This window comes from Hemiscyllium ocellatum, chromosome 11, assembly GCF_020745735.1.
Source record: "Hemiscyllium ocellatum isolate sHemOce1 chromosome 11, sHemOce1.pat.X.cur, whole genome shotgun sequence".
Classification (NCBI taxonomy): domain Eukaryota; kingdom Metazoa; phylum Chordata; class Chondrichthyes; order Orectolobiformes; family Hemiscylliidae; genus Hemiscyllium; species Hemiscyllium ocellatum.
Genome location: NC_083411.1, coordinates 51,485,137 through 51,607,591, shown reverse-complemented (window position 1 = coordinate 51,607,591; position 122,455 = coordinate 51,485,137). Strand labels below are relative to the sequence as shown.

The 122,455-nt window shown below is 41.8% G+C and overlaps 1 protein-coding gene across 1 annotated transcript; it reads left to right on the top strand.

The window, feature by feature from the left end:
• The first annotated feature begins 1,911 nt into the window (after nucleotides 1–1,911).
• Nucleotides 1,912–97,860, top strand: LOC132819982 (sodium- and chloride-dependent neutral and basic amino acid transporter B(0+)-like). Its single transcript, XM_060831917.1, has 8 exons — nucleotides 1,912–1,932; nucleotides 2,816–3,021; nucleotides 84,465–84,597; nucleotides 85,482–85,622; nucleotides 87,417–87,645; nucleotides 94,131–94,256; nucleotides 96,629–96,747; nucleotides 97,807–97,860. Exons 1-8 carry the CDS (start codon nucleotides 1,912–1,914, stop codon nucleotides 97,858–97,860), a joined length of 1,029 nt encoding a protein of 342 aa, XP_060687900.1.
• Nucleotides 97,861–122,455: the final 24,595 nt, after the last annotated feature.

Below are 122,455 nucleotides of genomic sequence, written 5' to 3'. Positions count from 1 at the left end.
GACCTCTTCTTCTGCCTGTTTGGAAAACCATACTGCTTCGGTGATTGTTGTCTGGATCCTGTATAAACACACTCTTGGCCAATCATGTTTATGTTGTGGTTCTATTTGCCGAGCTGGGAATTTTGTGTTGCAGACGTTTCGTTCCCTGTCTAGCTGACATCCTCAGTGCTTAGGAGCCTCCTGTGAAGTGCTTCTGTGATCTTTCCTCCAGCATTTGTAGTGGTTTCAATCTGCCGTTTCCGGTTATCAGTTCCAGCTGCAGTGGTCGGTATATTGGGTCCAGGTTGATGTGCTTGTTGATTGAATCTGTGGATGAGTGCCATGCCTTTAGGAATTCCCTGGCTGTTCTCTGTTTGGCTTGAACTATAATAGCAGTGTTGTCCCAGTCAAATTCACGTTGCTTGTCATCTGCACGCGTGGCTACTAAGAATAGCTGGTCATGTTGTTTCGTGGCGAGTTGGTGTTCATGGATGCGGATCGTTAGCTGTCTTCCTGTTTGTCCTATGTAGTTTTTTGTGCAGTCCTTGCATAGGAGTTTGTACACTATCATAGACTGGCTGTTGGTTTGTGTGCTGATATGAGTCTTAGTGGTCGCAGTAGTCTGGCTGTCAGTTCGGAAATGTTTTGATGGTAGTGTGGCTAGTCCTTTAGTTTGCTGCATGTCCTCATTCTGTTGTCTTTCCCTCAGGCATCTGTTGATGAAGTTGCGCGGGTATCTGTTTTTGCCGAATACATTGTATAGGTGTTCTTCTTCCTCTTTTTGCAGTTCTGGTGTACTGCAGTGTGTTGTGGCCCTTTTGAATAGTGTCTTGATGCAACATCTTTGTGTGTGTTGGGGGTTGCTTTCGTAGTTCAGGACTTGGTCGGTGTGTGTGGCTTTCTTGTATACTTTGTGTTGAATTATCCGTTTGGTGTTCTCTGTACCATCACATCTAGGAATGGGAGTTAGTTGTCCTTTTCTTCCTCTCTCGTGAATCAGATTCCTGTGAGTGTGGCGTTGATGATCCGTGTGTGTTCTCTATTTCTGTGTTTTTAAATGATTACAAAGGTGTCATCCACATATCTGACCCAGAGTTTGGGTTAATTTGCGTTTTGTTCTAATCTTTGCATTACAGCTTCTGCTATGAGTCTAGAGATGGTGAGCCCATGGGTGTGCCATTGATTTGTTCATATATTTGGTTGTTGAATGTAAAGTGTGTTGTGAGCACAGGTCCAGTAGTTTGAGTATGCCATCTTTGTCGATAGGTTCAATGTCCTATTGTCTGTTCTGTATGTTCAGCAGGTTGGCTATTGTTTCTCTGGCTAGGGTTTTGTCGATAGAGGTGAACAGTGCCGTTACATCGGATGAGACCATGGTTTCTTCCTTGTCTATGGTGTACTACTATTATAGGACAAGCCAAACAGAGAACAGCCAGGGAATTCCTACAGGCTTGGCACTCATCCACAGATTCAATCAATAAGCACATCGACCTGGACCCAATATACCAACCACTGCAACGGACAGCTGGAACTAACAACCGGACGCACCAGACTCAAACCACTACAAATGCCGGAGGAAAGAAGCACTTTACAGGAGGCTCCCAAACACTGATGATGTCACCCAGACAGGGGACAAAATGTCTGCAACAAAGAACGGTAGGTCAGGCAGCATCCAAGGAGCAGGAGAATCGACATTTCGGGCATGAGCCATTCCTGAAGAAGGGCTCATGCCCGAAACATCGATTCTCCTGCTCCTTGGCTGCTGCGCTTTTCCAGCGACACATTGTCAGCTCTGATCTACAGTCCTCACTTTCTCCCTCAGGGGAAGAACAGCCACATAAAAGTGATTATATAGGCCAGAATTGATTAACAATTAGCAAACTGTTAATTGCAGGATAATTAGCAAGCTGGGCACCTTGCTTCAGTCACGTAATGTCTGGACAGTGTCAGTTAGTAAATGATAAGCAGGCGTTAGTAGACAAATAGGTCATTGCAAAGAGAAGAATAGCTCCATCCAAAGAGAAGAATTTATCAGGTATCAGTACAGTTGCAAGGCCAACTGCCTTAGCCGGGCATGAGAAAACACAGACTTTGAGCAAGCAAGCACTAAGATGAAATTTAAAATGGTTTCCAGGCTTTTAATATGTGACAAAATAGCTGCAATGAATCTAACAACTCTCCCACATTCAGACAGTGCACAAATTGAATTCATGCTGTGGCCATCTATTTGCATTGCAAACCATCCAGCCAGCCAGCTGAGCTAACAAGATCCTTCAGTGTGGGGCTGGAACAGCACAGCAGCTCGGGCAGCATCAGAGGAGCTGGAGAATCGACGTTTTGGGCAAAAGCCCTTCATCAGGAATCTGCCCAAAGCTTCAATTCAGGTTTGGGCTTTTGTCCAAAATGTTGATTCTCCTGGTCCTCAGATGCTCCCTGACTTGCTGTGCTTTCCCAGCACCACACTCTTGACTCTAATCTCCAGCATCTGCAGTCCTCACTTTCTACTAACAACGTCCTTTACCTACTGTAGGTCCGATTATGACCTCGCTGCTTCAATCAAATTTCATTTACTCATTGTCCCTATCAGTTTCTCCCCCTTTCCTGCCATACTATCAACCATTCCTTTGTCTAACTTTCTTTCTCTCCCTTTGGGCTTGGTTAGCTCATTTCCGTCATCAGCTTTCGTACAGTTTCTTCCTAGGTACTATCAGTTCTGAAGAGAGGTCACTGGACTCAAAACATTAACTCTGCTTTCTCTCCATGTATGCTGCCAAGACCTGCTGAGTTTCTCCAACAATTTCTGTTTTAAATCAGCCATTTCCTCTCTTTTCCCCAGGCTGCCACCAGTGAACGTGTGCGTGAAGGTGACGAGAATGTGGAGCGAGGTAACTGGTCCTCGAAGATTGACTACTTGCTCTCAGTGATCGGTTCTGCTGTGGGTTTGGGCAATGTATGGAGATTCCCGTACCTGGCCTACAGAAATGGAGGAGGTATTGTCATGAAATCCAAAATACAGGGGAGAAACAAGCACAAAGACAACAAGTAAATGGTGTAAAAAAAAATCACATTCAAAGAACCAGAGAGCATTTTTAACTTGCGGTCTCCAACGGTTATGCCATCCGCCCTTACTCAACACTAGCACTGTGATCAAGTTTCAAATATAAAAACAGTATGTGTGCAATTTAACAAAAACATACAATCACAAACAGGCACTACAAAAATAACTTTTGACAAGATGGAAGTTGCTGCTGACTTCAAGACATGCAAATAGTGACTGGTGGATTACTGTCGCAGGTGGTGTCACTTGTGATTTCCTTTGGAGAGCACACAGGAGAACTGAGGACAGCATCTCAGAAAGGGCTTCAATTTCAAACATTTTTGCTCCACTGAACCTTTTGTAGTAACTCTAACTTATTTGTGCTCAACAGCATTTCAGTAAATTTGAGAGGGTAGCTGAGATCCTGCATTGAAAGTATTGTTGCCAATCGAAATGATTAGATTAGATTCACTACAGTGTGGAAACAGACCTGCTAAAGAGCAACTCACCCAGACCCATTTCCCTACGTTCACCCCTGACTAATGCACCTAACATTATGGGCAATTTAGCAAGGCCAATTCACCTAACCTGCATGTCTTTAGACTATGGGAGGAAACCGGAGCGCCCGGAGGGCACCCATGCAGACACTGGGAGAATGTGCAAACTCCACACAGACAGTTGCCCGAAGTGGGAATTGAAACCAGGTCCCTGGCGCAGTGCTAACCACTGTGCCACCCATATAGTGTATGCACTTAACATCGCTATTCAACTAATGATCGTCCATACTACTACTGCTCATGTCAAATTATGCATCTCACAAAGAATCAGAGAATCCCTCCAATGCAAATAGAGGCCATTCGGCCCATCATCTCTGCATTGTTTATCCCTGCATCCCTGCGTTTCCCGTGGCCTAACCACTTGGTCTGGACATCCCTGAAGACTAGGGACAATTCAGCATGGCCAGTCGACCTAAACTGCAGACCTGGAGAAAGTGAGGACTGCAGATGCTGGAGACCAGAGCTGAAAATGTGTTGCTGGAAAAGCGCAGCAGGTCAGACAGCATCTAAACTGCAGACCTTCAGACTGTGGGAGGAAACCAGAGCACCCAGCGGGAACTCCTGCAGACGTGGGGAGAAGCTGTAACCTCCCCACAGTGTGAACAGCCCGGATGTTGCCGCTCTCTAAACTGGGAATCCCGGTGTGAATAGTTGATAGGCAGAAGGATTCCAGCCGCTATCTCTGTAACTTTCCAATGGGGGTAGGGCAGTAAAGGCCAGATTTAACTGTGGGAGAGCCGTCACTGGAAGTAATTGATGGACAGGATCGGGGTAGTTTATATAATGAGGAGGATGTTGATTGAGGGAGTGTATTCCCACCGGTATTTACAGACTCACTCCAACAACACAAGCCGCACCACGTGACCGTCGTTCGTTGGGTCTCGCGCGCTCCAATTCGAACTCCTGGCCGTTGGCCACCAGCTGCTGCGGAGCGCGAACGCACGTCAGAACTACAACTCCCATGAGGCATCGCAGGCAGTCCATCTAATACCAAACGTTGGACTGCACTGCGCAAGTGCAGGGCTGGCTAACGGCACCGTGGGTAATGTAGTCCAAACAGGATGTGTTGGCGGAAGTCTTGCGAGGAGAGTCAAAAAGCTAACTGCAGCACTGAAAGGCGCAGGAAAATGGTGTTTTTGATGTTATGAACAAAAGGGAATAAGAATGAAGGGAAAAGATAGTGAAAGTGCCTAGAGGCGGAGGTTGCTAACCGTTGTGAAGTAGCGATTGTACACATTGCTCAGAGCAAAGTCAAGATACAGGCTTGTGGGCAAATGGAAGGAAACTGGAGAGGGCAAACAGGGCAGCGCTTATATAGTTAATGGTAGGGCCCTGCAGAGTGCTGCTGAGCAGAGACCGAGGGATGCAGCTTCACAGTCCCTTCAGAGTCGCAGGTAGACAGGATTGTGAAGGAGGCGTTTGGTACACTTACCCTCATTGGTCAGTACATTGAGTATAGGAGTTAGGATGTACTTTGTGACTCTCCAAAACATTGGCCAGGCCACTTAGGGTCGTCTAGTTATCATTGTTGATCGTCAGGATAAACTCGTCTGGACAGTGGTGAGACCACTTATGTAATACTGTACTGAAACCAATTCTGGTCACTCTTCTATAGAAAAGGCATTGTCAAACTTGAGAGGACACGGAAATGTTGCTGGAATTGGAGGGCTTGATCCATTGGGAGAAGCTGAATAGACTGGACAAAGTTAAAAAGCACAAAACTAGGTTATAGTCCAACAGGTTTATTTGGAAGTACTAGCTTTCAAAGCGCTGCTTCTTCATCAGGTGAGTGTGAAGGAGGACAATTTTTAAAAACATTCTTCTTTGGAAATAGAACCAGTTTTACTCAAGATTGGGATACAGACAGACTCAAAGCCTCACACCTATAAGGTGGTAAAAACAATGACTGCAGATATTGGAAACTAGATTTTGGATCAGTGGTGCTGGAAGAGCACAGCAGTTCAGGCAGCATCCAAAGTGCAGCGAAATCAAGGCATTCTCTGAGCTGAGATGTCACCTGTTGTGATAAAACCTTAAGTTATCTGGAGAATGTGACTGAAAAGAAGTTCTGGGATTTACATATTAAAGAACCGAAACCAGCAAACCCATTCAAAAAGATGAAAAACTTAACAATCTAGGTGTGTTCAACATATCATTGTGTCACTATAATTTTTTGCTATACATTCTGTGTCATAGGTCCTGATTCATAACCACCTGATGAAGAAGCAGTGCTTTGAAAGCTAGTGCTTCCAAATACCTGTTGGACTATAACCTGGTGTTGTATGACTTTTAACTTTGTCTGCCCCAGTCCAATACTGGCTCCTCCAAATCATGAATAGGCTGGGCATTTTTCCCTAGATTATTGGAGTTGCGGGGTGACCTTAGGGTGGTTTATAAAATCATGAGGGGCATGGATAGGGTGAATAGCCAAGGTGCAGATGTCCAAAACTAGAGGGCAAAGGTTTAAAGGGAGTGGGGAAAGAATTAACAGGGAATCCAGGGGCAATGTTTTCATGCAGAGGAAGGTGCTTTTATGGAACAAGCTGCCAGAGGAAGTTGTGAAGGCTGATACAATTACAAAACTGGAAAGGCAACTTTTATATCAGATACATGAGGAGGAAGGTTTGGAGGGATATGGGCCAGACATTAATGGGACTAGGTCAGATTGGGATGTCTGGTTGGCATAGACGAGTTGGACTGCAGTGTCTATATCTGTGCTGTATGACTCAATGATTCTATTCTAACCACCAGGTCGTTGTACCGCTCCAGTCTGAAATCAGGTCCTCAAATCATGTAGGCGTTTGAAGATACCATGCATGGCCATCTGTAGTTTCCTGCTGTGAGAGTCAGCACATTGCACCAGTCAAGCTTCAGTCATGAGGGCAGGAATGTAACATTGGGCTGGGTGGCAATATCTGAAAGACAGTAAAGGCTTGCACACAAGGGTGAAGAGTTCAGTGGTGTAAAGCTGGCTTGTGAAGATTTTTGGTGGTTTTTATTTATTGATTAATTTTGGTGCAGGGATTTCCTGGTGGAAGAGTTTGAAATGAGTGTGATGCTGGTGAATGATTGGTGTGTGTTAGGGTGGGGAAGTCTGTGTTCATTGAAGGATAGCCTCACAATCTCATCGTACCCATGTCGATGGGGTCAATGTCACCTTGTCCCTATCTCCTCTTTCCAGTTTCTGACCCTTCCTCTTTCCAAGACAGGAAATGGTGCACAGAGGTAACTTTGCAGCTCTCCAATGGCCAGGACGAAATGGAGAATGTGGTGCATCACCCCAAACTTGGAGAATCTCTCTGACACTCCTGGAAAGATTGCCCTCCTTACAGGAAGCCTTATGGTGTCACACTGTTTTGCTACATTCATGATTCTTTTCCCTGGTCCACAAGCATGACAGAAACAGCTCTCCTGAGGAAAATGGAATCAATGTCAGTAGCATCATTCGACTGCACTGATTGTATTTTCATTCCAAGCTTTAATCCTATAAAGAGGCCCTTTCCAACCTCCTGGCCATTGGAATAATGCATTTTCCTCCTGACAGTCATTCTGAGGCTGCCAAGTACAATTATCAAAGTTAAATAAAAGCAAAATAACGCGCATGCTTGGTGCGTAAAACAAATAGAGAATGCTGGAGAAATCAGCAGGTGTGGCTGACCTAAGGTTTTAGGAGCAACACTGTTGTATAGGTCCCTGAATGTTGATTGTACACAGAATCTAAATACAAAAAAGATGCAATCTACAATCTGCAGCCACAGTCTTCTGTCAACAACATTTCATTCCAGTATTAATACGAAATGAACTATTAGTTATGAAACCTGGTGACATTAATATTCAAGCAATTTATTTGACTTTCCCTTTTCTATATTTTGCAGGTGCTTTCCTTATTCCCTACATTCTGATGCTGACAGTCACTGGGATGCCAATGTTTTTCCTGGAAACTTCCTTTGGGCAGTTTGCTAGCCTTGGACCGGATGCAGTGTGGAAAGCTGTGCCCATGTTACAGATTAGTGTTCTGAGCAGTCTTGATTTGGCAACAGTTTAAATGAGCAATTGTGTTTTATACCCATGAATATAGTCACTATATTTACTTCACCAGATGTTGGTGTTAGATCGCCTTGCAGAGATGTTGTTCACAATTAAAACAGTGGAATATCCCCTTTCACTGTTTCAAATTCACTTTCTGAAACGGTGGTAGAGGCAGGAACCACTACAGCATTTAAAAACAGTCTAGATGATCACTTGAAACACCAAAGGATACAAGGCTAAGTGGTGGGAAATGGGATTAGAGTAGATCAGTTCTTGATAACTGGTACAGAAACAATAGGTTGAAGAGTATCTTCCTATGCTGTAACACTGTATGACTTGATGTCATTAATTGAGGTAGACAGAGTGGAGATGCTGGAGAGATCCGTTTATTGACTTCTGAATTTGACAGAACCTATTTGTAAAAATGATGTTGTAGGTGATTCTGCTGGGATCTGCAAGAACCTCTGAAACTTGAGTGAGTGAATTAGTGAAGACCCTTTCCAGTATAATTATCTTAAGGAGATGTTAATGGAACAGGGGAGTCTCCTTGTTATCCAAACTGGTGGAAGACCTTTGTTACTCCACGTTCATAATGTAAGCATGTTTGTGTACTATTTTCAAACAGATAGCTTTGCAATGAGATTTAAGTAAAACAACAGTTTCCTGTAATAATCTCGTGTCCCTTGATTTATAGGCATAAATCAGTTTCAGCCTTGGGCAAGCTCAACTATTGAGTTTTCATTGTCGTTTGGGGCAAAGATTTCTGAATATTCACTGCCCCTATTTTTGATTGATTGATGAAATTCCAAAAAATTACAGTCCAAAATGACTCACCCTTTATTGTAATATAGGAAACCTTCCTCCTGCGTTGACCATGTCAATCCCTGCAAGACTTTTGTATGATGGCATTAGATCACCTATCATTCTTCTAAACTCCATCTGCAAATTTGGAAATATGATGTTGAACCCTGACTGAAGAGTCATAATGAACTCAAAATGTTAACTCTTTCTTTCTGCACGGATGCTACCAGGCCTGCTGAGTTTCTCGAGTGTTCTGTTTGTTTCTTTAAGATTCCCAGCCTCTGCAGTATTTTGTTTTTCTTCAAATCATTCCTACAGATTATAAATAGCTGGAGCCTAAACACTGACCCCTTTGGAACCACACTAATTGAAGCTTACTAAACAAAAATTGAATCAGTTGTTCTTATACTCTTTCATGTCCATTAATCAGTTCTCAATCCATGCTAATATATTCCTTCCCCAACTCCCATGTGCTCTAATTTTTTTCACTCCAGTGTGGAACCTTTTTGAAAACATTCTGAAAACCTAAACCGACAACATCTATCGGTTCTTATTTAATATATTATTTAGATCCTTAAACTCTCCCAGGTTTGTCAAAGATGATTTTCCTTTCCTAAATCCATGTAGACTCTTCCAAATCCAATCATATTTTCTAAGTGGGTTGGAATTGTGTCTGCTTCTAATGGATCTACGTTTGCTTTTGCTGTTCTATTCCTTTTTACATGTATATAAAAACATTTACACTCTGCTTTTGTTTCTCACTTGTTTAGTTTCATAGTCCATTTTATCAATGTTTTCCTTGGTTCTCCTTTACTAAAATGCTCTGAATCTTTTATTTACTTTCTTTTTGACACTTTACAGGTGTCTTCCTTTGATCCATTATGATCTTAGATTTGTTTTGTTACCTGCAGTTGGAACACTATACTTGGGAGGTTTCTGTGCTTTAAAAGAATGTATTTTCATTGCTAATTACAGAGAGTGAAATTAGCTGGTATGCCTCCCACCTCATCCAGGCAGAATCAGCAGTGAGCTCAGAATCCAAAGCGAGCCTTAAAGCACTACAGGTGGGCACTTATGAAACACCATGAAGAACATCCCACCCAGTGATGATACCAGACAACTTGATTGCTATAAGAAAGGAATCACGCTCCTGCCTACACCAACTGTTTGATGGTGTGCACAGTGTAATACTGTGGTCAACTGAGTCTTTAACAAATCATTTGACCATTAATTATTTGTGTATGATGAGAGAGTTACTGACTTTAACACCCACCAATGCTCCATGCTTTGGGAATGAGGTCAGGGAGTGTACAGGAATGTTGTGGATTAGCCTACAGTTCCATATAATATCTATCCCCACCAAAAACATATGCTGTTGTGACCTGTGGTATTCCATCATCTTTGTTTGTCTTTCAGTGTTAACCATTAAATGTCTACTGTCGTACCTTTCATTTTGGGTCGTAATCCACCCATAGCTAATCTTTATCTTCACCGTTTATTAAATCCCTTTGTTTATATTTAATATAATCATTTTTGATTGAACTACATCACTTTCAAACTCAATGTAAGATGCTATCATTTACTCTATCTTATAAATAAGCCAGTTTATTGCACACAAAAAAGGACAAGAAACAGCAATTATAGTCCGCTGTACAAGAACTAATTGAAATGGTCTTTTCCAACTGTAAAAAATAAAGAGTCAACCTTTTTATGAGTTATCATTAAATTCTTCATTCCAGATTTGTATTGAATTCAAATTTTGCCATCTGTTATGACAGGAATCGAACCCTGGTTCCCAGAACATTATCTTGGTCTCTGGATTAACAGTTCAGCAATAATACCACCAGGCCGTTTCCTCCCCTTATAAATTATCTGTAAGGTGCTTAGAGATGTCTTACGTTTATGCAAAAGACTATAAGTGGATACCTTTCTTATTTTCATTCACAGTGAAAGGTAATGTCCTCGATGTTCTCGCCTTGCTGTTAAGACATGCTGCCTCATTGAGTAGTTTGCTGTTTGCATAGGATTCGGAGCAGCTCCTTTGCCTTTGGTATGACACTGGGACAGGCCAGTAAAATCTCAGACTATTGGCTTTATTAGTAAATTATTTCTTAGATCAACATCCATTTCAATCCCTTCTAAAATACATAACTGATGACAGTATATCTGGAATCCTGAAAATCTCAGCCTATATTGTTCAGGATTTTTGTTGCAAATGCAATGAAAATGCGACATTTGAAGTTGAATGACTCAAGATTTTTACATTTCAATAATTTAGAAACATATCTATCCAAATTAAGGTTCTTGGAATTAAAGTACAGCTTATACTCATCCATCACGTGCACACATAATCCTCTGGAAATACAAACAACAACAGAAATTGCAATGCCAACTGGCAACTAGATAAGATTGATTTTGTCTACCAGCTAATTCTGTGAGGAGGAATGGTGTGCCCTTATTCAAGAAGGGCTGTAAAGAAAAGCTTGGGTACGATAGATCAGTAAGCCTAACATGTATGGTAGGTAAGTTGCTTGAGAAGATTCTACGGGTTAAGGCGTACATGCGTTTGGAAAAACGGTTTGTTTAGGAGTAGTCAGCATGGTTTTGTGAATGAGAGACTATGCCTCACAAATTTGTTAGCAACCTTTGGTGAAGTGACCAGGAAGGTGGTTGAGGGTGGGGCGGTAGACATAGTCAAAATGGATTTCAGTATGGCCTTTGATAAGATTCCACATGGTAGGCTGCTCTGAAAGGCTAGATCACATGTAATCCAGTTGGAGCTGGCACATTGGATCCACAATTGGCTTGATGGTAGAAAGCAGTGGGTAATAACGGAAAGCTGCTTGTTGGACTGCAACAAGTGGAATGCTTCAGAGGTTGGTGCTTGGCCCATTACTGTTTGTTATCTATATGAATGATTTGGATGAGAATGTTCAAAGCGTGATTAGTAACTTTGATGACGACGCTAAAATAGGTGGTATAATGGAGAGTGAGGAAGGTTATCATAAATTGCAACAGGACCTTGATCAGCTGGGAGTGGTCCGAGAAATGGCAAGTGGAACTTAATATAGATAAGCGTGAGGTCTTGCATTTTGGAAAATCAAATCAAGGTAGGAGTTTCATGGTGAATGGTAAGGCTGTAAGGAGTGAGTGGAACCGAAGGATCTTAGAGTTCAGGGATTCCCAGTTTACTGAAAGTGGAGTCACAGGTAGATAGGGCAGTGAAGAAGGCTTTTGGCACACTGGCCTTCATCAGTCTGGCCAATGAGTATAGAAATTGGGGAGTTATGTTGCAGTTAAACAGGACATTCGTGATGCTGCGCTTGAAGTATTGTGTTCAGTTTTGGTCACTTTGTTATTGGAAATATGTTATTAAACAGGAAAGAGTGCAGTAGAAATTTACAAGGATGTTGCTTGGACTCAATGGTCTGAGTTAAAGGGAGAGCTTGGACAAGCTAGGACCTTTTTTCTTTAGAGTGTAGGAGACTGAGGGAGGATCTCATAGAGGTGTATAAGATGATAAGAGGCATAGGTAGGGTGAATGCTCTGTCTTTTCACAGAATTGGGGAATTGAGGGCCAAAGGGCATCAGTTTAAGGTTAGAGGAAAAGAATAAAAGGGAATAAAACTGAAGGGCAGCCTTTTTCATAAGGAGAGTGGTATGCATATGGAATGAGCTGCCAGTGGAAGTGGGTATATTAACAACATTTAAAAGCCATTTGGACAAACAGATGGATAGGAAAGAATTAGAAGGATATGGGCCAAGTGCAGGGAAATGGGATTAGGACAGATGGACATTTGCAATTTTTGAGAAGGTTAGTAGCTCAGGTTGTGGTTCAGGTTGTAAGTTTGCTCGCTGCGTTGGTACATTTGTTCTCAGACATTTTGCTAGGTAACATAATCAGTGAGCCTCTGTTGAAGCGCTGGTGTTCTGTCCTACTTTCTCTTTACGAGTCTCAGTCTGTCATGATGGGTTATATCTTCTGGTTCTTTTTCTAAGTCCAAATGGGGTCCAGATCGATGTATTTGCTGATGGAGTTTCGGTTTGAATGCCAGGCTTCTAGGAATTCCCATGGGTGTCTTTGTTTAGCCTGTCCCAGGATGGATGTATTGTCCCAGTCGAACTAGTGTCCCATTTCATCTGTGTGTAAGGATACCAGTGATAGTTGGTTATGTCTTTTGGTGGCTACTTGGTGCTCGTGAATCCTGTTGGCAATTTTCCTGCCCATCTATCCAATGTAATGTTTGTTGCAGTTCTTCCAGGGTATTTTGTAGAGTGACATTTTGGTCAGCATGGGGCAGTTTGGGCCAAAGGGCCTGCTGCCGTGCTGTAGGACTCTATGGTTCAATGTCTCTTAATTTATTTCAAAACAGTTTCAAAACTAATCTCATGCTTCTTATTTAATTTTAAGGTTTGGGCATAAATACCATTGTATTTACAGCATGTGACAACATTTCATATACCTGTGTCCTCGCCTACAGTCTGTACTACCTGTTTGCATCCTTCCAATCATCATTGCTGTGAGTAGAGTGCTTCAGTTGGTGGGGAGTGAATGAAACATGCAGCAGGACTCTCAAAGGGACAGTGCTCAATTCTGTTGGGACTGATTGCTCATTCTGTCAATCTGAATGAGTGAGAGAAATGGACAATCGTTTTGCATAGAACATCTTGCATAGATGTCAGTAGCAAGAATATTATTGAGTCATTGGATTTCCAAGGATAATCAACGATACCTTTTTTTTAATATAGCGTAAGCATTCATGAAAATAATAATTTCTATTGCCGGGAATTTAGTACACTTTGGGCTATAAATATACATTATATCAGAACAGACAATTGTAAATTGTCTGAATTCTGACTTAAATTTCAACGTTTTCATTAACTTCAGTGTGTTAAAATTGCTGACTAATAATGTTCTGACAGCAGGGAATTGTACTGCACAATTTGTCTGTGCCCAATTAAGGTGAGATGCAAACATCTTGCTGCCTGCTCATCAATATGGTTGCCAGGATCACATCGGGTTTATGACGCAGGAACAGACCATGTGCCAATTGAAATTCTGCAATTCAGCAGGGGAGAGTGAGAGTTGCAGAAGCAATGTGTAAATGTCAGGTGGTCTCATATTTGTTCCCCTCATATAAAGCTGGTATTTTTTGCTCTTGAATACAAGGCATTCTGCTGGCCTTCTGACAGACACTGCTCTGTGATGGCACTGTACAACTATGATGGTCATGGGCAATACATGATTGGCTGGCCACACCCAGTTGAAATCAAAAACTATGGGGTTGGAAAAGCACAGCGGGTCAGGCAGCATCAGTGGGACAGGAGAGCCGATGTTTTGGACAGAAGCCCTTCTTTCAGAATGGGGTTTATGCCCGAAATATCAACTCTCGTATTCATCAGATGCTGCCTGACCTGTTGTACTTTTCCAGCAGTATGGTTTTGGTCTCTGACTCTCTGGCTTCTGCATTCCTCACTTTCTTCTACGTCTTGTTGGGCTAGTTGAAGAAGGGTCAGTGGAAGAACAAAGGTTCTGCATACACCATTTAACAATTAATTCCTAAAACGTTTTCTAATCTAGGCAGCAAAACCCCAAGATACCAGCAGAGTCAACTCTTACCAGAATTGGCTGCTAACACAAAAAGTTATTTCTTGCCTTCAGAGCAACTGCATTCTATCCCTCTCTGTCCCTCTCTGTCTCTCACTCTCATTCTTGCTCTCTCGCTCTCTCACTTTCTCTCCATAGTCATAGAGACGTACAGCAAAGAAACAGGCCCTTCCGTCCAACTTGTCCATGCCGACCAGATATCCCAACCCAATCTACTCCCACCTGCCAACACCCGGCCAATATCTCTCCAAACCCTTCCTAATCATATGCCCATCCAGATGCCTTTTAAATATTGCAATTCTACTAGCTTCCACCACTTCCTCTGGCAGCTCATTCCACACATTTACCACCATCTGCATAGAAAAGTTGCCCCTTAAGCCTCTTTTATATTTTTCCCCTCTCACCCTAAACCTGTGTCCTCTAGTTCTGGACTCTCCAACCCCAGAAAAAAGACTTTGTCTGTTTATCCTACCCCTCAGCCTCTGACGCTCCTTGGAAAACAGCCCCAGCCTATTCAACCTCTCCCTATTGCTCAAATCTCCAACCTTGGCATCATCCTTGTAAATCTTTTGTGCACATTTTCAAGTTTCACAACATCCTTCCAATAGGATGGAGACCAGAATTGCACGCAATATTCTAAAATTTGCTTAAAAATGTCCTGTAAGCTGCAACGTGACTTCTCAACTCCTGTACTCAATAGTCTGACCAATTTGATTTTCAGTCAGTTTTGGGTTTGGTTTGTTGTTCATGATGTCCTAATTTCTGAGCAGAGCCATAGTCTTCCCACCATTCTCCTCTCAGGAACATTTTAGTTTCATTTTAAATGAGGGAAGGTTTGTAAAACATAACTATGACTCCTGTAAATTGGATCTACTCCATCATCTGTAAGTGTGTTACTGTTATGATAGAATCCAGCATTTTGCCCACTAGGCTAACCGGTCTATGCTTCCTTCTTTTTTTCTGAAATGGCTGGACTATGTTCATTAATTTCAAAATCTTTGTCAAATCGCAATTTCACCTCTCTCTGCATCAAATGGGCATATTTTTCTTTCGTCTAATTGTTTCAGATTCATATACCCACAGAAACATTTAAAATCTGCTTTCATGTCTCTCTTGTTAGCCAATTCTGATTTTCATTTTTCTTTTCTTGTCCTTTACTGAAGTCTTCAATACCCCAAACCTCAGCTCACTACCGTTTAGGGCAATATTCTTAGATTTTAACTTGCATTGAATGTTGTCTTTACGTCTCTTTGTCACCACAGTTGGACTACATTTTCTGTGCAGTGTTTTTGCCTTAAAGGAATGTACATAAAGTGTGGATTTTACATTAAATTATATTTATCGTAGATTGTCTTCAAATTCTACTTCTGCTTACCTACTACCTCAACTTTTAATTGAGTTTCCCAGTCTATCATAGTTGACCTGCCTGCTATTTAGATACAAGGCCCGAGATTTGACTGATTGTGAAAGCATTTCAATGTTAAACTATTTCATATTACTGTCAGTCAGTCTTCCCTAGAGACTCCTTCTCTACAGGGGTGTTAATTAGTCCTTTCTCATACAGAATGCTTGATCCAAAATTGCCTCCTCGTTGATTCGTGAACACACTGATCTAGGAGATCAATTGCGAACTTTCTCTGTACTTGTCCTGCAAGCTGTCACTGCTATTAATGTTTGCCCAGTCTATATGAAGAGTAAATTTGTCAATGATCAATGATTACCCAAATTAGATGGAGCACAAGTCTCCTGACATTCACTCTACCCTACTCTGCAGCTACTGTTGGGGGCTGTGTAATAACATACGCAAGTGCTTTCTCCCCCTTGATTTTACTGAGATCCACCCAAACTGATTCTAATTCTTGATTTCCTGAGGTTAGGTTCTTTCACTCTACTGTCATTATCCCAAAATTTTGTTGTTCCTTTGGTATTGATACCATTTCAAGTTAGAGTTGCAAAGTCATAACAGTTTGGAAATGGACCCTTTGGTCCAACTAGTCCATGCCGACCATATTCCCTAATTAAACTAGTCCCACTTGCCTGTGTCTGGCCCACATCCCTCCAATTCTTTCCTATTCAAGTATTTATCCAAATGTCTTGCAAATTTTGTAACTGTATCTGCATCCATCCTTCCTCTGGCAGTTCATTCCACATACGAACCACTCTCTGTATGAAAAAGTTGCCCCTCATGTCATTTTTGAATCTTTCTCCTCTCATCTTTTAAAAATATACCCTTAAGTTTTGAACACGCCCACACTAGGGAAGAGACTATTGCTATTCACCTTATCCATGTCGCTCATGACTTTATAAACCTCAATAAGGTAATCTCTCATCCTCCTACTTTGCACAAAAAAGTCCCAGTCCACCCAGTGTTTCTTTATAACTGAATCCCTCCATTCCTGGCAACATCCTGTTCCACCTTTTCTGAACTAATGATATCAGCAATACTATTTATTGTTAGATCATAGATAATTTTAATTGGAACTCATAAATCATCTGGTTTGTCTCAAGTGCATTTGAATTGGTGCTTTTATCAAACACTTCTTCCTACTTCTTTCTGACACCACTTTCATCAGTAATGCCCTTTCTTTTCCAATCTTTTCCAAATGCAAACATTTCAGTTTCATCCAAAACACTGCTGCATCTCATTGTCTTGGCATTTCCTTTCTTGCCTTTGTATGTTCTGAAACTCCTAATCTGTCCTGCTGCTGCCACCGTCCAACACAATTTGTGTTTGGTTCATGTTCTATCCCACAAATTAGAACGTAGAAAAGAAAAGAAGCTTACCAAATAGGGAGAATAAACAGATGAAAATTGGGAAAACTGTAGTTGCAGTTTATGGGATCATGTGATACTGATGAGGTTTATGCACACATTGTGTGTGCTCAGAGGACTGATTATTTTTCTCTAGTATCATTATCCCAGAGTTTTGTTCTTACTATGGTATTGATGCAATTATGAGTAATAGAGTCATACAGCATGAAAGCAGATCCTTTGGTCCAACAGTCCATGCCAACTGTGTTCCCAAACTAACATGCTTCTGCTTGCCTACTTTTGGTCTAAATCCCTCCAAACCTTTCCTATTCATGTACTTATCCAAATGTCTTTTAAATGTTGTAAATGTACCTGCATCCACCACTTCCTGTGGCATTTCATTCCACATCTCTGTGGTTGTCCCTTATTTCATTTTTAAATCTTACTCCTCACATTCAAACGATGCCCCCTAGTTTTGAACTCACCCACCCTAGGAAAAAGACCCATCCTGATAAATGATATTGGTAACAATGTTTGTTATTAGGTCATATATAAATTTGATTTATACTCATTGATCTAATTTATGCTAAGCACTTTTTGCAATTGAATTTGTGCTTCTAGCAAGCACCTCTTCCTTGCGCCACATTATTCACTAATGCCCTTTCATTTCCTGTTTTTCCTAAATGCACACATTTCATTTTCATCCAAAACACTGCTCTCTGTCAATGCTGTGCATTTCTGTTGCTGCTTTTGATTTTTCTGAAAACTTCTACTTTCAAGTCTGTCCGTCCGCTCTCATTGCCCAATCATTGTGTGTCTGTTTGAAATTCTGTCTCCAAACCAGAAAGTAGTAGAAACAAGGTTTACTAAATAGGAGGAAGAAACAGAAGGAAATTGGCAAAACTGCAGTTGCTATTTATGGGATGATATGATGCCGAGAGGTTTGTGCACCCTGATCGTGTGCACTCAGAGGTTCATTCAATAATCACTCTTTCTGTTTAAGTTCTTCACTGAGCCTTCATTGGAAATATGTTGAAGTCCTGTAGTATACTCTTGTCCATGTTCTTGCCAGTTCTGAAATCTTGTGTGATAAATCAACAGTTATTGAAGTCACGCTTAATAATTGAATGCAATATTATCAGTGACAAGCAGTTCAAAATCCGTGAAATTGACCATTGCAAACAGAGTGATTTGCCCGAGCTGGGCTCTGTGTGAGTGCAGCGTACAGACTATAACTCTGTGTTCTGATCCATCTGTAATGTTGCCATGCAAAGGGATTAAACTGATTCAGACAGAGTGGAACAATGACCTTAATTATGTCACTAGAATTTGAAATATAAGAATTTGAGCAAAAAACTGGAAATAAAATGTTGACTTCATTGAACGTGACCAGGAGACTCTTGAATTGTTGACTGTACCTCATTGGCAGACTGGTCTATAATAAACTGTTTTATCTTAGCAAATGCGGTTGTCCGTTAACTGCCATCTAAAGAGGCCTAATGACCTGCACAACTAAGATTAGCAGTTAATGCCTGCCCTCCTAATAATCTGTACGTCCTAAGTAAGTAAATTATCCTTTAAAAACTTGTTCCATAATTTCCAGATCCAATCTGCAATTTCTCTCTGGACAATGGATATTTTGAAATTGTTAATATAACATGGCTGCAGACAAACAATGAAACTTGTCGAAATGGATCAGAAATCTCCATTCCTCACCATGGTCCGAGTGAGCAATACTAGGAGTAAGTACGTTTCAGAGAGCTACACCTCTAATCTGCATAGCTGGGCCAACAACTCCTCCTGGGATAGTTCGTTGGTAAATGAGAGAGAAGCTGTTTGATTGCAGTCAAGATTTACATTATTCTCCTCTTGTATACTAACAGGGGCTCCTGCTTTAGTTTGTATTTCCCTGGTTTGTAACACCGCAGCTTTCCTTTTAACAGGAATTTAAGCAGTGTAGATTTTATCAAACAAATATTTATTTTCTTATATATTTGGGTTTGAAGACCGATCTCCCTTTCTTTGAATTATCAATTGAATATAGTATTGTGTTTAACCCATAATCCAGGGAAATTTATGAGGGAAATTGGGAGTGAACAAATGTTTAATGATATGAAGGAGCTGAATTCACTGGGAGAGACTAACCCAGGGAGTTTTAACAGAGCAATGTCAGGCTGTCAATGAAGCACCGTCAGGAACTCCTTCAAACCAAATCAGCCCACAAGGGAATCACATCAGCATTGACTATTTAACAAAGCTTTATTCCTATAAAAAATGAGTAGAATGAGAGACAATATTGAAAACAATACCAAATTTAGTCTCCCTTAATACCATTCAGACCCTGGAATATAGTTTTAAGAGGATGTTAACAACAACTACTTAGATTTATATAGAGTTTTGCCCTTAACATCAGTGACAAAACTGAAATATGTTACAAGGGCAGAAAGAATACGTAGAGGCTCCTCCAGCCTGGCGTTCAACACAATCTGATGAATTTCTGCTTAGCCTAGTGCTCAGAAAGTGACCTTTTATCCTGAGGCTAGACTTCCATGTTCTAGATTCTCCAGTCAAACAAAATAAAGGGTGGGATATTCTGTTCTCAGAGCTGGTGAAAAGATTGGTAGATGGGTGAACTTGATCGGGTGAGAGGCAAAAAAGTCACATTCTCACTGTTTAATTAACCTTCAACAAATAATTTCTCCACTTTCAGGTGCTGGGTTAGTTACCTCACCAGCAAGTTATGAGTACGATGGATCATGAGTAAGTCTCAGCATTTGCCTTAGATTACACAGTGTATTTTATTACATGACAGTAACTACGTACAGGTTACACTAATCCTTAATGCATTTTGATTTATGATCAACCATATGCAGCAAAGACATGTGTATCTCCATCAGGAGACCAGTTCAGACTCCAATTGATTCCTAACCCAGAATTGTGGGACATCAGCAGATTGGGTGGAGATCAATGTAGCTGAAACATTAACTCTTTCAGAGTGTTAGTTTATACAGTAGACACCCATGAGGATCCACAGACTGATGTGGGGTTGTTGTACTGCACTGCGCGTGCTTCCACAGGGGTCATTCTAAAGCAGACCACAGTATTATGGACGAGACCAGACCCTTCTAAGATATAGTAAAGAGATAGCCTCAACCCTACCTTTAATATTTATTTCCAGGCTAGTGTAAGGTGCTGTCTTCCAGATTTGATTTGATTAGTCGACTACTCAGCATTAATCAAAACAAACATTATCCTTATGACGCAATTAAAATACAAAAATAAATGGCATAACTTTAACTGTTTTGAAATACTTAACAGGATGATTCGTATTTAAGTAAAACATTATCAACTGTTCCAATATAAGGAGCATCCCATAAACACACACTTGACAAGGCAATTTAGTAAAACAGTTAAAGTTGTCATGTGCTGCCTCTCTCCTGTCCAACAGAACAAAATACTGAAAGAAATAGTCTACCTCCTATTATTTCAAAGAGGAAGCCTTTCACCCAAGACTCTAACAGCAGAGAAGTCAAGCTGTTAGCTCAGCAGCAGAAGAAACCATCTCATGAACTAAAAGAAAAGCTAAACCTTTCCTGGGTCTGTATGAACCCTTCACCCATTTATGCCTCTTTTGTCTCATGAAAAAAAACGCTGAGGGATATTGCCAAACTATTTACCAACTGTCTGCCTGCAGCAGACAGTCTGGTCTCTGTGGCAACACCTCTCTGCAAGAGAAACAGCAGATAATACATCTCTCTTAAAGGCACAAAACCATCACAATCGGGCTACTGAGGAAGATACTTCAACCGATGAAGTACCGTGCTGTAGACTAGAAACAATGTGTCCGGCATCATAGTTGTTTGCATGTCTTCCACAACCTGACTTTACCAAAGGGTAATGTCTCAGAGGTGAAGAGATGAAAGAATGAGTTATTATTTGAGGAGGTAGCTGGAATTGAGGATGCTGTGATGGCCCAGGATGGCTCAGGTGGATATAAGGCATACATTACCATGATCTGATGAACTAGGGAGTGGCATGAATACCTCAATGCTGCACACCCCTCAGGGAATTGAACTACACTGACACATTTCTTTGACTGTTCTGTTTTTTATTGGCCAGCCTGCCAATTTAAAAACATTGCTGTCTGCTTCCTGTCTGTATTAATCAATTCTTCACATTTACATTCCAATATCTTGCTGCCTTCAATGATCAATGCGAAACAACTGCCAACAACTTTTAATCACGTAAGCTATTTCGAACAATGCCATTAAATCTGTATTACCTCTACTCATCACTTCTGCCAAAAAAGCATCACTTCATGTGTCTTTGGATGGAATCCCATTTGCCATCTACCTGTCCATTTGGCCTGAATAAACATTTCACAGAGGTCAAATATCTTTCTTTCAAAAGCTTCTTTTAGATTTTGAATGCTCCATTTTGATGTTTTCTTTTTGATTTTCAGGGGTTCCTTTTCCATTCTCACTCACACTTTCATTAGGTGATGCAGTCAGGCAGTAACATTATCTTCTGTACACGTGTTGACAAGTATGGAACTGAGACCTAACTCAAAAGCAGAATTTGAAGAATCCTCAATTATCATCCTCCATTAAACATATAATCAGCGCACCCACGATAAGCATTAATATTGTCAGCACAGCAGTATTTTAATCAGTATAAGGCAATAGGCAGAAGTTAGAAACTAAAGTTTCTTTCAAAAATAACTGACGAACACTGCAGCACAGAAAATCATTACCCTACCCTGTCCACACTGGTGAAGTCACAACTAACACATTTTCATTGGATATGCTTGAAGTTGGAGGATTTTAACCGGGCAGTTATTATCCTTTTTACTATATCTTAGACTCGATAGATTTTAATTTAACAATTTATCCAATATTGCTTTTAATCAAGCATCAATTCTTACTTGCATATTTGAATTCTAAACTTCTTCCAGCTGCCTTATGTAAATGTTTCCTAATTTCACTCCTGAAGGTTCTGTCTCTAATTTTCAGGTTATGCACCTTTGCCATAGACTCCCCTAAATTAATTGTTTGCTTATTTGATTATTTTTCTTCCCACTATAATATCTAATTAGACTTCCCTAGTGTTTCCTTCACTGACTAACACTTTGAAAAATCTTAAAGTCATGAAAAACACTATTAAAATGCAGCTGTTTATCATTGTTTGGGATCTCAGTTCATACAAAAAAATTGCAAGTTTAACTTTAACACAGTCCTTCCATCTCAGGTGTTCATGGTATGCAAAATAATTTGAGACATGTTAACACAAAAACAAACCTGTTTTTATTGAAATAAATCTATTCAGTATTCAATTATCCAAATAATAGTGTGCATTAGAATAATATCCACTGCTTTTTTTCCTGTACAGTCTTGAATTTACACAGCCTTAAGCTAAAGACGTCACATTTATTTGCAAGGAATTCATTGTCTCAGAGGCTTGACATTTTTCTGACCAACAGTAAATTTTTAATTGACAAGTTTAAAGCTGTTCTGTTCCCTTCACAGCCTTTTCCCTTTACAACTTCTTTTCTTCCTGGCCTCTACATTGTAGCCTTTCTCTCCTAGCAACGCCATTTCCCCTTTGTAGTCTCTACCAACAGAAACCACTGTCTTCTTGGCAGTGCTTGCCCCACAGCAACATCTCCTCATGGCAGCCTTGTTCCCATCAGTGTCTTCTCATTGCCTCTCTCATTGGCAGTCTCTTCCCCCAGAGGAACATCTCCCCAACAGCCTCTCACATCATTACTGTTGTGGTGCTCAGGATTATGTGCCCCCCACTCACATCTGCTTACTGCTCCTGCAATCACAGGCTGTTTCTCCCCCACATTTCTGCACTAGTCACCCTATCAGTAGCAAATGTGGGAGAAACAACACATGATTGGAGAGCAGCCCCTTCCAGATGCTGAACAGGGTTTCTTTTCTTGGTCACTTCCACAACTGAAATTTCCAGGTCTTTTTGGGCCATTCAGTATGAAATCACACATGAAATCTGTGCATTTGGAACTCATCCATGTAAAGCAGCAAGTTAGCATGTGTGCAGGGTTTGAGTTCAAGGCAGACGAGGAATGAAGCAAAAACGAAGGATAACTTAGGATTTATTACTAGAAATCATGAGGATAAGAAAATTATCATTAAGGTGCTTCATCTGAATGCTCGTAGTATTTGTAACAAAGTAGATGAATTAATGGCACAAATCATTGTGAATAATTATGATGTAGGCATCACAGAGATGTGATTACAGGGGTTTCAGGACTGGCAGTTAAATATCCAAGGATTTACAGCTTATCGAAAAGACAGGGAGGTGGGCAGAGGGGGCAGGTTGCCTTGTTAGTTAAGAATGAAATTAAATCTATGGCACTGAATGACATTCGGGTCAGATGGTTTGGAGTCTGTGTGGGTGGAGTTGAGGAACCACAAAGGTAAAAAAAAACATGATGGGAGTTATGTGCAGACCTCTTAACAGTGGTCAAGACCAGTAGCGTAAGATGGACTGGGAAATAGACAGGACATGTCAGAAAGGCAAGGGGGACTTCAATATGTAGGTGGACTGGGTGAATAATGTTGCCGGTGGATCCATAGAAAGGGAATTCATGGAATGCTTAGAGAATGGCTTTTTGGAACAGCTTATGATGGAGCCCACAAGGGAGCAGGCTATTCTGGACTTAGTGCTATGTAATGAGGCATAGTAAGGGAACACGTAGGAGGCAGCGAACAGAATATGGTAGATTTCAGTCTGCAGTTTGAAAGAGAGAAGGCAAAATCGGATGTAATGTTGTTACAGTTAAATAAAGATAATCACAGGCGCATGAGAGAAGAACTGATGAAAATTGACTGGAAGCAGAGCCTAGTAGGGAAGACAGAGCAACAATGGCAGGAGTTTCTGGATGTAATTTAGGACACAGTACAGAGGTTCATCCCAAGGAAAATAAAGATTATCGGGTGAGGGGGTGGGGGTGATTAGACAGCCATAGCTGACAAAGGAAGTCAGGAAATGTGTCAAAGAAAAAGAGAGAGTCTATAAAGTGGCCAGGAGCGCTCGGAAATCAGAAGATTGGGAAGAGTACAAAAACAAACAAAGAATAACAAAAAGAGAAATAAGAAAGGAGAAGATCAAATGAAGGTAGACTAGCCAGTAATATTAGAAATGGAAGTAAAAGTTTCTTTCAATACATAAGAAACAAACGAGAGGCAAAAGTAGACATTAGGCTGCTCCAAATTGATGTAGGAAGGCTAGTGCTGGGAGATAAGGAAATAGCTGAAGAACTTAATAAGTACTTTGCGTCAATCTTCACAGTGGAAGACACGAGTAATATCCCAACAATTAAGGAGAGTCAGGGGACAGAGTTGAGTATGGTAGCCATTACAAAAGAGAAAATGCTAGAGAAGCTAAAAGATGTAAAAATTCTTAAATCTCCTGGCCTCGATAGGCTACATCCTAGAGTTCAGAGGAAATAGCGGAGGTGTTGGTTGTGACCTTTCAAAGATCATTGGTGTCAGTGAAAGTCCCAGATGATTGGAAAATCGCTGTTGTTATCCCCTTCTTCAAGAAAGAATCAAGACATAAGATGGAAAATTATAAGCCGATTAGCCTAACCTAAGTTGTTGGTAAAATTCTAGAATCCATTGTTAAAGATGAGACATCTCAATTCTTGGAAGTGCAGGGTCAGATTAGAACAAGTCAGCATGGATTTTGTAAGGGGAGGTTTGTGCCTGACAAACCTTTCAATACTTTGAAGAGGTAACAAGTAAGTTAGACCAGGGAAACCCAGTAAAAATAATCTATCTAGACTTCCAAAAGGCCTTTGATAAGTTGCCTCATGAGAGGCTGCTGAGTAAGATGAGCGCCCATGGTGTTTGAGGTGAGCTACTGGCATGGATTGAGGATTGGCTGTCTGACAGAAGGCAGAGAATTGGGATAAAAGGTTCTTTTTCGGAATGGCAGCCAGTGACCAGTAGTGTCCCGCAGGGTTTGGTGTAGGGGCCACAGCTGTTCACTTTATGTTAATGATCTGAATGAAGGGACTGGTGGCAATCTGGTGAAGCTTGACGATCTTAGGAAGTTATGTGGACAGGCAGGTAGTACTGAGGAGGTGGGGAGGCTGCAGAAAGATTTAGACAGTTTAGGAGAGTGGTCCTGGAACTGGCTGATGAAATTCAAAGTGAGCAAATGTGAGGTCTTGCACTTTGGAAAAAAGAATACAGGCATGGACTATTTTCTAAATGGTAAGAAAATTCCTAAAGCCAAAGTATAAAGGGATGTGGAAGTGCTAGTCCAGGATTCTCTAAAGGTTAATTTGCAGGTTGAATCTGTGATTAAGAAAGCAAATGTAATGTTGTCATTTATCTCAAGAGGGCTGGAATGTAAAAACAGCGATGTGCTTCTGAGACTTTATAAAACTTTAGCTAGGCCCCATTTAAAGTAGTGTGTCCAATTTTGGGCCCCACACCTCAGGAAGGACTCACTGCACTGGAGCGTGTCCAGCGGAGATTCACCTGGATGATCCCTGGAATGGTGGCCTAACATACGATGAACACTGAGGATCCTGGGATTGTTTAGAGTTTAGAAGGTTGAGGGGAGATCTAATAGAAACTTGCAAGATAATGCATGGCTTAAAAGGGTGGACTCTGGGAAGTTGTTTCCATTAGGTGGGGAGACTAGGACCCGTGGGCACAACTTTAGAATTAGAGGGGTTCAATTCAGAACGGAAATGAGGAGACATGTCTTCAGCCAGAGAGTGGTGGGCCTGTGGAATTCATTGCCACAGAGCACAGTGGAGGCTGGGACGTTAAATGTCTTCAAGGCAGAAATTGATAAATTTTTGATTTCGCAAGGAATTAAGGCCTCCGAGGAGTGTGTGGGTACGTGGTGTTGAAATGCTCATCAGGTATGATTAAATGGCGGAGTGGACTCGATGGGCCAAATGGCCTTGCTTCCACTTCTATGTCTTATGGTTTGATGGTCTAAAGTTGGAGGCAATTTCTGTCATTGTCACTGCTCACCAATTCTTGAAGTCTGGTTTCTTCCGCAAGATCTTGAAGTACTATTCTGCATTCTGGAGTCAGGCTATTTAGAGTAAACGCAAATCAAATCATGGATCCAGTATTGATCCTTGGGATACACCACTGTATATTATCCTTCACTATGACAATAACCAATTCCTATAATTCATTGTATTCTACATTTAAGCCATTTTAAAACACAGTTGGACACAGGTCCTCCTATACCAGAAGCATCAGTTTTATTAACCAGTTTTTTTAATGTGTCAAATGTATTTTTAAAATCGATATATACAACATACATTGGATTTCCATCATCAGCATTATCCATTATTTCATTAAAAATTATCAATTAAGTTAGTCAAGTATGATCTGCCTTTTGAAATCATGCTGTCTATTCTCCATCCATGCTGATGTGCCCCCTTAACTCCATGACCATTTTATTTGTACACTAATCTTTTCTCCGACATAACTGAATACCTTTGAAAATCCAAATTCTTCATTATTTGTAACCAAGAAAGCATCTAACAAGTTAATTGAATATGATTTTCATTTAGTAAATATGTATCGTATAACATGTTTGTAATGGGTTGTTAGGTTTCTCTTGATAATAACATTAAAACATTTTTCCATCAACTGATGTCAGCTGCCTGGTCAGTCAGTTCCTATTTTCACTTTCCTGTTTTTTCTTGGAAAGTAATGGTACATTTGCTAATTTCACTGAGACATTCTAAACCATAGGGATTCTGAAACATATTCACTCATTGGTCCATTATCTCTGTAGATACCTCTTTTCAGATGAGGATGTACCCCTTTAGGTCCTGGGGATCTATTGGCTTTTCATCACTTAGTTTTTTCCAATACTTTTTCACTGCTGATATTAATTAGCTTAAGTTCCCTTTTATTATTAGTTCCTTGGGTATTCTCTCTTTCTGGCCTTGACTTGATATGGCATGAAATGCTGGTGATTTGCAACTATCACACTGTGACACTTTTATTCACGCCTATAACATAAAGATGAAATGTGGGTTATGCAGTACTAAAGGATTCAATAGACTTGTTATAGCTCCTCATATTTACTAGTGTACACTACAGTCACTGACAATTGTGCGTTTGGACTCAAGCTCAATAATCAAATGTACTGTAGTATGTTTCTCAGCATGTCATGCTGCAAGAGGCTAGAGGTCAGTAAGATGGAGACTGAGAACTTTGTACCACTATGTCACATGCCATGATATATTGCTGGCATCATGACCATTTTTCGAAATGGTATATCACACGTTGATGTTGAGATATAACCTGACATAACCGTTTTTTCCAAAGATAAGAGGTCGCAAACAGACAAATGAAACTGTTTTATACAGGTACCTGTTGTCCTGTTAATAATTATAAAAATATATTGAAACAGTATTAACAACATTAATAGAGTCATAGAGATGTACAGCACTGAAACAGACTTTTCAGTTCAACTTGTCCATGCTGACCAGATATCCCAACCCAATCTCGTCCCACTTGCCAGCACTGGACCCATATCCTTCCATAACTTTCCTATTCTTATACCCATCCAGATGCCTTTTAAATGTTGCAATTGTACTCGCCTCCATCACTTCCTTTGGCAGCTCATTCCATACATGTATGACTCTTGCATGAAAAAGTTGCCTCTTTGGACTCTTTTATACCTTTCCCCCTCACTCTAAACCTATGCCTTCCAGTTCTGGACGCCTCCCTCCCCAGGGAAAATACCTTGTCTATTTATCCTATCCATGCCCCTCATGATTTTATAAATCTCAGCCTCGGATGCTCAAGGGAAAACAGCCGCAGCCTATTCAACCTCTCTCTACAGCTCAAATTCTCCAACCATGGCAACATCCTTGTAAATCTTTTCTGAACCTCGGATAGTAAGCTGATAGGGGGATATGAGTCACTCCTCCTTTGACACACATGCCTTAGGTTGGTTTGACAAAGATCTGCGATCCATTGTCAGATACTACCTACTTTGATATGCCAAATAAACTGACAATGGTAGGAATTATTTACGTAATGCTTACACTCATCATATTACCAATTCATCAAACAGTTATTAGTTTAGTGAAGTTATCAGTCATGAGGATGTATCCTGCCCGTGCACTGTAAGCATGTTAGTTGCTATTTTTCTCCAGTGATTAAAAGGAACATTGTCCAGATGTAGAGGTTGCTGGGGTTGGTCAGTTTTGCCTTTAGCATGTGTCTCTGAGTTGCTAGATTTCCTTATTCATCTCAGACTTTTATCTATTTCATTAAGGAGTGAGGACGAAGCTGAGGTGGTGGAGGTCAGGTCCCAGATCAGTCACAAGCTCATTTAATGGTAGGACAGGCTCAAGGGGTTAAATAGCCTTCCTCTGTTCCTGTCTTCATATCTATAGTCAGGAAGTCAATGAAGGGGTTCCTGTGCATGGTAAAGCAGTCAATGAATCATTTCTTATGAATGTTTGTTTTTGAATTAAATTAGAATCTGAGGAATTTCATCAGCATTCACAGTGTGAACAAAATCTTGAAGATCCCTTGTGATGTGGTGGTAATGTCCCTTCAACTGAGCCAGCAGGTCTGAGTTCATTTCCCATCTGCTCCAAAGATATGTAATAACACTTTTCAACAGGATAATTGAAAAATACCTAGACAAAACCTGTTAACCTTATAAGGTGTCTCTGTGCAAAGACATTTGACCTTAGACAAACTGTTTTCTATTGTTATTTTGTTCAGTAAAGTGGTTTTACACCGTACAAGTTCAATCGATGAGACTGGGGAGATCGTCTGGTATTTAGCCCTCTGCCTGTTTCTGGCCTGGCTAATAATTGGGGCGGTGTTATCAAAAGGAATCAAATCTTCAGGAAAGGTAAATGATTAGTGCTGAGTAGAATTAAAACAATTATAAAAATACAGATTTCTATAACAATAAAACTAGAGCTTATAAATTATTTGTGAAGTGGCTGGTTTATCTGCCAGGTAATGTTAACAGTGTCTCATTGAAGAGTGGGAGATTCATAAAACTTAATTGGCACTTCAGGCCTGAGGGAGATCTGTGGATCTTTCTCCTGAGGAAAAGAACAGCAGTATTCCTGCAATGTCTCCCTCATTTTATGGATTTCAGTTACTGCTACAGGGACTCTGGGGAATTTTGTTTCCCTCATGCATGTGTTGAACCCTGATCTTTAGCCCAAAAGTACAAATTTTTTGTACTACTACCCACTTCGAATATGAAACCAAACATGCTGTGATGTAAACTTACTGGATAGCAATATAGAACAGCACACCTGTGAAGGTATGTGTTCAGCTTCTCGTGTTTGCTTACAAGCTATTATCCCCTTGCATTACTGTTGGTGGTTGGGTTGATGGGAACAGTCTGCGACATAGTAAGTACAATAGCTTGTTTATAGGTCAGAATGGATTACAATCTCTCCAAAATCTCTCTCTTGTGACAGCAAACTCCCTATCTTTGAATTAAAATCTTACCCTTCGACATATAACTTTTCATGAGTATATATCATATCTTAGAAAAATAATGTATGATTTAATTTCAGTTACAGTACCTATCTTAGTTTCAAATATGTACTCCAACTGATTATTATTCCTCTAATTCTATTCTGTTTCATTCTCTGCATCGATTAAAATCCTATTGCTTTAATATTCAGTTAAGTTGAATACTTTAAATGGGGAATATTGGAATATCTAATAATTTATTCTGTGCTCAGGTGGTTTATTTCACTGCGACATTACCTTATGTGATTCTGACCATACTCCTGATCCGAGGGCTTACCCTGGAGGGAGCCTCTAAAGGAATTGAATTCTACATTGGAATCCAATCAGACTTCTCCAAACTGGCAGAAGGTCATGTACGTACACGACAATAATCCATAGAATTTCAGTTGCCTCATCAGAATCAAAGTCACATCTTTGAAGTTATAGTATAGCACACATTGAGAGATGTACTTTTGGTCAGCTGACTGAAATCCTGCAGGAGTCTGGACGTGAAGCTGTACTAACCTTAGACAACACTGATAATACATACCCACCTTGACTCCATTAGAAAGAGGTTTTCTTCCAGGAGACTGCAGATATCAGCAAAGACATGGCACAGAGGTCTGACTGTTGCAAGGCACTATTTATCTGTCAATTGAGGAAGCCAATCCTCTACTTACATACCTTTTGCCAGGTATATATCCCCCTTGGAACTGGGTCTCTGTCTCCACCATATCTGTGTGATGGAGAGGGATGTGCCTGTCGAGAGGGTTGCTGCTGTTTGTCCTTGTGTTGTTGCTATTGGTATCCCTCCTGTTCCTCATCAGAGATCCCAATTGGACATGTACAAGCTCCCATTCTGCAGTGCTGCTTTATAGCAGGGCAATTCAGATTGAAATGAGATTTTTGTTTGCATATTTATTCAAGGGATACATCACTGGCCAGACCAGTATTCATTGTCCATCCCTAATTACCTCGAGGGTAGTAGAGGGCAGTAGGGTGTCATACTTGCTATGGATCTTGTACATAATCTAAGGTCTTTTTTTTTGAGATGACTGAAATTATATCCAACAATATATTTAACTTGGCTCTCAGGTACAGTCCTGGGAGTGCAGCGCACTGTCACAGACAGAGAAACAGCTCAGCAGTTTCTGTCTTCAAAAGATTTCAAACTTGACAGCCTCTTTTAGTGAGAAATCTCCACGGTGGTCTCATTTTATTGACTGGCAAATCTGTGCATCAGCTACTAATGCCACTTAAATTTTGATTGGTTATTGATATGGTCAAACTAAAGATCCAACACATTAATGGGTTATTTCACATGAGTGGTTCACAAGAATGATCCTGGGGACAAAGGGCTTGACATATGAGGAGTGGTAGAGGACTCTGGGTCAGTATCGATGAGGGGTACTTCATTGAAACTTACGGTATACTGAAAACCTGGATAGAGTGGATGTAGAGAAGATGCTTCCTCGTAGTGAAGGGATGACCTTTGAAAATTAAGATGAGGAGGAATTTCTTCAGCTAGATGTTGGTTCATCTGTCGAAGTTATTGCTACATGTGGTTCATCTGTTGAAGTTATAGCCCAATAAAGGCAGCTACAGAGGTTTGAGGGAGGAGCTGGGGAGAATCGTCTGGGAGAGGAGTCTAGCAGGAAAGACAGTGGAACAGCGATGGTAGGAGTTTCTGGAAACACAACAGAAATTCATCCCTAGGAAAAAGAAGCATGGTACACCAAAGTGAATCACTTCACACTTTTCCAGGTTGAACTCCATCAGCCCAGTTCTGCATTCTATCAATGTTCCAATGCAACCTACAACAACCCTCCACACAATCCACAACTCTACCAACTTTCATATCATCCAAGTCATTTATAAAAACCACAAAGAGCAGGAGTCCTAGAACAGATCCCTGCAGAACACCATTGGTCACCAGGCTCCAGGCTAAATACTTACCATCTATCACCACCCTCTGTCTTCTATGGGCCAGCCAATTTATATCCAGACAGCCAGATTTCCCTGTATCTCATGCCACCTTACTTTCTGAATGAGCCTACTGTGTGGAACATTATCAAACACCTTGCTAAAATTCATGTATACCACATCCACTGCTCTACCTTCATCAATATGTTTTATCACATCCTCAAAGAATTCAATAAGTTTGTGAGGCATGACCTGCCCCTCACAAAGCCATGCTGACTGTCTCTAATCAAACTACAATCAATCAATCAAATAATCATAAATCCTCTCTCTCAGAGCACTCTCTAGCATTTGCCCACCACTGATATAATTCCAAGGATTATCCTTTTTCCCTTTCTCAAAAAAGTATTTTCTACCCTCTAATCACCTGCTACAATTCCAGTGGCAAATCATCAGCAAAGGTGCAGCAATCTCTTCCCTCACTTACTGTAGTAACCGAAGAATTATCCTGTCTGGACCAGGGGATTTATCTATCCTTATCTTCCTTCCTAACATCAACCTATTCTAGCATATCAATCTGTTTCATGCTGTCCTCTGAAACATCAAGTTCCCTCCCAGTAGTGACTACTGAAGCAAAGTATTCATTAAGGACCCTTCAAGTTCCCTTCACTATCCCTGATCGGCCTGACCCTCAATTTGGCCATCCTCTTGTTCCTCACATAAGTGTAGAACGCTTTAGGATTATCCTTAACCTTACCCACTAAAGCTTTTTCATGACCCTTCCTAGTTCTCCCAATAAACCTGTGGAATCTCTTTGGATTATCCTTAACCTTATTTGCCAAAGCTATCTCATTTCTGCTCTTTGCTTTCCTGATCTCCATCTTAAGAATGCCCCTCCCCTCTTTATATTGCTCAAGAAGTTTATTTAAACCAAGTTGTTTCTATCAGACATATGATTCTTTTTTTCTTGACTAGAACCTCAATATCTTTATTCATCTATTGTTCTCTAATCCTACCAGCCTTACTTTTTACTCTAACACGAGCTCTGAACTCTCGTTATCTCACTTCTTTTTAGTCATTTGTGGGATATGTGGGTGTGCTAGCTGGGCCAACATTTATAGCCCATCCCAAGTTGTTCTTGAGAAGGTGGTGGTGAGCTGCCTTCTTGAACTGCTGCAGTCCACCTGCTGTGGGTTGACCCACAATGCCTTTAGGGAGGGAATTCGAGGATTTTGATCCAGTGACAGTGAAGGAATGGCAATATATTTCCAAAACTGGAGAGTAAATGGCTTGGAGGAGATCTTGAAGGTGGTGGTGTTGCCCTTGTTCTTTGAGATGAAACTGATAGTGGGTTTGAAAGGGATCGAAGGATCTTCAATGAATTTCTGCAATAGTTCTTGTAGATCATAAAAACTGCTGCTCCTGAGCATCGTTGGTGGAGGGAGTGGATGGTTGTGAATGTAATACCAATCAGTGGACTGCTTTATCCTGGAAGGTGTCAAGCTTCTTGAGTGTTGTTGGAGCTGCACTCATCCAGGCAAGTGGGGAGTATTCCATCACATTCCTGACTTGTGCCTTGTAGATATTGGACAGTCTTTGGGAAGTCAGGGTTACTCGCTGCAGTATCCCTTGTCTCTGACCTGCTCTTGTAGCCAATGTTTTTTATATGGTAAGTTCAGTTAAGTTTCTGGTCAATGATAACCCCCAGGATGTTGACAGTGGGGGATTTGGTAATGGTAACACCATTGACTGTCAAGGGGTGGTATTTAGATTGACTTTTAGTGGAGGTGGTCAATGTTACTTGCCACTTGTCAGCCCAAACCTAGATATTGTCAAGATCTTCTTAAATTTAAACATGGACTGCTTCAGTATCTGAGGAGTCGCAAATGGTGCTCAACATTGTGCAATTATCATCGAACATCCCCACCTCTGACCTTATGATGGAGGGATGGTCATTGATGAAGCAGCTGAAGATGGTTGGGCCTAGGGCACTACCCTGAGGAACTCCTGCATAAGTGTCCTGGAGCTGAGATGACTGACCTCCAACAACCATGACCACCTTCCTATGTGTCAGGTTTGACTCTAACCACCTAAGAGTTTGCCCCTGGATTCCCATTGATTCCAGTTTTGTTTCTGATCCTTGATGCCACACTCAGTTAGCTACAATTTTGATGTCAAGGCCTGTCACTCTCCCCTCACCTCTGGAATTGAGTTTTTTTTTCAATGTTTAAACCAAGGCTGTAATGAGGTCAGGAGCTGAGTGGCCCTGGTGGAATCCAAACTGGGCGTCACTGAGCAGGCTATTGCTGAGCAGGTGCTGTTTAATAGTACTGTTGATGACACCTTCCATCACTATACTGATGAACAAGAGGAGACTAATGGGGCAATAACTGGACAGTCTGGGTTTGTCCTGCATTTTATTTCCAGACAATTTTCCACATTGTTGGGTAGATGCCAGTGTAACTGTACTGGAACAGCTTGGCTAGGGGAGCGGCAAATTCTGGAGCACAAATCTTCAGTATTAGGTGGCTATTTTGCCTGCCATTGTACCAGGATTTCGGATATCTACTCAGAGTTGAAAAACTATTTTCAAAGATAGGGGGAGGGTCCAGTGGTAATGGTCTGTGTAGGTAACAGCAAATTACAGAATTTGAAGATTATAACCTTTGGATGATTACCTAACTCGCCTGTAAATTAGCATAGGCCAAATCCAATGAGGAAGACAAGTATACTGCTGAAAGCCTGGTGTGGGAGAAATGCACTCTGACCTGTGCGCCATTTGCACTAGGGAAAGGTGCAGCTGTACCATTGGGATAGTCTGAACTGCACTGGGGCCAATATTAATGCAAAGGGTGTCAAACTATCTAGTGGTGTCAAGGAATCAATTGTGATAATTAATGGCATATCAAAAAGCACAGACATGGTAAGAGAGGAATATACAGGCAGCTCCCAGGTCAATTTGTTTACATGTCATTAGCACAATTCAGGACAATGGGAAGCAGCCATTCATAAGTGTAAGAAATGTCAGGTCTTCAAACTTGAAAATCAGTACAGGATCATGTTCATAATTACTCGCATTTGTAAGTCCAACATTCTGAAATTGGGGAGCCCCTGTGTGGGATACAACAGAGTTCATGTGGGTAAGTCTGAGAAGGGTAAAGGAAAGACATTGTTGTGTTGAGACAATCGGAATTCAAACATTAGCCGCAGGCATGAAACTGGTTGCTGAATTATCCTTAAAGGAAACATCTGGCAATTACAGTAGGAACAAGTGATGTTGATGAGCAAGTTTTGGTCATGACTAGCTTAACAGATAACTACAGAATAACGAGAAACGTCTTGTGGTTGGACATGTAAAATGTGATTGGTTAGAAGTAAATGGGATGATAAGTGGACACTAAGGATTGGGTAAACAAGAGAGCATAGAATGGAAAAATAAAGTATAAGAATGTGAGGCAAATATAGATAGATCTGCTTTGCATCACCTTGCTATGTACCATTAACACCATGCTTCTGCAATAAAGATTTCAAGAAAACATCGTGTAGATCCCTGCCTGGTTATTCCTACTATCGGGGACATGGTATCCAACAACTAGGCGTAGTCAGCAGGATCGCAAAAGGATAAAGGGGAAGAGGTTTTGAAAATCATTTCAATCTAATCGTCACCGAGAGGTAAGGACTCTTCATGTAATAAACATCCAAAGCGGGGAAGTGGTGGTCTGAGATTTTCCCTGTCTGACGCGATCTGAAACTACTAGACAGTTTCGATCTGAGACATAGGACAGAAAAAGGAGAGCCATTGTCTATGACTCTTAGAGAGTCTATTTTGGTTCAAATCTAACCTGAAATCCAGGGATAATGTCTAAATTTGAACTACCTACCAAAGTTAAAGGTGGTCAGGCACCACCTGACATTGTTGTGGATGAAGTCTTGTAGAAATTAAGGGAACATACTGAACAACAACTTGACCATCCTACGACTCTGACTAAAATTTGTCTAAAGTATGGAACCTCCATGGGCAGTGGTCCCTGGATGATATTAAATGGGTCTGGGGAAAGACTACCCATATAAAAATAAGAAAAAAAAATTGCTGGTCACTCTGTGTAATACAACAACTCAGATAGAGACAAGAAATAATTGAAAAATTGAATTATGATAGAGAAATTCATAGTCTAAGAGAGGAAATAAAACCTGTTTGAGAGGAATTAAAAACCACAGAGAAAGAATTGTCACAAACTCAAAAGGAATTAGAACAATTAAAACTACGTCACACACGTCACCTCCTCCCTACGTGATTGCCCCATTGTTCCAAAACCCTTGCCTCAACCAGCCCCTCCAGGTGATGGCCCAGATAAGATTCGTACTATCAGTGGTGCCCACTGCCCTGAGGGAAGTTCTGACACATCCATCAGTTCAGAAGATAAGAGGCACCCCCTGTTGTTATGAGGCCTGTATGGAGGAAACGACAGAAGGGAAGAAAAGTAAAGATTGAGGGAGAGGTTTGGGATAGATATAAATTTCTCCAATTTTAATCCATTAGACAAACTAGTTGAAAGTTGGCCCAAAGAATTGCCACACCTGAAGAGGGGAGGTATGAAAACATGGAAAGGGTTAGAAAAACTCAAGAAAATATCTACCTGACAGTCTATGGATGGAGTTCTAATCTTGTTTGCCACAATGGGGAACAATGCAGGACAAACATTGTACTGCAGGGTTAACAACCACATGGGACAGGAAGGACAGACTTTAAATCACAGTTGGCAGGCAATCCACAATTGGCTGCAAAAATTTGAACCATCTCAAACTGATTGGAGTAAAAAACCTGCATGCCAACAGAATGGAAGTGAAGATGTTAAAAACTTTGCAGAAAGATTTGTTGATGTCTGGATCAAGCTTCCTGGTCTAGCTCCTAATAACAATCCAGAGAAAGAGGACCAAATTTGGTCCTAGTAAAGGCTGCTTTCGGAGCAGCCTTACAGTTTGAACTAGCTAAGATGTTAAAAGTACAATGTCATGATTTGGATAAAAGCTCACCCACTTGTGGTGAAGTAATAGAGGAAGCTAATCGTCTGGGGGCAAATATAGAATTGAAGCTCAGAGCCATGCAGACCATAGAGGCTCCTAACACTGAGAAAAACCCAGGGAAGTGCGACAGTTGTGGAAAAGAGGGTGATTTGGCTAAAAGGTGCAACTTAGAAAAGGGAAATACTGACAAAACAGGGCCACAAACTGGATAAGAAAGAGTCTGAATGGGAGAGGTTGTCCTTGAACGAGCATCTTATGTTATTGGAACAGCTCCAGCACTGTACTTAACTTCAGATAAAAGAACTCATTAATAAAAAACTAGAGCAACCCATCGCCATCTTTGAGCCCATTATTTTCACGGCCATCGAGAACCATTTGGATAGCTGCTATATTTTGATGGGGTGGGTGATGGGAAAGTTGACTGCCTTTTTGACATTAGTGCAGAACTAACATGTTTACCCTTAATTGATGGACATAATTTACCTTTGGAGGGATAGCGGAGAACTGCTGTAGGAGTAGGGGGGAAAGAACTAAGACTTGAGAAAACTAAGCCTCTGCCAATAGGATTGAAGCCAACGAGATTTTTACATCTGTATGGGTTAGACCCATACCACAGGCCCTATTAGCGATAGATGTATTAACTCAATACATTTGCTGTTACACTTTGAGAATGGCCATGTTAGTGGGCGGCACGGTGGCACAGTGGTTAGCACTGCTGCCTCACAGCGCCAGAGACCCGGGTTCAATTCCCACCTCAGGCGACTGTGTGGAGTTTGCACGTTCTCCCCGTGTCTGCGTGGGTTTTCTCCGGATGCTCCGGTTTCCTCCCACAGTCCAAAGATGTGCAGGTCAGGTGAATTGGCTATGCTAAATTGCCCGTAGTGTTATGTAAGACGTAATTGTATGGGTGGGTTGCGCTTCGGCGGGTCGGAGTGGATTTGTTGGGCCGAAGGGCCTATTTCCACTGTGTAAGTAATCTAATCTAATGTTATTTGGTCAATACGACATCTCAAACAGGAAGAATGGCAGAATCATCCCATTTGGGCAAAGGACAAAAATGACTGCGGCCTGTTAAAGATGACCCACTTTTACTGGAGTTCTCCCAGCATGTACTAAACAATACTCCATTAGTTTTGTCTCCATTGCTGATGTTTTACCTGTAATCAAATGATTAGAGCAACAAGGTATACCAGTAGAAGTCCATAGTTCATCTGGTTAAAAAGACAGACTGAACTTCACATCTGACAGTAGATTACCGGAAAGTGACCCAATGCATTGACCAAAAAGCACCCTTGGTTGCAGATCCCTGTGCCATTTTTAATTCTCTTTCACCCAAATACAAATATTTTTCAGTGATAGGCATGACCAACGGAGAGGTAGAATACCTGGGACAAAACATTTCAGCAGGCAAACATGAAATAAGGCAGGACTGGACAGCCGTTACTTGAACAGCCAAATAACCCACTACTATTCGGGAATTCAGATCTTTTCTAGGTCATTGTAATTTCAAGTGAAACTGGATTGGTAGTTGCGCACATCTAGCTCCGCCACTGAATGATCTGCTGAAAGAAAAGAGTGAATCCAAGCAGACTGACCCCAAAGTAGCATTCTGCCTTCCAAAAATTAAAATCTGCTGTGTGCTCAGCCTCAGCTTTGGGTATCCCAAATAACAGGAGACCTTTTCACTCTTCATGTCCATGAAAAGGACAGTTATATGAAAGCTGTACTGCCCCAGGAAAACAGTGACAGACAGTGGCCCATTAGCTACTATTGTGTTATGCTCGGTTGGACCCAGTGGCGCTGGGATGGGGTAGCCGTTTGAGAGCTACGAAAAGTACCTCCAAGGTGCTAATAGCCACAGCATCCTGTATTGAATCAGAAACTGATTGTGAAGTGCCCTCACACAGTCCTTGCCATGTTGTCTATGAATCAGGCCTCCCACCCTCTTGGAAGCTCCCAACCTCCACCTTGTTGCCGCCAGTTCAGTCCAATTTTGCTCCCAACCCCGCAGAACCAATTGGTGGGGGGACGGGGAGTTGGGGGGAGAGTTGGGAGGGTGGGGAGGAGGAGGAGGGGAAGAGACTGATTAGGTCAAAGGCGAACATGATTGTGCGGAAATTCTGCAGCAGCTTGGGTGGCTAAGGAACCCTTGCAGAATCCAGATTGAGTTATCTTCATAGACATATCTTTGTTTGTTGAGAATGGTACTCAGAACGCCAGCTGGGCTGTTACTAGCCTGCATGAAGTCATAGCCCAAGGAGGTCTGTCAGCGAGCACTTCAGCACAGCAAAGTGCTCTTAGCTGCAGGAACCCCAATTAGAATTGGGGGTGAAGCTCATAATCTCCGAAATGCTGTCCAATTACCACAAGAAGTCTGCATTTTAAACTGTAAAGTCCATAATAAAGAAAATCCCATGGAATTCTCACTGTTTTTGAAGCTGCTAGAAAGGCAGCCTCTGAAGGTAATGGCTGACAAGAGACAGTAATAACTAAATTGCAGACTTTAGTCGCAAGTGACAAGATTTAAAGACAATGAAGGGACAGTGTTCATGGGAAGAAAAGTGGGCATGGATTGAAGTAGGACTGAAATTGTGTGGTTAATGGTGTTTGAAGGCAGAGAGACCAATAAACCGGTAACACCACGAATACTAGGAGCTGGAGGCCAAAGTCTCGGCTCGCTCAGGCCGCTGGACAGGACTGCTCCGAGTGCTATCTTACAGGAGCCGAGTGCTGGTCATAAACCTTTTTGGAAGGCCATGCTGTGGTACCGACTGGTCACTTTGGTCCCTCCTCCTGGCTTTGTCGCTGACATACAGAGAACGTTGGTCGACTTCTTCTGGGACAAGAAGATGCACTGGGTCGCTGCACAGGTTCTGAGTCTCCCTATTGAGGAGGGCGGTCAGTCGCTGGTGTGCGTCCGCACCCAGGTCACGACCTTCCTCCTTCAGACCTTGCAGCGATACCTTTACGTCGAGCCTCCTCCTAGGTGGTGCGCCCTGGCGATGTATTTTTTCAGCCAGGTGCGTAACCTCAACTACGACACGCAGCTCCTGTTCGTCGACTGTGACGGTTTGGAGGTCGCCCTCAAGGTGCTGCCTGTCTTTTACCAGGACCTGATCACTGTCTGGAACATGGTCGAATCGCGCCGCGCCTACCCTCCAGCAGGAGTAGCGGCTGCCGTCAGGGATCCGTTGCTCAGGAGTCCGCACCTCCGTGCTCGCGGGTTCGAGTGGCTGTCGGAGGGGAGGGCCGTGGCGGCGAGGGTGACCAGGGTCGGGGACGTGCTGGGTGCCGGGGGCCTGGGCTGGACGTTGCCGCAAGACATAGCGAGCAGGGCAGCGGTAGACGTCCGGTACGTGGCCACCGCCATCCGAAGCCTTAAAACGGCGGTGCTCGGACCCGACGTAGTACATCAGTTGGAGGACGCTCAGGTGTGCGGTGGGATCCCGTCCGCGCTCACCCCAACCCGGACGGAATTTCGCATTGCCCCCAAGGTCCCGTACTTCCCGCGGGAGCCTGTGCCCCACAAACCTGAACCGCCTCTGGAATTTTAATTTTGTTTCTTTTCAGGGGGTGAAAGGCGGGCCTTGTATTGACTGCTGCTGCACACCGTCCACCTCTTCTCCCTCATCCACCATCCGGACATGCCCTGGCGTGCCCATTTGCCACCGGACGGTGGGGATCCCCAGTGGAGGGCCCTCTACGTGGGAGTCCTCCCCCTTTCTCTCGGGGATATGGGGTGGAGGGTGCTGCATGCAGCAATCCCCTGCAACCGCAGATTGCAGTGGTTCACGGACTCCCAGCCCAACTGTTTGTTCTGTGGCGCTGTGGAGTCCGTGGACCATGTGTATATTGGGTGTGGGCGTTTGAACTCCCTTTTTGATTTTCTGAAAAACCTCCTCCTCTACTTTTGGTTGCACTTCAGTCCCATGCTCCTGATCTTCGGACACCCGGTGCGGAGGAGGGAGGGCAGGTCTGAAGACCTCCTCGTGGGTCTGCTCCTGGGCCTGGCCAAACTGGCCATAAACAGGTCCAGGCAACGGGCCGTGGAGGGGGTCGTTAGGGCCGACTGCCTGCCACTCTTCCGCAGTTACGTTTGGGCCCGGGTGTCCTTGGAGAAGGAGCACGCGGTGTTCACCAACACCCTGGAGTTGTTCAGGGAGAGGTGGGCGCCGCAGGGAGTGGGGTGCATCATTTCCCCCTCCAACTCTATTTTGATTTAGTCCCTGCCCTCCCCTTCACTGTTTGATCACACAGCATTGCCCTTTGATGTGAAGGGCACTGCTTGTCACAGGCCATTCGGGTGTTTCCTTTCTTCCTGGTGGTGCAAATTAAATAAAGATTTGTGCACCTTGTGTCTCTTACTGCACACACACACCATGGGTGCAGGGGAAAAAATAAGCACTACCGCAGTTAGGTGGTAGTGTGGGGGTTAAAAAAATTTTTTAAAAAAGTTAAAAAATAAAAACATCACCGAATACTAATGACATTTCTGGCACAGAAAATTATTTGTGGGGACATTTGTTTCCATTACAGATGATGGCAAGGCTCCAAAAGAGTTAGTGAGGAACAGGATTCAAGTAACATACACTATTTGTGGCAAATCGTTGCGCAACATGCAAAAATAATCCTGGACCAACCACAGTGATTGCACAATTGAGACCTCTGGCACCTGCTGGGCTCTTCCAACATCTCCTTCGATATCCCGACCAAAATGTCAAGGATATTTCGAGGTTTGAGTCACTCTTAACAAATTGTCAAGCTGGGTGGAAGCATCTCCCACTCGGCAAGCCACGTCCAATCATACCACTATAGCCCTCTGTAAGGAATACATTCCCCGAAGGGGACTCCCAAGTTGTATAGATTTGGACCAAGAGACTCAACTTGCAGATGCATTGTGCCAGGAAGTGTAGAGACTGCTGAATATGAAGTGGGAATTGCATTGGCCTAATCACCCTCAGTCACTGCGACAGGTGGAACGCACAAATCGGATTCTGAACCAACACTCGGCTAACTATCATCAGGAAGGATTGCCTTGGCCTCAAGCTCTGCCTCTGATATGATGTAGCATTTGAGCTATCCCTAATTAAACCACAGGTATGAGCCCTTCTGAGGTGGTAACTGGTAGACTCATGTCTTTACCTGGTACAATTGATCTTAGAACAGCAGATTGTCAACTATTGAGTGATTCATTGTTAAAGTATTTCAGGATCTAACCGATTCTGTTCATTTTGCTTCCCAACAGGTGTCAGCAGCTTGAGGAGATTCCCCTAAAGGTGTTCATGACATCATTCACAGCAAGTGGGTCTACGTTAAGAAAATACACAAAGAACCATTGGGTGCCAAGTGGGAAGGTCGGTATCAAGTTCTTCTCCTATCACCTTCAGCCATGAATATGCAGGGCAGGAAGACTTGGATTCATGCATCACATGTCAAAAGGGCTAACACCCCTGCCCCATTGTGACAAAGTTTTTATTTTTGGAACTCGTAATTGTTTTGATTTCTTGGGTCACATGAACATGCACTGTCAGGCACAAGTTGTATGCGAATACTTTTTTGTGCATGTCTTGTGTTTATCCTGGACATACGAATGTCTCCAGCTGCTGGGTTTGCTGTCATATTCCCATACATTCAAAGGACGGTATCCCCTTAGACCCATGCCTTTTAATGTATCTGCAGTGGCTGGAATGGGTCACTCGCCAGAACGAATCCCACATGGCTGCCACATCTTCCACAGAGAAAGGGATATATTGGGTGGAAATTAATGGCACCAGAGGTTTGTGGGAATCGACAGGGTACAGTTTTTCGGCATTTGAATGCTGGTATCAACCTCAATTTAATACCGTCCGTATCACCATCACTAATACATCAATGGTGGGAAAACCGTTATGTTCTATTTGTCACACTTGATTTAAGCCGAAGGGTTGGTTTGCAGGTCAGAGTAATTGTACCTAATATTTTAATGGCACATCTGATGCTTGTCTTCCATCTAAACTTAATTTTATTATCTCACATCAGCAGAAACTTTTGACCACACCTGGCTCCCGAACTATATAACTCAGTTTATCCTGTGCAATGGTACTTCTTTTTGTTTGCGGACATAAGGCTTACACATGGTTACCTCTGTCATGATCTGGTTTCTGTTTATTTAGCTTTTTTAGTCCCTTTTATGTGTCATACTCTACCTTTCATCCCTTATCCTCCATAAACGTTGCAACTCTAAGATAGACAAGTTCTTTGACCTTTGGTATTGGCCATATGCTGCATATAAATCCTTTTCTGAGATTCAATTCCTCTATTCCATATTGGAACAAGTAGTTCAAGACACCTCCCAAGCCCTTGATTAGAGTAATGTAGAAATGGTTGCTATTCGAACAACAACATTACAAAATTACAAAATGGCCCTGGATTGGCTACTATCTGAGAAAGGACGGACCTGTGCCCACGTAGGAAAAGAGTGTTGTACCTACATTCTGGCCAATTCTGAAGAGATCATAAATTCAGCTGCTCATATTCACAAGGTGGTCGACAAACTTAGACAACTCCTTTCAAGTACCATATAGAATTGGGCTCCAACTGGTCAGGATCACTTGAAACATCTATCCTCCAGGAGATTAACATCTTTCTTGTTGTTATTCTTGCTTTATATGTATGTATCAAATGTTGTTTTACTTGTGCCCTTAACCCTCCTAAGTTACGACATCTTGAAGCTTCTGATCAGAAGAAGCGAATACTGACTGCTGCATAATGGCTAATGATTCATAATGTACGATGTGATTGGAATCAAAAGGGCCAAACGCAGGCAAGTGGAACTAGTTTAGTTTGGGAAACATGGTTATCATGGATGAGTTGGATCAAAGGGTCTGTTTCCGTGCTCTATAACTTTATGAGAATTTTAAATTCACTCAGTTGCTCACTATAGCAGTACAGTTGACAAACAAAATATCGAGTACCCTGTAAAGGAAACAACTGGCAATCACAGTCAGAACAAGTTGTGTTGCTGAGTAAATTTTGGTCATGCTTAACTTAGCAGATAATCGCAGGACATAGAGAAACATTTTGTGATTGGACATGTAAAATGTGATTGGTTAGAAGTACTCAGAGTAAGTGGAGGCTGAGGATTGGGTAAAGGGAGAGCATAGAATGAAGAAATAATGTATAAGAATGTGAGCAAAACACAGACAGATGTGCTTTGCATCACCTTGCTATGTACCATTAACGCCATAATTCTGCAATAAAGACTTCACAAAGGCATTGTGCAGTTCCCTGTCTGGTTATTCCTATTATCAGGGAAACAAGTACCCAATACTGCCAAAAGCTGGGAGTCATAGAATCGTAGCATCCATACAGTATGGAAACAGGCCCTTTGGCCCAACAAGTCCACATCGAATCTCCAAAGAGTAACCCAACCAGACCCATTCCCCTACCCATTTATCCTATATTTACCCCTGACTCATGCACCTAGCTTATACATCCCTGAATACTATGGGCAATTTAGCATGGCCAATTCATCTAGCTTGCTTGGATTGTTGCAGGAAACCAGAGCACCCAGAGGAAACCTGCACAGACACGGGGAAAATGTGCAAACTCCTCAGAGACAGTCAGCCGAGGCTGGAATCAAACCTGAGTTCCTGGTGAGTGAGGCAACAGTGCTAACCACTGAACCACCATGGTGCCCACATCTCCATATTTCATCACAATGGTTTGTGAGATTTCCATGTGATTAATAGAATCTGGAATTGAATGATGCCATAAAACAACCATCAGTTATTGCAGACACCTACCTGCTTCACCAGAGTCATTGTCAAACAATATTTCTCATGATTGCCAGTTCTGGCCTACGTGTGACTGCACAGCATTGTGATTAACAGTTAGCTATCTTTCGTTAGTTAACAGGTCCTCCTGGGTCAACAGGTCACTCATTATCAGGGTAATCCAGAATGGGCAACAAATGTGAAGATGTTAACATCTTGTGAAATGATTTTAAAAACAAGAGTAAACTCGCTGAGCTTGGAGCAGATGCATCTAGATACAGGTTGTTTTGCTGTAATGCAGCCGTTGCGTTCTTCTGCAACTCTGCACTACAGAAAATCGTGCTATTGAAATTGTTACAGAGAATTGTGTTGTAGATTGCTACAGAAAATCTGCTCAAGAGAAACTTCGCATTATCCAAACATCACCCGTAATTAATTAATCACATTGTAGCCAAACCGCAATGACAAAACGCACATTATAGGAGGAACACCGAGATTCATTGAGTCATAGAGATGTCCAGCATAGAAACAGAACCTTCGGTCCAACTCGTCAATGCCAACCAGATATCCTAATACAATCGAGTCCAACTTGCAAGCGCCCGAACCTCCAAACACTTCCTATTCATACACCCATCCAAATACCTTTTAAATGTTGTACCAGCCTCCATCACTTCCTCTGGTATCTCATTCCATACATGGACCATCCTCTGTGTGAAAAAAGTTGCCCCTTAGGTCTCTTTTATATCTTTCCCCTCTCACCCTAAACCTATGCCCTCTAGTTCTGGACTCCCACACCCCAGGGAAAAGACTTTGTCTATTTATCTTATCCATGCCCCTCATAATTTTGTAAATCTCTAAAAGGTCACCCCTCAGCCTCTGATGCTCCAGGGAAAACAGCCCCAGCCTGTTCAGCCTCTCCCTATAGCTCAAATCCTCCAAACCTGGCAACATCCTTGTAAATCTTTTGTGAACCCTTTCAAGTTTCACAACATCTTTCCGATATGAAGGAGACCAGAATTGCATGCAATATTCCAACAGTGGCCTAACCAATGTCCTGTGCAGCAGCAACATGAGCTCCCAACTCCTGTACTCAATAATCGGATCAATAAAGGAAGGCATACCAAATGTCTTCTTCACTATTCTATCGACCTGTGACTCCACTTTCAAGGAGCTATGAACCTGCACTCCAAGATCTCTTCGTTCAGCAACACTCCCTAGGACCTTACCATTAAGTGTATAAGTCCTGCTAAGATTTGGTCTCCCAAAATGCAGGACCTCGCATTTATCTGAATTAAATTCCATCTGCCACTTCTCAGCCCATTGGCCCATCTGGTCAAGATCCTGTTGTAATCTGAGGTAACCTTCTTCTTTGTCCACTACATCTCCAATTTTGGTGTCATCTGCAAACTTACTAACTAGACCTCTTATGCTTGCATCCAAATCATTTATGTAAATGACAATAAGTAGAGGACCCAGCACCGATCATTGTGACACTCCACTGGTCACAGGCCTCCAGACTGAAAAACAACCCTCCACCACCACCCTCTGTCTTCTACCTTTGAAACAGTTCCATATCCAAATGGCTAGTTCTCCCTGTATTCCATGAGATCTGACCTTGCTAACGAGTCTCCCAAGGGGAACTTTGTCGAACGCCTTACTGAAGTTCATATAGATCACATCTACCATTCTGCCCTCATCAATCCTCTTTGTTACTTCTTCAAACAACTCAATCAAGTTTGTGAGACATGATTTCCCACGCATAAAACCATGCTGACTATCCCTAATTAGTCCTTGCCTTTCCAAATACATGTATATCCTGTGCCTCAGGATTCTCTCCAACAACTTGCCCACCACCAACTTCAGGCTCACTGGCCGCCTTGCTGATCTTTGAGGGGCCCTACTCTCTCCCTTGTTACCCTTTTGTCCTTAATGTATTTGTAAAAACCCTTTGGATTCTCCTGAATTCTATTTGCCAAAGCCATTTCATGTCCCCTTTTTACCCTCCTACTTTCCCTTTTAAGTATACTCCTACTGCTTTTATACTCTTCTTAGGATTCACTCGATCTATCCTGTCTATACCTTACATGTGCTTCCTTCTTTTTCTTAACCAAACCCGCAGTTTCGTTAGTAATCCAGCATTCCCTATACCACCAGCGTTTCCTTTCACCCTAACAGGAATATACTTTCTCTGGATTCTCATTATCTCATTTCTGAAGGCTTCCCATTTTCCAGCCGTCCCTTTACCTGCGAACATCTACCCCCAATCAGCTTTTGAAAGTTCTTGCCTAATACTGTCAAAATTGGCCTTTTTCCAATTTAAAAATTCAACTTTTAGATCTGATCTATCCTGTTCCATCACAGTTTTAAATCTAATAGAATTATGGTCGCTGGCCCCAAAGTGCTCCCCCACTGACACCTCAGTCACCTGCCCTGCCTTATTTCCCAAGAGTAGATCAGGTTTTGCACCTTCCCTAGTAGGTACATCCACATACCGAATCAGAAAATTTTCTTGTAATGCGCTTAACAAATTCCTCTCCATCTAAACCCTTAACACTATGGCAGTCCCAGTCCACGTTTGGAAAGTTAAGATCCCCGGCCATAGCCACCCTATTATTTTTGCAGAAAACTGAGATCTCCTTCCAAGTTTGTTTCTCAATTTCTCTCTGACCATTAGGAGGTCTATGATACAATCCCAATAAGGTAATCATCTCTTTCTTATTTCTCAGTTCCACCTAAATAACTTCCCTGGATATATTTCCAGGAATATCCTCCCTTATCACAAATGCCACTCCCCCTCCTCTCTCGCCTCCCTTTCTATCCTTCCTGTAGCATTTGTATCCTGGAACATTAAGCTGCCAGTCCTGCTCATCCCTGAGCCATGTTTCTGTAATTGCTGGGATGTTCCAGACGCACATTCCTAATCATGCCCTGAGTTCAGTTGTCTTCCCTGTCAGGCCCCTTGCATTGAAATAAATGGCGTTTAATTTATTAGTCCTATCTTGTCCCTGCCTGCCCTGTTTGGCTCGCTTCTATTTTCAACTGTACCATCTCAGATCGATCTCTTTCCTTACTGTCTCCCTGGGTCCCACCCCCCTAACCCCCACCTTACTAGTTTTAATCCTCCCGAGCAGCTCTAGCAAATTTCCCTGCCAGTATATTAGTCCCCTTCCAATTTAGGTGCAATCCGTCCTTCTTGTACAGGTCACTTCTACCCCAAAGGAGATTCTAATGATCCAAAAAAATGTGAAACCTTCTCCTATACACTGGCTCCTCAGCCATGCATTCATCTACTCTATCCTCCTATTCCTGCTCTCACTAGCTCATAGCACTGGGAGTAATGCAGATATTACTACTCTTGAGGACCTCCTTTTTAAATTCCTGCCTAATTCTCTGTAATCTCCCTTCAGAATCTCAACCTTTCCCCTTCCTATGTCATTGGTTCCAATAAGGACAATGACCTCTTGCTGGTACCCCTCCTCCTTGAGAACATTTTGCACCCTGTCTGAGACATCCTTGATCCTGGCACCAGGGAAGCAACACACTATTCTGATTTTTTGCTGCTGGCCACAAAAATACCTGTCTATACCTCAGACTAGGGAATTCTCTAACACAATTGGTCTCTTGGAGTACAATAGGTGAGTGGGGGAGGTGTTGAAGGTGATAGGTCAGGGAGGAGGGTCGAGTGGATAGATGGAAAAGAAGATAGGCTGGTAGGACAAGTCATGGGGTCAGTGCTGAGCTGGAAATTTGGAACTGGGGTGAGGTGGGGGAAGGAGAAATGAGGAAACTGTTGAAGTCCACATTAATGCCCTGGGGTTGAAGTGTTGCGAGGCAGAAGATGAGGCATTCTTCCTCCAAGCATCGGGTGGTGCGGAAGCAGCGGTGAAGGTGGCCCAGGACGTCCATGTCCTTGGCAGTGTGGGAGGGGGAGGTGAAATGTTGGGTCACAGGGCAGTGGGGTTGATTGGTGCAGGTGTCCCAGAGATATTCCCTGAAGTGCTCTGCAAGGAGGCGTCCAGTCTTCCCAATATAGAGAGGACCGCATCGGGACCAATGGATACAATAAATGATATTGGTGGATGTGCAGGTAAAACTTTGATGGATGTGGAAGGCTCCTTTAGGGCCTTGGATGGAGGTGAGGGAGGAGGTGTGGGCACAGGTTTTGCAATTCCTGCAGTGGCAGGGGAAGGTGCCAGCATGGGAGGGTGGGTTGTAGCGGGGCGTGGACCTGACCAGGTAGTCACGGAGGAAATGGTCTTTGTGGAAGGCGGAAAGGGGTGGGGAGAGAAATATATCCCTGGTGGCGGGGTCCGTTTGGAGGTGGCGGAAATGTCATTGGATGATTTGGTTTATGCAAAGGTTGGTAGGGTGGAAGGTGAACACCAGAGGGGTTCTGTCCTTGTTACAGTTGGAGGGGTGGGGTCTGAGGGCAGAGGTGAGGGATGTAGACGAGATGCGTTGGAGGGCATCATTAACCACGTGGGAAGGGAAATTGGAAGGAGGCCATCTGGTGTGTTCTGTAGTGGAACTAGTCCTCGTGGGAGCAGATATGGCAGAGGCGGAAGAATTGGAAATACAGGCTGGCATTTTTGCAGGAGGTAGGGTGGGAAGAGGTGTAATCCAGGTAGCTGTGGAAGTCGGTAGGTTTATAAAAAATGTCAGTGTCAAGTCGGTCGTCATTAATGGAGATGGAGAGGTCCAGGAAGGGGAGGGAGGTGTCAGAAATGGTCCAGGTAAATTTAAGGTCAGGGTGGAATGTTTTGGTGAAGTTGATGAATTGCTCAACCTCCTTGCGGGAGCACAAGATGGTGCCAATGCAGCCATCAATGTAGCAGAGGAGGAGGTGGGGAGTGGTGCTGGTGTAATTACGGAAGATGGACTGTTCTACGTAGCCAACAAAGAGACAGGCATAGCTGGGGCCCATTCGGGTGCCCATGGCTACCCCTTTGGTCTGGAGGAAGTGGGAGGATTCGAAGGAGAAATTGTTAAGTGTCAGGACCAGTTTGACCAAACGAATGAGAGTGTCGATGGAAGGGTACTGTTGGGAACATCGGTAGAGGAAGAAACGGAGGGCTTGGAGGCCCTGGTCATGGTACCCCAGCTGACTGTGAGGGAACTGAATAGAATTTTTAATTTTCCCAACAGCAAATCCCCTGTGTCTGGTTCACTCTGACAAAGTCCTTTGAAATCTCAAGACTTCAAAATATTGGCGCTGCATTCAGCCTCAATCTGAATGGTCACTCAATAGTCAATCTTTGAAGCTTTCTGATAATTGTATGGCAGGCAGGGATAGTAGGAGAGATTCCTGGTCAATTGGAAACATTGAGGTAGTGCAGAGTAACAGCCACCCCACGGTGAAAGCTGCAGACGCTGACTCATGCCATGGCCTCTCTCTATATTGTGTGACCTCCTCATTTCAAAGCATTGGTGAGAAATATGTGATGCAAAATAGATATATTCTGACATTGAGTATTCTGAAACAAACCTGAAATTCTATTATTTTTAGTGTGGAGATTGCATCAGAAATAGTCAGGAAATGTGGACATCACCCAGACCTGAGCAACTAGATCTTGCCCTTTTGGACACATCTTGTCATTCTCACCAGTCATTTACTTGGTGAAAGGCTGAACAGTTCTTAATCACAGTCCTGGAATTTTGGAAAGATAGAACATCTTCGGGCAAGATTTGCTCCTTAAGGTTTACATCCAGCTCCTGAGCAAGCGAAGGAAGTATTCATGGCTGTCTGAAGATGGACCAGAGGGAGTTGGCTTTATCTGAATTCTCACAGAATGAACAGGAAACACACTCTCCAATAGATACAGTGAGTATTTTAGCAAAACATAAAATTACACTCATGTAAAATCCTGAGAAGTGCTGATTCTTTGGGGATTTTAGCTTTTGTGAACTGCAGTCACCCGTCTTGTTTTCAAACTACTAAGTGATTGCTGTTAACTGGGGAATGAAGAAATGTTTTTACAGTGGGGAAGAGTTGAACTAAGTGCTTAAGTTTAGATTGAAAAAATCTACTTTCTAATTGAGTCAATTCCTTTCTTTGCCCCAAGAGTGCTGCCAATCCAGCAGTGAACAGAAATGATGAAAATGTGAAGAGAGGTAACTGGTCCTCGAAGACTGACTACTTGCTCTCGATGATTGGCTGTGCTGTGGGTCTAGGCAATGTCTGGAGATTCCCTTACCTGGCTTACAAAAATGGAGGAGGTACTGCCTGGAATTTGAATTAAGGGGGTAGAAATCCAGAGGGAGCATTTCAATGATCTTTAAGGACTGTTGGCTTGGATATTGCTCTTGTCAGTGCTTCCCATCGTAACAATTGATGTGGAGGTGCCGGTGTTTGACTGGAGTAGGCAAAGTCAGAATGCAACAACTCCAGGTTATGATCCAACAGGTTTAACCTTCACCTGATGAAGCAGCAGAACCCCAGAAGCTTCTGATTTCAAATAAACCTGCTGGACTATAGCCTGGTCTTGTGTGTTTTCTGACATCCTAACAATAGTGCAGGGGTTAGAAATGTTACAGTCTGGACATGGCACAGTTAAATACTAAAGTGCAAAGTGGTGGTTGAAATTAATTCAAGTGACTTTTGAGCAAATCAGATTGTCTCATTACAGGTTGTAGTTTGAATCTGTGGCCCAGTTCTCATCAGGACTAAAAAGCATTGTACTTTTATACCTTTAAATACTTTAAATTGCTAAATTCCTATAACTGAAATAATTCTAAAAACACAACAGAATGTCATTAAGACCAAGATTGTACCCAGCATTTTCAATAAACAGTAGATTAATAAAACTCATGTAGCCCCTTTTTCATTTGTCTAGTTCAAGTCAGAGTAGACCACATTTTCAGTTTAAGTAGGCATAGGTTGATTCATTACAAGTTTTATGGAAGATTCCTTTGGAGTTAAGATAATAAAGTCCTTGTCAGCAATATCGACAGATGTTAAGATTAAAACAAGGATAGAAAACACAAAAGAATAAAGTTTCAATCAGTCTTTGTAGCATGCTAGTGGAATCAATTCCTTGAGTTCCTTACTGTTGAAATGAAGAAAGCATCACATGAAGTTAGATCCAGCAGCTGTGATGGCTACGATATCGAATGATTGGTGTTTACTTGTCCAGATAAACATTGTTTGACATCAGATATTGAGAGACAGAGAAGATTGCTGGCATCTGACACTTACAGCTAAGATGTATAGAGGTTTGCTTTTCAGTTCTGACTTCTCAGTGGTTCAAATTGCTTCCAACCCCTGCTTCTAGACACTGGACCTTTTATTTATTGGCATGTAATGAAAAGGCAGCAGATGGATGTTTCAGGGTAAAACAATCTCTGTTTATTGTTGTACAGAAGAAGTAACACAACAATACAGGAAACAGGTAAATCAACAACACACAAAAAGGTAACTTAATCCAAGACAAGATAACACAACAAATCACTATTATTTAAAATGCAGTATTATTTAAAATACACTATTATTTAATACCATAATACACTCATTCCATCCACCTCACACTACTGACTAAGTTACTACTCTGGGGTCTTGGGATTATGCTCACCACTTTGAATGAAGTTTTGAAATTGGCCTGGTACAGTTGCTCTGGCTTGCTGTACTCTGAATGTGGTAGGGGACTTCTAGATAGGCAACTGCTCAGTCTGCGTTGAGTCCACTGATGCCGGGTTAGGCACGTGAGTACTTGGATCTACCTGTTGAGTACTTGGGTTTTTTTTATTTCTGCTGGTTTGTTGAGTTCAGTTTTCGCCTCAGTTGGGCCTGAGGACTTACAGAGATGGTCAGAATAGTTGATGCTTCACATTTTGACGGTCTTAGTTCCTTTTAGCATGATCAGCCTTGATGGTCATTGAGGTCTGCTGTCGGTCTTACAAAACACATTCTCCATATTCCTGTTTTTTGGTTCAGCTGCTCTGGCGATGTGAGATCAGGGCCTGCAGTTATACCAGTTGTGGGGCTTCCAAATCGTCAGGCTAATCTCGAGGTCTTGTCGAGGTTTTCTTTTTGGCCTTGACTGGCTTGATTAGATTTCCAAATTTTACACAAGATTTTAACGGTTTTGATTGCTGTTGGATGTGGGGTGGTTGTTATAGTAACCCTCTTGGCTCCACACTGTCTCCATGAGTCGGATCTTCTATGGGCTGGGTGGCCAGAGGTATGAAAGCTGTCTTGGGGCTGGATTTGTTTGGTTTTGGGTTAATTGTCTCAGGTGCAATGTTTCCCACGAGATAGTCATTTCTTTGTAGTTGCCTCCGGAATACCCAGTCTCTGTTCACAGTTCGATCCCAACACCTGCTTCTCGTTTTTACTCCTCTGCCAGCACAAAACTTGTTTTTGTCAGTTTTTGAAGGTCTTGAGCTCTGTGCATATATTTCCAACACTGGGAATTTCTATGAAATTTATTGATGACACTATTACCAGTTGATTTCTTCAGAAACTATATTGTGTTATGCATCAGCATTCAGCAAAAGCCTTCCTCAAACATTGGCTTCTTCTGCTGATAAATAAAGCAAACATTTTTATTAACCAGCACCTCTTGGAACAGGAGTGTGCAATTGATCAAATATTCCAGATAATCAAGAGGTACACATAACCGTAGTAAACACTGAACAAGAGAGACCTCAATATCCCTCAAAGCATCTCGATAAAAAACCTCCTAAAACCAATGTAAAAACACACAGTAAGTAAAAGAAAAGTACTGCAGAGAGTATTCACGTCACTATTAGACTTTACTTACAGCAGAAATTCACGGACATCATGATGGATTGCAATATTGAACACGTAATTTTGGTCAGTTTATCAGGAATACCCATTGATAAGGTGCTAGCTAAAACAAAGTTGTTGTACCTACTTTACAATCTCACAGTGAGTCATCGATGAACTTCATTATCTCCTGGATTACAGTTATTACTTATCTTCATTTCGATCTTAGTTTGCCTCCAATAATGTATGTATGCAGCAATGCTTAAATATTATCCACCATAACATAAGAGACTGAGTCTGGATATCATGCTATCAGAGAAACCAGCAGGTGGCACAGTGGTTAGCACTGCTGTCTCACAGCACCAGAGATCTGGGTTCAATTCCCACCTCAGGCGACTGACTGTGTGGAGTTTGCATGTTCTCCTCGTGTCTGCGTGGGTTTCCCCGTAGTGTTAGGCAAAGGGGTATGGGTCGGTGTGGACTTGTTGCGCCGAAGGGCCTGTTTCCACACTGTAAGTAATCTAATAATGATATAAAGTCAAGGATTTTACACAGGCCAGTCATTATTTGGTGTCGACGATGAGTCACCATGAATATTCCTTGGAATCTCCATTCTTGCACACTCTGAAGGTATTGCCCAGGAAACTGGATTTTCCACTAGACAATTCTCCGATTCTTGGAACACTCCAAAAGTCTCTATTTACATCGGAAATTTAATAAAATAATTAATCAGGAAAGTTAGATTATTAAATCTAACACCCCTGCCATGTGCAGACCAGCTCCAAACCCCCACATCCATCAGATCTGAGTTGACATCTACCTAGCAACTCCTTGCATCAGTCAAATGTGACCCAACCCAACCCAACATTAACATAGAGTCATAGAGTCCTACAGCATGGAGACAAGCCCTTTGGTCCAAATTGGTCCATGCCTACCAAACTGTCCATCCATGCTAACCCCATTTCGCTGCACTTAGCCATTTCCTTCTAAACTTTTCCTATCTATGTACTTGTCTGAATACCTTTTGATGTTGTTAATGTAATCAACCTTCTGCTGGCAGCTCATTCCAGATGCATTCCACCCTCTGCGTCAAAACGTCCCCCTCAGGGTCCCTTTTATTCTTTCCCCTCTAACCTTAAACCTATCCATGCCTATCATGATATTATACATTTCTATAACAAACTTCCTCAATCTCTTAAGCTCTAAAGAAAAAAGTCTTAGGTTGTTCAACCTTTCCCTATAACTCAGACCATTGCATCCTGGCACCATCCCTGTAAATTTCTTCTGAACTCTTCCCAGTTTAACAACATCCTTCCTCTAGCAAGGAGACCAAAACTGAGCATAACACTCCAAATGTGGCCTCACCAACAACCTGTACAAGTGCAACATAACTTCCCAGCATTTATACTCAGTGCCCTGACTGATGAAAGACAGTATGCCAAAAGCCTTCTTCCCTGTCCTGTCTGTCTGTGACTCCACATCCTCGACAGAATTGACCGCTGGTCTCTACTGTCAATCTGACCTCCTGCCCAGCTGACATCCTATCTAGCTAGTGAACAGTCAGGAGGGAGTTGCCCTGGGAGTCTGCAAAATTGACGCCAGACCCTTGAAGTCTCATGGCTTCAGGTTAAAAAGGGGGCAAAAAGGTCCTGCTGATTATCTCATACCATCCTCCCTCAGCTGATGAATCAGTACTCCTCAATGCTGAACAAACTTGGAGGAAGCATTGAGGGTGGCAAGGGCACAACATGTCCTTTAGGTGGGGGATTTCAACATTGACCATCAAGACTGGCTCAGCAGTAGCACTACTGATCAAGGTGGTTATGTCCTAAAGAACTTCACTGCTACACTGGGTCTGTGGTAGGTGGTGAGGAATCCAACAGGAGTGATGAACGTACTTGACTTCATCCTCGCCAATCGACTGAGGATTGAGTTGTAGAAATAGCGGAGGCACTGAATGTGATCTTTCAAACATCATTGGAGTCGGGAAAGTTCCAGATGATTGGAAAATTGCTATTGTAACCCCTTGTTCAAGAAAGGATCAAGACAGAAGATGGAAAATTATAGGCCGATGAGCCTACCCTTGGTTGTAGGTAAAAATTCTAGAATCCATCGTTAAGGACGGAATTTCTAAATTCTTGGAAGTGCAGGGTCAGATTAGAACAAGTCAGCATGGATTTAGTAAGGGAAGATCATGCCTGACAAACCTGTTAGAATTCTTTGAAGAGGTAACAAGTAGGTTAGACCAGGGAAACCCAGTGGATGTCATCTATGTACACTTCCAAAAGGCCTTTGATAAGGTGCCTCACAGGAGGCTGCAGAGTAAGGTGAGGGCCCCTGGTGTTCAAGGTAAGCTACTGGCATAAGTTGGGGATTGACTGTCTGACAGAAGGCAGAGAGTTGGGATAAAAGGTTCTTTTTCACAGCTGGTGACAAGCGGGGTCCTGCAGGGTTCAGTGTTGGGGCCACAGCTGTTCATTTTATATATTAATGATCTGGATGAAGGGACAGGGTGAATTCTGGTGAAGTTCGCTGATGATACGAAGTTAGGTGGACAGGCAGGTAGTACTGAGGAGGTGGGGAGGCTGCAGAAGGATCTAGACAGTTTGGGAGAGTGGTCCAGGGAATAGCTGATGAAATTCAATGCTGCTACACTGGGTTTGTGGTAGGTGACGAGGGAACCAATAGGAGGGAAAAACTTACTTGACTTCATCGTCACCAATCTGCTGGCTGAATTGGTATGAGTGACACTGCACAGACCTTGTGGAGATGAAGTTCCACCTTCACATTCAGAATACCATCCATCCTGTTGAATTGCACTATCACTGAGCTAAATGGGACAGACTTCAAGCAGATTTAGCAACTAAGACTTCAGGCGCTGTGGGCCATCATCAGCAACAGAAGCATACTTCAGCACAATCTGCAAACTCATGGCCCAGCATCTCTCCCACTCAAGCATTACCATCAAGCCGGGGATCAGCCTGGTTCAATGGACAGTGAAGTTGGGGAGTCAGGAACAGCACTAGACATACCTAAACATGAGGTGTCAAGCTAGTGAAGCTACTAAACATGCCAAACACAATAAGCAGCATGTGATAGAGCTAAGCAACCAATCAGTCTGAACCAGACTCTGCTGTCCTGCCACATGCAATCATGAATGGTGATAGACATTTAAACAACTCACTGGATGAAGAGGCTCCACAAATGTCCCCATCCTCAATGATAAAAGAGCCCAACACATCAGTGCAAAAGGTAAGGCTGAAGTGCTCAGTGGATGATCCATCTCAATGTTCTCTACTTGTCCCCAACATTACAGATGCCAGCCTTCAACCAATTTGATTCACTCCATGAGATAACAAAATACAGTTCAATGCACTGGATACTGCAAAACCTATGGGCCTTGACATCATTCCGGCAATAGTACTGAACGTCTGTGCTCCAGAACTTGCTGCACCCCTAGCCAAGCTCTTCAAGTTTAGTTACAACATCAGCATCCACTCATCATTGTGAAAATTGCTCAGATATGCTCTGCATACAAAAAAAAGCTGGACAAATCCAACCCGGCCCATTACACCCCATCAGTCTACTGTCAATGATCAGTGAAGTGATGGGATGTGTCGTCAACAATGCTATCCAGCAGCACCTGCTCAGCAATAACCTGCTTGGTGATGCCCAGTTTGGATTCCACCAGGACCACTCAGCTCCTGACCTCATTACAGCCTTGGTTCTAACATGGACAAAAGAGCTGAATTCCAGAGAGGAGGTGATAGTGACAGCCCTGGGTAAAAACAATGGCTGCAAATGCTGGAAACCAGATTCTGGAGTAGAGTGGTGCTGGAAAAGCACAGCAGTTCAGGCAGCATCCGCGAAGCAGTAAAATCGACGTTTCGGGCAAACGCCCTTCATTAGGAATACAGCTGTCTGCCTGATGAAGGGCTTTTACCCAAAACGTCGATTTTACTGCTCCTCTGATGCTGCCTGAACTGCTGTGCTTTTCCAGCACCACTCTACTCCAGATAGTGACAGCGGTGGACATCAAGGCCACAGTTGACTGAGTGTGATATCCAGGAGCCCTAGCAAAACTGGAATCAATGAGTGTCAAGGATCAAACACTTCTCTGGTCCCCAGGAAAGTGCATGGTTGCAAATCCTCAACACCATTCACAATTGCTTAGATACTGAAGCAGCCCAATTTCAAATGCAGATTTGGGATAACAAGTGGCAAGCACATTCATGTCACACAATTGGCAGAAATGACCCCCTCCAACAAGAGAGAGTCCAGCCATTATTTTGTGAAATTCATTATCATGACCATTACTGAATCTCCCATTGTCAACAGCCTGGGGTTACCATTGACCAGAAACTGAACTAGACTCATACTCTGGTTACAAGAGCAAGTCAGAGTTTAGGAATATTGCAGCAAGTAACTCACCCCTAACTCCACAAAGCCTGTACATCATCTCCCAGGCACAAGTGCCAAACACTGATATTATAATGTAAAGGTTGAATTTATCATCAATCAGTGATTCTTTAAGATTGTCTACTGCTATCTATGATTGATAAATAAATTAATAGATAAGGAGATAATGTATTCCAACCCCAGATGAACAACTGGCAAATATCAACATATAAATTTATTCCCTTTCTAACTCCTCACACTCATAGTCATACACAGATAGAACATAGAACAGTACAGGCTCTTCAGCCCTCTATGTTGCGCGGATCTTTTATCCTATTCTAAGATCAAACTAACCTACATACCCTACATTTTACTATCATCCAAATACCAAGTGATGTAAGACTGACTGGTCTGTAATTCCCAGGGTTATCCATTTGCCCTTTTTTGAACAAGGGAATGACATTTGCCACCCTCCAATCATCTGGTACTACTCCAGTAGCCAGTGAGCGTGCGAAGATCATTACTTTTGTTGTAATGTCCTGTACCTTTAAGAAAGAGTGAATGCTGTTCTGCACTGAGAGCTTAGAAGCATCTATCATATGATTTAACTAGCAGTCTCAGAGTGTACTGGAAAATTGAAAATATATAACATTTGGCTGTGAAATGGAAACCTGAATTGTTTGCTGTTTTGGCAACAAATCCTATTTAAACAAACAGTTTAAATTATGCCTCAGGATACTAAAACCCAATCCAGTTTGAATTTATTGTTTTACCAACATCAAACTGATGATCCAATGTTGGGGGAATATAAAAACGGCAGCCATTTTCAAAATCAGATAGAGCAACTGCAATCGAGAGAGAGAGAGACCCAAGACATTGAAATACTCTGTATCAAAAGTACCTTTCATACGAAACATCTTAACAGTAAAAAGAAAGAAGATGATCCAGTGAGGTCTTCAGCCGGAAGAAGAAAGACACCAAAGACAGCCACTGAAAGCTTTTGAAATTGATTTGATGTAATTTTAATAAATATTTTATTGGAACAGTATATTATAGCATTAGAGGCAGTTATTAATCAGTTAAGAGAAAAGGAGCCTTAGTGTTGTGAATATTTGTTGCTTGATGTTCCCTTTTCGAGTTAAAGAATGAATTGATGTTATTTTCTTGAAATATTGGAAATATGAGGTGAGGTGAGCTTCTCTGGGTGTTTGGTTTAATGAAGAGAGGGGTTCACCGCTGTGTCATAACACTTTAGGCACAGCAATCTCTTCCCTCGCTTCCTGCAGCAAAGTTAGGTATATCCCGTCTGGTTCAGGCGACTTATCTATCCTCATGCTTTTCAAAATTTGCAGCATATCCTCCTTCTTAACATCAACCTGTTTGAGCATATCAGTCTGTTTCACGCTGTCCTCACAAACAATAAGGTCCCTCTCCCTAGTGAATACTCATACAACATATTCACTAATGACCTCCCCAAATACCAACTCCAGGCACAAGTTCCCTTCACTATCCCTGATTGGCCCTACCCGCACTTGCTGTAAGTTCTCCGTAAACAACCTCAACATTTCTGTTGTACATTTCCCTGAGAATATCTACTCCCAGTTTATGATTCACGGTTCCTGCCTAATAGCATTGTAATTTCCCCCTTCCCCAACTAAATGCTTTCTCATACCATCTGCTCCTATCCCTCTCCATGACTATAGTAAAGGTCAGGGAGTTGTGATCACTATAACAGAAATGTTGTCCCACCAAGAGATTTGTCACTTGGCTTGGTTTATTACCAAGCACCAAATCCAAATGGCCTCCCCTTTGGTTGGCCTAGCTAAATATTTAATCAGGAATCCTTCTTGGACACACCTGACAAAATCTGCTGCATCCAAACTATTTGCGCTGAGGAGGTTCCAGTCAATATTAGGGAAGTTGAAGTCACCCGACACAAACCTGTTACGTATGTACCTTGTCAAAATCTGCCTCACAATCGGCTCCTCCATGCCTTTGTTGCTATTGGGTATCTATAAAAAACTCCCAATAAAGTGACTGCTCCTTTCCTGTTTCTGACTTCCACTTGTAATGGCTCAGTGGACAAATCATCCCCGACAATCTCCCTTTCTACAACTATTATACTGTCCCTTATTAGCAATGCCACCCCCCCATCTATTTTACCTCCATCTCTGTTCCTATTGGAACATTTAAATCCCGGAACATTCAGCAACCATTCCTGCCCCTGTGATATCAAAGCCTCCGTAATAGCCACAACATTGTAGCTTCAAGAAACTCCATGCTCCATTGTAGCTCCATGCTCTAAGTTCATCATCCTTATTCTTGACACTTCTTGCATTAAAATAGACCCATCACACTGACTGCAGCTTTGCCCTATCAACTGCCTATCCTTCCTCACAGTCTCTCTGCATGCTGTATCTGCCTGTTCACCAGCATTCACATCCTTTGATCTATAGTTCCAGTTCCCATCCCTCTGCCAAACTAGCTTAAACCCTCCCGAAGATATCTAGCAAACCTTCTGCCCAGGATATTGATGCCCCTCAGGATCAGGTGCAACCTGTACAGGTCCCACCTTCCGCAGAAGATCCACATACCTGAAGCCCTCCCTCCTATACCAGCTCTGCAGCCACGTGTTTAGCTGCACACACTCTCCGCTCCTAGCTTCACTAGACAATGGCACCAATAGCAATCCTGGGATTACTCCTCTGCTTTTACTAATTAACCTTACTCTTACTAATCTTTCAATGTTCCCTCAATACAGGAGTTGTCCCACTGGACTGAAGAATTGCAGACATTATTCCACTTTAGAACAGGGGCGAAAGAGGAAAATCAGGGATTTATAGATCAGTTAGCCTAACATCTGTACTGGGGCACTGGTTGGTGTCTCTAATTAAGGATAAAATAACTGAGCACTTCAAATTTCTTCAGTTAATCAGGGACAGTAGGTCATGCCTGACAAACCTCATTTAATTTTTTGAAGCCATGACTAAGATAGTGGACAGGGGAATGTCTATGGTTGTTGTTTGTATGGACTTCAGATGGCATGTGATAAATTGCACATAAGAGCTTATTAACTAAGGTAGAGGCTGATGGAATTGAGGGCAAATTACTTATATAGTTCAGAAATTGGTTGAGTGGCAGATGACAGAAAATAAGGATAATGAGTAGGTCCTGAAATTTGCAGGATAGGACCAGTGGTGTCCCCGTAAGGATCTGTGTTAGGGTCTCAATTATTCATATTTTTTATTGACAACTAGGATAATAACATAGAAAGTCATATATCCAAATATACTGATAACACAAAGTTAGGGGGCATTGTAGACAATGTAGTCAACAGCATAAAATTGCAGAGGGTTCTTGATAGACTCAGTAATTGGGCAAAAATATAGCAGATGAAGTTCAATGTAAGCAAGTGTGTGGTTATCCATTTTGACCGATATAGTATCGATCTGGATACTTCCTAGATGGCATCAAGTTAAACACAATGGATGCCAAAAGAGACTTGGGGCTTCAGGTGCATGGACCTTTAAAGTACCACAAACAGGTACAGTAAATAATGAAGAAAGCTCATGGAATCTGGCTTTTACACCTCGAGGACATGAATACAAGGATGTAGACAGTATGCTGCAGATATACAAAACCCTGGTTCGACCACAATTGAAGTACTGTGGGAAGATCTGGGCACTACATCTAAGGGAGGATATATTGGCCTTGGAGGGAGTACAACATGGTTTTACAAGAATGATAACCTGGATTTTAGGGGTTTGGTTATGAGGAGAGATTATAAAGATTAGCCCTGTTTCTCTGTTAGTATAAAGTTGCTGTTACCATCCACTTGAAACTGCAGAGTATGTTGGGAATTCACATCCATGGACCCTGTTTCACCTTTTTATTCTATTTTCCAGGTGTATTTCTTATTCCCTACTCAATCATGCTGGGTCTTGTTGGGATACCAATATTTTTCTTGGAATCTTCCTTTGGACAGTTTGCCAGCCTCGGGTCTGTGGAAATCTGTACCAATATTACAAGGTTAGAGATTATTGAATAATTAAAACTCAGCAACAATTTCAATGCATTTTAATGTTTAATTCATATTAATAAACTAATTATAATTGAGTGATTAAATGAGAGTGTATCTGAGCCTTGCTGTCATTCTCTTTGAAAACTTTGCTATGTTACACCAAGATATGTCAGTGATTAACACTGATGTTAGTTTAGTTTCTTATTCATTAAATGCGCGTGATTGTGATTGTGTTCAGTTCACCTGGATGGTTGACTCCAAATCTCATTGCTTTTTAAGAGTCAATTTTTCCTTAGATCATTTAAAGAATGATTAGATTAGATTCCCTACAGTGCAGAAATAGGCCCTTGGGCCCACCAAGTCCACACTGACCCTCTAAAGAGTAACCCAGATCCATTTCCCTCTGACTAACACAACAGACAATTTAGCATGGCCAACCCATCTTTGTTTTGTGGGAGGAAACCAGAGCACCTAGAGGAAACCCACTCAGACACAGGGAGACTATGCAAACTCCACACAGACAGTCGTCCGAGGCCGGAATCAAACTCAGGTCCCTAGCGCTGTGAGGCTGCAGAGCGAGCCACTGAGCCACTGTGCTGCCCTTGCAAATTGTATCAAGCCGCTGTGGTGAGGTTTGAACCCATGACCCTTGAGCATTAACCTGCGCTTCTTGACTACCAAGCCAGTGACTCCTCCACTACACCACCATCTCCAGGAAACTTGACTAGTAACATGCCCAACTATTGTAAACTAATAGCAAACTACTAGCTCAGAAATGTGTATGCTTGAGCAATGTAATGAACGAGTGTTGGGTTGCCCAATATCACAATATCATGCCCAGTTTCTGACATTGTGGGAGATAACAAAAGCAGTGCCCCATCAGGTAAAACACCCTGGTGGAGGCAAACTCACACCATAGCAACAGCAGTTACTATCTATTAAAGACATCGTAGACGTACAGATTTAGAAAACAAATTGATGACCAGCATGACTTTGGAAGCAGACAGTTTGGAATAGGGAGAAGTTTGTTATCCTTAAACAGCATCAGTTTTTCAGAGTACAGACAGTTGTACACATCTATAGATGGAGCATTAAGCACGAGAACAATGGAACATATTTCTACTTTTCATTAGGATGCAAACTCTTTCAAGATAAAATGCATTTCTAAGATGTCCTTGGTAATAAAAACAAATTAAAATGCTAAAGAACGCCCTTGAGCTGGGACGAAGGTCAGTGCATTACAGAAAACTTGAATCCTAGAAAGCTCTGTTGATGGCAGTTAATACATAATGACAATTACAAACGTCTTTGTTCTTAAGGAAAGAGCAGTATAATTTGGAGAGACAAAAATATCAGAGACACACAGCAAAAGCTGGTGTTTTTGTAAAGGCCAAGTCATGGATAGCAACAAAACTGGTATGGATTTGGCATCCAGCAACACCTTCACTGATTTTACTGTTCCAAAACTTCATGCAGTTCTATTTTGCAGATCAAGGTCTAGGTGAGCCCATGAAAAGAACTCTTAAAAATCTTGTCAGACCTCAGGGAGGCACAGTGGCCTTATATTGCCAGGGATCCGGGTTTGAATTGACCCTCAGGCAACTGTCTTTGTGGAGTTTACACATTATGCCCATTTCAGATGGGTCCCACCAAGTGCTTGGGTTTCCTCTCATGGTCCAAAGATGTGCATGTTTGGTGGATTGGCTGTGCTAAATTGCTGATAGCGTCCAGGGATGTGTAGGTTAGGTGGATTAGCGAGAGGAAATGGAGGGTTGCAGGGATAGGGTAGGAGATTGGTTCTGGGTGGGATGCTGTTCAGAGAGTCATGCAGACTCGATGAGCTGAATGGCCTGCTTCCACTCCGTAGGGATTTTATGACTTGACAAGGAGGAGCTTCACATTATTAACATGCACAGTTTTTCTGGGTGGATCAGAAAATTCTGGATATGATTTGGAAAGATCTTGAAGAGCAGATCAAGATAAGAATTCACTTCAGGATGAACAGACTCCACATCATTTCAAATAGACAAGAATCCTCAAGAGACTATTCACCAGTTTGTTGGAGGATGCCAAAGCAAAGGGCATGAGTGTGACTTTACTGAAGAGGAACGGCCAGAGAATATTAATGAGTTAATTATCACATTCACATGAATTAAGGTCAGTTGGAAGAAACATTTGTGCAATAAGAAGGGCCACAGTCTTGACATATTACTTGAGGATAGACAGATCTATGAAGATGTCGTGGCAGGCCAGCAACAATTACATGCTTTAGGTGCTACCAATACTATTGCAATGGTCAGTAAAGCACAGAAACCCAACAAAAGCTCCAGTAGCAGTGGTTTGTTGCACCTCTCCAAAGTCCATGCTCTATTTTTTGATATCTGTAGCATCAAGGGACATGGCTATGTGCAGGAAATCTGTTTCCAAAAGCCAAGTCAGGCCCTTACAATAAACCACAAGCGACCAACATGACAGTATAGAGTAATAACAAATCATCAGCAACAAGGAAACTGTTACCAAGGTGCACCAAGGCAACCACATTGATGAGGTTCACAGTCAACCAAATGAAAGGCAAATTTTAGAAAATGAGCAGGCTTTACATGATGTTAATCTCACACTCTGTGTTGGGAGTAGAAAGCAATCAGGAGCTCTTTAATATCATGTGTCCTGAGAAGGCAGTGTGATACAAGATAAAAGCTAAAATCAACACCGGAGTTAGTGTTACCATGTAACCACTATATGGCCTCAATGACATGCACCTGAGCAAGTAATGTTCCATGGTACAGCCTATGAGAAACCATCTCTCAGTGGAGACAGCAGATCAACAATTGTATGTATTGCTAATGAGTGTCAATGCGCAAACTCTCACTGGCTTCCCGAAATATTTAGTCTAACAGATACATGGTTACCAGTATGTACAGATCTAAGTGCAGTCTCAAATCATGACATTCAAACCACACCCACCAATGCAGAACAAGTCACATATGGTGCAATTGAATTAGTCAAGAATTGGCAAAGTTATAAATTTGAAGTAGTAATTAAGCCAGGTAGCCAAGATGATTGCATATGATTCACAGAACTGCTTATCCAAAATACAAAGATATTCATCTTGATCTGCACCATGATCACCTAAACTATGAAATTAAATGTACTCTCAAGGCTGACATGTTATACTTTGGATAATGTGAATTGTTGTCACTGGGCGCAGTTTCAAATCATGCCCATGCTACCACAGGAACGCATGAGTATTGAAAGTTCAAAATGATTGGCATAACAATCCAGGGATGAATCGGGATATTCAATGACTCACGAATGCAATATATAAACAGTGGGAGACTCTATATCCAGATGATATTTCATCCAATTCTTCAGCAAAGTAACAACAGAGCTGTTCATATTGTATGGGGAGATTACTTCCTTGTGACAGATTACTTCTCTAAATCACCCATTTTTTTGGTGAATTAGCAGCAAAATGAGTACAAGTGTCACTGACACAATGGTGGTATTTTTAGGTTATTTGGTGTCCCAAGTAAGAAACTCCAAAATTGCTCACTGGGCAGAGAGTGAGAGTTAGAAATACAAATCTTTGGATACCAGCAAAGGTTTCGAAAATATGCAACCAGCCCAGGTCACAGAAATGTATTGCAGCTCATGATATTACATGATAAAGGAACAGAAGCCAGCTCTGAACAATTTATGACAGACCAATCATGCATGAAGAGATTGAGAGTTGAACCCTCTGATGATGTTGTGTGGTAGGGTTGATTAATAGCAACCAGCAGCAACTAACCAAGTTGTCAAACAAGTGCAACAGAGATCAATGAGTACCTTTCCAGGTGGACATACATGCACCAAGTCAGGAAAAATTGTCAAACTTTCAAAACATTATATTGAATTTTGAAACATTAATCTTTAAACTCTGTCTTACCTGTGTGCATAATTGTCAAATTAATTCCATGTGCCTCTGCACAACCATGTATATCTGTTTTGGAAAAGTTATCCTTATTCTGTTGTAAAATATCAGCCCAGATGCTATTTTGCCTCAGGAGGGTACCACTTGTTTGCAATAGTTAATTGTAACAAATGTTTAACAGTCTCTTCAAACCCATGATATTCACACTCAGTTTCTTATGTTATTGGGGATCACATAAGCATTGTCACATCTGGTAAAACATCCTGCTGAAGATAAACTCACACCAGCAGTTGCTGTTCTACTTTGAATAAAATTAAAGCTAAATCACAAGATATGGGTTAGCAATGCAGCTAGTTATGAGCTGCAGTGAGAACTCTGGAGCTGAACCTATGCCCTCAGGTTAAGTTGGAAAACACAAACGAAGGATCCTGTCACTGATTCCCAATCCTTGATAAAAAAAATACCAAACTGCATACTACACTTTGGGTCAAGTCTGGACCCAGTGAGTTAATAGTTGATGGAGTTCAATGTTTCAGTGGTTAGTTTTTAGGTTGAAGAATGCTCACTTGGACATCAGGTGTGGGATTAAACCCTCAAATGAAATAGACATTGAGGAAACGAGGGAGGAGCTAAAACCAACTCTGGTACTTATCAATGGTGCCAAGTTATATAATCATACAGATGTACAGCCTGCAAACAGACCCTTTGGTCCAACCCTTCCATGCAGACCAGATATCCCAACCCAATCTAGCCCCACCTGCCAGCACTTGGCCCATATCCCTCCAAACTCTTCCTTTCATATACCCATCCAAATACCTTTAAAATGTTGCAATTGTACCAGCCTCCACTACTTCCTCTGGCAGCTCATTTCATACATGTACCACCCTCTGTAAGAAAAAGTTGCCTATTAGGTCTCTTTTATATCTTTCCCCGTTCACTCTAAACCTATGCCCTCTAGTTCTGGACTCCCACACCCCAGGGAAAAAACCTTGTCTATTTATCCTATCCATGCCTCACATAATTTTGTAAACCTCTATAAAGTCACCCCTCAGCCTCCGACGCTCCAGGGAAAACAGCCCCAGTCTGTACAGCCTCTCCCCATAGCTCAAATCCTCCAACCCTGGCAACATCCTTGTAAACCTCTTCTGAACCCTTTCAAGTTTCACAATATCTTTCCAATAGGAAGGAGACCAGAATTGCACACAATATTCCAACAGTGGCCTAACAAATGTCCTGTACAGCCACAGCACGACCTCCCAGCTTCTGTACTCAATACTCTGACTGATAAAGGAAAGCATACCAAAAGCCTTCTTCACTATCCTATCTACCTGTGACTCCACTTTCAAGGAGCTATGAACCTGCACTCTTTGTTCAGGTCTCTTTGTTCAGCAACAGACCCCAAGACCTTACCACTAAATGTATAAGTCCTGCTAAGATTGTTCTTCAATGAGCTTTTTTCTTATTCGTTCAAGGAACTTGTTTTCTCTGGCTGGGCCAGCATTTATTGCCTATCGCTAGTTACTCATGAGAAGTAGTGATGAGCTGCCTTCCAGAACCTCTGCAGTCTATGCACTGTAGGTTTCCCTACAATGTCCTTTGGAAAGGAATTCCAGGATTTTGACCCAGTGACTGTGAAGGATCAATGGTATATTTCCAAGTCAGCATGGTGATCGTTTTAGAGGGGATTTTTGCAGGTAGTGGTATTCCCCTGTATTTTCTGCCCTTGTCTTTCTAGATGGAAGTGGTCATGGGTTTGGAAGGTGCTTTCAAAGGAGCCTTGGTAAATTTCTGCAGTGCATCTTGTAGGTAGCACAAACTGTTGAAATTGCGTATCGGTGTGACGGGAATGGATGCTTGTAGATGTTTTGCCAACCAAGTAAGCAGCTTTGTCCTGGAGGGTGTCAAAACGTCTGGCATGCTCTTGGAGCAGGCAAGTGAGGAATATTCGATTAAACTCCTGACTTATGCCTTGTAGATGATAACAAGCTTGGGGAGACAGGAGGTGAGTTACTCCTGCAGTATTCCTAGCCTCTGACTAGCTCTTGTCACCATTGTGTTTGTATAGTAAGTCCAGTTGAGTTTCTGGTTAATGGTGACAAGAAGGATATTGATTGTGGGGGTATTCATTGATGGTAACACCATTGAATATCATGGAGCAGTGGTTAGATTGTCTCTTGTTGGAAATGGTCATTGCCTGGCATTTGGGTGGTAGGAGTCTTACTTGCCACTTGTCAGCCCAAGCCTGGATATTGTTCAGGACTACTTCAGTATCTGAGGAGTTGCGAATATTGCTGAACAATGTGCAATCATTGTGAACATCCCTACTTCTGACCTTACGGTGGAGGGAAGATCATGGTTGGACCTCAGACACTAACCTAGAACGTAGAACAATACAGCGCAGTACAGGCCCTTTGGCCCTCGATGTTGCGCCGATCCAAGCCCACCTAACCTACACTAGCCCACTATCCTCCATATGTCTATCCAATGCCCGTTTAAATGCCCATAAAGAGGGAGAGTCCACCACTGCTACTGGCAGGGCATTCCATGAACTCACGACTCGCTGAGTAAAGAATCTACCCCTAATATCTGTCCTATACCAACCTCCCCTTAATTTAAAGCTATGCCCCCTCGTAATAGCTGACTCCATACTTGGAAAAAGGTTCTCGTGGTCAACCCTATCTAAACCCCTAATCATCTTGTACACCTCTATCAAGTCACCCCAAACCTTCTCTTCTCCAACGAAACCAGCCCCAAGTGCCTCAGCCTTTCCTCATACGATCTTCCTACCATACCAGGCAACATCCTGGTAAACCACCTCTGCACCTGTTCCAGTGCCTCCACATCCTTCCTATAGTATGGCTACCAAAACTGCACACAATACTCCAGATGCAGCCGCACCAGAGTCTTATACAACTGCAACATCACCTCAGGAATCCGGAACTCAATTCCTCTACCAATAAAAGCCAGTACGCCATATGCCTTTTTCACAGCACTATTTACCTGGGTGGCAACTTTCAGAGATCTGTGTACATGGACACCAAGATCCCTCTGCTCATCCACACTACCAAGTATCCGACTATTAGCCCAGTACTCCATCTTCTTGTTACTCTTACCAAAGTGAATCACTTCACACTTACCTACATTGAACTCCATTTGCCACCTTTCTGTCCAGCTCTACAGCTTATCTATATCCCGCTGTAATCTGCCACATCCTCCTTCACTATCAACAACTCCACCAACTTTTGTATCATCCGCAAACTTGCTCACCCAGCCTTCTAGCCCTTCCTCCAGGTCATTTATAAAAATGACAAACAGCAATGGTCCCAAAACAGATCCTTGCGGAACACCGCTAGTAACTGCACTCCAAGATGAACCTTTACCATCAACTACTACCCTCTGTCTTCTTCCAGCCAGCCAATTCCTAATCCAAACCTCCAACTCACCCTCAATGCCATACCTGAGTATATTTTTGCAATAGCCTACCATGGGGAACCTTATCAAATCCATATACACCACATCTACCGCTTTACCCTCATCCACCTCCTTAGTCACCTTCTCAAAGAATTCAATATGGTTTGTGAGGCACGACCTGCCCTTCACAAAACCATGCTCACTATCCTTGATCACATTATTCCTATCTAGACGTTCACAAATCCTATCCATTACAATTCTCTCTAAGACTTTGCCTGATGAACTCTTGCAGAGATGTCCTAGAGCTGAGATGACTGGCCTCCGGCATCCATATCCATCTTTCAGTGTTCCAGGCATGACTCGAACAAGTGAAGAGTTTGTCCCTTGACACTAATTGATTTCAGTTTGCTCAGGCTCCTTGATGCCACACACGGGCAAACGCGGCCTTGATTTCAAGGACTGTCACTTCCACCATACCTCTGGAATCCAGCTGTTTTGTTTAAACCAAGGCCAGGCACTGAGTGACCCTGGAGGAACACAAGCTGGGTGTCACTGAGCAGGTTGTTTCCGATGATTGAGAGAGTGGACTGTTAGGGCAGTAATTGGCTTTTGTGTCCAGAACATGGTCAATGTTTCATGTTGTCAGGTATATGCCAGTGTTCTTACTGTACTGTAAGAGCTTGGCGATGAATTCTGGAGCACAACTCTTCAGTACTGTTGCTATAACGCTGTCAGGGCCCAAATCCCTTGCACTATGCAGTGACTCTAACTGTTTCTTGACACCAAGTGGAGTGAATTGATTTGGCTGAAGACTGGCATCTGTGATGCTGGCGACCGTCGGATGAGGCCAAGGTGGATCATCCACTCAACAATTTTAGCTGAACATTGTTGGAAATGCTGACCAAATCTAACACCCACTAAGACAATGACAATACTAGAGGGATAGTTGTAACAACAGAATAATATTCTCTTGTCCAATTCTTGTTTAGATTCTGAACCTAATTGTCTGTAACTTTATCATAATTTCTGAACTCTGAGGATGACCTGTGCTTATATTCAAGAACAGGGAAAATAAAGTTGATGGCTTATTTTCAACTTTATAAGTTCAGACTGGAGAGAAGCAACATCAGTCAACCATGGCTGCCTTATTTCAAAACACTGTCTCCCTCTTTCTCTCTCAAATTACATTAAACATATTCTAGTTGGAAATACATTGCAATTGAATTCAAGAGAACAATTTTATTTCAAATAAACAGTATTGTTTCTAAGCTCTTTTTCCTTTGTTCAATTTTAAGGTGTTGGAGTCACCATGGTCCTTCTGATCATAATTGTCAACATTTCCTATGCCTGCATTATTGGTTACAGTCTGTACTACCTGTTTGCTTCCTTCCAATCACCCCTACCATGGGCAGACTGCTTCAGTTGGTGGGGAGCAGATGAAACATGCAGCAGGACTCCCAAAGGTACAGTGTTCACTTTGACTGGGGACATTCCGTGACTGTTCATATTTTATTCTGTTGATCTGTCATAAGAAAAGTAGCCAATGTTTTCGATAACCAACTTCATTGTGATTGTACAGCAGAGAGACTTGAACAGGATCCAGCTCCAAGGATCATGTCACTGAGTCACTGAAGTGAAAGATTGTCAATAATAATTGCTTACAGGGAAGAGAGATGCTTCAAAGAAAATCATCTCTCCTTTAGTATTGTCACTGTTGGTCATTCTCAGCTGCTTTACTCTACCTGAATTGTAGTTGTAGGGAAGCTAAGGTAGTTTCAACCTTTTATTATCAGTACCTACATTACTACTGTCTGGTACAGAGTTCAGTTTTTCTCTTTGTTTTCATCTCAGGCTCATCTCCCTCAAAATCTTCATTCAATGTCATCAGTAACACAATGAATGATTTACACTCACTCCTTGACCTTTAGGATTAGGGGTCATGAGATTGGATGCTAGATTTTGAGCCTGAAAGGAAATTTGAAGATCAGGACCAGGACGCAGATTTCAAACGTCATTGGTTTTACAAATGGGAGTGAGAGTAGCAACAAGTTTCAGAACAACATGTGTGTTAAACAGAGATAGGTGGAGGGACAGATAATGTTGAGGAGGTAGGGAGGCTGCAGAAAGACTTGGAGAGTAGATGAAGAAGTGGCAGATGGAACACTGTGGCAAGTGTGGAATTATGCACTTTGGTTGGAAAAGTAGAGCGCAGAATATTTTCTAAATGGAGCAAGTCTTCGGATATCAGAAGCACAAAGGAATTTCAGAGTCCTAGTTCAGGATTTTCTTGATGTGAATATGCAGGTTCAGTTGGGTGCTGGGAAGGCAAATGCAATTTTAGAATTTATTCTAAAAGGCTTAAAATGCAAGAGCAGGGATATACTGTTGTGATCGTAAAGGATCTGTTCAGATTACTTTTGGCAAATTGCAAGCAGTTTTGGGCTCTGTATCTAAGGAAGGATGTGCTGGCATTGGAGGAGGAGGAGGCTTACAAGAATGATCATGGGGATGAATGGCTTGTCATAGGAGGAGCAGTTAGGGACTTCAGGTTTCTACTTGATGGGATTCAGAAGGATGAGAGGGATCTTATTGAAACTTGTGAAAAAAATGAAAGGCCTATATAGAGTCTGATAGGACCCGAGACACAGTCTTAGCGTGATGGTACGAAGCCTCAGAGCTGAGATGAAGGGTGAATCTGTGGGACTCATTTCTGCAGAAGACAATGGAGGCCAAGTCATTGAATATATTTAAGACAGAAAGATAGGTTCTTGATTAGTCAGGGGATCATAGGTTATGGGGAGATGGCAGGAGAATGGTGTTGAGAAACATATCAGCTATGATTGAATGGTGGAATAGACTTGATAGGTTGAAAGGCATAATGATCTTCCTATCTCTTATAGCCTTATGATCTTATTTTATTTCAAAAATGTTTAAGTTGTTTCCCTCTGAGTCAAGGAAACCAATGTATGACCTGCAACTGGTGTCAATTTTAAATACCAATAGCCAATGACTTACAACACTGTTTGCCCTTATTCAATACATTGGGAGGTGCTCTTCTAGTCAGCCGACTATGTACATATTCTTGCTGCATTTTGCCTCTTAAGGGAAGGTGTGAGTCTTGGAAAACAAGAAATTCATGATTTAAATAATACCTTTTAATTTCCATATATCTGCATTGAGGACTCACATTCCTGTCTGTGACCCTGTGCATGGGTCCAGGAAGTTACTCTCAAACTTTTTTTATTATAAAACACAATTCACAAGTTTTGAAGCCTGGAAAGTGATCGTACTGGAGTTAGGGAATCAGAAGTAATTAATTATCAGGATTAATATTCATTTTCTGATCCATTAATGAAAGCTTATCACATGGCTTTTGACAGTGGTAATGCCCCAACCTCTGACCCACAAGGTTAATTTCTAACCAGAGGTCTATCATAAAAGTCTGAACAAACTGATCAAGGGATGTGGGCACCACTGTCTATGCCAATGTTCATTGTTTATCCCAAATGCCCTTAGTGATGTGGTGGTGAACCACTGCAATCTATAATAAAGGTATAGCATAGATATGTATATTGTAAATATTGGGAGTTAGAACTTGTTCATAAGATGTGGATATGAAAATATAGTCATGAAAATACCTAAAAAATGTGTCAATATAATATCTGAGTTAATGTGTGAGGGATTGAGACCAGGGAGTTTGAGACTTAAGCTTATAGACCAGACTGAGTAAGGAGGCTGGGGTATCGTCTTTGAGGGATGGGATGTCTGAAAGCTCAGTGATTGGCTGGTCCTTCCTGAGTGAGTCTGAATACATTAACTATCACATGGCTAGCACAGACCAAGTGGATCTGAAGGGACACATTTGGCGCCCATGTAGAAAGTTCTTTACTCATTTGTCTCTTCTGTTTGTGCTCCACAATGCTGACATTTCTGTCAGCTTCAAACATGGTGTATGAGACACTTTTCTTAAAATCCCTAAATGATGCTGTTATTAGTGTGAACTAATGATGTGGAATACAAGGAGGGAGCTCAGTATAAGTACCCAGCGTGTACAGTCTGGATAGAATGAAGGGCCAATTAAAACCATTCACAACCAATGGTGACTCAATGGAAATTTTTATCCACACAGCAAGAAGTTAGGATTGCATATGTATTGCCTGAGAGTGTGGTGGAGGTTACTTTTATTCAAGACATTCAAATGGGAGATCGATCATTGTTTGAAAAGGAAGGAGTTCAGAGCTACTGAGTGGAAGAACTAGGTGAAACTCTAATTTGGATTTTCACAACAGTTTGCATCGTCTCATCCTGTGCTATAATAATTTAGTGATTCTCTGTGCTGTTGCAGACTGGTGCTCAACAAAAAACATTGTGTCTCAGTCCCTGTGTGATTTCTTTCACATGCAGGATATGCTATTGAGTGTCATAGGATGCATCTTCATGAAATGGGAGCCTTCACTGTTGATGTACCTATTTGTGTGTTAAGGGAGCTTTTGGGCTACTTGCATCTACCACTAGTACCAAACACTTTATGGAACAATGCAATTTTCTTCAATGTCATTGGATACCTCTATTGGGCACCCACCTGAAAATCTACCCTCCTAGGAAACAACAGACCAGATAGAGTGAACCCACATATTGTGCCGCTTCCCCACCCCCACCCTTCAACACATACATAAGAATGCCAATGGCAGCCAGCATACCCATTTAAGACATCTCTTAGGGAGTCAATTTACATCTGGTAAGAAAGGCAGTCCTCAAACCATCCTATCCTGGATTCAATGAGTGGACACTGGGAAGAAGAGAGGCTCTTCATTTTATATATTCCTACCTCAGTCTATGCCTCTGATTCCACCTTATGTAATGGATGAGGTTGGGTTGGGTTGCCCAGAAACCCTGATTGTACCACTAGAAATGGCAGCATTGTTCAACAAGGAGCAGTAAAGTTCTAAAACACATTCAACATTTTCTAGATCCATTTTGCAATCTTACTCTGGACGATGGATATTTTGAAGTCATTAATACAACATGGCTGCAGACGTATAATAACACTTGCCTAAATGGATCAGAAATCTCCATTCCTCACCAGGGTCCGAGTGAGCAATACTGGGAGTAAGTACATTGTTGTTTAGTATGACAGACTTTGATTAATGCTGACAAAAGACACATTAAGTCAAAACTTCCTGTCTTCCATTCATTCTGAAAATTTGCAAGAAATACTAAAGTGAAGGGAAAATAACAGGAACAAAAAAAACCCCAGAAATTGTTGGAGAAACTCAGCAGGTTTGGTAGCATCTGCAGCGAGAAAGCAGAGTTAATGTTTTGGGTCCAGCAATCTTTCTTCAGAACTGGACCTGATTCATTGACTTTGCTTTCTCCCCATAGATGCTGCCAGACCTGCTGAGTTTCTCCAGAAATGTTTGCTTTTGTTTCAGATTTCCAACATTTGTTTTATGTTAGTGGAAAATAACAGATGCTGAATGAGAGGTGCATTCCGATTGGTTGACAAGTGAACTCTGATTGGTTGAGTTGTTACACTGAGGGATGTGCCCATTAGAGCTAATTGACATTTACCTGGCAGATTTTGTTTAAATTTAAACCAGGAGGTTGATAGATTGGTCAGAGCATTGCCCGAGTTAATGGCTGTCATCTATTCTGTTCATTTGAATCGGGGCAGAGCTCATACACAGTTTTTCTGTCTACAAAGACGATCCCTGTGTATTAATATACAAAGTTTCCAGTTCATGCAAGTGTGCTACACTGGAAAATCATAATTGTAGTTTTATCCTAAATTTAATGCAAGTGTGATTACATAGAACATAGGAAAGTACAGCATAGAACAGGCCCTTTGGCCTACCATGTTGTGCCAAGGTTTAATCCTAATGTAAAATAAAATAACCGAACCTACGCACCCCTCAACTCACTGCTATCCATGTATATGTCCAGCAGTTACTTAACTGTCCCAAATGACTCTGCTTCCACTACCACAACTGGCAATGCATTCCATGCATTCACAACTCTCTGCGTAATGAACCTACCTCTGACGTCTCCTTTATACCTTCCTCCTAAAATCTTAAAACTATGACCCCTTGTGCCAGTCAATCTTGCTCTGGGGAAATCTCTCTGGCTGTTGACTCTATCCATGCCTCTCATGAGGGATATGGCCTCCTCTATATTGGGGTGACAGGCCACCTACTTGCGGAACGTTTCAGAGAACACCTCTGGGACACCCGGACCAACCAACCCAACCACCCCGTGGCTCAACACTTCAACTTCCCCTCCCACTCCACTAAGGACATGCAGGTCCTTGGACTCCTGCATCGCCAGACCATAGCAACACCGCGGCTGGAGGAAGAGCGCCTCATCTTCCGCCTAGGAACCCTCCAACCACAAGGGATGAACTCAGATTTCTCCAGTTTCCTCATTTCCCCTCCCCCCACCTTGTCTCAGTCCCAACCCTCGAACTCAGCACCACCTTCCTAACCTGCAATCTTCTTCCTGACCTCTCCGCCCCCAACCCCCCTCCGGCCTATCACCCTCACCTTATCACCTTCTCCTTAACCTCCTTCCACCTATCGCATTTCCAACACCCCTCCCCCAAGTCCCTCCTTCCTACCTTTTATCTTAGCCAGCTTGTCTCACTGTCCTCATTCCTGAAGAAGGGCTCATGCTCGAAACGTCGAATCTCCTGCTCCTTGGAATCTGCCTGACCTGCTGCTCTTTTCCAGCAACACATTTTCAGCTCTGATCTCCAGCATCTGCAGTCCTCACTTTCTCCATGCCTCTCATTACCTTGTATACCTCAATCAGGTCACCTCTCGTCCTTCTAATCTCCAGCGAGAAAAATCCGAGCTTAGTCAACCTCTCTTTGTAAGACAAGCAGCATCTTGGTAAACCTTCTTTGCACCCTCTCCAAAGCCTCTGTATCTTTCCTATAATAGGGCGACCAGAACTGGACACAATATTCCAAGTGTGGTCTCACCAGGGACTTGTAGAACTGCAACAAAACCTCGCGGCTCTTAAACTCGATCCCCCTGTTAATGAAAGCTAAAACACCACATGCTTTCTTAACAACCTTATCCACTTGGGTGGCAACTTTGAGAGATCCATACACTTGAACACTAAGATCCCTATGTTCCTCCACAATGCCAAGAATCCTGTCTTTAATCCTATATTCAGCATTCAAGTTCAACCTTCCCCTTCTAAAATGCATCACTTCGCATTTATCCAGATTGAACTCTGGATAAATACCATTTCTTAGCCCAGCTCTGCATCCTGTCTATGAGGTGCTGCAACCTACAGTAGCCCTCGATACTATCAACAGCATTTCCAACCTTTGTGTCATTTGCAAATTTACTAATCCACCCCTCAACCTCTTCATCCAAATCATTTATAAAATTTACGAAGAACAGAGGTCCAAGAACAGAGCTCTGTGGGACCCCACTCAACATTGACCTCCAGGCAGAATACCTTCCATCTACAACCATTCTCTGCCTTCTGTCAGCCAGCCAATTCTGAATCCAGACAACTAAATCTCCCTGTACCCCATACCCCCTAACTTTATGAATGAATCTACCATAGGGAACCTTATCAAATGCCTTGCTGAAGTCCATATACACCACACCCATTTCTTGACCTTCATTGACCTGTTTCGTCACCTCCTCAAAGAACTCAATAAGATTTGTGAGGCATAACCTGCCCGTCACAAAGCCATGTTGACTGCCTTTAATCACACTATGCTTTTCCAAAATAGTCATAAATCCTACCCCTCAGAATTCTTTCCAAAACTTTTCTGACCACAGGTATAAGACTGACTGGTCTGTAATTGCCAGGGATTTCCCTATTCAATCTGCCATGTTTTATCACCCACTCTCTTACTCTGCCTGTATCCCTCCAGTCTCTGTGTGTCATCCTCACCATTTGCCTTCCCATCTATTTTCATATCATCCACAAACTTGGCGATAGTCCATTCAGTTTCCTCATCAAAGTCATGAATATATTGTAAATAAATGTGGCTCCAGCACTACAGCACTCCATTAGTTATAGGCCATCCTGAAAATGCCCCCATTATCGCAAATCTGTCTTCTATTAGTTAGTCATTCCTCTGCCTGTGCTATTATCCTTCCTCCAACACCACAGGTTCTTATTAACGAGCCAAGTGCATAGTATTGAATGTGTTTTCAAACTCCTCCTCCACAAATGGTGGGATTGTCCTGTGAGAAAGTGAGGACTGCAGATGCTGGAGATCAGAGCTGAAAAATGTGTTGCTGGAAAAGCGCAGCAGGTCAGTCAGCATCAAAGGAGCAGGAAATCGACGTTTCGGGCATAAGCCCTTCTTCAGGAATGATTCCTGAAGAAGGGCTTATGCCCGAAACGTCGATTCTCCTGCTCCTTGGATGCTGCCTGACCTGCTGCGCTTTTCCAGCAACACATTTTTCAGGATTGTCCAGTGAGGAATTTTGTGTGTCTGAATGAGATAATCTTTCATTCTTCTAAACTCTAGATCCTAAAACTACCTCTCTGTTTTAGGAACAACCGTTTTACACAGCTAGCATTTGTCAAGATTTCTGCAAATCTGCCTCAACCTGAAAATAAACAGCATTTTTCCCCAAACCCAAAAGACTTCAGAATCTTCGATCTGAGAGACAAATGTACGGCTCTGTTTATTTTGTTCCCTTGTAATTATTTGAACACTCAGGATTATCCAGTAAACATAGTTCAGTTTTAGAATCTCATCTAATATTAAACACTGTATCGTGAATTTGTATTTGCAGGCTGGCTTGGTACAGTTAGAATGTTTTTGTTGGGAACAGTTGAGTGAATTACTGATACGATCCATCAGTCTTTGGGATATATAACATTGAAACATGGCATCACACCAGCACTAAAACTAAGATACCACATTATTTATTTGTTCTAAGCAAAACATCTTGTTGGTTTAATATCAGCATCATGTTCACAATGTGAAACAGTTGACTTCAACTCTTGATCAAACATTGGAGATACCTTGCCCTTTCAGACCTGAGGAGGACTGGGCACTTCCAGGCCTGCCTTAGGGCCTGTGATGTCTGGTTGGAACATACATTGAGGGATTATCTGATCAGTGGCCATTACCTGCAGGGTGCTTGAGAAGTGCCCTACTTCAACATTACATTTACATGGCCAATAAATTTACAAGGTTGCTGATCATGCCCATTTTGCAGTATATGAAAACATAGGAATCTCAACATGTGTACTGACTTCTGAAGGTAGATCTTTGGTATATAGGAGTAGAGAACCCCTGGCTGATTTCCCAACTAGAACTCTAGCTAAGGAGATTAATTTGACTGTTCCATTTCAAGTGTAAATTTGAGCATAAGATGGAGCCCATTAAGGCATGCCATGAATTTTTTCATGCAGTTGCAGATTCAAATATAGCAAACACACCCACATTCTGTTTGAATAAGATGTAGAAAGAGAAAAACATAAAGGACATCAAACTTCAGTAACCATTCTCTTATTTAAAAGTAGGACTTATTCTGTAACAACTGAATATTTTTAAAAGCCCTGTATATTGCACTAAATACTCAGATGCATTGAGCACATAGTATCTATGTGTAATAAACAGTACCCTTATGAAAAATATTTTCTCTTTTTTTTAACTCAGTCAAGCACTTTTACACCATACAAGTTCATTGGATGAGACTGGGGAGATAGTCTGGCATTTAGCCCTCTGTCTGCTTCTAGCCTGGCTGATGGTTGGGGCAGCATTTTTGAAAGGAATCAAATCTTCAGGAAAGGTAAATGACTGGTGATGAAGACAGTTACAACTACTGACAAAATATAGATTCCCTGTAAGAATAAAACTAGAATTTATTGACTGTTGTGAAGTGCATAGTTTATATCCTTGGTGATGTTAACAGTTCCTGTAAGGTATAGAGAACAGAAAATGAACTAGTGTGCAGTAATCCTTTGTAGCTTCCACAGAGCATGGTTACCCTTTGAAGTGATACAGCCTTGAAGAGGAGCAGATATGACACCTCATGCTGCTCAATCACCTGCCAAGTGTTCAGCCACAAACTGTGTGGGTCCTGCTCTGAACAACACAACAATCAGAGAAATGACGAGGCTGAAATAAGTGTGAAAAAAAGTGTGAAGAACAGTCACAAATTGTAACATCCACAATTGAAATTGAACATAACTAATTTCTAGCCCCAGCAATGCCCCCAAATTCCTGAATGTGTCCCTCATTCTAAGGGTTTCAGTCACTGACACAGGGACTGGAGGAAATTCCAATTGCTGCGGAAGGCTGGGCAGGACTGGAGGAAGGGACTGAGCAGATTAGGGTCAGGGTTTTATTTACCATTTGTCTGGACTATTAGAATAGTAAAGAATCATGAAATATGAAATGTTGAATATATTCGTGAAGTTCTCATCAATTCTCCTGAATACATCTGTCATTTCCCTGAATGTGATTAATTATAAAACTATAAATAATATTGTAGAATTTAAACTTATTTCCAACATGTAGCTCAGTGTTAATTATCCACATCAACTGTCTTCTGATTCACTCTTTGTTTATATTCCTAACAGTTTACAATCAGCTGGATCCAATAAAGTAAATGTTGTACCACTAATACAGGAAAATCTTCCAATTTATTCTCCATTCTCAGGTTGTTTATTTCACTGCAATTATCCCGTATGTGGTTGTGACGATACTCCTGATCCGAGGGGTTACCCTGGAGGGAGCCTCTAAAGGAATTGAATTCTACATCGGAAGCCAGTCAGACTTCTCCAAACTGGCTGATGCTCAGGTAAGCTCAACAACAGAATCAATTGAATTTCAAAAATCAATTTTTTTTATTTAACTGTTCCTTCTTTTATTTTGTCTGATTGAGGTATTAAAATTTAGAATTGAAATGTACCTTTCAGTCTTTTGTTTGTATTTGGAAAGATCATTTTGCACATGCTGCGAAAAGCTAGCTGTGACTTTGTGATGAATTCTAATGAGTTAGTTTATTGTTGTAATCATCTTGGTATGAGCAGGAGGGAATCAATGCTAAGGGCTAGGATGATGAGATTAGATACAACTGGATGAGATCGGCAGTGGGATGCAAAGGATTGTTTATTCTCAGTGCCTCTTTCTTTCTGAAATCATGGATTGATTCAGTAATCAGATTTTCAGTTACAATCACTTATGAGACTATGTCATCAATATTTGTTCAATATACATTGGTGGGATATGGGCATTGCTGGCTGGCCAGCATTCATTGCCCATCTCTACTTGCCCTTGAGAACGGCAAAGCTGTGGTAGTCCATTTGACATCTCCTGACCTGTTTAATGTCAATGATATTTGGAGTTTATCGAGAAGTGGGAGATGGCATTGTCACAATATCATCTGTACCTGAGATGTGACTACAGAGAGAAAGCAACTGAGCATCTGCTTAACCAAGTAAATTGTTTGATTGCAAAATTAACAGCACATGAACTGTGATAGTGAAGGAAATGTAACTCTCAATGAGTGAACTTAGAGTAGTTCAGAAATAAAATGCAGAATTTTATGCCCTTCCAAATGACAATTTGGGAGCAATGGGACATGAAATTGGGTGGGAAAGCATTAGTTTGTAGCTTCTTGTCACTCATCTATCGTGGTGGCAGAAGATTCATGGATGGATTTTGATGCTCTGCCATTACTTATGGTGGTTGATAGATTGGCCAGAGCATTGCCCGAGTTAATGGCTGTCATCTATTCTGTTCATTTGAATCGGGGCAGAGCTCATACACAGTTTTTCTGTCTACAAAGATGATCCCTGTGTATTAATATACAAAGTTTCCAGTGCATGCAAGTGTGCTACATTGGAAAATCATAATTGTAGTTTTATCCTAAATTTAATGCAAGTGTAATTACATAGAACATAGGAAAGTACAGCATAGAACAGGCCCTTTGGCCTACCATGTTGTGCCAAGGTTTAATCCTAATGTAAAATAAAATAACCGAACCTACACACCCCTCAACTCACTGTTATCCATGTATATGTCCAGCAGTCACTTAAATGTCCCTAATGACTCTGCTTCCACTACCACAACTGGCAATGCATTCCATGCATTCATAACTCTCTGCGTAATGAACCTACCTCTGACGTCTCCTTTATACCTTCCTTCTAAAATCTTAAAACTATGACCCCTTGTGCCAGTCAATCTTGCTCTGGGGAAATCTCTCTGGCTGTTGACTCTATCCATGCCTCTCATGAGGGATATGGCCTCCTCTATATTGGGGTGACAGGCCACCTACTTGCGGAACGTTTCAGAGAACACCTCTGGGACACCCGGACCAACCAACCCAACCACCCTGTGGCTCAACACTTCAACTCCCCTCCCACTCCACTAAGGACATGCAGGTCCTTGGACTCCTGCATAGCCAGACCATAGCAACACGGCAGCTGGAGGAAGAGCGCCTCATCTTCCGCCTAGGAACCCTCCAACCACAAGGGATGAACTCAGATTTCTCCACTTTCCTCATTTCCCCTCCCCCCCACCTTGTCTCAGTCCCAACCCTCAAACTCAGCACCACCTTCCTAACCTGCAATCTTCTTCCTGACCTCTCCGCCCCCACCCCCCCTCCGGCCTATCACCCTCACCTTATCACCTTCACCTTAACCTCCTTCCACCTATCGCATTTCCAACACCCCTCCCCCAAGTCCCTCCTTCCTACCTTTTATCTTAGCCAGCTTGGCACACTGTCCTCATTCATGAAGAAGGGCTCATGCTCGAAACGTCGAATCTCCTGCTCCTTGGATGCTGCCTGTTTGCTGCGCTTTTCCAGCAACACATTTTCAGCTCTGATCTCCAGCAACTGCAGTCCTCACTTTCTCCATGCCTCTCATTACCTTGTATACCTCAATCAGGTCACCTCTCTTCCTCCTAATCTCCAGCGAGAAAAATCCGAGCTTAGTCAACCTCTCTTTGTAAGACAAGCAGCATCTTGGTAAACCTTCTTTGCACCCTCTCCAAAGCCTCTGTATCTTTCCTATAATAGGGCGACCAGAACTGGACACAATATTCCAAGTGTGGTCTCACCAAGGACTTATAGAACTGCAACAAAACCTCGCGGCTCTTAAACTCGATCCCCCTGTTAATGAAAGCTAAAACACCACATGCTTTCTTAACAACCTTGTCCACTTGGGTGGCAACTTTGAGGGATCTATACACTTGAACACTAAGATCCCTATGTTCCTCCATACTGCCAAGAATCCTGTATTTAATCCTATATTCAGCATTCAAGTTCAACCCTCCCCTTCTAAAATGCATCACTTTGCATTTATCCAGATTGAACTCCATCTACCATTTCTTAGCCCAGCTCTGCATCCTGGCTATGAGGTGCTGCAACCTACAGTAACCCTCGATACTATCAACAGCACTTCCAACCTTTGTGTCATTTGCAAATTTACTAACCCACCCCTCAACCTCTTCATCCAAATCATTTATAAAATTTACGAAGAACAGAGGTCCAAGAACAGAGCTCTGTGGGACCCCACTCAACATTGACCTCCAGGCAGAATACTTTCCATCTACAACCATTCTCTGCCTTCTGTCAGCCAGCCAATTCTGAATCCAGACAACCAAATCTCCCTGTACCCCATACCTCCTAACTTTATGAATGAATCTACCATCGGGAACCTTATCAAATGCCTTGCTGAAGTCCATATACACCACACCCATTTCTCGACCTTCATCGACCTGTTTCGTCACCTCCTCAAAGAACTCAATATGGGCGGCACGGTGGCACAGTGGTTAGCACTGCTGCCTCACAGCGCCTGAGACCCGGGTTCAATTCCCGACGCAGGTGACAGACTGTGTGGAGTTTGCACGTTCTCCCCGTGTCTGCGTGGGTTTCCTCCGGGTGCTCCGGTTTCCTCCCACAGTCCAAAGATGTGCGGGTCAGGTGAATTGGCCATGCTAAATTGCCCGTAGTGTTAGGTAAGGGGTAATGTAGGGGTATGGGTGGGTTGCATTTCGGCGGGTCGGTGTGGACTTGTTGGGCCAAACGGCCTGTTTCCACACTGTAAGTAATCAAAAATTTGTGAGGCATAACCTGCCCTTCACAAAGCCATGTTGACTGCCTTTAATCACACTATGCTTTTCCAAATAGTCATAAATCCTACCCCTCAGAATTCTTTCCAAAACCTTGCTGACCACAGATGTAAGACTGACTGGTCTGTAATTGCCAGGGATTTCCCTATTCAATCTGCCATGTTTTATTGCCCACTCTTTTACTCTGCCTGTATCCCTCCAGTCTCTGTGTGTCATCCTCATCACTTGCCTTCCCATCTATTTTCATATCATCCACAAACTTGGCGATAGTCCATTCACTTTCCTCATCAAAGTCATTAATATATTGTAAATAATTGTGGCCCCAGCACTACAGCACTCCATTAGTTATAGGCCATCCTGAAAATGCCCCCACTATCGCAAATCTGTCTTCTATTAGTTAGTCATTCCTCTGCCTGTGCTAATATCCTTCCTCCAACACCACAGGTTCTTATTAATGAGCCAAGTGCATAGTATTGAATGTGTTTTCAAACTCCTCCTCCACAAATGGTGAGAAAGTGAGCACTGCAGATGTTGGAGATCAGAGCTGAAAAATGTGTTGCTGGAAAAGCGCAGCAGGTCAGTCAGCATCAAAGGAGCAGGAAAATCGACGTTTCGGGCATAAGCCCTTCTTCAGGAATCAGATTAATGAAGAAGGGCTTATGCCCGAAACGTCGATTCTCCTGCTCCTTGGATGCTGCCTGACCTGCTGCGCTTTTCCAGCAACACATTTTTCAGGATTGTCCAGTGAGGAATTTTGTGTGTCTGAATGAGATAATCTTTCATTCTTCTAAACTCTAGATCCTAAAACTACCTCTCTGTTTTAGGAGCAACCGTTTTACACAGCTAGCATTTACCAAGATTTCTGCAAATCTGCCTCAACTTGAAAATAAACAGCATTTTTCCCCAAACCCAAAAGACTTCAGAATCTTCGATCTGAGAGACAAATGTACAGCTCTGTTTATTTTGTTCCCTTGTAATTATTTGAACGCTCAGGATTATCCAGTAAACATAGTTCAGTTTTAGAATCTCATCTAATATTAAACACTGTATCGTGAATTTGTATTTGCAGGCTGGCTTGGTACAGTTAGAATGTTTTTCTTGGGAACAATTAAGTGAATTATTGATATGATCCATCAGTCTTTGGGATATATAACATTGAAACGTGGCATCATACCAGCACTAAAATTAATATACCACATTATTTATTTGCTCTAAGCAAAACATCTTGTTGGTTTAATATCAGCATCATGTTCGTAACAAAAATAGTAACAATGTGAAACAGTTGACTTCAACTCTTGATCAAACATTGGAGATACCTTGCCCTTTCAGACCTGAGGAGGACTGGGCACTTCCAGGCCTGCCTTAGGGCCTGTGATGTCTGTTTGGAACATACATTGAGGGATTATCTGATCAGTAGCCATGACCTGCAGGGTGCTTGAGAAGTGCCCTACTTCAACATTACATTTACATGGCCAATAAATTTACAAGGTTGCTGATCATGCCCATTTTGCAGTATATGAAAACATAGGAATCTCAACATGTGTACTGACTTCTGAAGGTAGATCTTTGGTATATAGGAGTAGAGAACCCCTGGCTGATTTCCCAACTAGAACTCTAGCTAAGGAGATTAATTTGACTGTTCCATTTCAAGTGTAAATTTGAGCATAAGATGGAGCCCATTAAGGCATGCCACGAATTTTTTCATGCAGTTGCAGATTCAAATATAGCAAACGCACCCACATTCTGTTTGAATAAGATGTAGAAAGAGAAAAACATAAAGGACATCAAACTTCAGTAACAATTATCTTATTTAAAAGTAGGACTTATTCTGTAACAACTGAATATTTTTAAAAGCCCTGTATATTGCACTAAATACTCAGATGCATTGAGCACATAGTATCTATGTGTAATAAACAGTACCCTTATGAAAAATATTTTCTCTTTTTTTAACTCAGTCAAGCAGTTTTACACCGTGCAAGTTCATTGGATGAGACTGGGGAGATAGTCTGGCATTTAGCCCTCTGTCTGCTTCTAGCCTGGCTGATGGTTGGGACAGCATTTTTGAAAGGAATCAAATCTTCAGGAAAGGTAAATGACTGGTGATGAAGACAGTTACAACTACTGACAAAATACAGATTCCCTGTAAGAATAAAACTAGAATTTATTGACTGTTGTGAAGTGCATAGTTTATATCCTTGGTGATGTTAACAGTTCCTGCCAGGTATAGAGAACAGAAAATGAACTAGTGTGCAGTAATCCTTTGTAGCTTCCACAGAGCATGGTTACCCTTTGAAGTGATACAGGCTTGAAGAGGAGCAGATATGACACCTCATGCTGCTCAATCACCTGCCAAGTGTTCAGCCACAAACTGTGTGGGTCCTGCCCTGAACAACACAACAATCAGAGAAATGACGAGGCTGAAATAAGTGTGAAAAAGAAGTGTGAAGAACAGTCACAAATTGTAATATCCACAACTGAAATTGAACATAACTAATTTCTAGCCCCAGCAATGCCCCCAAATTCCTGAATGTGTCCCTCATTCTAAGGGTTTCAGTCACTGACACAGGGACTCTGGGGGAAATTCCAATTGCTGCGGAAGGCTGGGCAGGACTGGGGGAAGGGACTGAGCAGATTAGGGTCAGGGTTTTATTTACCATTTGTCTGGACTATTAGAATAGGAAAGAATCATGAAATATGAAGTGTTGAATATATTCATGAAGTTCTCATCAATTCTCCTGAATACATCTGTCATTTCCCTGAATGTGATTAATTATAAAACTAAAAATAATATTGTAGAATTTAAACTTATTTCCAACATGTAGCTCAGTGTTAAATATCCCCATCATGTAGCCAACTGTCTTCTGATTCACTCTTTGTTTATATTCCTATCAGTTTACAATCAGCTGGATCCAATAAAGTAAATGTTGTACCACTAATACAGGAAAATCTTCCAATTTATTCTCCATTCTCAGGTTGTTTATTTCACTGCAATTATCCCGTATGTGGTTGTGACGATACTCCTGATCCGAGGGGTTACCCTGGAGGGAGCCTCTAAAGGAATTGAATTCTACATCGGAAGCCAGTCAGACTTCTCCAAACTGGCTGATGCTCAGGTAAGCTCAACAACAGAATCAATTGAATTTCAAAAATCACTTTTTTTAATTTAACTGTTCCTTCTTTTATTTTGTCTGATTGAGGTATTAAAATTTAGAATTGAAATGTACCTTTCAGTCTTTGTTTGTATTTGGAAAGATCATTTTGCACATGTTGCGAAAAGCTAGCTGAGACTTTGTGATGAATTCTAATGAGTTAGTTTATTGTTGTAATCATCTTGGTATGAGCAGGAGGGAATCAATGCTAAGGGCTAGGATGATGAGATTAGATACAACTGGATGAGATCGGCAGTGGGATGCAAAGGATTGTTTATTCTCAGTGCCTCTTTCTTTCTGAAATCATGGATTGATTCAGTAATCAGATTTTCAGTTACAATCACTTATGAGACTATGTCATCAATATTTGTTCAATATACATTGGTGGGATATGGGCATTGCTGGCTGGCCAGCATTCATTGCCCATCTCTACTTGCCCTTGAGAACGGCAAAGCTGTGGTAGTCCATTTGACATCTCCTGACCTGTTTAATGTCAATGACATTTGGAGTTTATCGAGAAGTGGGAGATGGCATTGTCACAATATCATCTGTACCTGAGATGTGACTACAGAGAGAAAGCAACTGAGCATCTGCTTAACCAAGTAAATAGTTTGATTGCAAAATTAACAGCACACGAACTGTGATAGTGAAGGAAATGTGACTCTCAATGAGTGAACTTAGAGTAGTTCAGAAATAAAATGCAGAATTTTATGCCCTTCCAAATGACAATTTGGGAGCAATGGGACATGAAATTGGGTGGGAAAGCATTAGTTTGTAGCTTCTTGTCACTCATCTATCGTGGTGGCAGAAGATTCATGGATGGATTTTGATGCTCTGCCATTAATTATGGTGTTTAAGTGGCCAATGAATGGCCATTGAAACATCTCCTCCCTGGTTCTGCACCTACTTGTGGAGACCAGGGGACAATCATGAGGTAAGGCGAAATCAAAATCCTGTTGAATTCCTATCGGGCTTCCAAGAAGAGGGAATTCATCTAAATGCATCAACACTTATTTGAAGGACTCTACTACGTATAGATGGGAGGACTTGGGGGGAGCTACTGAGAGCTAAGATCCTGCCTTTCAGTTGATCTTCTCCCCCTTCCCCCCCAAACCCTTCTTCCACATCAACAATAATAATGTGACTCTACGCATGTACTAGGTAATTTCACACTGAGCCAAGTTTGTAAATGTCAGGACATATCATTTTTATAACAGCAGAGTGGTGCATATCAGAGATATTTCTCTGAACCTCTGAGTGCAGTCAGAAATTGCTGTGGAATTTACACATAAATAACAAGGAGCATGTGGAGCCTCACCATTTAAGTATAAGATGGTTCGTTACAAATGTGCACTCAGTTTGACATTCATACCTATTTTAAATCTAATTTAAATCATTTTTGTGATCCAAATTCAACCCACTGTATGCAGTTTACATTTTGCTTAACAGACTGCAGTGCAGAAAATAGCAATGCCTTTGCAGAAGATCAGATTTTTGGTCTAGTGGGGTTTTATTTCTGCTATGAGTCAATTTTGGAGGGAAAATCTTAAAGTTGGCAGCAAGTAGTCAAAGGAAAATCAAATGATGGCCCTCCTATTAAGTGAAATGGTGTTGATCAGAGCTAGTTTAATTCAGTCAGATCACATTGAGCTGCTGGACTAACTCACACTATGCTTCTTGTGGTCAATGTAGTTTTTCAGTTGAATGAGTTCAAGTGAAATCGTTCTGCGCTGATGAATTCTCCCTTCTATTTATCAGGTCTGGAAAGATGCTGCAACACAAATTTTCTACTCGACATCAGTGGGTTGGGGCAGTTTAATCACATTGTCATCCTACAACAAATTCCACAACAACTGTTACCAAGGTACCATCATTGTCTGTGTTGTTAATTGTGCTACGAGTGTGTTTGCGGGATTTATCATCTTCTCCACTCTTGGACACATGGCTCATGTGCAAAACAAGCCCGTTTCAGAGCTTGCACAGTCAGGTAAATAAAAAGTTAACTGTACTATTCTGCTGCAGGATGGCACATATGTGTCATTTGTTTGACATCAATGGGGTACAAGAGGACACCTGGGCCTGAGTGTAATTTGCCCAAAAGAGCATTGAGTCAATGGGATTAATGGAATGAGAAAGGAATAGAAAAGTAATTGAGAATGATAGTAACAGGGCAACAGGCAAACATAAGACAGGTGCTCAGAGAATTCAGTAACAGAAAGATCAACTTTTCCTACATTATTGGAATTGGTGCACTATGAAGTTCTCATGGAATGATTGTGTTTATTAGTGGCTTCTATTTCCGGATTTATTTTGATGTTAAATAAAAGTTGGGTTGATAGCTAGGGAATGGTAGAACAATTATTGCATGGCAGTGATTAGATTACTGAACGACCTGAGTATCTGTCCAGGGACAACCATGCCAACCACCACCACCTGCCTCCTCCTATTCATTCTCCCAGGATAACTCTGCCGTCCTGGAAACAAGATTTGAGAGATTCAGCAAACCTCTAGTGATTTTGAGATGTACTCCATTTGAACTTGATTTGACACCTTCAGGAAGCCAGTGGTTTGATCCACCATGTTCCATTGTACACCAGCTTGAGTGGCAAGGAAGAACCACCAGCAAGGGCAGGTCTGGATATTCCAGTTGTTCTGAACTCCTTGTCACTGCCCCCTTGTTTGACTGAGGCTGGAGGAGTGCATTATCTCCCACTCATCCGCTACTTCATTGATAACAGCATGCATGTAAATGTTTTACCCAGTAACCACCATGGGCAATGATATAACTTAGCTAGAATGGGTTTAAACTTAGAAGATCTATCAACCAGGTTTCTTTGGGAATCCAAGATGGCAGCGACCCAGCAAGTCTGAGTCTACAGTGCTCCTCCCAAGACTTGGGCAAAGTGGGTCGCCCACCCCCACCGCACTCACCAAATCATTTAAAGTAGTTTTTACTTAATGTAATTAGTTGTTTAGTATTGAATTTAAACAATTTCATCTCCAGTAAAAATGACTAAAGGGGAGCCTGCAGCTCTCAGCAAGCAGGAACCCCTCCCCCACCCTCTCCAGCTGCAGAAGAGTCATCCGCAGCCGCCCTGGGGGACTTACTTTCGGTGGCGAGCCTCCTGGGAGTAATATCCAAACTTGATGCGAAGATTGACGCTTTTATAGAAGAATCCTGAAGCCGATGGGACTCACTCTCGGCCGCGCTGCAAAAGCAAGACATCAAGGAAATCGAGCGCTGAGTCAGAGGGGCGGAGCTAAAGGCCGCGACCTCCGAAACTACAGCACAATCGGCCGTGAATCAGGTCCGGATTCTCGAACAGCGAGTCTGGACCTTAGAGAATCACATTGACAACCTCGAGAATTGAGTCTGTCGAAAAAATATTCATTTGCTGGGCCTTCCCGAACGGGAAGAGGAAGGCCAGTTTACAGTGTTCCTTGAACAGTGGCTTCCACAGCTTTTAAATCTGGAGGCTGGATCAGGCCAGGTAAGGGTGGAATGGGACTACTGGGTTGCAATACGCGGATCCGGCTCAAACCAGCGTCCCCGCCCGTTCCTGTTCCGGCTGCAGAGTTATAAGGGGAGGCAGATACTTTTAGAAGCCTCCAGAAATCTTGGAAAAGATCTCCAAGCCACAATCTATAAAGGATCCAAGATCATGTTATTCCAGGACTTTTCCCCAGCTCTGGTCTGAAAGATGAAGGCGTTTGATGAGGCGAAGAAGTGTTTAAGGGACTTAAGTATTCAGTACTCCTTGCGCTACCCAGCGACGCTACGCTTTAACCATGAAGGGTCCATGTATAACTTCGGATCGCTGGAAAAGACCAAGGAATTTTGGACTCTCTTAGATAAATTGTAAGAGATAATTGATGTTGGTTTGCTTTCCCCCCACTCCGGTTTACATCCCACCCTCCCTTTTTTTTAATATGTTAATCATTTTTTTACCTTACTGTTTAATATTATCTTGGGGGGTGGGGAGAGGGATTTATTTATTTGTTCTCTTCTAAACTATTTTCTCCACCTCCTTGGTTTTTTATTTTATATATATATATAGGCTGGGGGGTCTAGTTAATGTTGCTGGGGGGAGGTGGTTACCTTATACTATTTTACCTCTGTTTCTAGGAGCGGGGTATACATGGTATTAACATTACCAAATATATCCAGGTGTTGGTGTGGGGGGTGGGGTGGTGCGTAGGGTGCTCACTATTAACTCTAGTTCTGTAGTATATTTGAATTTTCTTCATCCTATTGAGGGGCGCCTGGGTCAAGGGTGGGGCACTGGTTTGGAGGGGATACAATAGACTTTTGGAAAGGAAGTGATACCCCCTGGGAACAAGGGGGAAAATCTCCATTTAAATACGTTTTATATTTTTTTTATTTCGAAATAGTTTTTTATTTTACTGTTGTGAGTGTATTAGAGAGCCGTTATTTTTGTGAATTTTATATGCTCTATGCTCGGGATGTTCTGGATAGGGTTTCCCCTCTCGAGGGATCTCGGATTTGCCTGGACGATTATGGTTGATCAGTCGGTTAAGTGGTGCACCTGGAATGTCAAGGGGAGTAATTCACCAGTCAAAAGGAAGAAAATATTATCAAACCTCAAGAAAGAAAGGGTTGATATAGCTCTCCTACAGGAGACACACTTATTGGATAAAGAACACTTGAAATGACGACAGGGTGGATTTGATCAGGCCTTTTTTTCTTCTTTTAGCTCAAAACGCAGGGGAGTTGTTATTCTTATTCGGAAGAATTTCCCTTTCAAAATCCTAAATCAGATAAAAGACGAATCTGGACGATATATTCTGATTAAAGCCCTTATAAATGGAGAGGAATATGGGATTTTAAATTTGTATTGCCCCCGGCACTTCCTTTTAAATTTATAATGGAAGCCTTCTCAAAGTTGATGGCTCTCGGTGCCCATCATACAATTATAGCGGGAGACTTTAATTGTATTATGGATCCGGAAATAGATGGGATTCCCAAGAGTACTGCAGGAGTATCTCCCAGATCTAGACAATTGATGGATTTGAACAAAAAGTTAGGACTGGTAAATATATGGAGATGCCTTCATCCACAGGGCAGAGATTTTTCTTTTTACTCCAATCCACACAAATGCCATACCAGAATTGATCTGTTTTTTGCCCCTCGATTTTTTAAAATTCCATATCATCCTGTAAAATAGGCAGTATTATAATTTCTGATCACGCTGCTATGGAAATCAAGGCAAGGAACAATGAGACATCACCCTGGCATTGGCGTATGGACCCCTTCCTGATGAAAGACAGTAAATTTGTAAAGTACTTCTCTCAAGAATTTAAAACTTTTTTAGAAATTAATTTAGGTACGGCTAGCAACCAATCAATGATGTGGGAGACCATCAAAGCTTACGCACGAGGTTTGATCATCTCATACTCAGCGACCCAGAAAAAATTAAAGGGAGAACAACAGCGTCTGCTCGAAGCTCGCTTAAAAGCGGCTGAAACAGCATACGCTGACAGACCTTCTATTATCAAATTGCAAAGGATTATGGCCCTTAGGACAGCTCAAAACACCACCCTTACCCAAACGGCTAAGAGGGAAATATTATTTGCAAAACAAAGGTCATATGAATTTTGTAAATACTTAGCATTTCTTGCAAAGAAAAAGAAGGCCCCTCAAATATCACGTCTATCAAGGAAAGTACTGGTATTTTTACTCATGATCGTAAAAGGATTAATGCAATCTTAAGAAAATTTTATTCTGATTTATATAAATCACAGGATTGTGAAGACAGGACTTGGAGGATGCAATCATTTTTAAAAAAACTTGACCTTTCTGGACCTAACTCGGGAACAGATATCGGTCTTGAATGTTCCCCTAACAATCCAAGAAATACTTGACACAATCAGGCAACTTCAGAGTGGTAAGGCACCTGGCCCAGATGGCTTTCAAGCTGAATTCTATAAAGAATTTACAGGAATATTGGCTGGTCCACTTATGGACATGTATACCTACTCATACAGTCAGGGCTGTCTCCCGCCTTCACTGAAAGAGGCAAATATCTCTCTTATCCTTAAAAAAGGAAAGGACCCAGAAGATTGTGCGTCATACAGATCAATATCCTTTGTAAATGTAGATTTTAAAATCCTCTCTAAAACGTTAGCATTGAGGCTAGAAAGGGTATTGCCACATATCATAAAGGAGGATCAGACGGGGTTCATTAAGGGCCGTAGATCATCCAATAATGTTAGAAGGGTTTTGAATGTGATTCAAGCCTGCCATCAGGGAAAGATGCCAGGAATAGTAGTCTCATTAGATGCAAAAAAGGCATTCGACAGGGTTGAATGGTCATATTTGTTTTACACATTGGAAAGCTTTGGTGTTGGAAAGGTGTTTACCAAATGGGTCTCAACACTGTATAGTGATCCCAAAGCAGTTGTGATTACCAATGGATTAGTCTCGGATAACTTCAGTATGGATAGGGGCTGCCGTCAGCGATGTTCTTTCTCGCCATTGCCATTTCCGCTAATAATTGAACCACTAGCAGAAACTATACAGGCTGACCCTAATATAAGGACCCCGAGGATTGGTACAGGTAAACATAAAATTACCCTTTATGCAGATGATGTTCTTCTATTCCTCAGTAATCCTTTGATGTCCGTGCCTCGCTTAATCCAAGTTATTAATACATTTAGTGTATTTTCAGGCTATAAAATTAATTTCTCAAAATCGGAGGCTCTGCCAATGGGTGGCCTTGCTAGTATATCCCACTTATTGGACGGATCTCACTTTCCCTTTCAGTGGTCCCTGGAGGTTTTTTTATAATTAGGCATTTTTATTACCCCAGCATTTGGTCAGTTATACAAGGCTAACTTTGTGCATTTCCTGGAAAGGGTAAGGCAGGACCTCCAGCGATGGAGACCTTCCAATTTCCTGGCTAGGTAGAATAGCACTAATTAAAATGAATGTCCTGCCCCGTCTCCTATACCCTATGAGAATGCTTCTGGTGATGCTGCTGAGGCTGGCACTACGTAAATCAAAAGGCTGGTTGGGTTTCTTTATTTGGAATCATAGACAGCCCCTCATTAAGCTGAAGAAGCTACAGCTTCCACAGGCAAGGGGAGGATTGGATTTCCCAGATTTTAGGAAATATCAGTTAAGTTCCTTATTAAGTTACATAGCTGATTGGGTCTTGTCTGACCCGCAATCAATCTGGCTGGACATTGAGGCTTCTCAAGTAAAATGCCCACTTATTAACCTTTTATTTTCAGACAAGAGGAAAATCATTACGGATCACTGTAAAAACCCCATAATACTGAACACAATTAAAACTTGGAATATAATGCGGCAAAATGAGGGCAACTCACATAAAACATCCCCCTATGCTCCGATAGTGGGAGCATGGGGATTTCAACTGGGGTTTACAAATGCCACTTTCAAACTCTGGAGATCCAGGAGTATCTCTTGTTTAGGGGGTCTACTTAAAGAAGGGATCCTGATGTCTTTTGAACAGCTGCATCAGAAATTCGGATTACCTAATGGAGACCTCTTTCGATACTTCCAAATTCGAGATTACATACAGAAGAAGACTATGTTATTAGATAGTCTTTATAAATCAGATAGAGAATGTAGAATGCTATGGCCAATGCGGGTATCTTCCATCAGTACTATTTATCATTTACTACATGGTGAAGTATTGGGAGATATAGACAATCTGCTTAAAATATGGGATCAGGATTTGGGACTAGAAATCTCCATAGAAACGTGGAATGACATTTGGGAAAATGCCAGAAGAATCACCATCCTTAACAGAACTCAGGCCATTCAGCTGAAGATACTTCATAGGGCCCATATAGCACCAGATCGATTGGCAAAATTTAAGGCAGGAACATCTCCAATGTGTCCCAAATGTAAAATAGAGGTGGGCACTTTTGTACATTGCCTATGGACCTGTCATAAGATGCGTAGATATTGGACTAAAGTAGCAACTGCTCTGACAGAAATCTTAGGAACGGAAATTAGAGTGGACCCTGTATCTCTCTTTTTGGGCTTTTCGATCTTACCCTCCCTGGATATGCACGGGAAGAGATTATTTTCTATTCTCTCTATATATGCAAGGAAAAATATTTTGGTAAACTGGGTGGCTGAGGGCCCCCCTGGACTTTCAATTTGGCACAGATTAGTTATGGAATGTATTCCCCTTGATTTCCTTACAAATATGGTGCACCAAAAGAACAAATTATTTCATAAAATATGGCAGCCCTTCTTGAATTATATAAATACATATATTTCGGCCGTCCTAACAAGGGCTTTTATTTAATTGAAATGGCGATACTGGCTGGTCCGTGGCCCCTTGGGAGAGGAATCCCGCACGAATACGGGTTTTGTTACATATGATGTTAATACATTTCCAGCATGTATCTCACTATCAGTGTGTGTTGATTGTACGCAGGACTAATATTATCATTTGTTTTGTATCCATTGTTCAGGGTTTGGTTTGGCCTTTATTGCCTACCCAGAGGCCCTTGCACAGTTGCCATGGGCAACTTTATGGTCCATTTTATTTTTCTTCATGCTGCTCACTTTGGGACTTGACACACTGTTTGCAAGTTTTGGTAAGAATGACATCTTTTAAGTTCAACAATAATGTTACTTAATTTAACCAATCTCTTTCTACTTTTATAAAAGGAACTTATCTAAGCTATTATGTTTGGAACTACTGCTGATGATTGTAATGCATGAGAAAACAATGTTACTCTATAGTCAAATTCTCCACAATGTCTTAATGAAACCTCAGCTTGGTTGAATGAAGTGTGTTCCAAGTTATAGGAAAGAAATATTCAGGTCATTGTTACCTAACATCTGGAAGATTTACAGTGGAATTCATGTTTTTAAAAAATCTGCATTCATGTTCAGTCGCTGTTCACAATTTTGTTTTTCTTCATTCATTCATGGGATGAGATCATTGCTGCCTAGGCAGCATTTATTGCCCATCTCTAATTGCCCAGATGGCAGTTAAGAGTCAACCACATTGCAACGGGTCTGGAGCCACATCTAGGCCAGATCAAGTAAGGATGGCAGCTTCCTTCTCTAAAAGACATTAGGAAATCAGGTCAGCTTTTCCAACAATCAATTCATGGTCATCATTAGATTCTTAATTCCACCAACTGCCATGGCAGGATTTAAGCCTGGGTCCCTTGGGTATAATCTCTGGATTAACAGTCCAACGATAATACCATTAGGCCATTGCTTCCCCTTTCCTTGTTCTTTCTGTTGTATCATACAACTCATATTTCTGTTTCTGCTGCCAAGTTCTAGGTGTCTCAATATAATAACTATCATTTTTGATGTACATCTAGACCCTTCTCATCAGGAACAGGATTTGTTAAAATGTATTGAGCAGCAATTATGTTGTGATTCAGTTAACAGACTAATCTGGAGGCCTGGATAAATGACCTGGAGACATGAGATCAACCCTCACCTCTATGTCAAAAAAGAACTGCAGATGCTGGAAATCAGAAATTGCAGGAAGAACTCAGCAGGTTTGGCAGCATCTGTAGAGAGGAAGCACAGTTAATGTTTTGAGTCCAGTGACCCTTCTTCAAAAAACAGCATTCTGAAGTAGGGTCACTGGATCTGAAATGTTAATTCTGCTTTCTCTCCACAGATGCTGCCAAACCTGCAGAGTGTTTCCAATAGTTTCTGGTTGTGTTTCACGTCAGTGTCTGAGGAATTTGAATTCAATCAAATAAACCTGGATGAAATAACATTGCTGTCAGTAATTTTGACTGTAGAGCTATCATTGTGTCAGAAAAACCCATCTGACACCTAATGCCTTTCATAGAAGGAGATTGTGTGTGAGAGACCTTCTTGAAAACCTCAGAACCATAATCATATGTTAGACCCTGGAATCCTTGATGTGCATTTTGCTTCAATGCTTTATGTGATTAAAGAATCTAACAGAATATTTATTGCAGCTCACTGTTATATTCAAACATTATATTCATGTACGCTTCTCGGTGAGTATGAAAGTACTCAATTACAACATGCAGCACAGTTTGTCAGTATGTCATGCTTGAAGTGGCCCAAGTCAAGATAGTTTCTGAGATCTTTCTGCTCTTAAGTCACATAATTATGCAGGGTTTATATAATGCCTTACAGGTTATTATATTAGATAAGATTCCCTACTGTGTGGAAACAGACCCTTTGGCCCAACAGGTACACACCAACCCTCCGAAGAGTAACCCACCCAGACCCATTCTCCTACGTTTACTCCTGACTAATGCACCTGATACTACAGGCATTTTAGCATGGCCAACTCACCTAATTTGCACATCCTTGGATTGTGGGAGGAAACCAAGCATCCGGAGGAAACCCATGCAGACATCACAACCCACACTCATTCCACACAGACAGGCACCCAAGGCTGGAATTGAACCTGGGTCCCTGGCACTGTGAGGCAGCAATGCTAACCACTGAGCAACCTTGCTGCCCCACATTGCTGTGGTAACATATTAATTGTGAGGCATGAAACAACAAGCCTCTCTGAAATAAAGTGGCAAGCCACTCAGTTGTGGCTCATTACTCCGATAGGAAAAATAAACCAGATGAACTGCCTGGCATCAGAAACAGCAAAGGTACAATCTTCCCAATCAGTATTGCAAACTCTTCTGCAATACAATCTGAGAGAGTTCTCCCACACATTGTTGAACTAAATGTCTAATATTGTCATTCCCACTGAATCACAGCCTATAGCCCACATCTCAGAATCTTCTATCACCCACCCTGAGATGGTGAGTTACTTTCAGGAGACATTAGCAAGCCTCCATTTTCCAAACATTGCTCTTATACAATTCTGCCCATAGACAGAGAAATCTCTCCCCATTGGCTCCTTTAGTTCTCTTGGCTGCCATTTCTCTGGTGGTGGATTTATCTAAGACTTGGTATAAATCATTAATTAATCACTGATAACTTTTGTTTTCAGTAGAAACAGTAATATCAACCCTGCTGGACCAGTTTCCTGAGTTCCTTAGGCCAAAGCGTCTTTATCTGACAGCTGGTCTTTGTTTGTTATTTTATTTCCTTGGCCTTCTGTTTGTAACACAGGTAAGTTGTAGCTTAGTCATTTGCTATGTTTCCACATGAGCAATCAACCCTCTCTAGACAAGGATACTCAGTAAAATGAGACACTGTTTCATAAATCACAAAGAATTAAGTTCAGTCTAAATAAGCTGCCAGCATTTATAACCCCACTGCTGGTTTGGTTTTGGACCAGGGATGGTGATAAAAATGGATAATTGGCAGTCCAGAATAAGAAGAATTAACTGGAGGAGAGCTGACTTCAATGGGCAAAGAATGGAGCTGAGCCAGAGAGACAGGAACAAAATTATGGTGGGAAAAACAGTCACTGAACAAAGGGCTATGTTTAAAATATACATGATTCAGGTACAATCAAGGTATGTTCCCTCAAAAAGCAAAAGGAGAACAAACAAATCCAGAGCTCTGAGGATGAACAAAGGAGATAGAATACAAAATGAAGAAGAAAAAGTGAGGTTATGATGAGTGTCAAGACAAAAACTTCAAGCAGAACACTAAGGTTCAAAGGGGAAGTGAAAAGCATATTGGAGAAGTGAAGGGGGTTTAATAAGAAGATTAAGGTCAGAGGTAAAGCCACCATGGGCCTCCTGGGCCACAGAGAGGCGACGAGTGGTGGTTTAATGTGAGAATCACCACACCTCAGGGAAGGGGAGAGGTTGATACTTCGTGGTATCTTCAGCTGGTGCAGGAATTGAAACGCACCTCTGACATCTCTCAGCATTTCAAGACAGCTGTCCAGCCAAATGTACTAACTGATGAGAAAGCATTGATGAGAAAGCACTGTCAGCCAAACATATCAAGGAATCCCAAAGTCTTCTATAGGCACATTAATAGCAAAATGAGGAGTTGAGTCAATTAGGGTAAAAAAGGTGGTTTACACAGTGAATCATAGAATCCTATAGTACAGAAGAGGACCTTTGGCCCTCAAGTCTGTACAACCAAAATTATATTAATTCTACATTAATCTCACTTTCCAGCACTTGGCCCACAAGTTGAAATATAGGAAATATGGAGACAAGAGACATGACTAAGGGGTTAACTGAATACCTTGCATCTGTCTTTACCAAGGAGATGGAAGCGACACCAGTTATAGTAATGGAGGAGGAAGCTCTATCACGATAAAGATCAATATTCACCAGGAAGTTTTGAGTAGGCAATCAATATTTAAATTGACAAGGTCCAGAAGCAGGTGTCATGCATCCAAGAACATTTAGGGAAGCAAATGTAGAAATTAAAGCACCACTGACCATAATTTTCCAGCCTTCCCTAAACTCAGGGGAGGTGCTGACTGGTTAGACAATTGCAGACGTTACGCCTTTATTTGTGAAAAAAACCTATGAAGGTAAGCCCAGCAATGACAGACAATTCAGTTTAACTTCAGTGGTGGATAAAAATCTGGAAACAAATATTAATGACAGAATCAGTTGAGGCATAGATAAATATGTGGGTTAATTAGGAACAGTCAGCGTGGATTTCTAAAAGGCAAATCATGGCTGACAATTCTTGAAGAGGTAATAGAAAGGATCGATGAGGGTAATGTCATTGATGTGGTGTACATGAACCTTCAAAACTCACTTTAAGCAATGTTACACAGCAGACTTATGAAGAAAGTTATAGCTCATGGTATAAAGGAGATAATAGCAGTCTGGATACAAAATTGGCTGGGTGAAATAAAATGGAGAATAGTGATCACCAAATATTTTTTGGGTTGTAGGAAGGCTTGTAATGGAGTTCGCCAGAGATCGGGATTGGAACAAAAACAGAAATTGCTGGTGAAACCCAGAAAGTCTGACAGCATCTGAAGGGAGAAAGCAGAGTTAATGTTTCAAGTCCAGTGACTCATCATCGAGAAATGGTAACTCCACTTTCTCACCAGAGATGTACCGTAGCTGCTAGGTTTCACCAACAATTTCTGTTAGTGTTTTTGATTCAGATGTCCAACATCCATAGTTCCTTGTTTTACATCAGTCTTGGGAGCCCTGCTTTTCCTGCTTTATTTGCAGGGTATAGACCTTGCCTTGTAAGGGACAGTTTCAAAGTTTGGAGGTGACATGAACCTTGGAAGGATTGTAAACTCTAAGCAAGAGAGTTGAAAAGTCCACAAGTTCACAGATATGTTGGTGGAGTGAGCAGGTAGCTTCCAGGTAAAGCTCAATGCAAGAAGTTTGAGACGATCCATTTTGGGGGGAGAAAACATTTGTAACGTCAGGGGTGCAGTACTTAAGAAGTGCAGGAGTGGTCTGGGCAGCTTTTCACAGATCATTGAAGATAGTAGGACATGTAGAGAGAGCATATGGTATCCTGGGCTTTAATAATAGAGTTATTAGGGTATAATAGCAAGAAGGTTATGTGGAACTTGTATAAGAAATTTGTTAATCCTCACCAGGTGTGCTGAGCACTGTTGTGAATGCTGCAATATTGGAAGGATGTGAACACTTTGGAAGAATGCAGAAGAGATCGACAAAAATGATTCCAAAATGAGAAACTTAATGTATGCGAATACATTGGACAGATTGGGTCATTCTCCTTAGAGAGGAGAGGAGGGGTCAAGAGAAGATGTGACAGACATTGCCAAACTCATTGGATTAGATTACTTACAGTATGGAAACAGGCCCTTCGGCCCAACACGTCCACACCGACCCGCCGAAGCGCAACCCACCCATACCCCTACACTTATCCCTTACCTAACACTACGGGCAATTTAGCATGGACAATTCACCTGACCCGCACATCTTTGGATTATGAGGTCTGAATAGAGTAGATAGGGAGAAACTGTTCCCCTTTGTGAAAGGATCGAGAATGAGATGGCTCAGATTTAAAGCGATTTGCAAATGTAATGAAGAAGATCTTTTTCACATTCAGGTCTGGAGTGCACAGCTTTGAAATGTGATGGTGAGTCAATTGAGGTATTGGTGATTATTTAATTGGAAAAAGGGTGTGAGGAAGGGGTATGTGGCAGGAGTCATAATGCTTGCTGGGAAGCAGTGTGGACATAATGGGCTGAATGGCCACCTTCCGTACTGTAACAATCTATGATTCTGTGACTCTTTCTCTTGTTTGTTTGTGGAATGTGAGTATTGCTGGCTAAGAAGACAGTCAACAGGATGTGATTTATCCATTCCCTGCAGCCTTACAGTGCAGTGGGCAGAATAAATTTCCTAATAATGGGGCTCATGCCAATCACCAGCTGGAAGAGGTGCCATCCTTAGCAAGAGTATCCGATTGACTGACCATTCCACCAGTGTCAGCAGTGCCATAAGCTCAGTGGTGGGCACTACTGGTACTGCAGGCAAGGCCACATGTGGGACCAAGGAATCTATAAATCCTGGATATTGGGTCGAGGAAGGTTTGGAAATCTTTGGTTGGGATGGATTTTGCAGAGCAGTTGAGCATGATGCTATGTGTAATTGGAGTGCCCCCAAGTTGCCCCCTGAAAACAACACCCTCCCTTCTTTCCTTCCCACCATTTTATGCATGTCTTTATAAACAAAATGTGGATTCCGACCGACTTGCTTTGCAAAATCCATTTCCAACTCTCCACCCTCAGTACCCTTGTCCCTTGATGAAGATTTCCAATTCCTTCCTGAAGGATCATCGTTGAGCTCAAATGTTAATCTTATCCATCTCCCTGTTGAATCTGTCTGCCCTGTTGAATAATTCTAGAATGTCCTGATTTCCATCTCAACCTTCCAGATCCTGAAATTCTTTGCTTTGTAAATCAACTTTCTTTTGTGCCTGGTGCCTGCTTTAGCTTGGTTGTGGTGAATGCAGTTTTGGAAAGTGCTCTTGCAGGACACTTGCCGAAGTGGTGAATGTTGAAGGTGTTCCTTGGTGAGTCAATTAAACAGGCTGCGTTCTCTTGGATTGTGTCATGCTTTCTGTGTTTCACAAAGTCCATAAGCCTCATCAATTGGATCACAAAACTGTAGAATAGAAATCAGAAGGAATGATCATCAAACTTTACAGCACTGTGGTCAGACCTTACCTTAACTACTGCGTCCAGTTCTTCCCAACAAGACAGACAGACACATGGATACTGGAGACTGTAATGCTAGGAGCCACAAGACTGACTCCTAGAATTGGGGTTTTGAGTTATGAGGAAAGATTCAAGAAATTGTACTTTTCAGGCTGCAGGCCAGTTCATTTTGAGAGGTGATCTCATGCGGTTATAGAATGTGATTTTACTCAGAATATTAAATTTATGAGATTGGAGAGCTTGGTTTAAAATGAGGAAAAGCAATTTGAGATTTTATGTCTGGAATTCTGCAACACATGAAGAATGATTGACACACAGCACTAATTTCTGCATTGAGCAGTGGAGGCTAAAATCTAGAAATCATTGATGAAGCAATCAGATGTTGCAATATCAGGGTGTTCACCAATTATTAACGTCTGTATGAAGATGGAGTGATGACCTTCCTCATCCAGGATAAAGCTGTGGTCTCTATATTTATTGCTGCCTTTAATTCCCACGATCGCAGTAATAAAAAGAAAATATTTTGACTAATGTTGCAGATTTAATTTAATAAAGACGATTGCAATTTGAGCAGAGGGAAAGTTGATGAGGAATATGTGTCATCTGAGAATGTAGTAGAGGTCGTGGGAAGGGGAGATATCTAGAGGACTTTTGTGAACATTTCATAAATATCATTAGTACAATGTTCCCAGGAAGTTAAAATAAAATATTGAAAGGCATGGAAAGATCATAATATATAAATCCAGAGAGGTGTTGCACCTGACCGAGATCACATCTGGACAGAATCATAGACTCTCTGCAGTGTGGAAATACCATTTAGCCCATCAAGTCTGCATTGATCCTCTGAAGAGCTGCGCACCCAGAACCATCCTCTATCCTACAACCCTGCGTTCCCCATGGTTAATCCGCCTAGCCTTTGCATCCTTGGACACTATGAACAATTTAGCATGGCCAATCCACCTAATCCACATATCTTTGGACTGTGGAAGGAAACCAGAGCACCTGGAGTAAACCCACACAGACATGGGGAGAACTTATAAACTCCACACAGACAGTCACCCAAGGGTGGAATCAGAATTGCATTCCTGGCATTGTGAGGCAGCACTGCTAACCACTGAGCCACCGTGCTGCTACATGCAAAATTGATTATTTATTTCAAAAAAGAAAAATGGAACACAACTAATTCCAGCCCTTCAAGGAATGAGAATAAATCGAGCAAACGGTATTTTGCAGTTGAGAAAAGATAAATTCTTAAATCCTTTTAATGTCTGTTTTAAAGATTTGAATGTTATGTTTTTTTCCATTTAATGCTTTCTAATTTTCCATTTCATTTTAGGCTGGGATTTATTGGTTACATTTAATGGATTATTTCTGTACTGGATGGATTCTCATTGTAGTTGCTCTGTTGGAACTCATTGGTCTCAGCTGGATCTATGGTGGGTATGACTGGAAAAAAAAAATTACAATTGAAATGTATTTATGAGAATACTTTCACCTCTTCAGAGAACACTATAAAATCTACACTGGATATTGTGCAGATAACTATAGGGTTTGAACAGTTAGTGAGGATTTAGACTTGAGTCAAATGAATAATGACAGAGGCAAACGTTTAGGATTATAAAATTCATGAACTAATTTTATTGAACTATGTTTCAAAATCACAAGGCTATGATACAGATATAACAGGTGAACAACATCATGCATGTCCCACAGTGAAAAGCAAAATTTAGAAACTAATTGACTTGCTATTCAATCATGCCCTCACTTGATAACTACCCCACAGCAACTGAATCCTTCCAATCTAATTAACCTGTGGCATGCTTGCCTTCATTGGAAGTGGCATTGATTGTAAGGGTAGGCAAATTATGCTGCAGCTTTATGGAACTTTAGTTAGGTCACACTTGGTGTATTACATACAGTTCTGGTCACCACAGTAGCAGATGGATGTGGATGCTTAGGAGACGTTTACCAGGATGTTGCAGGGTATGGGGACTTTAGCTATGAAGAACATTTAGACAGACTGGGTTTGATTTCATTGGAATATGAAAGGTTGAGGGGTGACTTGATAGAAGTTTAGAAGATTGTGATGGCATGGATTGAGTGGAAGATAAGAGGTTTTTTTCCCACTGTGGAGGGATCAATTACTAGGGGACACACTTTCAAGGTGTGGGGGGATGTTTCGAAGTGATCTACAAGGCATGTTTTTCACACAAAGGGTGGTGAGTGCCTGGAACACGCCTGCTAGAGGAGATGGTGGAAGTAGACACAATAGCAGAATTCAAGAAGCACCTGGACAAATACATGAATAGGAAGGGAATAGAGGGATACAGATCCTGTTCGTGAGGACAGTTTTATTATGGAAGAGCAAAATGTGTAAGCGCAGGCTTAGAGGGCCGATAGGCCTATTTCTATACAGTTGTGTTCTTTGTCCATTCTGACTGTTTCAAAACCCCCAAATATTCCCTTCCACCTTCATAACAGAAGCATCACATGGGTAGATTCTTAACATTGTTTCAAGACTTCTCACTTCCCTGACCACAATGATGATCCTACAGAATCAGGAGATTCCCTTAATGAGATTGTTCCTGTGAGTGTCTTGATCATCATAGAGATTAGGAACATTAATATGCTTCCTGATCCTTTATCTTGGGACACAGGAATAAGAGTAGGCCATTCAGTTCATCAAACCTGTTCCCCTATTTAATACCATCATGGTCAGTCAACACTCCAATGTCTTTTATCTGTGCTATCCATATCCATTCATTCCATTGGACAAGTTTCTTGATCATTTTCTTGCCCTTATGGTGCCCTAAGAATACAGCCAAGGGAATACTATTTACTGATTACCTGTTTACAGGAATTAACATTAGCCATTGTTTCCACTCCCTTAACTATTGTTCACACAAAGATCAGGCTCATCAATTCTAAAGTGATGAATGCAATTTCTTAGCCGACATTTTACATTTCCAGATTTTGGGAGACCATTGGCTGGAAGCTGTACACCAGGATCAGGCAGATGTCCCAACACACTGGCTATATGGGAATTGCCTGGGAATGTATGATACTCATGGAAATACCCAGTGTCAAAAATCCTCTGAATAAGTTCCAACTCTGAGTTAGAGACAGAGACTTCCGAAAGTTCTGACTGACTTATAATTACCCAGGAAATGTTAGAAGGATTAAAATCTGCTCTCATTATAAAAATGACTCCCTCAATCATTCACGTTGACCTGACAATGAATAACATTAACAGTCTCCCACCAAGTCATTCACCTGTGACATCACTTCCAATGGGCATGTGACCACCCACCACTCTCTATTCCAGGCAACACACACCTCTCATCTCCACTATCAAACACTCCCAACTCCATACCTGACCAGATACAGGAAGAAGCCTGACTCTACAGAAGCCCTGACTCATGTGCAATGTCTTGTCACTCCTGAGATTTGAGGAATTTTGAGAAAATGTTTTGTTCAATTGGCCAAAAAAGACCCTGATAATTGCTTTTTCTTGTTTATACCCCCTGTAATTGCAATGGGAGTTTTTCAGAACTGTTTTCAGCTCCACCAAGAGCCAGGTATCACCTTGGTTAAAGTTTTCTTTGAGCCTTTTCGCCTCTTAAGCAGTTCCTTCAGGTTGAGGATGGTAAGGTTGATTGGTAAATCCAATGCGTGATCTGTAGACTCAGCCTCATGCGGTTTAGGTGGGCTGTTTGAGGCTGTGTGCACTCCTTCTGATGCTTTAATTTCATTTCAGCACATTCTGCATAGATTGTCTTGATCTGTTTAGTGTCCTCTCAGATAAGGCTTCACCATTTTGGATGTTCACAAACTAGATACTCCTCTGAGACAACAGAGGTCTTTTATCTCCTCAGGGAATGCTTTGAGGACATGCTTCAGTGTTACTGCTGTCCTCGTGGGAGTCTCCTGCAGTGACTGAGACTGAGTAGAACAGTTATGGGGAAGTTTGGTATCAGGCATGTGAAAGCTATGGCCTGCTCAGTGCAACTGATATGAAGTAATTCTTGGCAGGTTTGCTTTGGCAAAGGCACTGCTGTTGGACCTTTCTTGACATTGAATGTGGAGGAATTTGCAACATTACCGCTGCCAGTACTTTTGAGCTGGTTTCTGCCAGTTTTCCAATTCTATAAAGCATAGAGAAGCACAGAGTTGCTACTATCCAGCAGGACCTCAGGTTGCTAGTGTTTTAGATTAATTAACATTTGATTTTTTGTGTCATGAAACTTCAATCATGCTCCTGCTTCAGCCCTTGGGTGCTAATTAATACCCAAGGATTCCAATCATTATATATTGTGGACAGGAGTTCCAACTCCCACCCACAGTCTGCAATGGCTGGGTTTCCTTCTATTAACCACAGGATGTGTTAAGAATTTCACTGGGGATCCTGCTCCACATGGATTTTTATCACTAGCACTTACTAAAAACATTGTCTGACCATGTGTGATGCTGATGGTAGTGTCCCTGCTGGCACAGTTCAGTCGTGACTTGTTGATTGGTCCCATCTCTCCACAAGGACACATGTTTAAATCCTTCAATCTCATCTGATCAATCCAGAAACTGGGGAAGTCCTTTCTTTGCTGTTAGTGAATACTTGCTTCACTGTTGGCAAACCACCAAAAACTATTAACAATGTTTCACGATGATAAAACCAGTTAACTCAATGCCCTCAGTTGGTTAAGTTTTTGGAAAATTAGTGAAGGTTGTCAAGAAGGTACAGGGCTCGACCCGACCCCACTCTCTAGACAAGCCAGAGGCAAGTTAGGACATGGTAAAGATCAGAGCAACTCACCCTCTGACCAGACAAAGAGAGAGACAGAGGGAATCAACCCATGAAGAGAGAGGAAAATGCGGGAAAAGAATTAGATGAACCAGTGAAAGTTATGAGTATCCGGTAGGTATTTAAGTTTCTCAAAGAATTGGGTAGTTAGAAATAAAGTTGTTAAAACTTAGAATTGTAAAGTTTAGTTCTTAATCTGTGTTGTCTTCAAATAAAGTTGTGATAGTTATATTGACGGCTGGCTTGTGCTGTGTCATCTTTTCCCTGTTTCAAGAAGAGTTATCTGGGTAAACTCATTTCACGTGTACTGCTTGACTGAGTCTGCAGGGTCCTAGACACCGTGAATCAGACAACATTCACCATGTCAAACCAAAAATGAGAAAAATAAAAGAAAAATAATAATGGTCTCAATGACTGAACATAGAACAGTGACAGCATTAAGAGAGTAACTGCAAGTGCAAACCTTTTATGCCAGAGTTTCACATTTCATGAGTCATGTAACTCCAGAAAGGTATATTCTGGCCTGAATCTATAGCATAATGCAAGAATGAAAATGTGTCTCAGGAAGAACTTTGTGTATGTCAGAATGGAGTTTTAATTCAGTTAAAAAACCTGGAAAATATAAGTATGATTTGTAATGATGACCTACTGATATTTCTAAATAATGATTTATAATGGTGACACCTTGATTCATTAATGTCTTTCTTGAACAGCAAAGACCCTTCCCCATCCCGGCTGTAATTTCTTCCAAAGTCTTCTGTTGGACAGAAGATACAAAAACTTAAACAAATGTATCAAAAGATCCAATCAACAGCTTCTTCCCCACTGTTGTTAGACTTCTGAATAGACCTCGCAAATTTCCAATTTAATACTAACCTTGTTCTTTTTGCAGCTTTTCTGCAACTGTAACATAATATTCCACGCTCTGTTCTAGTACCCTTGTGCATTTTGTACAGTATGGCCTGCCTGTATTGCACGAAAAATAAAACTCTTTATTTTCCATTGAAAGGAGGGTACAGCTGCAGTATCAAATTTGTTTGCACATTTGCCATTATAAATATAACGATAAGATGACATAACATTACGAAGTGGTCAATTTGTAAGGATGCACAATAACATATGTATCTATAAAGATGGAAATCGAGTAAATGAAAACCTCATATGCACACACACACATACAAGTCTATGGGATGAATTTGCATTTGCAGAATTGTAATTGTATCTAAACAAACAAATATTACTCAGTGAAGAACCCTTTTGTCTCTGACACATAACATGGTTCATTCAAACATCATTCCAGAGTCATGAACATGTAATCCAGGATGACCCTTCAATGCAGGACTGAAAGCATCTTCAAAAATGGGACTAGTGTCTTCAAGGACCCATTTGTCAGGTGGATCTAAATGTTTCCCCTTTGCACTATTTTGAGACAGTGCAGGAAAGCTGTTTCCAGTGACCCCCAGGTAATGTTTATCCACAAATATCAATATTATCTCTTCGCTAACTCATTGCTATTTATTGGAGCTTGTTGTTCTCAAATTGACTGCTACACTTCCTCACATTACAACAATTAATACATTTCAAAGTAACCGTATTCACATTAATACATTTGACAAGTTTCGGTTTGAACCTCTGACTCAAGAAGAAAATTAAATGAAATTACTTGTTTAAACTGTTACTAAGCATGAGTTATTCAACAAACACCAACCTTTAACATGGGCACAGCTTTTCACACTCCAACAGCTCTGAGGCTGGCAAACTGGCCAAAGGAACATTCCAGTAAAAACAATGGTGTCCCAACAAGAGCCAGCATGAGTGTGCAGGGAATAAGGAATGCACCTGGAAAATATAGGAAAGGATTTTAATGGAAGATACAATCATCTGTTCAAGCTGAATCTCCTCCTTTCCACTAGGTAGGTTCCATTGAAATTATGCCTCTTTGAAAGTCTGACCTGGGTTCAGATTTCTTGTGTGGACCAAGATCTAAGATTGTCACTTTATATATCTCAGGACTGAACTGGCTCAGCTTCCAATACATCAGTCTGGAAAATCTCACATTTGGCATTGGAGTGGATTGTCACAGAAAATCTTGGCCCTATTTTAGAGAAATACCTGTTGTACTTCAGTCCTGAGGGAAGGTAAATAAATAAAGTAATTAGTGAGGAGATATTGGTAAGCGAGTTGGTAAGGGACTAGGGTGTTAGTTAGATGAGGGAGTTGTGATGTAACTGAGTAGTGAGCCGGTGGTTCTCAGCAGACTAAGAGGGTAACACAGCAGGTTGTTGGTTGAGGGGAATGTGACAGATGGGAAAGGGGGTTTAGTGAGTCAGTGGATTGTGGGCATAGGTATTAGATGTTCACAGAGAGAGAATGGGTCAGCTATCCAGTGGGCACAGGTCAATTGTTGTATGTTATTGACTAACCAGAGACTGGCAGCTCATGGTTATGCCAAATATCCATTGATGTATCTGCCGGTCTATCAATCCATTGATCCATGTGTCCTTTCATCTCTGAATCTATCATTCCATCTCTCCCGATACAGCAATTCAAGGTGCTCATTCCCAATTCATTACCTATGATTGCTGTCTGATTTTGGGGTACAAATGTATGTTAATATACAGGAGATGATGAGTCTTTGATGCAGCTGCTAAAGTTAGAGTTAATTACAAAAATATTCTCATGTTTTCTTTCTCCTGGAATTAGAATATTTTTGCTTCCTTACAAAATTGTGTTAAAACACTTTTATGCATTCATTCTTCATATGAACATCATTTTTCATGACATCCTGATCTCAAGGCCTCATGCTGTTAGAACACAGCCTTCATTGACCTAGGGTTCTGGGGGTTTGAAGACCACTTGAAATAAGCAAGTTATAATGTAACTCTGAGTGCCAGAGGCTGACTGAGAAGACCAGTAACTGAGGATTTCAGATACGCTGCTGTAAATATACCTGACGTAGATATTGCAAGCATTTCAAACAATAACACGTTAAAGGATATTGAAAATTCATAGATTAACAGTTCTACACAACTGCCAGGGCTCAGATGTTTCATTTTGAAAGCCATCTATTAGATGAATCTTGTTGTTTCCCCTGATTCGAACCCAAACTCCAAAACACTATACAGCTAAAAACCCACGGGATTGAATTCATCATAACCAAATTCTGAACGAATTGAAACATTTCCCTTTTCTTGTTGATTTGAATGTTCTTTCTAAAGAAATGAAATAATTCACTAAATTTTACTTTTCTCCAGATGCATTTAGGATCCATTACAGTTCCTCCTCCGTTTCTGTAAACCAGGTATGGGAATCTCCAGACATTGCTCAGACCCACAGAGTAACCAATCACTAAGAGCAGGCAATCAGTCTCTGAGGACCAGTTGCCTCACTCCACATTCTCATCACCTTCAGCCACACTTTCATCAGTAATAATCTGAGGGAAAGAAAGGAAATGGTCAGTTCAGAAATGAGCATTTCACAGACTAAAACTCATGGTAAAAGTGCAATTCTCTATAAGAATATTCGATAAATGAGCAGAAATAGGCCATTCAACCCATCAGGTCTGCTCTGCCATTCCATCATGGCTGTTATGTTTCTCAATCCTATTCTTCTACTTTCACCTGGTAACCGATGATCCCTTTACTAATCAAGAACCCTATCTTTCCCCTACTGTACACTGGTGTTTTCTGCTTAGCAGCAGTTTGATGGAAATACACTCAGACTCTGAAGAGAGACTTTGCAGTTCACAACAATGAAAATCTCAAAACTCATAGTTATCTCTCAGAGTTTTACGTGGCTTGAATGTCAAGTTTTGAGAAAATACTCACCCTGTCCTTTGGAGGATGTGTTTGGTGGTCATTCTGTTAGATCCTAAATATAATCTATTGACTTTGTTTCATTTTTGGAGAAGGAAGAATGATTCTTCCACTTGCTCAGGTATTGGATGGAAGTCTCAAGGAGGGCACCTTTGTCTGAAGCTCCCTAATGTTTGTGACTGGAATTAAGGCTGATGCAGCTTCTCCGTTGATGGTGACTCTTCCACAATCAGAAGCCAGTCCCTTAGACTGTCTGAAAGGGGTGTGGCTCGAAAGCTCTCAGCTAGTTCTTGATGAAGATCCCCGAATATTTCTCCTGTTTATTGGTCAATTTCCATATTAAACATTTCTAATGCAGCATATCTTTCAGAACACTCCAGGTCAAGTGCGGCTATTTTGCATGGACAGGTTTGAGTGCTGCAATCGTTCTGAAGGGAACGGGATAAAATGAATTTACTCCAAGTGGGAGCTCAGGCAAAGCAGAAAGTTGTTTGAACTTACTTGTTTAAAAATGGGACAGTCCATGCCAATGCCAGAAAACTAAAGATGCTAATGTTCATTTCACATGTAACATGTATTTGCAATATTTGGATGTGCCCAGTGACATTGAGAGAGAGAGAGTGGGACTGATGTAGTGATATTGTCACTGGATTGGTAATCCAGAACATGAGGTTAACCATGTGGGTCAAGAGTTTAAATCTAAGCAGGGCATTTGGAAACATATAAATTCAATAAAATGAGAAATCAAAAAGCTGGTCTAATAGTGAATATGTAACCACTGGTGATTGTCATTAAAATGAATTTGGTTTACTAATGTCCTTCACGAAAGGACATAGTTGATTCTTACCTATTTTGAGAGCAAACAAAACATCCGACATCAACCTAAGCACCAGACAGGACAAACACAGCCTTGCCGACACTGTGATGTCCTCCTTATTTACATCTGGGGACTTGTTGCTTAATCGGAATAGCCTCTCCTATCTCTGCATCATGCACCATTAGGCTAATACTTCCCAGGTTATTTCCTCATATCTCCCCATGTGATAGTAATGCTCTTTCAGGTAATTTCAATTTTTCTCAGGAAGATAACCCAATCATTTATCCCAATTTTTGACAACTTCCTCATTGTCCCATTTAATTTGAGGAATGTCCAATTCAGAAGCCTCTGAACTTGGCTCTTCCTTCTGTGCTGTAATCATTAACACCTTCTCTTGCTTTCCTTCCCTGTCAAAATATCTTTTGAGTATCCCACAAGACACACTCTGTGAGATTTCTTCCAGTCTGGGGTCCATATCAAGTAGTTTACCTCACTCAATGTCCTTTCGATTTTATAAGATCCACTAAATCCTGCTTTTAAAGGTTCACCTATTACTGGAAGTACCACTAATACCTTATCCCTGACAGCAAAATAGGGATATTTTGATTTCTTATTCCACTTGCTGAGTCATTGTGAGCTGTGGTACTTTTAAATGCTGTCGAGTCAACTCGCTAGCTCAATTTAATCATTCTCTAAAATTTGACACATAGTCCAAATGGGTGGTCTCTGATTTCTGACATATTAATTTCTCCTTAATCAATTTTAGTGGTCCTCTCACTTCATGTCCAAAAACTAATTCAAATAGACTGAATTAGATGGATTCATTTGGTATATCTCTGATCATAAAAAGAACAACCAATTTCCCTTATTCCAATCATCTGGATAATCCTGACTATAAGCCCTCAACATGGTCTCTAGTGTTCAATGCCATCTTTCTAACGCTTCCTGCGATTCTGGACGGTACGCAGTAGATTTGAATTGTTTTATGTCTAAACTGTCCATAACTTCCTTAAATAGTTTGGATGTGAAGTTTGACCCTTGATTTGAATGTATCTCTGTTGGTAGTCTGTATCTAGTGAAAACTTTGAGTAATTCCTCTACAACCCTTTTAGCTGTGATATTGTGTAATGGAACAGCCTCTTGAAATCTTGACGATGTATACATTATTGTTGACAAATACTGGTTCCCACTTTTTGTTTGTGGTAGGGGAACTACTCAATCAATTAAGACTCTGGTAAAAAGTTCCTCAAAATCTGGAAAAGGTATTAAAGTTACAGGTTTTATTACCATCGGTGGTTTTCCAATCACTTGACATGCATGACATAGCTAGCAAAATTCAACTACATTCTTGTGCAGTCCAGTAAAAATGTCTTTGTATTTTAGCTTGTGTTTTCCTCACTTCTAAATGGCCTCCAAGTGGTGATTCATGTGCCACCTGCAACATTTCCTTTCTATACCCCACTGGCAATACAATTTGATGCATCTCTGCCCGTTTCTCATCTGCTTGAATATGTGATGGTCTCTTTTTCCTAATTAAGACATCATTTTTAAGGTAATAGCACACAGGGATAAATTCAGACTCCTTCTCTGTATATGCCTTTTGATACAATTGCTTTAAGTTTTCATCTTTCTGCTGAACCTCAATGAGTTTTGCACATTAAACAATCATTTGCATGATTATTTATTTATTCCTGTTTTATCTTAACTAACTGATTGAATACAGTCTCTGCTAATGCCACTTCAGATTCCTTATCTGTACCCTTTGATCTCTCCTCCTTCAACTGGGGACTCTGTGACCTCATTACTACACAAACAGGGAAGATTCCCAAGTAAGATTCTTGCAGTGCTTTAGTTGCTTGAGTATCCACAGGTCTTTCAACTACAGTAGGCAGCACACCTACCAGTGAATCAGCTGTATCATTCACAAGGACAAATTGTTTTCCTGGAACCGATACTTTGTCCAGTACTCCTATACACATTCTCCACTCTTTTCTAGTCACTCTAGCATCATTTTGCATAATTGAGCACTTTTTGTCTCACCATGAACTCTTGTTACCAGTAACTTTTCTGGCAATAGTCCTTCAGGAGTACATTCCTCCACATCCTTCAGCATCACAGACTGAGAGAATCCTGTGTCCCTTAATATTATAACCTCCTTACTTGCTACTCTAACATGAATAAACTTTACCTTTTCAGGTATATTTTTAAAGCAGATCTGGCATTTCTTCCTTAACCAACCTCTGATCAGCTTGTGCACTCTGATGCAGCTTTCTAGCTCCCACTGTTACCACTCCAACAACACTTCCAGGGTTATCCTGCTTTCCCACGCCTGGCTTTCCTGTGCTTTTCCTAGCCCACCAACACTGTGATTTCATGTGATCTACTTTATTGCAATAAAAACACTGGAGCTTTTACCTTCTTCGTCCCCTTCTGGGGTTTCCTTTTTACGCTGTGATAAGGTCTCCTTATGATCTTCACTGAGATCTATCTCACCCTTTCCACAGGAGGATTTCTCTTTTCCCCAGCTTCTATCCCTCATGGATTGAAATTGATGTAGGAAGTCAGACCGTGATTTATGGACCAACTCATAATCATCAGCCACTTCAATTGCTAAGATTGCCATTTTAACTCTCTGCTCTGCCAAATGAATTTGCACTATGTCAGGCAGTGAATTTTTAAACTCCTCCAAAATAATTGTCTCTCTAAGGGTATTGTAAATTTGTTCTATTTTTAAAGCTCTTATCCACCTACCAAAATTACTTTGTTTAATTCTTTCAAACTCAATATAAGTTTGACCAGGGTCCCTCCTTAGATTCTTTAAACGTCTATAGGCTTTCTGGTACCAATTCATATGCGCTTAAGATTGATTCTTTTCCCTACTCATACTCCCCAGATACCTGCTCTGATAGCGATGTGAATTCCTCACTAGCTCAACCCACAAGTTTGGTTTGGATCAACAAAACTCACACACTGACTGGCCATTGCATTTGTTTAGATTCTTTTTCAAATGAAATGACAAGGGCTTCCACATTCTTCTCATTAAATTTAGGCCTTGTTTGTACATACTTAAACAGTTTCTCACTCGGCTTCTGACTGCCAGGGGCTTGCTCATCCTCACTCTCTTCCTCACTAAACCTACCTTCAGCCTGCATCTCCATCCTTTTGTGATGACTTCCCTTTTTAAGTGTCAATTTCTAAAGTTCAATCTCTTTGCTTTTTCTTTCTCTTCTGCTAGAGTTCTTCATTATCTTTCTTTCTCTGTGGCTAAAGCCCTTAATGTGTTTGCTTTTTCTCTCTCTTCTGATTTTAATTGTAATTCAAACTGTTTCATTTCTGCTGCCCTTTCCTTATCTCTCCCCTCTAACTCAAGCTGCTTCATTTACAATCGAATTCTTGCCATCTCTACAGATCCTGATAGTGTTTCCAGCAAATTTGAATACTGAGCTACTGCTGAATTCATCTCATCTTTCCTCACATTAGGAGGTAAATTCAACCCTAGCTTGTCTATTAATTCCTGCAGTTTGGTCTTATCTGCCTTTTGCAAAACCCCCGAGGTCACTTCTTCCACCTCCAGGAACTCCTTGGTGATTGAAAGAGCCATTGCCATCTGAACACGGTTTAAACCAACCAAATCAACACCCGAAATAAAAGACACTAGCAACTACCACTTGCTGTTTAAATCCCGCAAAAAGCCCCCAGTCTGTCATGGACTAGGTCTGACTGTAACTTTGTTATTTGTTTAATGAGGTGTACAGTGGATATTCCTGGAGTACATCAGCTTGGTCGACTGCCAGGTTTTAAACAAACAAAATTTATTTGCAAAATTATAAGATGAACTACAAAGAACAGAAAACAGAATACCCGATAACTTATCCTATCCAAACCCTACCTAATGATGCTGTTCTGAAAATTCTTGCAACAATCCCAGTACACAGATCCCGAAGCACAAACAGCAAACAATGGCACAGGCAGCATACAGTTCAAAATCAGAAGGGCAGAAGGACAGAGAGAAGGCTTCCAGTTTCCCCCATGACTCTACTCCCTCCCGTACTGAACTGAAGAGCTAGAGAGCTGGCCACGTCCCCTTGACAAGACCAAGTTTTCAAAAGGTCTTTAAAGCTTTTGATCTGAAGCAGTATTTGTTTCGGGAAACAACAAGGCCCAAGTGAACCATTCAAAGTTCAGGCACGATGGAGCCTGGCCAATTATCCCCTCTCCAAAAAAAAAACTCAAGGGCAAACTAACTTGTACCAGACCATTACTGTGACAACTGTTGGGGGCTTATAATCCAATCCAATCAAAGTGATCACCCCTTTCTTATTTTTAGTTCATCCATATACTAGACAATTACCCAGGAATATTCTGTCTAAGTACAAGTTGAATTCCCTAATCAAAAACATCATTCCCTCACCTCTCTTGTGCCCCTTTCTATCCTTCCAATAGCTTCAACATGCCAAGCATTAAGCTGCCAGTCATCATCCTCCCTCAGCCAAATTTCTGCAAAGGGTATGATATCCCAGTCCCATGTTCCTATCCATACCCTACATACATCTGCCTTACCTGTCAGTCCTCTTGTGTTGAAATAAATGTGTTTAATTCATTGTTTTTCCTCATAGCCCGCCATGCTCTTGCCTGCCTTGTTTATTGAACTTTATCCCTTTATCTTTTGTATCAGCCTCAACCTTCTCTCTTTTCTCATTGTTGCTCCCATCCCTGACCCCCATCAAGGTTTAAGAAAGTGCAGTCAGAGAGGAGAAGGGTATTATTAAGAAGGAGAGGGGTCAGAAGGGATTTACCAGGATGTGGCCAGGTATGGAAGGTTTGAGTAATAAAGAAAGGCTGAAATGTTTTTTCACTGGAGCGTAGGAGGTTGAGAGGTGACCTGATAGAAGTTTATAAAATAATGAGAGGTATAGATAGAGTTGATAGTAGTTGTCTTTTCCCTAAGATGGGGAATTTCAAGACTAGGGGGACATTTTTAAGGTGAGCGGTGAGAAGAGGGAGATTTGAACAAGGCATGAGGCAATTTTTTTTACACCAAGAGTAGTTTGTGTATGGACTATACTTCCTGAGGAAATGATGGATGTGGGTACAATTACAGTGTTTAAAAGATATTTTGATGGATATGTGAATAGGAAAGGTTTGGAGGGATATGGACCAAGAGCAGGCAGGTGAGACTAACTGAGTTTGGGATTATGTTCAGCATGGACTGGTTAAACCAAAGTGTTTCCATGCTGTATGAGTCTATGACTCTATGACCAACCAGAAAGAGGCTGGCAAGAAGTCAGGAAAGCCCCAGAGTGCATTGCGATCCGGAACAGATTAGTGTTGGATCTCCACATTTATTTCTGGAGAAGGTGGGACGTACAAGTGTTCTGGTTTGCTGAAGGTATTGCTGATTGTGATGATGGGATTTAAAACTAATTTTTGCAGGGGTCTGGGATACTAAATGGAGGTTCAGTAAAGGTTGTTGTACTGAAAAGTATTGAAGAACCCACCATTGCAGTGCAGAAATTCGTGCAAATATATTCAAGTTAGTGCAGAATGGAGTGTGGCAAAGATGGATGGTATTTTTTAATGCAAGGAGTCTTGTGAGTAAGGCAGAGGAGTTGTGCGTGTTTATTAATGTATGAGGATCTAATATCATTGCTATCACAGAGATGGTTGTGGTTGAGGAAAGAACATGATTGTCAGCACAATATTCTGGGTTATAGAATCTTCAGGTGAGATAGGGGAGGTGGGTGAGGGTGTAAAAGAGCTGGTGTCACCACATTGATCAGGGAGTCAGTTACTCCAGTAAGCAGGAATAATATCTTAAAACAAACACAAACAATGCTGCAGAACACAGAAGGTCTGGCAGAATCAATAGAGAGATAAACAGAGTTAATTAGTTGAGTCCAGTACAAGGCTTCTTCAGAGTTGAAAGTTGTAGGAAACTGGCCTTTATACTTTTGTCAGAGACAGAGGAGGGTGTAGGGGCCAGAGGACCAGTGCAAAAGACAGGGAGCAGCAGCAGCAAGAGAGAACAGCTCCTTCGGGTGATTGATGGCGGTTGCAGCTGCCATGGTGATCGGTCTTCCTGTGGTTTTTTTGTTTCTGCATGGGAGTCGGTTGGGGCAGGGCCCCATGCAGTCCCAGATCCTTGGCTGGCTCTGGCTCTAGCACTGAGGTCACAGATGAGGCCTGAGCCAGGATCCCGATGACTGGTGGCAGCTTCGCAGGGAGAGCAGTAGGTAGGAGATCAGGCCCATGGCTCCAGCTCAGACATAGAGGCTTGTGGGAGACGTGGCAATGGCAGGGGTGGGTCCATAATTAAGAACTCAGAGCCCAATGACAAGACCCTGGAGCCCGTTACAAAGACCCTGGCTGATGTTAAGCAGTGAATGGAGGAGGAGCGGAGGGTATCAAGAAGAAGAGGGAAAGATGAACTCAAAAGCAGTAAAATTTTGCATTAAACTCAGTCTTTCAAGATGACGCTGAATGTGGTGACACATTGCATTTTGCACAAGAGAATACACTTTTTGTTGTATTTTTATATGCAATCATCACTCTTCCAAACCCACTGGTGTTTGTGATTCAGCCAAAAGATCATGCACCTAGCAAAGCTTCTAATGATCCAGCCAGATGGCTAAGCTGATCAGTAAATAACATTTGAAAGCAATGGAAGTTTTTCAGTAATTAGCTCTGGATCTCACACTGAGAGAGCCCTATCTAATCATACAATTCAGAATATTGCTTTACCCTATCAATAACCTACTCCAATACAGATGAAGACTTTTTGAATATTAATGTGCTGCACTTTCAATTGGTGACTTGCTGATAGTCAGAGGCAACAGTGTAGGAACCATACTATTTAATAGTTACTTAACTTTTCCAACTATAGAACTATTACACCTCACTTTAGTAAGCATTGTTATAATTTAGGCGATAACATTTCAGGATGGAATGCTAAGAAAGCAATACAGATTTACTTCTCTCTTATAATCTTCTAACTTTAAACATTTGGTTAGAGGTGAGACTGCCAGATCAATGGACAAGCAATCATGTTTTTCCCAAATCCATGTACATTTCATCTTATATAGGGATTACAAAACTGCAGCCACACATTCAAAACTAATTAAAATTTCATTACGTAAAATGAACTCGGGTAGCAGGGGATGACAATTATATTTCTAATATGGGAGAAGACCTGCTCATTTTTAGAAGAATTCTTAGATAGCTTTTCTTTGGCTGAAGTTCAACTTGGTTTGGATTCACTTGGAAGCTATCCCTTTTAAAACCAGTGCTTTGCCCAAACCCTGAGGACAGGGAATGAATGCCCTTTGATCGTAACTGTTCTGAAAACAAATCATTTAACTCAATAGAAATGTTTAGTGTGGAAATTGAATGATTAGCTAAGTAGAGTTACACTTGTTATGAAACACAGTAAGAGGCTGACTTCTGACTCAACAAGAATAATCCATTCATGAGAAGTTGAAGGACTTTTGGCCAAAAGGAGTGTCCTCATTTTACTTCCAATTCTTGTGCAAGTGGAAGAATAGTTCATTGATGTCTGAAAATGGACCGAAGGCATTTATTTCGGTTCTTACTGAATGACAATCGGCCAAACTCTCCACAGGATACGGTGAGTATTTCAACAAAACAAAACAGTAAAAATCCATGTAAGACAATTTGAGATACTGTTGATTTGTAGATTTTGGTCATTGTGAATTGTAGACTCTCTGTGGACATCTGGCTGTTTCTAACCTGACAGACATTGCTGCTAAATAGAGAACTGCACCATTTTCCGATAGTTGTGGGAGTGGTGACTATACATTTCACTTGAGATCTAGTCTGAGAAAGATTAATGTCTGAGCTTGCCATTTCAATTCTTTCTCCCAGGATACCGCCAATGAACATGGTGCTGTGGGTGATGAGAATGTAGAACAGGGTAACTGGACTTCGAAGACTGATTACCTGCTCTCAATGATTGGTAATGCAGTGGGTTTTGGGAATGTTTGGAGATTTCCTTACCTGGCTTACAAAAATGGAGGAGGTATGGTAGAGAAATTAAAAATATCGGAGAGTAAGAAAGGCAGAACTAAATGGATCGATTTGTTGACTTATCCTGAAAATTGTAGTTCAGTAAATAACAAATGTTTCTTGCACTAAAAATGATATAGTAAATAATGCAGAGTTAAACAATTTCAATGTGAACTGGTAAATTCAATCCCACAGCTCACAAGTTTGACTCCTATTTTCTTATGAAGAGAGAGATATGTCAAGGCAATAGTTTAAAATTAGCAATGTGATGCATCAAATATATGCTATTTATAAACCAAAGTAAATGGTTCATTTATTAATTTGCAATGTATTTTCAATTGATATTGTTTAGAATGCATGAGCCATCCACCTCAGATATATTTACTGCATAATGTGTGAAATCCTCAGAATAGCAGGCTCCTCAGTCAGGCCCTGTGTTCAGGTTTGTACATTATCATCAAAACTGCTCAAATCAGGGCTCTTCACAACCCACACCATTGGATTGATGGAAACCAAGCGCAAATGTATAAGAAATGTCACAACATGACTGTGTAAAGTGACCTGAAAAGATATCTGATTGTGTTAGAGAGTGAAATTCACAAAACGGGAATTTGGACATTCGTAGAGATTTCAGGGTAAATTTTAATCCACCCACATAGTGTAAGCATGGAGTTTCACTTGAAAATTGAAATCCTTTCCGCTATTTTCCAGGTGCATTCCTTATTCCCTATTCTGTCATGCTGGCCCTTGTTGGGATAACATTGTTTTTCTTGGAGTGTTCCTTTGGTCAGTTTGCCAGCCTTGGGCCTGTTGCAGTGTGGAGGGCTGTGCCTATGTTACAAGGTGAATGTTTATTTTATCGATACAGTCACAGCAAATTCAGAAAAGTAATAGTGTTGATTTAATAAATAATAATAAACCTCCCTTATCTGACAAAGGTTAAAGCCAAGCTTGTGAAGTAATGTTGCACTCTGATCTACCATACACGTTATTAGATGTGGTACATGCTGTCTAATGGTTTTTGGTTCATAGTTTGTCAGGTTTTTTTATAAAAATGATGAATTGAAACCCAGGATTCGGGACCTAACACAGCAGAGTGACATCACTGGTAAGGCATAAGTTCATTGGTTGATAATAGCTACTAACATGACTATTATTGGCTACTTTCAGGTTGAAGGTAAATAAGGGAAATATTTAAGGTTACAAATTAAAAGATCAGTTGGAATTTTTTGAAAAAAACCAAATTAAGAACTTTTTAAATAAAATCGAGATGTAGGGCTAGACAATATCTTGTAACTGCATGAAATTGGAGTTGATGGACCCTACTGAGGAGCTGAAAATGTGTTGCTGGAAAAGCGCAGCAGGTCAGGCTGCATCCAAGGAGCAGGAGAATCGATGTTTCGGGCATGAGCCCTTCTTCAGGAATGAGAAGAGTGTGCCAAGCATTCTAAGATAAAAGGTAGGGAGGAGGGACTTGAGGGAGAGGTGTTGGAAGTGCGATAGATGGAAGGAGGTTAAGGTGAGGGTGATAGGTTGGAGTGGGGGTTGGGGCGGAGAGGTCAGGAAGAAGATTGCAGGTTAGGAAGGTGGTGCTGAGTTCGGGGGTTGGGACTGAGACAAGGTGGGGGAGGGGAAATGAGGAAACTGGAGAAGTCTGAGTTCATCCCTTATGGTTGGAGGGTCCCTAGGCAGAAGATGAGGCACTCTTCCTCCAGCCATCGTGTTGCTATGGTCTGATGATGGAGGAGTGCTGTGAGGAAGCCATATGGTGTACTGGGCTTTATTGGCAGAGGAATTGAGTTCCGGAGTCCTGAGGTCATGTTGCAGTTGTATAAGACTCTGGTGAGGCCTCATCTGGAGTATTGTGTGCAGTTTTGGTCGCCATACTATAGGAAGGATGTGGAAGCTTTAGAACGAGTGCAGAGGAGGTTTACCAGGATGTTGCCTGGAATGGTAGGAAAATCTTATGAGGAAAGGCTGAGGCACTTGGGGCTGTTCTCATTGGAGAAGAGAAGGTTTAGGGGAGATCTGATAGAAGTGTATAAGATGATTAGGGGTTTAGATAGGGTAGATACTAAGAACCTCTTACCGCTAATGGAGTCAGGTGTTACTAGGGGACATAGCTTTAAATTAAGGGGTGGTAGGTATAGGACAGATGTTAGGGGTAGATTCTTCACACAGCGGGTTGTGAGTTCATGGAATGCCCTGCCCGTATCAGTGGTGAACTCTCCTTCTTTATGGTCATTTAAGCGGGCATTGGATAGGCATTTGGAAGTTATTGGGCTAGTATAGGTTAGGTAGGATTCGGTCTGCGCAACATCGAGGGCCGAAGGGCCTGTACTGCGCTGTATCCGTCTATGTTCTATGTTCTATGAGTCCAAGGACCTGCATGTCCTTGGCGGAGTGGGAGGGGGAGTTGAAGTGTTGAGCCACGGGGTGGTTGGATTGGATGGTCTGGGTGTCCCAGAGGTGTTCTCTGAAATGTTCCGCAAGTAGGCGGCCTGTCTCCCCAATATAGAGGAGGCCATATCGGGTGCAGCGGATGCAGCAAATGATGTGTGTGGAGGTGCAGGTGAATTTGTGGCAGATATGGAAGGATCCCTTGGGGCCTTGAAGGGAAGTAAGGGGGGAGGTGTAGGTGCAAGTTTTGCATTTCTTGCAGTTGCAGGGGAAAGTACTGGGAGTGGAGGTTGGGTTGGTGGGGGGAGTCACGGAGGAAGTGGTCTTTTCGGAACGCTGATAGGGGAGGGGAGGCAAATATATCCCTGGTGGTGGGGTCCGTTTGGAGGTGGCGGAAATGATGACGGATGATATGAGGTTCAATGTGACCACATCTGTGACAAGTGTTGGTTTCTCTTGTGTATGACCTGTCCTTCTTTGTGTGTGGCTGCATCAAGCTGTGTGTAGCTCCTCAGTACACAAACACTAAATCTGACTATGTACTGAGGTTCTACTTGTCCCTGGTGTTGTGAAGGATGGGACTGGTCTTGTTGCTGCAGACTGCTCCAAGGAATTAGACTGTTCCATATCGCTTTTCCTTTGTGAAGAATTTCAAAACACTTCTCATCACAGGTCTATTAGGAAGAGGTCAGTATGTAGCATCCTCAAGACCCTGTTGGAAAAGAACAGGTTAGTCAGCAGACTGTCAAAGTCATTTCGCAGAATGCCTCATCGCCAGAATTTTCCAACAAGCACCATGACATCACTTGGCTCATGGTGAGAAGGGCAGTACCTGTGAGATTCTTCACGTACGCCTGGATTGTCTGCACCACTGCATGCTGCCTACAAAGCGGTTTAAGGAGGGGGAGTTTGTGACTGTCTCACATCTCCTGCTGGAATATGCCTTTGCAAAGAGAGACTGGAGAGAGATGCCACAACTGTGTCACTCGCCCATCTCCACTGACTTGCAGCTGTCTGCACTGGACCTGCTGTTATAGGAGTCACCATTCTTCAGGCGCCATCTCATCACTGCTGGGCCCATCTCAATGCTGCCTCCAATACTGGGTAGACTGTTGGGCCCCACAACCAAGAGTTCCCACTCCGGGCCTCCCGTGATTCCAGCCAGGAGTCTCCTGCTCCGCTGATGCCTTGGTGACACCAGGTGTCCCCGCTCTGGGCCTACTGTGAGCCGGAGTGCCTCATTCCACTGACAGGCCAGTCTGCTGGTGTGCCAAGATTCCCACTCCAGCCACCGTCCTCCAATATGCCAGCACTGGCACCTTAAAGAGTCCATCACCTCCGTCTCCGATTGCTGGAGGAGCAGGGGAATGTCCTTGCTACCATCACTGCCACCTCCAATTACCGGAAGGCTGTCACCACTCCGTGTAAAGCCTGCTCTTGTTGCCTCTGACCAACCCACCAAAGAAACGAGAAATGAAAAGAAAAAAAATCAAGAGAGAGCAGAAATTAAAAGATTTTTAAAACGTAGATGGAAGTGGATGAGCTCTAGATAAGAGTCTGCATGCAGCCCTGCTACACTGTCGCCATCTTGGAAAATTGAGGGTTTGCAGAGCAAAAATGACCCTGACGAGAGTTATGTCCTGGCCTCCCAGCAGCAGTCAGGGTATGGGTCAGAAAATAAATCAGGAGGTAGAAAAGGCATGTAAAAAATGATGCACAATTGCAGTAATCATGGGAGTCTTCAATATACAACTGGACAAGGAAAATCAGGTTGGTAGGGGATCCAATAAAAAAGGGATTTGCAGAATGTCTACGAGGTGATTTGTTGGAGCAACTTGTGATAGAGCCCTCCAGGGGACAGGCAATTCTGGATTTGGTGCTGTGTAATG

Bases quoted from the DNA above. Each gene is read 5' to 3' on its own strand.
- LOC132819982 (XM_060831917.1), top strand. From the start codon at position 1,912: ATGTCTGGACAGTGTCAGTTA. The intron at 84,598-85,481 runs GTAAATGACTGG...CTCCATTCTCAG, and splicing joins GAATCAAATCTTCAGGAAAG to GTTGTTTATTTCACTGCAAT. The intron at 87,646-94,130 runs GTAAATAAAAAG...TCCATTGTTCAG, and splicing joins TTCAGAGCTTGCACAGTCAG to GGTTTGGTTTGGCCTTTATT.